This window comes from Abramis brama (assembly GCF_963993115.1).
Source record: "Abramis brama genome assembly, chromosome: 1".
In the NCBI taxonomy this organism is placed as follows: Eukaryota; Metazoa; Chordata; class Actinopteri; order Cypriniformes; family Leuciscidae; genus Abramis; species Abramis brama.
Genome location: NC_139963.1, coordinates 46,285,164 through 46,398,457, shown reverse-complemented (window position 1 = coordinate 46,398,457; position 113,294 = coordinate 46,285,164). Strand labels below are relative to the sequence as shown.

At 38.5% G+C, this 113,294-nt stretch overlaps 5 protein-coding genes across 8 annotated transcripts; 2 read left to right on the top strand and 3 right to left on the bottom strand.

Annotated features, from left to right (window-relative positions):
- Positions 1-1,810: 1,810 nt before the first annotated feature.
- Positions 1,811-34,858, top strand: hook2 (hook microtubule-tethering protein 2). Its single transcript, XM_084123117.1, has 22 exons — positions 1,811-1,924; positions 2,665-2,747; positions 3,108-3,180; positions 3,283-3,333; positions 3,893-4,025; positions 6,065-6,132; positions 8,403-8,465; positions 8,562-8,633; positions 8,720-8,883; positions 10,509-10,649; positions 16,523-16,724; positions 21,032-21,142; positions 21,238-21,319; positions 21,487-21,553; positions 22,725-22,862; positions 24,971-25,058; positions 26,216-26,250; positions 26,326-26,408; positions 27,354-27,457; positions 27,547-27,654; positions 28,126-28,197; positions 33,702-34,858. Exons 1-22 carry the CDS (start codon positions 1,880-1,882, stop codon positions 33,831-33,833), a joined length of 2,115 nt encoding a protein of 704 aa, XP_083979243.1. The 5' UTR covers positions 1,811-1,879; the 3' UTR covers positions 33,834-34,858.
- Positions 34,859-44,320: 9,462 nt separating this feature from the next.
- Positions 44,321-61,377, bottom strand: LOC311092054 (uncharacterized protein). 2 transcript variants are annotated; one of them, XM_084128328.1, is made up of 5 exons: positions 61,235-61,377; positions 48,966-49,535; positions 48,748-48,783; positions 47,591-47,689; positions 44,321-47,493 (listed from the first exon to the last, which is right to left on the bottom strand). In XM_084128328.1, exons 1-5 carry the CDS (start codon positions 61,243-61,245, stop codon positions 46,383-46,385), a joined length of 1,827 nt encoding a protein of 608 aa, XP_083984454.1. In that variant the 5' UTR covers positions 61,246-61,377; the 3' UTR covers positions 44,321-46,382. The 2 variants fall into 2 exon arrangements, with proteins under 2 accessions (XP_083984454.1, XP_083984453.1); XM_084128327.1 differs by lacking the exon at positions 61,235-61,377 and adding an exon at positions 49,905-50,078 and having other exon boundaries at positions 44,327-47,493.
- Positions 61,378-74,988: 13,611 nt separating this feature from the next.
- On the top strand, positions 74,989-80,704 carry trir (telomerase RNA component interacting RNase). The gene is made up of 3 exons (XM_084115183.1): positions 74,989-75,725; positions 75,872-75,949; positions 80,301-80,704. The coding sequence occupies exons 1-3, from the start codon at positions 75,429-75,431 to the stop codon at positions 80,406-80,408; spliced, it is 483 nt and encodes a 160-aa protein (XP_083971309.1). The 5' UTR covers positions 74,989-75,428; the 3' UTR covers positions 80,409-80,704.
- Positions 80,705-81,297: 593 nt separating this feature from the next.
- On the bottom strand, positions 81,298-98,602 carry ubn2b (ubinuclein 2b). Of its 3 annotated transcripts, none has more exons than XM_084086887.1 (15): positions 98,055-98,602; positions 96,842-96,958; positions 96,602-96,703; positions 96,174-96,305; positions 94,964-95,061; positions 93,697-94,156; positions 92,125-92,195; positions 91,803-92,039; positions 88,310-88,420; positions 87,772-87,915; positions 87,616-87,666; positions 84,636-85,755; positions 83,878-84,073; positions 82,403-82,471; positions 81,298-82,296 (listed from the first exon to the last, which is right to left on the bottom strand). In XM_084086887.1, the coding sequence occupies exons 1-15, from the start codon at positions 98,322-98,324 to the stop codon at positions 82,250-82,252; spliced, it is 3,225 nt and encodes a 1,074-aa protein (XP_083943013.1). In that variant the 5' UTR covers positions 98,325-98,602; the 3' UTR covers positions 81,298-82,249. The 3 variants fall into 3 exon arrangements, with proteins under 3 accessions (XP_083943013.1, XP_083943012.1, XP_083943014.1); XM_084086886.1 differs by having other exon boundaries at positions 81,762-82,296; positions 83,860-84,073; XM_084086888.1 differs by lacking the exon at positions 82,403-82,471 and having other exon boundaries at positions 81,762-82,296.
- Positions 98,603-99,293: 691 nt separating this feature from the next.
- Positions 99,294-107,448, bottom strand: LOC311066974 (nuclear factor 7, ovary-like). The gene is made up of 6 exons (XM_084088475.1): positions 106,994-107,448; positions 106,782-106,877; positions 101,699-101,929; positions 101,606-101,628; positions 101,406-101,524; positions 99,294-100,958 (listed from the first exon to the last, which is right to left on the bottom strand). Exons 1-6 carry the CDS (start codon positions 107,390-107,392, stop codon positions 100,435-100,437), a joined length of 1,392 nt encoding a protein of 463 aa, XP_083944601.1. The 5' UTR covers positions 107,393-107,448; the 3' UTR covers positions 99,294-100,434.
- Between the last annotated feature and the right edge of the window lie 5,846 nt (positions 107,449-113,294).

The window sequence follows — 113,294 nt, the reverse complement described above, 5'->3', positions numbered from 1 at the left end:
CGCTGTTTCTGTGTGGTTTTTAGGCGATTTAAGAGTCTGTTGTTTAGTCTGTTCTGACGTCAGATGTGGGTGTGTAACCTTAAATTAGAGACTGAAAACGTCACCAGCATCTGAGATCTGCAGAGACCCCTCTGAATGAAGTGGTCTATTATTTACTTTTATTGTTCGTTATTATAGTCATCCTGCAGCGTTTGTGCTTCACACACGAATGAATGATTCCTCAAATCATGTGTTGTTGAGGAGAGTTTGTGCTGTGATGATCAGACACACGATTTACAGTATTCAGTATTATTTATATATTCAATTATTTATTATAATACATATATTCAACTTATTAAAAGAAAATGTTAGATCATTAATGTCTTATTGAAAGTTTATTTTATTTTATGTCTTTTTTTATTATTAAACATTGTTATATTTTCATGACTATTATCACTGCCACCTTATTATGTCTCCCCCCCCCCCCCCATAATATATGTTTGTGTATTTGTTGCTTTGGAAATAAAATATGTAAACTGCACAATGAGAAGAGAGCAACAGGGAGAAAATAAACAGTGTGTGTGTCACAGTTATTTTACGGAATCAGTTTAAGGAAGCACATCTGGACAGAGAGGCGGATGGAGAGCAGAGAAGAGGAAGGTTCCTGGATGAAAATAGGCGATTCTTGAGAAAAATCCCCTTCGGTCTTTTGCCAGATTGTTAGTCATGAACCCTGGAGGATGACTAACCATAACCTGAGACTAGTATGTTAACTAGTGACCCTGTTTCCTCCAGTGTCCAACGTGAAGGGCTTCCTGTGTGGATCAGAGCAGCTCCAGAATAATGAGTAAAAGATGATTTTTATCTGCTTATATTATTTGCTTATATTATAGTAGATATAGGAAAACAAAGGAAAGGAAGTACACATTACACATACAGTTACAGCAATGAGAGGTGTTGGGCAACCAGATGATTGACAGTTCCGGATGGGAGGAGCCGGAAGTGACCATACGCACAGTCGCACACACGTGTGTGTGTGTGTGTGTGTCAGGGGGATGGGCCACAAACAGAAAGTATGCGAGAGATGTGAACTATCTGAGAGAGGAAATATAAAGTCTTTGTGTGATTATAGGGAGCTTAACGCTCGACTGTCACGGTGAAATATGCAGCCTAGATATAGTTCCAGTAACTTTGTCAAGAGCCGCTTTTCCACATTTATACGGGATAGATATATGAGGGAAATATATATATAAAAAAAAAACATATATAAATATGTTCGAAAAACACATTTGAGCCAGACACGTATGAATGAATAATAATCCACAATGTTTACCTGCAGCCTAGACGCGATTTGAGATCATTATGAAGACGATTTTTTTTATTATTATTTTCGACTGCAAATTGTATTAATGGTTAATATTAATTAATATGACGCTAGACACCCCCCCCCCCACCATATTTTTGGTAAATAAACCAAAATATATTTAAAATATTCAAAATTTATTTAAATCCACCAATAAATAAATCTGGTCACTTTGCCTATTGGCTCGCGCCATCTAGTGGTCACACGGCGGAACTGTGACAGCAGTGGTTATGTTTACTAAACATTGTTTAGCGTTGTTTAGTGTTTTAAAAAAACATGACTGGATAACTCATTAAGTGTACATTTATGCAATTTTAATCAATTACATTTAATAAGAACCACTGTCATCAAGACGTTTAACTTGTATTTCACATATTTTCCATATCTAGAGCGCGCGTCGTTCTGTTGCTATGGTGACGGCGCCTACTACTAGCGTTCTCGCGGCGCAAGTTTGAGTGACGCGTCCAGTTCGTGTGCGCGCATTTAGCAGCGCTGCTAGTGTGTTTGTGTGTGTGTTTAACAGCACAAACCGCCACCATGAGCCTGAATAAACATCAACTGAGTGATTCTTTATTTATCTGGGTAAGATATAAACCCATTCCTTTCACTTACTGTTGTATTTAGAGTGTGTTTGTCTGTATTAAATGAGAGTGAAGTAGTTTATTTGTGTGTAGCGCGCTAGCCTGTTAGCAGCAGGTGGAATCTTCTCAGACTTTATCAATCTTATTGTGTGAGTCGCTGTTTTCTGTGGATTATACACTCGTAAATCAGTCGGGCGGTTTTATTAGCGCTTTATACGGTGTGTGTTTGGTGTGTTAAACTCATTATGTAACTGATCAAAGGTCTTAAAATGAGTTTAGAGCAGATTATAAGAGTTCAAAACAACTTAGACCCATGACAACCTCTGATTAAATCGATATATCCTCGTCAAAGTCTTTTCATATGTTTATCTAACCCAAATAACCCAGTAGACACTGATATTATTACTTTAAACTGTCGAGTAGATAAAAAAGTAGACATGAACATTTCAGAAATGTGATTGTTCTCCAGTTTTCCAGGGTTTTTCAAACATGTGATGGACACTCATCTAAATATTTTTAATATAAAAAGATTTGTACAATTCTATTTGGAAAATATTCAGTTTCTACTTACTAAAGTGCTGTGCCATGAATTATTTATTTGTATATTTTAATAAAAAAAAATATCGTTTAATTAATTTTATTACATTTTATTTGAATCTATTTAGATTATTTATTCATTTTAATATATTTATTTAATCTTATAATTAATATATATATATATATATATATTATGTGTTTCAGCTGCAGACATTTCAGGTGCCGTCGTGTGCGAGCAAACATGAGCTGACCAGTGGAGTGGCCATCGCACATGTGCTCAACAAAATGTGAGTGTGTGTGTTCATGTCATCACATGTGGTTGTGACTTTCTGCAAATATTTGTGATGGAACGTCAAATATTCCTCTGAAAGCTGATCTGACAGATGCGCTGGACGTCCGATACACTGTTAATCCACCAACACACACATGCACATCTGACAATGTCGAATATGACAGCTGCTCATGCCTTCATGTTAAATAAATAATTATCATTTACTCTCATTCAAGAACACTATTTACCAAGTGTTAAGTCAGAAAAAAGACTAAAACAAGATATTTAAGTCATTAATCTTTCCTCGTGCTGGTCTAAATCAGGATAGATACTAAAAAGTGTGTTTCTGATCTGTGTGTTTCTCTGTTTTGGTCAGAGACCCATCCTGGTTTAATGAAACGTGGCTCGGCAGGATAAAGGAGGAGGGCGGCACAAACTGGAGGCTGAAGGTATTTTACTCTAGTTTTACTCTGTGTCCCTGCTCAGACTGTGTACAGTGTGTTTGTGTGTCTCAGTGAACGTGTGTGTGTGTGTGTGTGTGTGCTCCACAGGTCAGCAACCTCAAGAAGATTCTTCAGAGCATGATGGAGTATTATCATGACGTGAGTCTTTACGTGTGATTGAAGTCTGTGTTAAAGCATCTTTCATTTCAGACTTTAAACTAGAGTTTTTACACACACACACACACACACATACATACAGACACATAAATACTGACGCACACACACACACTCGCACAGACACACACACACACACACACACACATACATACAGACACATAAATACTGACGCACACACACACACTCGCACAGACACACACACATACAGACACATAAATACTGACACAAATTCACACATACAGACACATAAATACACACACACTCGCACAGACACACACACATACAGACACATACACAGACACATACACATACACATACACACTCGCACAGACACAGACACACACACACACACACACACACACACACACACACACACACACTCTCTCTCACACACATATTTACACATGGGTCTCAATAATTGTTCTTCCTTTTTACGTTTTTTACGTTCAATTCAACCTCTAATAGAGTTATATTAACCTATTAAATAAACCGTTATTAGTTAGTAACGTGTGCATGCTTGTGTCGTGTGTGTGTGTGTCAGGTGTTGAGTCAGCAGGTGTCTGAAGAGCACGTCCCTGACGTGTGTCTGATCGGTGAGATGGGGGACGTGACTGAACTGGGCCGTTTGCTGCAGCTGGTTCTGGGCTGCGCCGTCAGCTGCGATCACAAACAAGGTACACACACCCAGACACTCACACAGAGTCATGTGATCAGTCATGTGACCTTCACAGAGAAAAGAGAACAAAAACTGAGAGGGGATTAAAGCAAACCCCCACTGACAGCGTGAATGGAGGCTCAGAGACAGACGAGCACAATGGGAGATCATTAGATGAGGGAATGATGGGAAGAGCCACAGGGAGGAAGTTCCCGTAGTGTGTGCAAGGTTCCTACACGGTACTTAAAGCACTTGAATTTGACTTTTTGAAATTTAAGGCCAGGAAAACCCTTGAAAACAGCCATATTTATGAAAAGGTACTCAAAAAGTTTTTGACTTATTTAAATAGAATATATATGAAATAAAAAAAAATTCGGAAAAAACACAAATACAATCTTTTCACGCAAAATTAACACTGCAGCCCGTCTGATAAACAAGTACGCCAACATTATAGTATAAAATAATATTTATTGAACAATAATAGCCATTATAAATTTAATATAGTATATATTTGTATTTAGTAAATGCGTTGTAAGTTGTATTTTTGATACCTTATATCTGTAATTAAATATATATATATATTTTAAAATCCTAAAGATATTGTTTGATAAGTGCGATCTCTGATTGTAGTTCTTAAAAAAACAAAAAAGTAGTGCTTAAAAAGTCCAGGAATTTGTTTTTACAGTATCTGTACGAACACCGTGTGTGTGAGACGCCGTTTACACGTGCTATCAACATCCGGTTATGAAACAGTTTGTAGTCCGATTACGCTATTTTATAAAATCATATTTAGAAACCAATACTAAAGGTCAAAGGTGTCGTTTAGATAGATATTGACCAATATAGATTTTTTAAAATCAATTATTTGCATGTTTATGTTCCCTATAACCGATATACAGAACCGATATTTATTTATTTATTTTATTGTTTAATTTCTGTTTTTGACAATTATAACAACAGCACTTTAATTAAACTGTTTTATTTCACACTTTTTAAACACAGTAATTTCTGCAATTTCACTCCCTCTTTACATACAAAACACACTTCTACATCAATAAATAGTCTGAAAGAGTGCAAAAGAATAAAAAAAAATATATTGCACTGTCATGACTCACTAAAGTGTGTTTTTTTAATAAAATCTTTGATAAGGTAAACAAACAGGTAATGAATATAACATGTAAAAGTAATTCTAACAGAAACATTCTGAATAATAATAATAATAAAAAACATTACAGTTGTAAAACTTTCACAATAAAATCTCCAAAGTAATGTTGAACCAACACAAAGACGGTGTATTTAATTGTAAACTGAGCGCCCACACACAGCTACAGTAAACCTCATAACCTGTAAGTTGATGAAAACACACCATGATGCACTTACTGATTAAGATGTGGCCAAAACACAGATGTCAGAAACTCCTTTTTTGGGAAAATGACGTTAATAATATAAGTAACAACACATGCAAGTGTCTGATTATATATAAAGCCACAATATCAACTTTTTACCACAGTGTTTAATTATAAAAAAAATAAAGTGTTTTTTCCATTTCCTGAAAAGTAGCGTTTTTGGAGATTTGAAGTTTCCACCAGACAGTGGCGTTATCTATGCCTTATAATCGGTTTATCACTGTAATACAATATTCAATTGAACTGGTTCGCTAAAAACTGAATGGAAAGTAGACTTAGACCCAGTAGAACAAATATATATTTAAATCATTTCTAGTGATGCACGATATATCGGCCACCATCTCGGTATCGGCCGATACATGTTCATTTTTAATGTTATCGTTATTGGCCAGATAAGAAAATTTGGACGATATATTAAAGCCGATAAATAATGGATTATTTCCTTCAGCTGGTATCTACCCCAGTGCAGTTATCGTTTACTGAACCTTAATATTTTATGTACATTTCCTGGTTGAATGTGGATGAATGACTTCATAAGGTGTATGTGTATTAATCTCAGAATGATTTGAACACAATGAAGCTGTAAAGTAGCATTTATTTGTCGGACAGATGTCATAATTCAATTTCTGCTGTGATTGTCTTGTGTTCACAGAGCACATTCAGCAGATCATGACGCTGGAGGAGTCAGTGCAGCACGTCGTGATGACGGCCATACAAGAGGTATTCGGTTTCTGTGCTACAATAACACTGATAAAACAGGCCTCAAAATAACCACTGTTCAGTTATTAATTATTTTACTGATAATGCAGAAACATTTTACAACACTTCAGTGAGAGCTGCCAGTCAGAGAATCTGAGGGAGTTTTTGCTAATGTCTCATGTCAGCTAGCTAGTAGCATTAAAGACCAGAATCAGGTTTTCTGATGTAAAAATATGTTAGACACAAACCCAGACTGAACTGTTTCTTAATTCATAATCATTTTGGATCATCAATTCTAATTATTCCCTTAAAGTGAGACTGCTTTTCTAATACACGTTTCCTTTGAATCAAGTGTGTGAATTGCTGTGATTCATCCGGTTGGTTTGATTTAACACTCAGGACTAACTCATTCTTTGTCAATAAGTCTATGGAAATCTGTGTGGACATTTTATTTTTGATTTCTCTCTGCTCAATTTGAGCCCTCGTTCATGCCAGTTTTGTCCAGAAGATGAAATTCCTGTTTTTATATGAAATATTTTAATATTAAAATACTTTAAATATTATTTGATTATATTATTATTATTATATTTATGTAATGTTATATGTCATATTGTATTTGTATGAATGTATATAGACAGAAGTCAATTAAGTAATAATTGTGATAAATTACGATTAATTTTGTTTATAAAAAATATTGAATAATTTTTATGTCATACTATTAATAAATTACTTGCACTTAAAACAATAATATAATTATTTATGTAGTATTTTATAGAATACCGGTCTTATATTTAATTTGTATAAATATGTATATTTAGCTAGAAGCCAATAGGGTAATAATTATTTATGATAAATTGTTTAATTTAATTTTTGTTTAATAGTATAATATAGAATATTATTTGATTAATTGCAATTAATATCATTCAAGATTTAATATATAAATAATATGAATATAATATTACTCAAACGTTATAGTATAATTTTATAATATATTATATTTTATAAAATATTATATAGAAATGTAGTTATATTTAAATTAAGCCAGAAGCCAATAAAATAATAATTATGATGAATTGCTTTATAACATAATGTAGAAATAATTTTCATATCATATTAATATATTATATAAACGTAATACTAAAATGATTATTTATATAGTATTAAATAGAATATAATAATGTATTTGTATGAAAATGGATATAGCCAATGAAGTAATTTATTTATAAATTAAAAATAAATTTGATTTATAATATAATGTAGAATATTATTTAATTTATTACAGTTAATTTTATTCATGATATAATATAGAAATACTATTCATATATTATTCATATAATATTACATAAACAATACTATGTTTATTTATATAATATTAAATAGATTTAAGGAATGAAGTAATTATTTATTAAATACATTTAATTTATAATATGTAGAATATTATTTATGATTGATTACAATTAATTTCATTTATAATATAATATAGAAATAATATTCATGTCAGTGAATATTTTAACATTTCATATTTTAACAATTACATTATTGATGTAAAATTACATAAATATAATACTATAATTTTATAACTATACAATACGATATAGAAATGTAATATTGTATTTGTATGAACTGATATAGCCAGAAACCAATACAATTATTATTTAAGATAAATTGATTAATTTAGTTTATAATATATAAATATTATTCATATCATATTACTAATATATTACAAACATTATATTATAATATGATTATATAGTATTAAATAGAATATAATAATGTATTTGTATGAATATGGATATAGCCAATGAAATAGTTATTTATGATTATAATGAATTTGATTTATGATGAATTTGATTATTATTATTTGATGTATAATATTATTTATGATTTATTTCAATTAATTAAATTTTTGATATAGAAATAGTAGACTATTTTAACATTTACATGATTAATCTAATATTACATAAATATAACACTATAATTTTATAACTGTATGATATGATATGATCTAGAAATATAATATTGTAGCTGTATGATCTGATATAGCCAGAAGCCAATTAAGTATTATTTATGATGTCTAATATAATGCAGAAAGGTGCCGTCACAGTGTGTTTCTCTGTAACTCCGTCCCTCAGGCTTGTTTTCCTCATTCCACAGTGATGATGAATACAGTCTCCTCATTGATCTCTGTGTAAACTCAGCCTTCTGGGAGAAGAGAACATGTGTGTATCTAAAGAGCAACTGGCTGACATGTGACTCGATCTAATGAAGACGTTACTGTGTGTGTCTTTCAGCTGCTCACCAAAGAGCCTGTGCAGGCAGCAACTCCAGAGTCGTACGGGGACTTCGACAGTCAGGTGAGTGTGTGTGTGTGTGTGTGGTGTTAGGGATCGAACAGGCTCCTGTTTTCCCTCATTATCTCACTCTCTTCTGGCTGTTTCCCTGTTCCACAGTCCAGGAAGTATTATTTTCTGAGTGAAGAGACCGACGACACGTCCCAGCGCTGCCGAGAGCTCCAGCAACAGGTGACCCGAACTAAAAGCTGGTAAATGTGTTCAAGAAACCGTCTCTGAGGTAAAAGCTGAGATGTGTGTGTGTGTGTGTGTTTCAGCTGTCGGTTCTGACGGAGGAGAAGTCCTCTCTGCAGCTGGAGGTCCAGTCTCTGCGGGAGCGTCTGACCCACTGCGAACCGTCTGACGTCTCCTCCACCATCACCAACAAGAAGCTTCTGCTCCTGCAGAGTCAGATGGAGCAGCTGCAGGAGGAGAACTACAGGTGTGAGGCCCCTCGCGCAGCTCCGCCACGGGGCTCACTTCACACTGATCCTCCACATCTGATTTAGAGTTACGGTCTGAACTATGAGAAAACATAACATCTTTTCATGTGAAAATACAAATTTCAAGTTTTAAATGATTTGATTGTGCTAGATTAGTCATGTAGACAAATAACATATCATTAATCATTAATAATTAATCACTATTATTATTATTATTATTATTGTTAATTATTGTCATTGTTGTTTTTATTATTTATAATATTAATTATTTGTTTGTGCTAGATTAGTCATGTGACAAACAACGTGTCAGTAATCATAATTAATAATTAATCATAATCATAATTATTATTGTCATTCCATTTCATTTATTTTCCATTTTTATTTATATAATTGTTGTGCTATTAGTCATGTAGACAAAAACATTCGTTGCACAAAACGTCATTAATCAATTATTTTTTATTACTACTATTAATATTGTTTTTGGTAGTAATAATTGATTGATAATATTAATATTAATTTTATAATATTTATATAATAATCATACAGTATGTAGTTTTTAATTATTTCCTTTAATTTAATATTATTATCTAGCATTTGTATATTATAAACGGAATTATTTATCAAAATAAATAAATTGTACTATTATTTTTTATTTATACAATATCCATTCATACAAATACAATATTATATTTCTATGTAATATATTTAATAATTAAATATAAAACTATAATATTATATGTAATATTTTAGTAATAATATGATATATGTGATTTCCATATTATATTATAAAAGTATTCATAGTTAATCGTTAATTACTTAATTGCATCCTGGCTTTATCCATTCATACAAATACAATATTATATTTCTATATAATAATAATAAATCACTAGAATATTGTAGCATTATGTTTATGTAATATTATATTAATAATAAGGTATTGTATTTATTTTATAAATTAAGTTTTATAAAATTAAAATTAATCATAAATAACTATTGCTTAATTGGCTCCTGGGTATATCAGGTCATATAAGTACAATATTATATTAATTATAATATTAATGTATATAATATGATATTAATATTAATTCTTTATTGTAAATCATATATTTCTATATGCCTTGTTACGGGACATTTTTAACATTGTGTGAATGTGAACATTAAATTAATCCATAGCGCTTGTTTTATCACCACTAAAACGGACCAGAATGAGATCTCAGTCCACTTTCAAATCCAGATCCAGTGTGAATGCAAAGACTGCCGGGTCCTTTTTGTTCTTTCAACCTTGATATCATATCAGATGATGATAAGATTCAGCCATATTAGATGTTAAATGTTAAAACATGTGATCCATACTAACACTTTTTCTCTTCTCTTCTGTTTCTATATCTATTAAAAAAAATTACTGCGTTAGACTAAACTGGGAAGGATCACAGCACTTACATATTGTTGTCCTATTGTTAGTTTAACCGCTTCTATTCTCCTCATTTGTAAGTCACTTTGGATAAAAGCTTTGGCTAAATGATTAAATTTAAATATAAAACGACATTATTCGTCATAATTGTTGCATGTGATTTTTGACCAAGCCGAGAGCCTGAATGGTGTGTCTGGTTATGTGTGTGTTCAGGCTGGAGAGCGGTCGAGATGACCAGCGTGTGCGAGCAGATGTTCTGGAGCGAGAGGTGACGGATCTGAGGCTGAGGATCGAGGAGCTCACCAGCCTCGCTCAGGAGGCCCAGTCCCTCAAAGACGAGATGGACATCCTCAGGTCAGAGACGGAGACATGAAGGGCCCTATTTTAACGATCTAAACACATGATCTAAAGCAAACACACTTTGGCCATGTCTAAATCCACCTTTGATAGTTTAACGATGGGAAAAATGGTCGCCACTCCCAGCGCATGGTCTAAAAGTGTTGTCCCTATTCTCTTAATGAGTAATGGGTGTGTTTTGTGCGTAACATGCAATAATCCAATCAGAGCCTCATCTCCCATTCCCTTTAAAAGCCAGTTGCGCTCGCCATGGCGGATTTGCTTTTTACATGGAGGAATTTGCAAGCGGAAAAACTGAACGCTTCTCTAGCGAGGAAACGGATCGAAGCGAGGAAACGGAGGAAGCGCGAGGTTAAAGCAAGCAGAGCATCTGCGGGACAAAATGCATTACTAACGCGCTTTTTAAATACTCTTTAAAGGGATACTTCACCTCTGGAAAGATGAATGTGTATTTAAAATGGGTCATTTATGTAAAGAAATGTGAAATTATTTTTGAATTTGGAGCCTTCTAGACTGAGAAAAGCCAGAAAATGTATTTTTGGCTCATGTGGATGAAAGACAACAACTCCCAGAATGCACTTGCTTCGCTGCCCTAGGAGGTCACTCCCAAGCCACGCCTACCGGTAAGAGAGAGCAGTTTAAAACAACAAGGCTAGGCTACTAGTGAGACTCTGTGACGAGTCTGCCCGGGATTTCGAGATCGCCCCAAAATGTCCGGGATTCGGCTTTTGCGTTCTACAGTCGCCATTCCTTATGTTTACTGTGGCGAGCAGGACAAGGCTGAGGGCTGCGGGAGAACGACGCGAGGCCGGTGGCGTCATTACTGAGACGCGCTGGTCTCGTATCTCTCACGGAGGAGCGGGAATTTTCTTAGCAATGGTAAAACGCACATCAACCGATCACTTGTTTAGCGTTCATGTAAACACTACATTCAGATTCACCGATCGGAATGAATTCAGTTAGATTGAAACAAAAGGTGTGCATGTAAACAATGAATGGCGACTGCAGAAAGCAAAAGCTGAATCCCGGACATTTTGGACGATCTCGACGGCCGGACATGTCCGGGAAAAAGAGAATGGTAACCCCTACTACTCGGCTTTCTCCATAGAACAAGTGCCTGCTAGCTTAGCTTCCACTGACACTGTGTGTACATTCTGTGAGTGAGATCCCACCTCCTATGGGCGGGTTGAAAACTTGCGGGACAGCCCCTACTAGAGCTTTAATCGGGCCTTAAAAGTTAGGCCCGACAAGGCCCGAGCCCGACAGAATTCGGCCCGAGCCCGACAGAATTCGGCCCGAGCCCGACAGAATTCGGCCCGAGCCCGACAAGTACAATTTGACTGACAGCTTTTTAAAAGCCCGAACCCGTTTACAGCCCGACATTATTCAAATGTGCGCACACACACAGCTCTTTTGCCTTTTGTCAAGTAAAGTCAAGTCAAGAATGAGTCATTTCATTTATACATTTTTAACATCATTTATTCATGACAGGCCACTTGGAAGTTGGAAGGAACAAAGAAATAAAATAAGTCCTCTGTAACATAGCCTAGCCTAGGCATACACTTAGCCTATGAATAGGCCTACGTGCCTATAAAAATGAGTCTTTCTTAACAAATTAAATCAAGATAAATTATAAACTAAGATAGGTATTTGGCAATAATGAAATAAAATGAAAAGTTACATGAAATTGAGATTATGCCTAAAACAAACGAAAACGGGACTTGAGGCCGCCTCTCTCTACAATCACAATACAAATATATTCTTAACGAATTAAATCAAGATCAATTCTAAAGATAGTTATTTGGCAATAACGAAATAAAACGAAAAGTTACATAAAATTGAGATTAGGCCTAAGACAAACGAAAACGGGACTTGCTTGAGCCAATAAAGCGTCTTTATAGGAGTCTTTTTTAACGAATTAAATTAAGATAAATTCTAAATTAAGATGGGTGTTTGGCAATAACGAAATTAAGATAAAGACGCAGGATTTGCTTCGCCACTTCTCTCCACAATCCAGCCTCAACGCGATGGTGAACAGCAGCTGAAATTTAATAAAAGAATAATGCCAACATTAGCCTGTAGCCTATAGATTGGTTTCCGTTTCTCGAATTACCCATTATCCTCTGCGGCGCGCCACCATGTTGTGTGTCAAAGCTGTCAGTAAGCCACTGGGAGACACGGCTCATTCACTGTGCTGCATTAATAGAAAGCCAGTTAATATAAAGTATTTTTGACTCTTTTGTGTGAGATAACGATGACAAATTCCTGCAAACCTGGCGACAAGGTTAAGGTTATTTACAGGGACACATTAGACGATGTTTGCAAGGCAAGATATGATGTGAAATTGAGTGGTCGCATTTGTGCGAGTGCATGGTCATACACTACACTTAAATTCACGCATGAATTCTCCTGCATTGAACTTGTTTTAGCGCCCGCCAAAGTGAATTTTTGTCCCGCCAAAGTCTTATTTGATCGGTGAGTAATGTAGATGAACTGGGTGCATGTTTAACTGAAAGAACGAGCAGATAGAGAGAGAGCCGGTCGCGCGCGCGCACTCTCTCTCTCTCTCTCTCTCTTCGGAGCCAGGCGAACATGTAAACAAGACTTCACCGTCTCCAAACTAAGCGCTGTCTTGCTCTCTCTCCCTCGTGGAAATGTTAGTCTGGAGCCCTGCATTGACGGTTCACATCGCTGTAGCCAGGCGGCTGATATCTGCACAGCCCTTATTATATGGTACATTTAGACTCAGTGTCAAGACAACACCATCTGGGTAAAAAAACAACAACAACACAACGCTCCGAACTAATTTAGTGTAACTTAGGAGAGAGATGGAGAGCAGAGGCACGGAGCGATGTGCTCCAGGTGTAGCCTCTGCCTCTGGCTCGACCAGCTGATGTGGCCACAGAGAAAGTGATGAAGGTGGACAATCGTCAGAGTGTGCTTCTGCCCAGCCAACACCTCTCAAGGGCTGTGTCGATAGTAGCCGCCTGGGTACAGCGATTTGACAGCCGATGAGAGCTAGCGCATTTAGCTAGCCCATCTTGGAAATGATTAGATAAAGTGTCACATCTCCAGAGCACAAAACCTCTAAATGTTCACAAGAGCAGCACTGAATATTAACTCCAGCCAAACGGAGAATAATCGTATGATTTTTATGTTCAGAATAATGCCGATTCAGGATATTATCATGCTCCGTAACACAAACGCTTGACCCACTTGACACACAAGATGGCGCCGTAAGGAGTTGCGGGAGAAATGTGACGTCATCGGAAATCTATCTATAGCCTACTCTGCTGTTAACATTATGCATTTAAGACTCAATTAATATTTAGTTATAATTTGAAAAACCTTTACTCACCAAGCTACATGTTTTTGTGGAGGAAAATTATTGAATCCACCGTAGATGGCTTCAGCGCGGTCCTGCGCTCACTGATGGTGCGTCCAGCACTGAACACCTTTTCACTGCTGCTGCTACTGGCTGGGATGCATAGTACTGATCTGGCTAATTTTGCAAGTTTTGGGTAGGATGGTTTGTTGGTCTTCCACCAGCCAAGAACATCCATTTCGTTTTCCATGACAGCAGCCGTTTCAATGTAGCGAGTGACCTCGTCATCTTCCCAGTCAGCTTGCCTTACGTTTTCCCACTCCGCAAAAATCGCCCTTTTTGCCGGAGGACTGTCACTGGGTTCGACTCCGGAGAGCTCTGTGTCTCGAATCTCCACATCTGGTGCACCTGCAGCCATGGCTTGCAGAAGAGTGCGGACATGAGCATGTACGGCATTCCTGTCTGAGTGTGACAACATTCTCAGCTGGTTAAATTTTGGCCAGAGGAATGTTGCGATCTTGTGGAGGTCCTGTATGATCACTTTACGCGTGAGCCAGTCTTCGTGCTGTTTACGCACGACAGCTTGCTGAGGGGAGTCTAGGGCATTGGGCTGACAGTGGCGTTTCAGTTTCTCACTCCAGAGACACACACTATTAAGTGTTGGATACTTTTCTCCCTCAAGTTCCCGCTGTGCTTCATAGAATGGCTTCAGAAAGTTTATCAAAAAGTCCAGTGTGTCTATTTTCTCAATGCGCGCGCTCTCCCCTCGTGCCTCCAGTTTTTCATGGAGCTCATGATAAATGGCCTGTATAGATGTCAGTGTGAGGTACACCGTACTGAACCGAGTGTCTCCCATTTGCAGCAATGTTGTTGACAGTTGAGCAGCCAACCCCGACTGTTTAACGTACCTCACTAATGATTTAGCAGCAGAAATGGTATCTCCTATGTCCGGAGCACCGTCGGCTTTGGATAACTCGGCAATGTCGAGTCCATGGCGCAGTACCGTATTAATGAGATGGTCAATGCAGTCCAATCTCTGGTATGGCCGCAGAGCTAATTTAATGTTTGCCCCCTCATCGGTCACCCATACAATTTTGCTGAGAGAGGAAGCGTCAAGGCCAAACTTTGTCACCAGTAGTTTCAGTATCTCCCGTCTTATATTTTCTCCCGTTTTTGCCTCTTCCAAAGGGAGAGTTGTCAGGGTTTTATTCACCAGTTCCATATCCTCACTTATGAAATGGCATGTGATTGTCAAATAACTAATCTTCCGATAATCCTCTGTCCACATGTCCGTGGTCATTGCGACTGTGCCATCCTTTAACAAAGTCTTAAGTTTCTGTACTAAAGCTTCCCTCTTTTCTTCTGCCATGTCAGTGCACCTCTTGTTCGGAATAACAGAATTTACGGGAACCCTCCCATATGCAGCCCTGACATTAATTAGTTCTTGCGCCAGCTCTTCAAACCCCTTGCCATTTACGATATTAAAAGGCCTAATGTCTTTACAGCAAAAGCTGACACACTTCTCCGTCATCGTTTGTTTCACCTTTGCAGGGATGGGTTTTGATGCTGTAACAAACGATGTGATGGTAGGTTGATCGTGGGCACTGGCAGGTGTTGAACAGCTTCGATCAACATGCCTTATCAGCGACGAATTCCCTGTCGTTTTGCTGTCGTACTTTAACAGAATGTCGCATCTTTTGCATTTCACATATCCCACTGTCTCATTGTTCTCATTGTGCACAAGGTAAAATTTTTTCCACACCTCAGACTTTGCTTTTTTTGTCTGTGCAACAAAAACATAATCACCAGAGGCCAGCCTCCGTTTCACCTCCTCAGCATCCATTTTCGTGCTAATCGAAACGCATCACCTGACCACTCATTTACCGCGCAACCCCGGAGCGCAAGCCCGAGTCCGAGCCCGGCCCGAGCCCGTGTAAAATGATCGAAATTAAGACCGAACCCGTCGGGTCCCGACGGGTCCCGTCGGGTTCGGGCAAAGATCTTCAGTTCTAGCCCCTACTACTAGCTGTAGTCTTTAGCCTCTGGCCAAAAAATCCTCTGATGACGCAAAATGACGATTTTTGCGTCATCGAAGGATTTTTTCCAGACAAAAAATACATAAATCTCTCGTCTCAGGGGGATATGAGGGTGGAAAGCACGATAATTCGAAAATACTACAGGTTTTCTACAAAGCTTAATGCTAAATCCTGAAGTATCCCTTTAAATAATATTGCGCCATTGACTTTAGACCAGGTTTCAGTTGGCCAATGGCTCAGTCTATTGCCTCAAAATAGCAACGCGCCTGAACACACCTCGTTTTCAGACCAGCTGATGCCCATGGGCGCACAAATAGGTGTAAATGCATTTACTATTTAAACAACGTGGTGCAGGACGTGAAAATGATAACTGCGTCGGGCTGAAACTAGCAAAACACACTTGTCATGACGCCTTACACTGCATTGCACTGGGTTTATGATAGGGGCCGAGATCCTAACGTGAAGCACGATCTTCCTTCAGTCGTTGATCGCTCGTGTTTGTGCTTCAGGCACTCGTCTGACCGCGTGAGCCGCCTGGAGGCGATGGTGGACACGTACAAGCGCAAGCTGGAGGATCTGGGGGATCTGCGGAGACAGGTGCGCCTGCTGGAGGAGAGGAACCACGTGTACATGCAGAGGACCTGCGAGCTGGAGGAGGAGCAGCGCAGGGCCAACACCATCCGCTCGCAGCTCGACTCATACAAGAGACAGGTGAGAACATGAGCACTAGTGGGAGCGTTCACATGGACACTGCTAGGGCTGCAGCTGTCGATTATTTTAGTAATCGAGTATTCTACCAATTATTCCGTCGAGTAATCGGATAAAACAATTTGTGGTAATAAAAATAGAACCAAGTGAACAACGGCCTTTAAAAAAGTGTAACGTAAGTGAATCAATCAAAACTAGCTTTAGCTGGACAATAACTTTATTCTAGAGCTGCTGTGAAGCCAAAACAATCTCTGCTGCTGTAATTTCCTATTATACAAATATATAATAGTCATCTAGTCAAGTCATCTTCATTTATATAGCACTTTTAACAATGTAGAGTGTTTCAAAGCAGCTTTACAGAGATAAGCGTATAATTTAAGGTAACAGAGATTGTTCTGGCTTTATAGCAGTTCTTTAATAAAGTTATTTTCCAGCTAAAGTTAGTTTTGATTGATTCACTTCCGTCGCAACGATCATTTGTTATTAAATTAGGGGCCGCTAAGACGACACCATTCTCTCTATACAGACTTTAAACGCGAACCTGTGAGAAACGCTGATGGCGTTCACATGCGCATTTAGAATTGGTTCTATAGTTATGTGCGTTTGAATATATGTGTGCAGGTTTGGAATTCCCTACAGACCAAGCCTAGACAAATTACTGGGCTTTCCTTATAAATTTTGATACAGAATTTTATTTTATTTTGTCACTTCGGGGTAGGTACGCGAAACGAAGTTTTCCCGACAACGCTTTATCTGTAGAGTGGTAAAGGGATCCTCCATAGGGATAACTAAGGATAATAATTATTAATAACAAGCAATAATAATTGGTTCAAATAAAGTCAATATAAGTAATCAAATGGGTTTTATTCAACTACACTGTTAAAATACACCATGTAAAATGAATGATATAAACTAATATAATCATAACTTATGTTCAATGTTCAATGTTCAATTTATTTATAAAGCACACAATAATACAACAGAAGTTGACCACAGTGCTGTACAAAGAGTAAGATAACAATCATAAAAACACATTTAAATTCTAAATATTGCCATAGACAACCTCATAATCTAAGCGGCATTGATATAATTACCTATTACACCACTAGCACAGCACTCATGAATGATCAAATGCCAAAGTGAAAAAGTAAGCTTTCAGATGTCGTTTGAACTCTGTAAGAGAGGAACATTCTCTGATATAAGGAGGTAAACTATTCCACAGCTTGGGAGCAGCGGCTGCAAAAGAGCGATCTCCTCTCATTTTCCTATACGTCCGCGGGACTACCAAGAGGTTTAATGACTCGGAGCGCAGTGCTCTCTTTGGTTTATTCACCTGGATTAAATCAGCTATATATGTCGGAGCACTACCATGTAGGGCCTTAAAAACAAATAAAAGTATCTTAAAATTAATCCTATAGAAAACCGGCAACCAATGTAGTTCTCTTAATGCAGGGGTAATATGCTCATTTTTCCGAGTGCCTGTTAATAACCTTGCGGCCGCATTTTGGACTAGTTGCAGTCTGTTTAAACTTTTGTGTTGAATACCATAATACAATGCATTACCATAGTCCAATCTTGAGAAAATAAATGCATGAACTATCTTTTCCAGGTCCTTCCGTGTTACAAAGGACTTAATTTTAGTGATTAATCTTAACTGGAAAAAACTCATTTTGACTACTTGATTTATCTGTTTATCAAATTTCAGTGCACTATCGCAGATTATAAGTTTTTTACTTGATGCCTCAGATAAGGGGATAGTGTGCCTAATTTAATATTAGATGTGTCCGTGGACTCTGAGGGACCAAATAAAATCATTTCAGTTTTTGATTCATTTAGACACAAAAAATTTGCAGACATCCACCTTTTTATCTCCCCAAGACACTCTGCCAGCCTTTCAACAGCAGCAGGGACAGTTGGTTTTAAGGGTAGATACAACTGAGTATCATCTGCGTAGCAGTGAAAAGAGACGTCATATTTACTCATGATCTGACCTAAAGGAAGCATATAAAGAGAAAAGAAGACTGGTGCTAAAATAGATCCTTGTGGAATACCGCATGATAAAGGCGCTGAGCTTGATGTACATTCTCCCATTTGCACTGAAAAACTTCTATTTTGGAAGTAGGACTTAATCCAATTTAAGACAATACCTCGGATACCTACATAGTTTTCTAAGCGTGAAATTAAAATATTGTGGTCAATTGTGTCAAACGCTGCTGTAAGATCTAATAGTAGAAGTAAGGTTACATCCCCATTGTCTGTGGCCATAAAAACGTCATTAAATACTTTTAATAATGCAGATTCTGTACTATGTTGTTTTTTGAACCCCGACTGAAAAACTTCACCGATAGTATTGTCAGTAAGGAAAGACTCAAGTTGGATAAAGACTGTTTTCTCCAGGATCTTAGCTAGATAAGGAAGCTTTGAGATTGGTCTATAATTGCACAGTACACTCTTATCTAAGTTTGCATTTTTCAGCAACGGATGCACTATAGCATGTTTACAATAAGTTGGAACAATTCCAGACAATAGACTCTTATTAATTATTGATAATATAAATGGACCAATCAGTTCAAAAACTTTCTTAAATAGTAATGTAGGAACAATATCTTGTGGAGAGACTGTCGGCTTTAATTTACAAACAATATCTAAAAGTGTGGATAAGGAAATAGGCTCAAAATCAGACAACACAGCATGAGTTACAGGTATATCCATAGGCTCATATGAACACTGTTGTATATTCCCTCGGATGTCCGACAAAGAACTCCAAAAGATTCTCACATAAATCCATAGGTATAACTCCAGGGACCTCTAATCTAGGGTTTAGAAATACATCAATTGTAGAAAAAAGGACTCTTGGGTTTTGACGATTCTTCTCAATTATGTCTGAGAAAAATCTGAACCTAACAGTTTTCACAGCCTGTTGGAATTTAACTAAGGAGTCTCTTAACATTTCATACGAAATTTGTAGTTTGTCTTTCTTCCATTTACGTTCACATCTTCTACACTCTCTTCGCACCGATTTAACATGTTCATTATACCAAGGGGGAGACTTATTTTTTTTGCTCACCTGTCTCAAAGGTGCAATACAGTCTAGTGTTTCTGTGCATATAATATTAAAACTATTAATAGTTTCTTCTACACCAAGATGTGGAGATAATAGGTCCACTTTCCTATACTGCAGCTTCTCCACAAAAGACACATTAAAATCAACATGTGAATTAGGTATTAGAGGACGATACAATCTTTTAGCTGCACAAAATTTTCTCGGCTGACAAGGAAGAGAAACAGTACATAAAATCGGATTATGGTCAGATAACACAAAATCCTCAATGATAATGTCATTGACAACTAAGCCAAATGATAATATCAAGTCCAAAGTGTGGCCATGATTGTGTGTAGGGCCATTCACCATTTGTTGGAACCCAAAGGAATCAATAAGATTTATGAAATCTTTTGCTAAAGGGTTTGATGGACAACATACATGAATATTCAAATCCCCCATTACTAGAATATGATCGTATTTTAAAACAATGTCAGATAAGAAAGCAGCCAGTTCTGAAATACAGTCCTTATTTGCTCTCGGTGGTCGGTAAATAACCGCACAAAGGACAGGAAGTTACAAAGTAACTTATGTACATTACTTGTTATAACAATTGCCTACAGAGGGCGCCAACGGCCTGGTGATAGTTTGTGTTACACTACGGCATGATCAAATCCTTGTTTAATTTTGGCCAAACATTTAAATCAAATTTGCACTTATTTGGTCACTTCTGTACGATAGAAATAGTAACAGCCGCTGTAATTTCTTGAACAAGAACATGTGCACATCAAAACATGCAAACTCAGTGCGAGGGTTTAAACTTTTTATTTTGAAATCATGACAAACAATTAGAATTTAGAAACATATTCATGCATGCATCTCTCAGCATGCAGAGCTGAGGTCATTTTAACATGTAATCCGCACGCATGTCAATAATAGAAGCGTTGTGCTTCTCTGTGGGGGAAAAAACAGCGCAACTGAATCACAGCCTTAGTGATGCTGTTCACAATAGTACTATGCTATATTATGTTTTTAAATGTATTGCGTAGCCTTAGAAAGCGGTCTAATAATGCAGTTCATGAATTCTCGTCTATGGAACGCGCCACTTGGCGGTTACTCGACACGGGAAAATTGCAATCGAGGATTTTTTTTAATCGAGTACTCTACTTTAATCGAGGAATCGTTGCAGCCCTGGACATGGGCTGATGTGTACTAGAGTTTAGCAAACAGCTGGACAGATGAACCAATGATGGGTGTTTCCTTTCTTCAGGCTCACGAGATGAGCGCTAAACACTCGGCCGAGGCCATGAAAGCTGAGAAGTGGCAGTTTGAGTACAAGAACCTCAACGACAAATATGAGACCCTTCTGAAGGAGAGAGAGGTACAGAACTGATCGCTCGCATCTAATGAGATTCACTCTGTGTGATTGTGAAAATGACTCTTACAGTAACGCTTTGTGTGTTGTGTATGATGTAGAAGCTGATATCTGAGCGAGACACGCTGAGAGACACGACTGACGAGCTGAGATGTGCTCAAGTGCAGCAGCAGTGTTTAACAGGTCATACACTAACACTCACTTACACTCTCACTTACACACACACATTCACTCTCTTACACTCACACTCACACACCCCATCATAACCTGACACCATGTACCAGCAGAAGCCCCGCCCCCTCTCTCACTCTATCGTCCAATCAGCTCTGTCCCTGACTGTGTGTGTGTAGATTCTCTGAGTGGAGATTCAGGAGCGGTTGGCAGCTTGGCATCAGAAATCATGCCAACAGAGTTCAGGTGAGAAACACATCAGAAACAGTGACACTGCTGACTTTAAAGTAATACTTGTTTGTTACACTATTTACTAATAATTTTTGCAAGAAACTTCATATAATTTTTATTTATTTATTTAAGTAGATAATTTTTATATTAATAATTTATATTTTAAATATATAAAGCATTATTTACCTATGTGTTTGACTTGGTGTTCCCAGTTGTTTTAGTAACATTGAGATACTATTATAGTTTTATGTATATTTTGAATTCAATTTATTTTTATTTCATTCTAGTTTGTTTCAAGTCTGTATAGTTTTTATGAATTTATTTCAGTTTTAGTTATTGTAGTACATCAAATTAAACTAAAGGATAATGAGAAATGTTGCTTTGGCAGCTAACTAAAATAAAATAATTGTAAGTTTTAAAAAAATATATTTTCATTTAAAGTTTTTATTGTTCTAGTTGACTATAATAACTGTAGAATTTGTAGAAATAACTATAGAAATGCCCCTATATATAAAATTAAATTGAAAGGAATTCATTTTTGAGAAATCGAAGTTTCAGTTTTGGGCTAAATTAATTCTTTCATCGATTTCATCACTAATATTTTGTTTAAAATTCTTTTTGGGATCCAGATTTTTTATCAGACAATTACTACTGTGATTTATGCATTCTATTCATTTTATAAATTGTATATATTATAGAATATATGTATATTACATAGTATATTTTCTACTGTGATATAATATAGTAATATATATATATATATATATATATATATATATATAACATATAGCATATAAATTGCACAGTATATAATTAATCAATCTGATAATCACAAAATGTAAAGACTGACCGCCTGAATTATTTCAGTAGTGGGTAGTAATTGTTTCCATAAGTAGCTGGTAGTGTGTCTGTACTTCTGTAACATTTCAACAGCTTAGCAGTTTCAAAACACAACATTGATCACACACAGACACAAGATAGCGAGTCTTAAGGCCAACTCACAGCGCACAGACAGATCAGTGTGTGTCTGCGTCTGTTAGCGTTGGTCAGGGTTTGTTTTCACCCGACTGAACATGTTCAATCAGTGTTTGCTGGTGTTTGGTGCATTGTGAACATGACAGACATGTTTCGTAGAATTATAAATCCACTGGCCAACTTGTTTGCTGGTGTTTTCTGTGTGTGCCAGGGATACAGTTGTGCGTCTGCAGCAGGAGAACAAGATGCTGTGTGTTCAGGAGGAGTCGTACAGACACAGACTGGAGGAGCTGCAGACTCAGCTGGAGGAGTCACAGCGCTGCCAGAACACACTGGAGACTCAAAACAGGTGTGTGTGTGAGAGAGAGATCAGGAGCGAGTCTGATGAGTGTTTCAGTGTGTTGGAGGAATGTGATGTTATGCACTGATATATGAGCTTGATATAGGTGTATCAGTGTTACACGATCCTTCAGAATTAGTCTGAATTACTTAAAACTTTTTAGCGGTAGTGCACATTAGGGGTTGAAGGACTTCAGATTTTTTTTAAGTCGACATTTATGTGATGAAAGTCCAGTCGACTAGTCACTGATGACGTCATTAATGAACAAATAAGCCTTAACCTCGAGCTGAGACTCGAACGCTGGTTGCCTTGTGCACAGCTATGATACATAACAGCTTATTTTATTTGGGGTCGTTAAATTTCTCACAGATTTCTGCTCATTCTAAATCAGATACAGATAAAGTAGCACAGTAAAGATTACATCTATATGAATGTGCTGTGGGTTTTAGTTACTAAGAAATATATACTAGAATTTTTCAGTTTCCAAGCTATTTTATTGATAAATGACAGAACAGAGTTTATAATACATTTCTGCGCTACTGAATGATTCTGTGCGTGCGATCTTCATGATATGCGCGCTTCTGTGTGTTTGTGTGTGCGTAATGCAGCAGTAGTTTAGAACAACCATTAACTTACCTGTACAATAAGCTGTGTCAGGGCCGGCCCGCGGCATAGGCGGTATAGGCAAATGCTAAGGGCGCCACTCATCCATAGGGGCGCCAGAATGAGTGAACGAGTGAATTTTTTTTTTTTTTTTACATTTTTTTTTTTTTATAATAGGCTACTATTTTAAAACCATTAATTCGAAATACTACCAAATAAAGCAAAAACAAAAAAAACTTCAATCTCCGGCTCTTCAATCTTCCCCCGCCCATTGAGTGCTTGAAGTGCGTCAGAAACAGAGCGCGCGCGCGATCAGTTGTTGGTAATTTGTTGTGTAGCGTGCCCGACGCCGCATCCAATGTAGACAGCATTGCTTTTGTTAACACACAGCTCGTAGAAACGGGCCTGGCAGCTCGCGCCAGTTCTAGACACGGTGAAAGTTTCCTGATTGTGACGGAAGGCCGAATTTACATGACACATTATAAATGAGCATAGTCTGCGATAGATACAGTGCCAAAAAGAAGAGAAGGGGATAAAGACAGAGGTAAAGTGATGTAGTGAATGAACAATTTATTGCATAGGAGTAAGATACTATAATTTCATGGCAGTTATTTTTACCTTAAACTTAATGTTAGCAGTTGTTCTGAGTTCTGAGTCCCCAGACTGTGATTTTGTAACAATCATGTCAGTTTTAAGACGCATTTTTTATTATCACTTTTTTATTAATGTTTTACTCTACAGCTGTGCAGTTTTGGGGGGATACAGTACAGGCCAAAAGTTTGGAAACATTACTATTTTTAATGTTTTTGAAAGAAGTTTCTTCTGCTCATCAAGCCTGCATTTATTTGATCAAAAATACAGAAAAAAATGTAATAATGTGATATATTATTACAATTTAAAATAATTTGTTTTCAATTTATTATACTTTAAAATATCATTTATTTCTGTGATGCAAAGCTGAATTTTCAGCATCATTACTCCATTCTTCAGTGTCACATGTGACATCCGGTCAATCACATGATCCTTTAGAAATCATTCTAATATGATGATTTATTATGAGTGTTGGAAACAGTTCTGCTGTAATGTGTGTGTGTGTGTGTATATATATATATATATATATATATATGCTAAATCATGAACACAATGACAGGGTGAAATGGGCTGTGATGCATGGGGCGCCAGGTAAAATCTTGCCTAGGGCAGCAAATTGGTCAGGGCCGGCCCTGAGCTGTGTAAAATGTTTATTCATGCGATCAATTTTGAGCATCGAGACGGTATAATTAAACATATCTTGTGGAGCTCTCTGACATTTATTTGTCATTTTAACTGAAATGGAGTGTAAAAGTGGACTTCAAAGATGTATTATCCTGTTGCGCCCTCTAGGGGCCATGAATGATCATGACTAGTCAACGTCAAGCTTAAAGTGTCATGGCAGAGCATTAAAGTGGACTAGTCTGTTCAACCCCTAGTGTGCAGCATCATTTGGCGTCTGACGTGTTGTCTGTGTGTGTCAGGTTGAGTCAGCAGCAGATCTCCCAGCTGGTTTCTCAGATCGAGGAGCTGCAGAGAGCTTTACAGGAGCAGGACAGCAAAACTGAGGACGTCAGTAACTCACACTCTCACACACATCTGAATGACCGAACTCATTCCTCACATCATGATTGTGTCCGAGCTAAAATCACTTATCTGAAGTTGTCTAAATCCACACACACACACACTCACACTCACACTCACTCACTCACTCACTCTCTCTCTCTCTCTCTCTCTCTCTCTCTCTCTCTCTCTCTCACTCACTCACTCACTCACTCACTCACTCACTCACTCACTCACTCACTCACTCACTCACTCACTCACTCACTCACTCACTCACTCACTCACTCACTCACACACACTCACACACACACACACACCTGAATGACTGAACTCATTCCTCACATCATGATTGTGTCCGAGCTAAAATCATTCATCTGAAGTTGAGTCTAAATCCACACACACAAACACACACACTCACTCACTCACTCACACTCTCTCTCTCACACACACACACACACACACACTCACTCACTCACTCACTCACTCACTATCACACACACACACTCTCTCTCTCTCTCTCTCTCTCTCTCACACACACACACACTCACTCACTCACTCACTATCACACACACACACTCTCTCTCTCTCTCTCTCTCTCTCTCTCTCACACACACACACACACACACACACACACACTGCTGCTGTCTGATGGACGATCTGCCTCTCAGGTGGAAATCACCACCAGTCAAATCCCAGTGAAAGTCATACATTGTTTCCTGTCAAAATATTCAGTTTCCTTCAGAAACACCTCATCACGGATGTTCAGTGTGTGTTGAACGGAGGACTCAGAGGCGTATCTCCTCAGACAGCAGTGACTGAGTGATCTCCATCTGTGTTTGTGATCAATGTAATATCACTCACCTGATCATCTGATCCTGATGCAAATCCACAGTTTTTCCCGTAAAAAATCTCACTGTCTCTGTCTGGTTGATGAATGTGTGGAATCTGTAACTTGTTTTGTTTGCGGTGCTGAAATTAACGCCTGCTCGTCTGTTTTTGTCCGCCCACTTCTCCTAATCGACCAATCATCCGCCGCCTCAGGTCATCGTAAGTACTGCCCGTCTGCTCTCTGATTGGACACTGATTGTTACTGTGTTGTAAATGTGCTGTGATGGACACACACTGTCATCTGGCGCTGTCTCACGTGTTTGTTTCTTTCCTGACAGTCGTCGCTGTTGAAGAAGAAACTGGAGGAGCATCTGTGAGTGTCTCTGATCTCTGTTAAGCAGTGTTGCTCATCAAATGTGTGTGTTAATGTTGTGTGTGTTTTCTGCAGAGAGAAGCTCCACGAGGCTCATTCTGACCTGCAGAAGAAGCGAGAGGTCATTGATGATCTAGAGCCGCCGGCGGACAGTAACAGTGAGTAAACACAAAGGTCAAAGGTCATTCTGATTATCAGCTTAGTCAAACCAAAAATCAAAGACTCCTTTAACATTTCTCACATTCTCACAGTTTATTCACTATAGTTAAGAAAATGGAAATATGAAATATGATAAGAACTCAGTTATCAGATCAGTTGATATTTCACTGGTTTTGTCCATCCTTCTGTTAGACTGTCTCACACATGAATTATGTTGAATATCTGTCAGCTGTTAAATTTAACTACACAATTAGATAATACCAACCTACCAACCAATTACCAAGCAATGCTTCACTTTGTTCAGTCTGTGTGTAAAAAGTTTGCATTAACAATTAAAGAAAAACACTTAACGGTGACATTATGCCCCTTTTCACAAGATGTATTATACAAATTATATGTCAAATTATATCTGGTGTCTGAATAATTTGGTTTGACTATATATATATACACGCACGCACGCACGCATGCATACATACACATACACACACACATAGTCAAAATCAAATATTATTCACTCACTTCATTAATGAGTGTGTGTATATATATATATGTCATGTTTATACATCAAATAAGGTATATTATTAGTACCTACTCTTTAATGAAGTGACCAGATCATTATAATTAATTATAAACTATAAAAAATATTATAAATATAATAAAATCATTGCAAGCAGAGAAACATGCGTATATTTTACACTCTAAGAATATGTCAAATGCAGTGCAGGGACTTCTGGGAATGCTTTTGATTTGAAGCAGTTCATTGAATGAATCTTCTGAATGAACTGATTAGTTCAAATGAATCAGAGTCCGGGGTGTGTTTGAATCGTTTTCATCAGTTCATTATAATATGTCGATGAGCAGTGGTTTTGAACGGGAAGGAGTGTTTTTGAGAAGTGGTCTTATGGAAACATCTGTGTGTGTGTGTGTGTGTGTGTGTGTGTCAGTGGCGAAGAAGGTCGATGAGCTGCAGGAGATCCTGAAGAAGAAGGATGAAGACATGAGACGAATGGAGGAGAGATACAAGAGATACGTGGACAGAGCTCGCACGGTCGGTTGACCTCAGCTTTACTCATGTGCATTGTTATATATACAGTATATATCTTTCTGCATCCTGTCATATGTGTGTGTGTGTTTCAGGTGATTAAGACTCTAGACCCGAAGCAGAAGAGTAACACGGTTCCTGCTGAAGTTCAGGCCCTGAAGAACCAGCTGACAGAGAAAGACAGGAGGATACAACATATGGAGGTCTCACGGTCACACACACACACACACGCACACACATACACACACACACTCATTCTCACTCACGCACACACGCGCTCTCTCTCTCTCTCTCTCTCTCTCTCTCTCTCTCTCTCTCTCTCTCTCTCTCTCTCTCTCTCTCTCTCTCTCTCTCTCTCTCTCTCTCTCTCACTCACTCACTCTCACTCTGTCTCTCTCTCTCACACGCATGCACACACACACTCATTCTCACTCTCTCTCACACACACACACACGTACACACTCTCTCACACACACACACTCTCTCTCTCTCTCTCTCTCTCTCTCTCACACGCATGCACACACACACACTCATTCTCACTCTCACACACACACACACACTCACACACACACGTACACACTCTCTCTCACGCACACACACACTTTCTCTCACACACTGTGACTGTTTTTCAATGGTAATGATGGCCTTGTTCTGGTGTGTGTGTGTGTGTTCAGCATGATTTTGAGAAGACTCGCTCCAGACACGACCAGGAGGAGAAGCTCATCATCTCGGCCTGGTACAACATGGTGAGAATATTCCAGATCAGTCAGAACAGCTTGTGTCCAGTCGTGTTTTACTATCATTTAAATACAAGTATAGCTTTATTCATATTTTGTTAACACTGAACAATGATGAATGGGACCTTAAGTTTTACCAAAATATTAATTAAAGGGCACCTATAGATAGGTTTCCGATGACGTCACATTTCTCCCGCAACTCCTTACGGCGCCATCTTGTGTGTCAAGTGGGTCAAGCGTTTGTGTTACGGAGCATGATAATACCCTGAATCGGCATTATTCTGAACATAAAAATCATACGATTATTCTCCGTTTGGCTTGAGTTAATGTTCAGTGCTGCTCTTGTGAACATTTAGAGGTTTTGTGCTCTGGAGATGTGACACTTTATCTAATCATTTCCAAGATGGGCTAGCTAAATGCGCTAGCTAGCTATAATCGGCTGTCAAATCGCTGTACCCAGGCGGCTACTATCGACACAGCCCTTGAGAGGTGTTGGCTGGGCAGAAGCACACTCTGACGATTGTCCACCTTCATCACTTTCTCTGTGGCCACATCAGCTGGTCGAGCACATCGCTCCGTGCCTCTGCTCTCCATCTCTCTCCTAAGTTACACTAAATTAGCTCGGAGCGTTGTGTTGTTGTTGTTGTTGTTGTTGTTGTTTTACCCAGATGGTGTTGTCTTGACACTGAGTCTAAATGTACCATATAATAAGGGCTGTGCAGATATCAGCCGCCTGGCTACAGCGATGTGAACCGTCAATGCAGGGCTCCAGACTAACATTTCCACGAGGGAGAGAGAGCAAGACAGCGCTTAGTTTGGAGACGGTGAAGTCTTGTTTACATGTTCGCCTGGCTCCGAAGAGAGAGAGAGAGAGAGTGCGCGCGCGCGACCGGCTCTCTCTCTATCTGCTCGTTCTTTCAGTTAAACATGCACCCAGTTCATCTACATTACTCACCGATCAAATAAGACTTTGGCGGGACAAAAATTCACTTTGGCGGGCGCTAAAACAAGTTCAATGCAGGAGAATTCATGCGTGAATTTAAGTGTAGTGTATGACCATGCACTCGCACAAATGCGACCACATAAAATTTTAACTCGGACATTCTAACAAAATAATTGTATGCTTCCAGAGACTTTCTTCTTCTTAATTTGTCATCGTTATCTCACACAAAAGAGTCAAAAATACTTTATATTAACTGGCTTTCTATTAATGCAGCACAGTGAATGAGCCGTGTCTCCCAGTGGCTTACTGAAAGCTTTGACACACAACACGGCGGCGCGCCGCAGAGGATAATGGGTAATTCGAGAAACGGAAACCCATCTATTATGCAAAATTCACTTTTACATGGTGTTTGAACATAAATGTGTGTTGGCAGTGTGAGAGCAAAACCACCCTCTAATGATAAAAATCCACCCAGTGTTTTTTTACAATCTCAATAAATCATAAGCACTGTCTCAGAATGAGCTGTTCTAAGATTGCCCTCACTGTGACATAGAATTGCGCTAAGCCCCACCGACGCGGTTTGATTGACAGTCTGGTTTTGGCATAGACCCCGCCCTCGGTGATCTGTACACCATCCTCCATTGTTTCAACGACAGCCGGTAATGTCTCAAGAAGTGTAACGTTAGGTGTTCTGTTGTGGGATGTAAGAATAGACATAGTCTTCACTGACATCAGAGCCACTGAAAACACAGCGGATGGATTTTATTTATGAAGAAAAGGCGCCACTTAAACTTCCTAAATACGTTTATGTTTGCGAGAATCATTTTCTGACTGACTGTTTAGTGAACGAGGGTTTAAGTTAATCCTCAAGTGTGGATCGTTGCCTACTGTTCGCGATCCAACGTCACCTCCAGAAGTAAGTAAGTGTATTTTATGATTTATGAGCAAATAGTCATTTCAATCGATGTCAGCAGTAACAACAAATGCGTCTAAAGCTATTTAATGTCGTCGTCATAGGATGTCTCAACAAACAACGTCAGACAGTTTTATGTCACGTATTATTTTTTGCAGCAATTACAAATGTAAAATGAATACCTCTATCTCCATAGACAGTATATAAACGTCTATCTCCCTGCAGCATTTGTTTTCTGGTTCTGTAACGTTAGCCATCTTCTCACATTTGCCACATAAGCGTGTGTGTAGTTTCAAAAAATTGCGCGAACGTTATCACAATTTGTGTGTTTGTGTTGCACATCCATAATTGCAAAGGGGACGCGATTAAAACTTTGTAAGTACATAAATGTATCAAATAACCATTCCGAGACGTCTTGGTCCATTCTCATTCGTGTTTCTTCTGCCGGACTCTCTTCATCATCTGGGTCCAGCAGGGCGGGGATATGCAGCTCATTTACATTTAAGGTGGTACACACCAAAACAGCTCTTTTTAAAACAGGCCCCAAAAATGACATTTTCAAATGGTTATAATAAATTAACTGTGGGGTATTTTGTGCTGAAACGTCACAAATACATTCTGGGGACACCCAAGACCAATATTACATCTTGTAAAAAGGGGCATAATAGGTGCCCTTTAACTAACAAAAGCAATACATTTGTTACAGTATTTTTTCATCTATAACATGATTTATCATTGTTAGTTCAAATTATCATTAACTAAGAAATGCTTTAGACTACAGCGTCGGTCAGACGTTGGATTTTGGTTGAAAATGAAAGTCGGGTTGACGTCTAAATGCAGTGTTTGTTTGACGTCAGGCTCCAACGTTGGGCAGTCGTTGAATTTTGGTTGGAATAAACCAAACAAAAAGGTTAAATGCATGGCCGTACACTTATTACCAGCTTCACTTAAAGCTAACCAGATTAACTTTATTTAATTTCCATTTTAATGAAATCATATTTTGCATTTTACAGTCACCATGATGGTGGTTAGCGTTTGCTTTAGTTGTGCTCTTGACCCTTGACTCTTTTAATATGAAATTTTTCTGGCTGCTGTAATTGTGTGTTTATAAAGCACAACTGTTGTAGCTAAAAAAAAACGTGAGAAAATGAGATCAGGTGATGTTGGCTGTTTATTGATGATGATGATGATGATGATGATATCATGTAATTGACTTGTGGTTTAAAACTGTTTTATTCATAACAGAAATCATTTGATTCTACAGCATATCTAGCAGTGTTTATCAAATAATATACTTGTTTTTTAAAAACTATATAGTGCACAGAAACCATTTATCAATGGCAGTACTTAGACATCAGATACAGACGCACACAGACATCATGAAACAGCATATGAATCTCAACAATGGTGACAATCAAACAAAATATCCAGATAATCAGATCAACTCCAACTGCATAATTTATTAATGCCGCAATGCATGCTGGGAGATATGGGTGAGTTTTGATTGGTGGTAGCCTACCCAGCATGCACTGCAGCATAAATCATTTCATTGATTGTCACCATTGTTGAGAGTCATACACTGATTCTTGATGGCTAAGTAATAATGTAGAGGAAAAAGTTTAATGCACTAAATGTTTTTAAAATCCTTTATATTATTTGATAAACAACATTGCTCTCATACTGTAAAATTAAATGGCTTCTATTGTAAAACAACATTATAACCAAAAAGTCCTATATAATCAAAGCATTAGACACTGAATAAGATCAGGGATTCAGGCAATTACATGATGATATCATCATCATCAATAAACAGCAAACATCTCCTGAGCTCATTTTCTCATGGCTTTATTGCTAAAACAATTGTGCTTTATAAACACAATTACAGCAGCCAGAGAAAATTTAAATTAAAGAGTCAAGGGTCAAGAGCACAACTAAAGCAAATGCTACCACCATCATGGTGTCTTTAAAATACAAAATATGATTTCTTTGAACCAGAAATTAAATACAGTAAATCTGGTTAGTTTTAAGTGAAGCTGGTAATAAGTGTACGGTCATGCATTTCACCTTTTTGTTTGGCAAAATGACATCAGCAGAGGTCAAAATCTTGACATCAAATTGACATCGACACTTTAACGTCAATATGACTTTCATTTTTGACCTATTTCGTGACGTAATTTTGACATCAAGGTGCCCGCTGGGGTGTAATATTCAGTTCCAGTGAAAATCTGTTCTAGTTAATGGAGTAGGCTACAGGCTACACAGGTGATGTTGTGTAATTCAGTACCAGAAAACTTCACCCGCTGGAACAGTTTCTTACAGTAACTGAATATTACACAACATCACCTGTTCAGTTTTGAAAACTGTACTCACAGATTTGTGGCCTATACCTTATTTTAGAAATCTGTTTTTCTGTATATTGATTTGTTGTGTATTGTTAAGATGAATACAACTGTCTTAACTGAATTTTTCTATGTTTTGGCAATGGGGTGTAATGTATAGATGACATGAAACCGCATGTGGTTGAACTGAACGAGAAGCGCCGCGTTGCGTCTAGGACAACTTGAGGTTTCGCACACACTTTCTCAGTTTATAGCCAGCAATATTGTTATGTTTAAGGACATCATGGAATTTAGATAATGTCTGTACTATGTTATAATTGTACTGTACAATTAAATACAATCTTTGCAAACTAAAGTCTGCAGTCTGAACACTTAACTCAGAGCGTCCGTTAACTGAATGAATGAGAATATCACCTGAAAATCCGATAACATCAGCAGTTTTCATCCACGCAGCTGATTTCTGTAAATGAATGTAAAACTAAATGTATATTGCAGGACAGGGTGAAGTCAGTATACATTTACGTCGATTTGAGACAAATAAATGTACATTTAATATAAAACTATGTAAATGACGCTCTGTAGCGCGGCAGGATTTTGAATGAGGTCCTGAGCCGTTGCTGGGCGCCGCGGACAGACGCCGGAATGGCGCCGCCGGTGTGTGTACACTGATAGAGAATAATGTGTTTGAATTTTAAAGACGTAGCGCTGCGCTTCTCGTCCGGTGTGCGACCCCCTTAAGAAACAAAGTGGGAATTTGGAAAGAATTAAAGTGGGAATTGCAAAGAAATTAACTCAGAATTGCGAAAAAATGCAAGTCAGAATAGTAAGAAACAAAGTCAGAATTGCGAAAAATTAACTCTGAATTGCGAGGTATAAAGTCTGAACTGCGGGGGGAAAAAAAGTCAGAATTGTAAGAAACAGTGGAAATTGTGAGACATAAACTTAGAATTACCTTTTTAATTTTTCTATTCCGTGGTGGAAACAAACTTCCATGGAGGAGCAAGCTGAATTGTAAAAAAAAATGTCGGAATTGCGTGAAACAAAGTCATAATAATAAAAATCAAAGTGGGAATTGCGAGACAATGTGGGAATTGCAAAAAACAAACACGGAATTGTGAGATATATTGAGTCTGAATTGCGGAAAAAAACAACTTTTTTTGAAACAGACTTCCATAGAGGAGCAAGCTGAAATAATTTTCTGTAAACTCAACAGCACTTCACAGATATGCTGCATGTTGTGCATTTAGTATTCGACTGGAGCTCTACAATCCCGTTCCTGTCATTTACCGTCCTCTCTCTCCGTCTCTGTGATCCTCAGGGAATGGCTCTCCATCAGAAGGTCGCAGGAGAGCGATCCGGATCCAGTTCAGGTTCGGCTCAGTCCTTCCTGGCCCAGCAGAGACAGTCGACACACGCACGCAGAGGCCTGGCCCGTCTGCAGCCCAGATGAAACGCACACACACACACACACACACACACACACACACGGCAGTGGCCTAATCATGACTTCTCTTTCAGCACTTTGTGATCGTCCTGCTGAGAACGTAGATTATTATTATTTTATCGTCTTTTAGATCAAGTTTTGTTTATTTTTAGTTGACCCGAGTCAGTATGTAGTTGTGTCTTATTTTAGTGTTAGTTGGGCTGCAGGAGCGAACGAGTTTAATGAAGTAGATAAAATTTTGATTGTTTTAATTATGTTTAGAGGGTTTTATTAATGTTGTACGGTAGCTTTCGGTGTTCATCAGGGTAACGGTGCATGTGTGAATGCACTTAAAACACTCAGTGCCTTCAACCGTCCATCCTCTGACAGCTGTCAATCATTGTGTGACAACTCATCACAAAACAAACTCTCAATGCTGGGATGCCTTGAATGCATTGAACAAATGAAGTGCTTTTTTTTTTTTTTTTTTTTTTTTTTACATATATATATATATAAATAATTCCCATTTAATCATAGTTTGATTGTGTCTGATTAAATGTGAATGTGGAGCTGGAAACGACACTAATCTGAGATGAACTGCTGGAGGATCTTCTACCCGCACATGTTGTCATTTGCATGTGAAAACTGTTGCTGCTTCACCATTTTTATAATGGTTGTTTTTTTTAACTTCACCAAAGTCTGCTGCTGAAGGACGATCCTGTAGCTTGTATTTATTGATCTTCAGATCTTCACTACTGTACGTTCAGAAACACTACTGATCTCACCCTTATCAGTCCAAACACTGAGGTTTGTTCGCTCACTTCAGAGGTACGATCTCCAGATGTGTGTGTGTGTGTTTCACTGTTTTTTTGTTTGCTCTATGAATGTTCAGTCACAGAGATGATGTTCTGTGTGTGTTTTATCACAGTGTTTTCAATGTTCAGTCATGTTTTTGGTGTTGGACTGATGGGGTCGGTACATACATAAATCACTTTAATCTCACTGTCCTTCTCTTTGCACTACAATAAACGAGATTATTGGTACAAAAATAAGCAGTTTTTGTGTGAGTTCATTGTGACATCAGCTAAAGAGGTGTATGTATTTAAATAAAGCCCCTCGAACTTGTATATGGACATATTTTGAGGTCATCATTCCATAGTCACACAGCCTGTTTATTTTAATTAGGTGCTATAAGTAGCCTAGGGGACGTTCTTACAGAACATGTTTTTCCTTCTAGGCTGGGAGCCAGGTCCACTCCTCAGGATGTTTTTTGCTACCTTTTTTTCACTATTATTTCCTATTATCTTATACCTTGGGCCATCACAAGTTGATAATGACCACCCCCAACTCCGTTTGGTCTCAGGGGCCAAAAAACACCCTTTTGGGGAAAAGCTTTTGGTGGAATGATGTAATTGTGAATATAAAGGTACTGCAGCTACATAAATGGCCATATAACCCTAAAATTTTGCATGGTGTATCCTGATACATAGGAGAAACTAGAAAAAGATTCTGGGCATTGCTGCCTTTTTTCTGTCAAATATCACCCTCAACATACCCCAAAAGACTAAAAAATGGCTGTCCGCCTGACAAATTGTCATCAAAAGTGATCATTTTCAAGCATTTTATTATATATATATCACTGCCTCAAATGTACATGAAAAACTTCCCAAGTTTATAAGCTTCAATTTAAGTCCAAGATGACCTTTCTATCTAGAGGATTATAGCTGGTATAACCAAAGTTCTCCACTGTACCTCAAATCGGAGAAAACTGAACTTTCAAGCATTACCATTCCATATTGGATTAAGCATATTTTTTACATATGAACAATGTCTTAAACAAGAGTTGAAACTTGACTTATGAGCTATATTATATGAAATGAATTGCATGAAAAGTGAGCAATGTTATGCCCCGAGGTCAGGGCTATTCAATTAGCTTCATTCGAGGGCCGGATTATTAAATCGAAATGTTGAGGAGGGCCGGTGGGTTTATCTAATTTATTGAAACATTATTTATTACTTATTGAAACATAACAGTATCAATAAATAAGGTAAAGTAAACCTACAAAAGTATTGTATTTACTTTGAAATGTGGTGCCCAACAGTATGCAGATTTATGAGTATTTAATAAATAACTTTTTTACAGCTATGTACCAAAAATATGAATTATACAAGATCATAGCTATTGGAAAGAATTATTTTATTTATAATTATTATAGGCTTAAATTAAAATATTCTAACAGTGAGACTTGATAACCACAGGTAAAACCATACTCACTCACTACCACTGTATAACAAAATGCCTAAACACAGGTAAAAACTATACACAAAATGAATTGTATATTCCTCTACCAACCTAATTAATCTACTGCAATATAGGCCTAAATGACTATAAGTTAGTATTCAGTATAAATATTCCACATTTCTGGCCAAACCATAGTAAATTACTACACTACAATTCATGGTAAATATAAAGGTGGTGATTAGGGGATTTAAAGTCTTCTAACTACCTCATCAGGTGGGTTGGGAATGTTGAGGCTGTTTCATCTGATTTAAAACTAGTTAAATCATCGAGTGATTTGTGGTTTGAGTGAGGTGTGTCGAAATGAACCACTTCTCACTGGATGTCGCAATGCTGTTTAATAATAGTGTCCAGGGGCCTCATTTATAAAACTTTGCGTAGGATTTGCGTCAGAAGTGGCGTACGGATGAAACATAGGACGTGCGTACGCACAGAAATATTCGGATTTATAAAACCGTGTGCACGCACATCCTACGCAGTTTTCCCTTAATAAATCACAATCAATTCTAAATGTAGCGCAGCTTTTAAGGCTTCATGTCACGCCCATAGTTGCCCATAAATAGTCCGTGAAACGCCCACAAGTTCATATTGATTGCGAAATCATGGCAAACACAGAGGAAAACCAAGAAACGTAACTTCACTCACGCGCAAGCGTGAAGCGCATGATCAGCCATTGTGCGTCATTACGCATTGTGATGACATCATGGCATTTTATTACCATCCATTTGATTGCATCTGACAAGCTGCAGATGTGTTCTGAGGATGAATTGCATAACATGCTAATATTATTGCAGAACATATTTATATCTTTTTGCAAATATGTGTTAATTTGCATTTCTGTTGTAATCTTTGTTTGATTTTGTTTGTTTTACACTGCAGATCGATCAAACGGGTGTTCGTGTAGGCTGTTAATTGTAAGACTTGCTTTGTGAAGTCTTCATGTTATTTATGAGAGGCAGTATTGCCATTTCTTTTACACAATGGTCTTCTACACTTTCACACACTTTCACGTGTTTCTTCCATCTGCCGATGATGTCGCCATTTCTCATTTCACCCATTTTTGTGCGTACACTGTGAAGGACCGCACATTTTCCCGTCAAGTTTGCTTTTTAAAAATACCAATTATTGCATAGAGAGTGGCGTACGCCTTCTTTTGTGTGTACTCAACGTTTATAAATGAGGCCCCAGAACCGGGAGTAAACGCAACTCCTTTAAGCTTGCGTTCTGTTATCCACTGGGCGGTGCTGCGTAGTTCAACGTAAACTAAACTGCGAGTTGAACTTAAACTAAACTGAAAACAGCACTATTTGTTCTATATTTGTTGTTACTGACTGAGAAACAGCTTCAGATGATTCAGTGACAGAGCGGTCCAAACGAATCTGAATCGTTTCAGATCATAAAGCAAGCGCATTTAGCCAATTCATGGAAAGGAAATAATTGAACCGAAGATTGAACAATAGATTAACCATCCACAAATGATTGGTATCGCTGGTTCAGTCGACAGAAATACGGGACACACATAATAACTGCTGAAATATTCGGACCGAAAACATTTCTCAGGTTAGTCGGAGCGTTCATGGTATGCACGGTGCGCATAGACGTACAGCTGCACGCGCCACTACGGCCACTCGCATATCTAACCAAATGTAGCCACACCGCCAGGAAAAGAGGCGGAGGGAGGTTGGAGTGCCTTTGGGACAGATTGAGATGATTGGCGGGCCATATGTGGCCCACAGGCTGCCAATAGAATAGCCCTGCCCTAGGTGGACTGGGGTCAGGGTGCAACATAGGGTACATTCACACAAAATCAATTAGCCAAATGTGAGATTTATTAAAGTCCACAAAGTCCTCACAACACAAGGAATACAGATGACCCTAGTGTGCTGTCTGTTATCAAAAAGCCAACCTTCAATAGAGTAAACGTTAGTAACCTTCTGTACAGGTAAACATTGTTTACAGCCAAATGGCGAAACGTCTTGGTTACATATGGTAACCCTCATTCCCTGAGGGAGGGAACGGAGACGTACATCAGACCGACTGATAGGAATCTCGCTAGAGAGGCCAATCTACTTTGAGTAAAACTAAAACGAGCCAATACACATTGGCATGCAGTCATTTATCAACTGTTAAGCCTCGCAGCGCAGGTATATAATGAGCAGAAGGTGCGAGGTGAGCCTGGTAAGCTGGCTGTCCCCGTGGGCAGATGTGATGATGGGATGTACGTCTCCGTTCCCTCCCTCAGGGAACGAGGGTTACCATATGTAACCAAGACGTTCCCTTATCGGTCGGTCACTCTCGATGTATGTCTTGACCGACTGATAGGAATCCCTACCAAAGCGCCACAGCTGCTTGCACCCCATCCAGCGCCCAGTGCAAGCCTGTACCCCTTCTTGCCTGGACGGACGATAGGAAAGGGCTTACACAGAGCGTATCCATCACTGTTGTTCCATGATAACCCATACAGTGAGATTATTGGATAACACTGGGAAAGCGTGCCCATTCTATGGAAGGGGAATGCTGCGGAAGCCACTTTCTTCAAGGGAGTTATGTGGAAAAATACATATGGACTAGCCCGAAGGTTGTACTGCATATGCATATTGGGTAACTTAGCCCAAGGGAAAGACATGGGGCTTCGATTAGGAGCAGCTGTGGAAGTATACACATATGGAACCCAGCCTAACACCTGATCTCTGAAGGGAGTGGTAGGAACCTTGGGCACATAGCCAGGCTATGGGGTCTCAGTACAACATGGTTGTCACCCGGCCCGAACTCTAGGCACCATTCGTAGACCGAAAATGCTTGCAGGCCCCCTACCCTATTGATAGAGGCCAGTGCAATCAGCAGCAAAATCTTCAAAGAGAGAAGCTTTAAGTCTGCTGATTTCAAAGGCTCAAAGGGAGCATCCTGAAGAGCTTGAAACACCAGGGAAAAGTCCCAAGAGGGTGTGAAGGGGGGACGAGGAGGGTTTAACCTTCTCGCCCCCCTAAGGAACCTGACGACCACTTCGTGCTTTCCAAAGAAGGCACATAGATGGCAACTGTTTTGCCATCTATGTGGTCGTGATAAGCTGAAATAGCAGCAGCATGTACTTTGAGGGTGGATAGAGACAGCCTTCGCTCCAACTCTTGCTGCAAGAAGGAAAGCACGGACCCTATCGAACATCTTCGGGGGTCCTCTCGGTCGAGAAGAAAACCACTTGACAAACAGGTTCCACTTCAAGGCACAAGTCTCGTGGACGGCGCCCGTGCAGAAGTGAAGGTGTTAAGTACCTCTAGTGGTAAGTCACCTAGAACCAGAGATGGAGTTTCCAGAGGTCTGGACGCGGGTGCCATAGGGTGCCCTGTCTCTGAGTCAGAAGATCCTTCCTCAGAGGAATGGGAGGGACTGTCACGAGGAGCATGATTTCTTGGAACCAGGTCCGGGTGGGCCAATAGGGGGCCACCAGAAGGACCTGCTCCTCGTCCTCCCTGACTTTGTACAGGGTCCTACCTTTGAAGGTGTTCAAGCAGTTCAGCACCGACTGAGCACGTTTGTTCTGTGAGGCGTGCTGTCTGTGCGACCGAATCCAACTCCATACCGAGAAAAGAGATCCTCTGCATGGGGGCGAGTTTGCTCTTCTCCCAGTTGGCCGGAAGACGCAACTGGCTGAGGTGCCTGAGCACGAGGTCCCTGTGTTCGCACAACTGATCTCGAGAGTGTGCCAGCATGAGCCAGTCGTCGAGACAGTTGCGGATGCGAACGCCCTGTTCTCTCATGGGAACAAGGGTCCCCTCCGTGACTTTTGTGAAGACACGGGGAGACAGGGATAGCCCGAAGGGCAGGACCTTGTACTGATATGCTCGACCCTCGAACGCAAAGCGCAGAAATGGCCTGTGTCGAGGAAGAATTAAGACATGAAAGTACGCGTCCTTCAGGTCGATCGCTGCAAACCAATGTTGGGGACGGATGCATTTGAAAATGCGTTTCTGCATGAGCATTTTGAACCCACCACACCACACTCCATCCGCTTAGGTGGAGGCTGCTGCTGCGGCGCGGGAGCGAGGGCAGACACAGAAGGCCACCCCGGTGACGGGCAGACTGAGGGGCTGCGGGCAATGGGGTGGAGGCAGCAGCTGACCGCCGCGGCAGGATGTGCTTGATGGTCTCAGTCTGCTTTTCAGCCAGTTTCTGCTGGGCAAAGTTCTCGACCACATCGCCTTTGAGTGCTCTCAAGCGCACCTTACCAGCTGTGAGAACAGCTTTTGTTTGCTCAAGTCAAAACTAAAGCAAAAAGAAAAGAAAGAGAGAAAAAAGACCGCTCGCGCTGCTGTGCTGTCACCTGCACCAGTGTGGAGAGGTCCGAAGAAGAAGAAGCTCGCTCAGTTTCACAATCTCCTTGAAGGTATGTAGAACACATCGAAGTGCTTGGCTACAAAAACTGATGAAATCCTTACAAATATAGATGAAGATGAGGAAAATGATGATTGAGAGTTTATATTCTACACTAATACAACACACTAACATGACCAGTCGTCGAAGTACAGCATGGATAAGCAGCAAAAAGATCTAAGAACCAAATAAATGTTTTCTATTTTATGTTTGAGCTGTATTTTAGTTTCACCATTTGGCTGTAAAGAATGTTTACCTGTACAGAAGGTTACTAACGTTTACTCTATTGAAGGTTGGTTTTTTGATAACAGACTACACACTAGAGTCATCTTTATTCCTTGTGTTGCCAGGACTTTGTGGACTTATGGAACCCATAAGGAATGGTAATGCTTGAAAGTTCTGTTTTCTCCGATTTGAGGTACAGTGGAAAACTTTGGTTATACCAGCTATAATCCTCTAGAAAGAAAGGTCATCTTGGACTTAAATTGAAGCTTATAAACTTGGGAAGTATTTCATGTACATTTGAGGCAGTGATATATATAATAAAATGCTTGAAAATGATCACTTTTGATGACAATTTGTCAGGCGGACAGCCATTTTTTAGTCTTTTGGGGTATGTTGAGGGTGATATTTGACAGAAAAAAGGCAGCAATGCCCAGAATCTTTTTCTAGTTTCTCCTATGTATCAGGATACACCATGCAAAATTGTAGGGTTATATGGCCATTTATGTAGCTGCAGTACCTTTATATTCACAATTACATCATTCCACCAAAAGCTTTTCCCAAAAAGGGTGTTTTTTGGCCCCTGAGACCAAACGGGGCCGAGTTGGGGGTGGTCATTATCAACTTGTGATGGCCCAAGGTATAAGATAATAGGAAATAATAGTGAAAAAAGGTAGCAAAAACATCCTGAGGAGTGGACCTGGCTCCCGGCCTATTTCCAACTGCGCCACTTTCCATTGCTTTTCAAATGTAAACACTAGACAGATGTCTTTTAACCGTTGGTTAACCAGCGTTCTAAAAATGCAGCACTCAGGTTAAGTTCAACTTTTAAAAAATGCATCTCTCTAGTCTATAAGATCTTGCACTCTTTTTCGTTCCAACGACGTTGCGTCTTTTAAACTGCACTTCACAAACCATTCGCGAGCTTGATTACCCTCCCCGTGCCATAATCTTCTGCCAATTTAAAGTGTAACCCTTCAACAAGTAGGAAATTAAATATGTTGTAAATTACGATGTTTTCTTATTAATGAACCTCACCCACAAACTAGTACTTATATTAAGTAAATTGATACAATGGTAAAACAATTGCATTGTTAGATATTTAGTCCATAACTCCATGTTTTTGCCAAAGATAAAGGTAAGATTTAAAAAAAGTATACATTAAATTGCATTTAAAATGGGGTTTCAACAACTGTTATATTGGCTAGGCCTAACTAATATATGTTTTTATAGGGCAGGGTTTTCAATCTTTTAGATATCATATATGATCATTATCCTAACATTTGAAAGGCAGCTAAATATTATCATGTTTAAAGAAATAAACTATTGTAGATGTGTAACTTACAATAAAAATGCTAAATTAGTTTTGCAATGTGCAATGAATCAAGCAGCTCTCATTAATGCTTTTATTTTACTAACATGAATTAGTAGTGATGCAGGGAGGAGATGATTAAGCCAAATGTTATTTCTTAACAGCAGACAATCAAATAATAAATGAAGAGTAAAATTAAGTAATAATTTTATAAATAAATACAAATAAAAAAATAGTAATAATTAAACCATAATCAGGATCAAAAGTTTAATAAAGAAAAGTAAAACTAGAAAAAAAAGTTTGTTGAGACAAACTTTAAGTTGGCTTGAGAAAGCCGGACCAGACCGTTTGAAGAAGTTTAAAGTAGTTAGAAGTTTAAAGAAGTTAGAAGTTTAAAGTAGTTAGAAGTTTAAAGTAGTTTTCATTTTAATTGATAGATTAGTTAGAAAGAAAGAATAGTTAGGAAGAAATATTAGTTAGAAAGAAAGAGTAAAAAAAGATTATTTAGAAAGAAAGAGAAAGAAAGAAATATTAGTTAGAAAGAAAGAAAGAAAGAAAGAAAGAAAGAAAGAAAGAAAGAAAGAAAGAAAGAAAGAACGATAAATTGCACTGTAAAAAAATTATTGTGATTTTAACGGTAAAAGACTACAGTGCTACAGTGAAAAACTGTTAATTGGTTAACAGAAAGTTTCTGTACTATATACGGTAAATAACTGTGATAGATCTAATGGTACATTTAATGTAATTTTACTGTAAAATACAGTTAAATTTACTGTTTTTGAAAGTGAAAAAGAACAACTCATTGTATAATTTACAGTGAAAAACCGTAAATTGACATTCCCACAATTCCCTGCATGACACTTCACATTTGATCTATTTTTTGTTAAAATAACTATGTTTTTTCATAGTTTTCTTAGTTTGTTTTAATCAGTTATGTACATTAGGGTTTTATGTTACATTTAATGTTGTTAAATTAATGTTTATTGCATTTTTAAAATTTCATGTGTGTTACCATGATGGTGTTTAATGTTTGTGTGAATGACACTGTGCAGCTTCTATTATATTAGTATTACATTTCTAGTGGAAGAGCTGCTTGTGATGAGCTTTAATTGATCATGTGATGCTCATCACTTTTGTGATTGTTGGTTGTCAGGGTATTACAATGGTACAAAACAGATATTAATCCTTAATACTAATGAATTACGGTTTATTACTGTGAATTTTAAGTTAAGTCTGTAAAGAATGATAGATTAGTTAGAAAGAAATAGAAAAAAGAAAGAAAGAAAGTGAAAGAAAGATATATAGAAAGAATGAGAAAGAAAGATAAGTTAGAAAGAAAGCAAGAAAGAAAGAAAGGTAGAAAGATAGATTAGTTAGAAAGAAAGATAGATTTGTTAAAAAGAAAGAAAGATAGATTAGTTAGAAAGAAGAAAGATAGATTAGTCAGAAAGATAGATTAGTTAAAAAGAAAGAAAAAGGATAGATTAGTTAAAAAGAAAGAAAGAAAGAAATATAGATTTGTTAAAAAGAAAGAAAGATAGAATAGTTAGAAAGAAAGTGAAAGAAAGAAATATAGAAAGAAAGAAAGATAAGTTAGAAAGAAAGCATGAAAGAAAGAAAGGTAGAAAGAGATTAGTAAGAAAGAAAGATAGATTAGTTAAAAAGAAAGAAAAAGGACAGATTAGTTAAAAAGAAAGAAAGAAAGATAGATTTGTTAAAAAGAAAGAAAGAAAGAAATAAAGAAAGAAAGAAAGAAAGAAAGAAAGAAAGAAAGAAAGAAAATGGATTAGTTAGAAAGAAAGAAAGAAAGAGATTAGGTAGAAAGAAAGAAAGATTTGTTAAAAAAGATAGATAGATTTGTTAAAAAGAAAGAAAGATAGATTAGTTAGAAAGAAGAAAGATAGTTAGATTAGTTAAAAAGTAAGAAAAAGAATAGATTAGTTAAAAAGAAAGAAAGATAGATTAGTTAGAAAGAAAGAAAAAGATTAGGTAGAAAGAAAGAAAGATTAGATAGACTTACTTCCTACTTATTTTTTATTATTAATTTTCAAATTCACTGCCCTTGTTTAAAACAAGTTAATTTCATTCAATTAAAAGTAATTAGAAAAAAATAAGTTTAATTTAATTTTATATACACTGTAAAATGAATATGCTATATCTACTCAATAAAATTGTGCAGATTACAAGCAATATTATTAATTAAATTTAACACATTAGAATTGAGTAATAATTAATCAAATTCATTCCTTAAAAGTTAACCATTTAAAAAATTTGAAACAAAACATATCTGAATAACAGACAGACGTCAAAGATGAATTAAGAACTCTTTATTTTGTATTGCCAACATTGAAGACACCTGATGTTAACAAACAGAATCACTGAAGGAGAAAACCATAATGTTAAAACCGTAATTTTAAGTTACCACCATGGGGATCAGTGTGTGTTTTAGTTGGGCTCTTGACCCTTAAACCATTAACTTTAGATTTTGTTTGACTGCTGTACTGGAGTTATAACAGCCAGATGAACAAATAGAAAAGGTGATCTGATGGTGTTGGTTGTGGTTTAACATTATCATTATTTCACAATCATTTGACCTGAATCATTGAACTCATATAGAGCCCAATTTCTGAGTTAGATTTACTTTATTAATTATAGCAGCACTGTCCACGTACAGCATAATATTTTTAGCCTTTTCAATGAAATCCATATGATCAAATCAATAAAATAAAAAAACAGGAAGGCACACACTTTTTATGTATAGGCACACACAGACATCAAGAATTTGCGTATGAATCTCAGCAATGGTGACAAACAGATCACAAGCTCATTATTTATTCATGCAGCAATGCATGATGGGAGCCATGAATGAGTTTTGATTGGTGGCCAGAATGCACTGCAACATGCTTTATAATTGTCACCATTGTTGAGATTCACAGGCTGATTTAGTTTAAATTTAGTAAATTCAACTCAAAATAGTTTAGCTAAAATGATGAATATAATGAATCTGAAATTACTTATAAAATATAAGTACACTCAAATTAAAAAATATATCTGGATTTAGATAAATTTATTTCGTGCAACCCCTTGACATAATAAAATTAAGTAAAGTCAACATGACATTTTTTTCAGTATAGATAGATAGATAGATAGATAGATTTAGAATGGTAGTTTAAATGAGTCTAGGGCTTCAGGGAGTTTAGATTTGAGTTTTTGGCTTGTGCACTAATGGGCCACCGTAGTCTTGGCTCAATTTGAGCACTCTGCAATGTAAGTCTATGGGATTTTTATGATTTTTTATATTCATTTTTAAGAAAACTGAAATATAAATCAGTCTGAAAAGATATAGCACACCAAAAGTCTGAAAGTATGACCCGAGTTTGTAGAGTTAAAGCTCTAGGAGGAGTTAGAGTTGAAAAATTCTGAGTAAGAAGAAGAAGAAGAAGAAGAAGAAGTTTAAACAGCATTTCAGTAAGTTGGCTTTCTCAAGCCAACTTAATAAACAGTTAAAATCACTTCCAATATTTCTAAGTAAAATATAATTAACACACTCTGAATATAATATTCTTGCCTAAAGATAAGTAAAGTTGTTTGAGAGATCTCTCTTTGAAAAGACTGAAAAGGCTGTGAAAGAGCAGCTGAGTCCAAGGTAAGACTGACCCTCCTCTAATGCAGTTGCTGATCAGCACATTAGTTCCTCTTTCCGATCTCATTCCAGCAGACTCGAGAGACAAAGACATATCTTTCTTTTGTGGTTTCACACTGGAGAGGATTGTGTACAGATTGTCTTCACCCCAAATGTGTCAGAAAGTTGTTCATCTTAATATAATACACAAGTCAGAACTGCTGCACAAATCCCTTCTGCAAGATCTTCAGCTGATATAACATTAGTTTATTACTTTATTCTGAGACATTCGAGCATTTGTTGTCTAACGGGAACTTAAAGACTTTCCCCTCATCTAACAGCAAGTACAAAAGTTCACCCTAAGTCAATCAGCTACATTTGAGGCATAAAGATTAATAAAAATAAAGTATTAAACATACATTTTAAATGATAATAATGGTAAACACATCAAAATTATAGTTATGATTAACACATCAACATAATGATGATTTCTTAAAATATGATTACATTTGATTAAATGTTATTTAAGATCTAAATGATTAAATGATAAAACCATAAGTAAATGATAAAACATAAGTAAGATAGATAACTTTTCCTTTTCCTATTTCATCAATTAGTAAACCAGAAAGCTTGAAAAAGAAGGTGTTCAGTTGATAAACTGATTAGTGTTCCAGGACAGCAAGTTGAACTGTAGGTCTAAATTATTGCTCATCTCAGCTCTTCTCAATCCTGAAAATAACTTTTTAAAGCTCTTTAAGGAAGAAAAGGTTTATTCAACACTTCCCGACTCTTCCTAACCCTCGTTATCCCTATGCACAAGGAATCATGGATCTTCTTCCAGGCCTCCAGCTCAGATTTCAACAGAGCTGCTCGTGAGCGGATGAGCTGAGATTTCTCACTCTTGCTCCCGTCGGCCAGGCTTATACTCTCTTTGCAAATAAATAAGACATCGAAGCCAATAAAGAGGGCATTTAGGCCAATGAATCCAGCTCTAGCAGACTTTGAAAGAGCTAGTGGCGTCCCTTTTGCCAGCTGTCCAATGTCAGGAAGGTCTGCTGCCAGTTTGGGAATGCTACGGGAACTTCGTGTCCCCTGGAGCCCAGCCTTGGTTGCAGTCACAAACACCTCCTCAGTCTGGAGTATTTTAACAGCAGAAGCTCCATCTACCAGAGCATCAACACCTTTGGCCAATGATGCAACCCTACGTGCTTCACTAATTGCCTGTTTCGTAGCAGTGAAACTAAACCCAGCAGACTTTAATCCAGCTTTAGCAGACTTTAATCCAGCTCTAGTAGACTTTGTTGCAATCCCCTCCTCAGTTTTAACAGCTGAAGCTCCATCTACCATAGATTCAATACCTCTGCCCAATGCTCCAGAACACAGTCCCAGTTTCCCAGCTGTAATGAAACTAAACCCAGCAGGCCCCTTTACATGATCCCGTCTACTGGCATGCTCCAGACAGTTTATAATCTTCTCCACATCCTCCATGTATTGATGGAAAATATTCTGGCTTTTTCTACTATGCCTTTGGTTGACTACTACTTCAGTGACGCCTGTGACCAAACTATTTGCCCCACTGGTAACCCCCAGACTGACACCTGCTATAGTGAGACCCAGTGACGCTCCTGCAGTGACGGGGGCCAGAGCAAGACCCACAATGGACAAAACACCCCCTACTATCCCAACCGAACTGCCAGCCACAGCGGAGATACTGGCTCCCTTCTTCATCTTGTCCAGCTGAACTGCACTCTCTTCCAGATCTGACAGGAACTTCTCCATTCTAGAGTGACGCTGACTGAATGAATCAATGAAGTGCAGAGTGTATTCCTGAAAAATTAAAGTAGGCTTTGTGTGCTGGTCCATCCTAGACAATAATAGAAATATATAATTTACAATTAAAAACATCTTTCAAGATGCACCTGAATGTGAAGAAAACATCAGATCATAAATATAGGTCTCACCTTATTTTGCATAACAGCTTCAAATGATGAAGCATTTTTTGCATGGAGTCCTCACTGAAGTTCAAGCTGATCTTCACTACAGGCTGAGCCTTCTTACGTCTGTAGAGAGTTTCAGCAGGATTAAGAAAGACTTGCCTATATTTTAATACAGGTCTATATTTTAGAGATGATCATAAAAGCAAATAAAATCCAGGTTGAAAAATGTTTCCACTCAGTTTGGCCTTTTGGTTATTATGAATAATGAAGATGTTAAAGCTGCAGTCCGTAGTTTTCCCTCTTTGTCGCCATCTCTGTTCGAAATCTGCAATCGCAGTTATTCGCGGAATTAACAACTTTACGTGGGTTGTGGCTCGGCATGGCACAGCGTGGATGAATACAATGTTTTGAGGAGAATGTGCGGCTGTCAGTCACCGCGCTGGTGTGGATACTGTCATTCGCAATCACAGATTCAACTTTTTGGAAGTAAGACCAACATAAGAATTTTCACTGGGAAATGTCGTCTGAACAAGTAAGTAACATCCACTTTTGTTCTGATCAACTAAGGGAAAAAAGCATTGCTGTAAATCGTGCTGATTTAATCTAACGATTGCTTATCATATCACGTCAAACCGTGCAAACTATGCTTTGTCCTCAAATTGTTAATGTTAACAACATCAGCATTGCGTGACTACATTTAATGCCCTTCTGATATTTATCCTTGTTTTCGCATGGGCCGGTTGCAGTCTCTCTTTTTTTCTCTGTCCGAAGTCTTTCGCGTTTGTTCGTGAATCTCCAGTTGTCACTGGTGATTGTCGTTTGAACCTTTCTGGATCCGCCATCAAATTGATAAGTTAAATCATATCAAGTGCTGTGAGAAAAGGCCACCAACATCCTCACACTCATAGCCTACTAGCCGAGACTCCTTCTTTATGTGTACAGATGTGTTGTAATGACACAAATACATGCTTGAATTTCCCGCGGAAATCCACCAGTACCACTGGAATTAAATACATTATTACAAGCTTACCGTTTTGAATAGAGCTAAGGCACGCAGTTTTGAACACTGGCTGGTTATGTACTTGCTCAAAAATTTATTTTTGATCATTTTTAACCCAAAAAAGCTACGGACTGCAGCTTTAAATTAACCCAGATCTTACCCTAATATTTATAATACTTACCTATGAGTATCTTCAGACCCCAAATCACTCTCGGATCTGAGGGAAAAAAATAAATGTAGATTTTTTTTTAAATTATTGATCTAATTATGGAATTAAGCCTTTGATTTAGTTGATTTAGTAAACACCACTGAGATTATTTTGATAATCAGTGTATTAACGTGTATATAATCAAAATACTATCCTTTTAAAATGAACATTGCATGAATGTCAGTACTAACTTTTTCTCCATTCTCTCACAAATCAGTTTTGTGATTCGTATGTATTTTTCTAATTGAAAGGACAGGACGTCCAAATTACTAAGTGAAGGAAGGAAGAAGGTTTTTGCATCTCGTTTAAAGTGGATGAGGAGAGGAGAGGACTTTCTTGCAGCTGTGATGACTGATCGCACACTTTTAGGACTCTCGTTCTCAGGCAAAAAGCTCTGTCCAGTGAAGACAAACGGTGAGGTGACTGCGAGATTCTCCACTGCATCCAGGAAGACGTCAAGTTCCTCCAGCCCCTGAAGTGTGTTCTCCAGGACAGCTCCCAGTTCCTTCTCCAGCTTCTTATTTATGGACCCAGGTTTTACAGTATTCTTCAGGCACTCCCCCAATGCCTTGGCTTTATTATTTAAACGCTTTAGATACTTAAACTTATGACTGACTTGGTCCTTGATGTCTCTCATCATATCCAGCTCTTTCTCTCTCTCACGGGTCCATATTTGTTGTTTGTCACAGAAGTCCCTCACTGTCTGAATGTAGTTGAGTGTGTCCACTACATACTCCGACAGGAGCTCCTGTAATTGTTCCCTGCGTTATAGAATAAAAATAGATAACAATGATATTTCCTATCTGAATAAATATGTGAATAATGCATTTCAAAACAATGTAATCATTAGCTTTAACTGCTTAGTAGGTTATTCTGAGCAGGTTAAGCAGATTTCAGAGAAACGTTTCCTTCCTACCAATCAAAAGAGCTATTCGTCAAGATTATTTTAAGATCAACATAACAAAATCCGCAGTGTTAAATTAACACTCCTCTGTGTACATGTGTCCACAATACAGGGTGATAAAATTAGTGATGGGACGGTTGATACTGGGGCTCTAATGCTCCGACGCAGTTTTTAAAGCACTATTGTATCACAAACTGTAACGATGCTTGTATCGAAATGACAATACCACAAGAATGATGACGTTTGAAGCATCGAACGTCATTCAGTATCGGAAAGTCGGACTCGGGACAGCTGGTTTGAAAAAATTGGTGCTTCGCGACCTCACCTGATGCATAAAAATGGAAATGATTATCGATGAGGCATTATTTATTTAAATGATTTAACACATTCTTTCCTATAACATAAATTATATAAAAAACAGAACACCCAAAATATCTTTTCAACTTATCGTAAATTACTATAATTATGATCACATGGCTACTTGTATATTTTATATTATTGATCAATATGGGAATCCATTGACCAGGCTATGATACGAGTTGTGGTCTCATTGCCACAAATTAATTTAGATGAGATTAGATGGAACTGTATTGATCCCAGGTTGATTCCACTCTTATGTCACGGACTTCCGAAGCTTTGTTTGGACACATGCTTTTTCTTCTCTGCTGTGATTTGTTAGATATAGTGGAGAAAACAAGTCTGACCACCAGATATCGCTAATGTGTATTGTGTTAAAAGCTTTGAGTAATGAACTGTTTTTGGCACAATTTGATGAAAGCCTCAAATGCTTCAGAAAGCCTTGGTTTCCCATCACTAAAATTAACACTGAAGCATTGTTGAAGTTAATGAGATAATTAAGTGATTCATTTGTGATGATTGACCATTAGTCGTGACACCTGATGTTAATAAGCAGAATTAGTGTTGTCACGGTACCAAAATGTCAGTATTCGGTACCAATACCAGTGAAAATCCACGGTTCTCGGTACCAATTTCGGTACCAAAGGGCTAGAAATCAATAAGTTATTTGCTGATACTTCCTCGTCATCATGGAGAGCGCAGTTCGCACCATTTCAAAAATAGTCAATCTCCGAATGCGAATGAACTTAGTCTAAATTAGTATTGTTTTTATACAGTATGAGGATCCTTTTTCAAATACAAGGTCAATATTGATTTTCACTAACGACAAAACAACAAATTATCCATGAACTTATATGGAACTACCCACTAAACATTGGACGTCGGATAGACGTGCAGATCATGTCTATATTGGGTCCGTCGGTCCATGACCAATTCTGGACATCTATTCGATGTCCAAACTAGGTCCACTATTTGGACGTCCAACCATGACCCAACTTGGACGTCATATTGACGTTCAACATTGGACCTTTGAACTGGGTAATTTTTTGGACGTCATTTGGACGTCTATGACAGGTGCAGGAAATTTACATGATTACTAGGGGTGTAATGGTTCACAAAATTCACGGTTTGGTCCGATATATATGATACACTTGTGTCACGGTTCGGTTCGGTACGTTTTTGATACAGCAAAAAGAAAGAAATGCCAGGGAAATTTCCTTGATTTAATTTTATTAAAACTAAAATCATAAAGTATGATTTTTTTTACTTTGAGCAATTCTAGAGCTATAATTGACTCTTCTTAGGAGCATATAAAACAAAACAGCTCCTTGGAAAAAATGAAATGTAATATTGTAGTAGTTATAAACAAAGGTTTATTTTAGTTCAGATTAACATTTGAGGGCATCAATTGTATTCATAATGTCAAAATAAAACTGACGTAATGTTACTTGAAGGCATTATGCCTACTATTCCTGCCAAACTTCCATGGTTGCAGTTAGTGTTACTACAGTAAATCCATGGTGAATGTTGCAGATCTGTGGACACTGATAGTTCATTCATGGCACAATGTTTCTTCCTGGTTCCTACATCAGCGCTGTTTGATCCGTTAATAACGGAGAAATGTGAATGTTTCTCACTAGATCTCGCAGCGATGTTATTACTTCTGTGGCGAATTCAAATGCTTTCTTTACTGGATCTCTTATTAGCGCTGTGTAGTAACAGTGTCGCATGATCACGATCGGCTCACGCTGCACTGGTCCAAACTGATAAACGGTCCTTCAACCACACAATAACGAGCAGTTTCGTTCCGCTTGCATTACGTTTTCCATTTGATGTTGGGCAATGTTGTGGTCGCACCGGCGTCTCTTAAGCCGCGTTTCCACCGCAGGAACTTTCCCCAGGAACTAGGAACTTTGGGCTGGTACTCGATGTGTTTACACCGCAGGAACCAGGGTCTAAATGAAGTTCCGGGTAAATATTTCCCCCTCCGATAGTCCCTGCTCACTATGAAGGACTAAAAATGACAGAACGAAAAATAAATAAATAAATTAATAAAAGTAGAAATAAATAAATAAATGCAGAAATAATAGTGAAAATAAATACATTTTGGTATTATAAATGGCTATTTCTGTATTTTTACATGTATTTATTTATTTATTTATGCATTTTTATATGTATTTATTTATGTATTTATACATTTATTTATATATTTATGTATTTATATATTTATTTATTTATATATTTATATATGTATTTATTTATACATTTATTTATTCCTACATTTATTTATTTCTGTATTTCCACATTTCTACATTTATTTATTTCTGTATTTCCACATTTCTACATTTATTTATTTCTGTATTTCCACATTTCTACATTTATTTTTCCCTGCGCATGTATGCTAATTGACCAATGGCTAACCACGCCCCCTCCACTCACTCGGACAAACAGTCAACATTCGGTAACAGGCGCTTTGGCAGCTGTCACAGTAGGAGACATTTCACAGGAGTCAATTGATGATTTTTTGGAGACAGAAAGATTATATATCATCTCGATGTCACCAAAAGGGCCTTAAATATGCATTGGAGGGTTATATTAATAATTTTATAGTTGAGAAGGTCGATAAGCTTTAGCTCCAGAACAAAGATTTACAGTTCACAGTGTAAACGTTATAGTTTGGTGCTATTTCGCTTCAAACGCTCGCTTTATACGCGTGTCCTATTCGCTTTGGATTCAAAATGTTCAAGCGTCGAAATAGACGCGGATACGCGCGAATTTGACGCTCTATTCGCGTTTGGTGTGAGCGCAGAATAATGAACAGGCTGCGATGTCAAGATTGCATTGCTGGAATGTGTGTGTGTGTTTGTGTGTGTGTGTGTGTGTGTCAGAGAGCGGGCGCGATCGAACAGTGGAAACATAAAAACATACTCCATTTTGTTCATACAGGACATAATTAAAACTGCAAAGTGTTTAGCCTACTTATATTTGTGTAAAACACAACATTGTGCTTTTGTCAAACTGTAAACTCTTGTCAAACTGTAACCTACAACTGTCACCCAACCAAAATCACACACACACGCTGTTTAAAGCCAAAATGACAAGAAAAAACAAAAACGAATGAAAACCGATAACCGCAATGCATTGCAATGGACGAGGAAGCAAGCAGAGAATGTCCGAGTGTATTGGGTTAGCTATGCGTACTGTGATTGGCTCATCGCGTTTGGGGGCGTGGCTTAGCCATTGGTCAATTAGCATACATGCGCAGGGAAAAATAAATGTAGAAATGTGGAAATACAGAAATAAATAAATGTAGAAATGTGGAAATACAGAAATAAATAAATGTAGAAATGTGGAAATACAGAAATAAATAAATGTAGGAATAAATAAATGTATAAATAAATACATATATAAATATATAAATAAATAAATATATAAATACATAAATATATAAATAAATGTATAAATACATAAATAAATACATATAGAAATGCATAAATAAATAAATAAATACATGTAAAAATACAGAAATAGCCGTTTATATTACCAAAATGTATTTATTTTCACTATTATTTCTGCATTTATTTATTTATTTCTACTTTTATTTATTTATTTATTTATTTTTCGTTCTGTCATTTTTAGTCCTTCATAGCTCACGAGGTAGTACTTTTTCAAAGTTCAGGAACTTTCAGGGGTGGGACTTGTGCGCTGCACAAGCTGATTGGTTGTGTTCACGCTGCATTTTGGTTGGATGACTCCACGCAGTATTTTATTTATTTTTAACCTCCCTTTTTAAAAAAAATCTATTGCGGTTCGTGTCGTGGCTTCATGCAGTAAGAGTTGTCTGTCTGCAAATATGGAATTTAATTTAAAAAAACTGGTGGACTGGCGACGAGTTTCAGGCTTTATTTTGTGGAAGAGGAAACTTTCTGTGCGTTCGTCCCAGCCATCTCACGGTCAAATGTCCGCAATAGCTGATAACATACAAATTTTATATCTAACGTTAGCATTACGAGCTTACTGAACACGCTTTATCAGTGCTCGTCTCTTTTCTGCCACAGCTTTTATTATTAAGTCATTATGTTTACACATTGTCATCTATTGCAAGGCACTCCAAACCATGTTATAAATTTAATATAACAGGATTGAAATAGCGCTTTGAGGTTAGTAACAAACCACTATTTACAAGACTGTCACTATTTATGATTGATAGACAGGGTTCAGGCTTTTTTTAAGCGTATTTGCGAAAGAGGAAATTTTTGCGCGTTCGTCCCAGGCATCTCACAATAACTGATAACATACGTTGTCTAATTTTATACGCATACGAGTTTTCTGAACACGCTTTAGTATCAGTGCTCGTCTATTTTGTTTTGTTAATTACCTCGTTAGTAAACCAATACATAACTGCAGCACAGTTTGAATCTCCTCCATACTTATTATAAATGTGGCGCTCAAAACTGATTACTGTCCGTCGCAGACTGGGAGGAGCAGTTGCGCGCAGTTTACCTTCCCTGTACTTTAGACCGCGGTGTAAACGCAGAAAGCAACTGGTCTGGGGCAAAAAAAGTTCCTGGGACAAATTTTTCCGGGTAATTTCGGTGGAAACGCGGCTTTACATTATGAGCGCGCTTGCCACGCGCAATGCGCGTGTGTGTGTGTCTCAGCGCTTTAATAAAGAGGACCCGCAACAGCACGCGCTCAGTGCATGCGTGCATGCATGCATCAAGGAACCGGGTTTGAACGGGTCCTCGGTACCACCGGTACTTAAGAAAACTTGGTACCGTGACGTTTACGTTTTTTTAGTACCGACTTGGTACCGAAGTACCGGGTCTTTTGACAACACTAAGCAGAATCATTGTAGGAAAGAGAAACAACAAGAACAGAAAAAAGAGAAACACAAGAACTACAACTAACTTCCTGTCATTACACATTATTGCACTTATTATTAACCAGTTTGATGTGGGAAGATGTGGGAATGGAAGGCTATCACTTTCATTGTTATCCTCAATTTACATTTAAGACAGAGATCCATTTACATGCTGAGAGGGAAGACAAATGTAATACAGTATAAAATGTTGGAGCAGAGATTATTCTTTGTTCTTGACTTTGTTGAACCCAAGGTTCTTTGTGTACTTTGCCACTACTATACTGTAATAAACTTCATTTTTTAGGTCTTCGAAGTCCATTTCAGTTTTTCTAACATTGGTTAGTGTTTTGCTTCAATCCTTTGTCCTGTCTTGTCTGCAATTTAATGTGGTTGTGTTCTCCTGAGATATTCAGTTCAGATATCCAGATATCCAGTTCTCCTGATATTCAGGAATACCATTACCCTTACATTAAACTGGTTATATTCAGTAAAATAACATGTCTGGGCATGTTCTTTTGAGAATGTGTGTGCACAGCAAAAACTCTCCTGGGAGTTTATATGGCTCCAGACTCAAGAGTGTTAAAGTGTTAAAATATGAGTGTTAAATTAACACTCAAGACAAGAGTGTTAAAGTTAATGGGCTCATAATATGATTCATTAAGTGATGATTGACCAATATTGAAGACACCTGATGTTAACAAGCAGAATCACTGAAGGAGAAAATCTTTAAGACACCGTTATGGTGATCAGTGTTTGCTTTAGTTGGTCTCTTGACCCTTAAGCTGTTAACATTAGGTTTTGTTTGGCTGTTGTATCTGTCAGATGAACAAAGAGAATTGTTGATCAGGTGGTGTTGGTTATGTTTTGACATATTCATAATTGAACCTGATCACAAAGCTCATTTAGAGAGTTATGTTTAAGTTGTTATTTACTGCAGCCCTGCAATTCTACAGCAAATGATTTTCAGCATTTTCAAAATAATCCAAAATAATTCTTAAAAGTTGTTCTGATCAAAAGACAAAATTACTTTATTATTTAGACACACTGACATCAGTTATCAGCCTGTGAATCTTAACAATAGTGACAATAATGAAGCATGTTGCAGTGCATTCTGGGTGTCATCAATCAAAACTCATCCATGGCTCACATCATGCATTGCGGTATGAATGAATTATGAATCTGAATTGTCTTAGTAATTACCTTTCCCTAATTGAATATTCTTTTTGTCACCATTGTTGAGATTCATACATTGATTCTTGATGTCTGTGTGTGCCTAAAATAAATAATTTGTTTTATCAGAACAACTTTTAAGAAATCCTTTAGATTATTTAGAAAATTCTGGATCTTATGCTGTAATCAACAATATACATTTATGTCAGAGATTAGACTAAATGAGTTCAGTGATTCAGTTCAAATTATGTTTATGTCAAACCATAACCAACACCACCTGATCAACTTTTCTCTTTGTTCATCTGGCAATTATAACTCAGATACAACAGCCAAACTAAATCTAATGTTAATTTGTCTTTGTCTCTAGGATACGTACCAAAAACCTTAAAGTTGGCTATGATTAAACCGCTTGTTAAAAAACCACAACTTGAGCCTACAGAATTAGTCAATTACAGACCGATCTCGAATCTACCTTTTCTGTCAAAGATATTAGAAAAAGCAGTATCTTCACAACTGTGTTCCTTTCTTGAATGAAATAATGTCTGTGAGGATTTTCAGTCCGGATTTAGACCTTACCATAGTACAGAGTCAGCTCTCGTTAGAGTCACAAATGATTTGCTCTTATCATCCGATCGTGGTTGTGTCTCTCTATTACTTGATCTTAGTGCTGCATTTGACACTATCGACCACAACATTCTTTTAAATAGACTAGAAAACTATGTTGTCATTAGTGGAACTGCATTAGCATGGTTTAAATCATAATTATCTGACCGTTATCAGTTTGTAGCAGTAATGAAGAGATGTCTCATCGATCACAAGTTCAGTATGGCGTACCACAAGGCTCAGTACTAGGAACGCTGCTGTTCACTCTGTACATGCTACCCTTGGGAGATATCATTAGGAAACATGGAATTAGTTTTCACTGTTATGCCGACGATACTCAGCTGTATATTTCTTCAAAACCTAACGAAACTTACCACTTCACAAAATTAACGGAATGCATAGCTGATATAAAAAATTGGATGACTAGTAATTTCCTACTACTTAATTCTGAAAAAACTAATTCTGAAATTCTAATTATTGGACAAAAAACGTCCTCATGTAATAATCTAGAATACTGTCTAACACTTGATGGCTGCTCTGTCAAGTCTTCGTCGTCGGTTAGGAACCTGGGTGTGCTCTTTGATACCAATCTTTCATTTGAAAGTCACGTGTCTAGTATCTGTAAAACTGCATTTTTCCATCTTAAAAATATATCTAAATTACGTCATATGCTCTCATTGACAAATGCGGAACAATTAGTTCATGCGTTCATGACATCAAGGCAAGATTATTGTAATGCTCTACTGGGTGGTTGCCCTGCACGCTTAATAAACAAACTGCTGGTCCAAAACATAGCAGCTCGAGTTCTTACCAGAACCAGGAAGTATGACCATATTAGCCCGGTTCTGTCAACACTGCACTGGCTCCCTATTAAACATCGCATCAATTTTAAAATATTGCTGATTACTTACAAAGCACTAAATGGTTTAGCTCCGCAGTACTTGAGCGATCTCTTAACGCATTATTGTCCTTCACGTCTATTGCAATCTCAAAATTCCGGCCAGTTAATAATACCTAGAATATCAAAATCAACTGCTGGCGGTAGGTCCTTTTCCTATTTAGCACCAAAACTTTGGAACACTCTTCCTAACATTGTCCGGGAAGCAGACACAATCTGTCAGTTCAAAGCCAGATTAAAGACACATCTCTTTGACCTAGCATTCACATAACACATTATAGACTTCTTTAATTCAATGTTAGGCTGCATAGATTAGGTCAGCCAGAACCGGGAACACTTCCCATAAATCCTGTTGTACTCGTTACATCATAAGAAGAATGGCATCTACGCTAATTTTAAGTGTTTTTATTTATCCTGAGGTTTTCCAGCAGCCTGCTGGATCCAGGCCGTATCCAGATCTGGCAAAGGACCTGCGCCTGGACCCGATGACAACGCAGTGCTGAAGTACCAACTAGTCTCTCCCTGTGGAGGATCCCTTTACCACTCCAGATAAAGCATTTTCGGAAATTCGTTTTACGTACCTACCCCGAAGTGATAAAATAAAATTCTGTATCAAAATTTATAAGGAAAGCCCAGTACTTTGTTTAGGCTTGGTCTGTAGGGAATTCCAAACCTGCACACATATATTCAAACGCACATAACTATAGAACCAATTCTTAATGCGCATGTGAACGCCATCAGCTGTTTCTCACAGGTTCGCGTTTAAAGTCTGTGTAGAGAGAATGGTGTCGTCTTAGCGGCCCCTAATTTAATAACAAATGATCGTTGCGACAGAAGCGAATCAATCAAAACTAACTTTAGCTCGAAAATAACTTCATTAAAGGACCGCTATAAAGCCAAAACAATCTCTGTTACCATACATTATATGTCTATCTCTGTAAAGCTGCTTTGAAACAATCTACATTGTTAAAAGCGCTATATAAATGAAGATGACGTGACGTGACGTTAACAGTTTAAGGGTCAGGAGCCCAACTAAAGCAAACACTGATCACCATAACGGTGTCTTAAAGGGGTCATATAATGGTTCATGCACTTTTACAAGTTGATTGTACTGAAATGTGTGTTGGCAGTGCCCGTACACAACCATCATAAAATGATATAAATCCATCCAGTGTTTTTTTTTTAAATCTTCTTATATGTTTCCTCCTGTCTCAAATCAAGCTGTTCGATATTGTGACGTCACAATATCGACGCCCCTCCCACGATGGTTGATTGACAGTTAGTGTTTCAACACAGACCCGCCCTCGCGCCCTCGTGAGTGAGCTGTCAATCATAGCACGCGCAGACGCACGTTCATTGTTGATAGCTGGAGTGCTGAGTAGAATGGCGTCGGTCTAGTGTTCTGTTCTTGGGTGCAATAAGGAACACAGCATCATATTGATGTTCCTAAATCCGTACAGCTGAAGACGCAGTGGCTGAGTTTGTTTTCGAAAGGAATATTCCCCATGATCAACGTCAATGCTTTCATGTTTGCGCGAATCATTTCACCAGACTGCTTTACAAACGAGGATCAGTAAAAAGCTGGTTATTTGCTAAGAAGCTGCTCCTGAAAAAAGGATCAGTACCAACTATTCGTGTTCCTGCTGAACCTCCAGAAGAACTGAAGTGAGTGTAACATTTTATTGACCTTTATATTAATCTTTATATTAATCTTTGCAAATCGTTAGCAGCTTCAAGATGAATGCGGCTATTTTTACACTAGGGCACATTAGAGCATGTTTTCTATGTACGACGTTCTCTATATAATTCATAATCCCACGTTTATAATGAACGATGCGTTATTGTGTTATTGTGTTACTGTGTATGCACAGAACAGAGGGGCGGGGAGAGCAAAGCTCATTATCATTTAAAGACACATGCACTGAAACAGTGTGCTGAAAACAGAGCTGTTTTTGACCAGGTAAAATGAGTGTTTTCTTTCAATACTAATGAGAATTTTTAATTAAAGTATATTACAAACTTTTAATTTAGACCTTATAGAATCATATTAGCTTGTACAAAAATGACATTATATGACCCCTTTAAAAATTGATTTTCTCCTTTGGTGATTCTGCTTGTTAACATCAGGTGTATTCAATAATGGTCAATCATCATTCAATGAATCACTAAATTGTCTCATTAACTTTAACACTCTTGAGTGTTAATTTTAACAATCATATTCTAACACTTTAACTCTTGAGTCTGGAGCCATATAACTCCCAGGAGAGTTCATTTAACATTTAACACTGGAGTTTTTGCTGTGTGTCAACGCATTTGTGTGTGTCTCATTACACACCCTGTTCTTTATTCTTCTCAACAAGAAAAAGGTATTGTTTTTCTATAACATCTGTGTTTCACAACACCAATAGGAATGTTCTCAAAAGAACATGCCCAGACATGGTATTTTAATGAATATAGCCAGTGTGGTGTAAGTGTAACGGTATTCCTCAATGTTTTGACTCAAATATTTTGACTCAATTAATTTTGACTCAAATGTCATATAAAGAACAAGGGGTGAGATATTAGCTGCCATAAAACATATTTGACAACAACTGATCTGCCAATCTGGGATGAGATATAACCATTGTAAAACATATTTGACAGCCACTGACCAGTCAGTTTGAGTGACACATGGCCATAAATCATGGTCATAAATCAAGTCATAAGGTTATAAATCACCATTGTGACAGTGTGTATAGGATATTCTACTTGTAACCAAGTAACTCCACCATTAGTTTCTTTTTTAGAGAGTTACGCAATATTGTAATGCATTCTTTTTGAAAGAAATATAATAGCCCTAAGTTATGTAAACAAAACCAACTTCTTGTTCTGCATTCTAGGCTGTGTTTTGCAGTGTGATGACATCTCACCTAGACAACTGTGTTTGTTCCCTTAAACTTCATCAAATGGGTTATAACATTAATACTAACACTTACTATTTTACATATATATAGCACTTAACTTCTTTAAAAAAATCCTTTCCTTTTCCTTTAATCCTCCCTTGTCTGACTTCATCATCAACAAAAAAACTTGCTATGTGTGTACTGTGCTAGACTAACTGGGACTCATCACAGCACTTTTGCATATTGCTGCTCTAGGTTGGCTTGATTGCTTCTATTGCTCTCCTCATTTGTAAATCACTTTGGATAAAAGCATCTGCTAAATGATTAAATGTAATGACGTTCTTATTCACCTTAAAAATAGAAATTAAATTTGTGTTGACTGTCTTTTTTTCTTAGTTTAATTACATTCTGACATGCCTTTTTGTTTTGGATGTAACTTTGTGTGATTATAGGCAAGGCAAGGCAAGTTATATAGCACATTTCATACACAATGGCAATTCAAAGTGCTTTACATAGAAGGAATTAAAATAATAAAAAGAAATAAGAATAATTAAAACAGTTTAGAAAAATAAAATAAAATACAGTACAGTACAAACAGTCGGACGAACAGCGGCACAGTGCTCATTCAGTAAATGCATAGCTAAACAGATGTGTTTTGAGTCTGGATTTGAATGTGACTACTGTAGGAGCACATCTGATCGCACATCACATCTGATAGCCTAAAATATTTTGGGAAAAAATATTTGAACTAATCTAAAGATAACAAATAATAAAGTACCCACCTGGTGTCCATCGTAGTCTATTTCAGAGTAGTCTGTGGATGGTTAGCTCTGGTGATGAAACTTGTCAAACTAAGTGGAGAAGGCAAGAGGAAAATCTTTTGTTTTTTCTCCAGACGGAGGTTTAAGTTTCGTTTCATTCTCTCCCATTTTCTTAGTTCCACCCCTCAGCTCAGAGGTTCAAGTTTAAAAAGAATGTGTAGGTGTCTGTTTATATTCCTTATGGGTGTTTTTGCTTCACTCTTACCTATATAACATTTTTGAATAAATAAATGTATCTGCTTAGTGCACGGTATTCATCTGGACTTGTAGTTCTTTGTACAGCACACCAATTATATGTATTTCTTTTTAAATGTCAATTTTAAATGTTAGACCCCTAGACTATCTCGGGGGTCATAAGTTAACACATTTATACTTTTGTTTGCCAAAAAAGCAAGGCACGTTGTCTATTTTCTTTAAATAAACCTTTTACTTTATTATATTCTATTCTATTCTTTAATGACCAGCATTTTTTATTAGAAATGTATAGCTGAGTGGTTTCCTCACATAATTTTCACTTAGAAAACTTTTTAAATGTATGACTGAACCTTTTTTTCTTTTGACAAACCTACATTTCAAATTATTATTCAAATAATGTGTAACATAATGTGTAAGGTGTGTGTAACAACCACATGTTGATACTTGTTGATTCAGGTTTCAAGTATAGCAATGCTCAAGAAAGCTAATTTTAGTAAACTTTGTGGTGGGTGATCCAGAAAGCTTTATACTATAAGAAAATATTATGGAAATCATTTTCAAAATGTGCATATGATTCAACATGTAATTATACAATATTTACAACATGAATATGATGGTTTCTTGTTGTTTTAAAGTTTTTGTTTGTTTATACTAACATTTTTAACTAGCACTTCAATATCCAGCACACAATTAAAGAGATGAGCTTAGGATGTTTCAACTATTACCATCTTCTTTGACCCCAAATAAACAGGTAATGGAATGTTCTATCAAAGCGGTCGACACAATATACAGTTAGATATTTGTGTGTGTGTGTATAAATTCTGTTCTGTCAAACCTGGCTGCCGTTGAAAGCTCGTCCTTCCCTGGCCAACACTGACAGAACGCGGAAACTCGACCACTCCCCCACACAGGGACGCTATGCCTCCCATGCAAGGGCGTAACTTTGGGTCATTGGGGGGGTTAAACTTGCGGCATATTTATTAATTTATTTATTGAATAATTTTCTTGTGTAAAAGGTAAAATGCTAATTTGCCGTTCCTGTATTAGAAAAACATTGTGATACTTTTACTGATTTAGGCTACTTAACGTAAATGCAGCTGTTCACTTGACTATTTATGCCATAATGACACAGTAGTTAAATTAAGTGTTTAAGCACTAGCCAGCAGTGGCAGCTTCCACTTAATTGTTTTTTTTTTTTTTTTAAGATTAATCAATTGCATTACTGTATTGGCACCTACATGCAGCAAATGTATTATGCACAATTCAACTCTCAATACATTACACAATACAGGGTGGCACACTGGAGTGCAGCTTGCACCTTTATTCTGAACAGATTTCACATATTAGTGGGCATCACCATAACTCACCATCCACTAACAAAATCTAAACAAAAGCATGTAAATACAAAAGAAGGCCTATCTGTAAATCACATTTTAAGGTATGTTACAACATATTAGGCTGCAACTTAACACACATACCCTTCAGATAAAAGCACCAAACACCTGTTTACGTCTCAGTGTAAAAGAAATGAACTGTGCACACACTGACTTCTTAGTTAAGAGGTCCAATTTGTCCTGATGGATGTGACACACTGCAACATGGTTCAGCCTCTGCTGTGTCATAGTTGTGCGTAACCAAGTCTTTAATCGTCTAAGAGCACTAAAGCTCCTCTCTGCCTCAGAGGACGAGACTGGTACCACAAGGAGTAATCTGATCAGAGTTTCAACTTCAGTAAATAAGCCTCGCACCTCTACTGGCAAATCTTTGAGAATGTTTGTAGCCTCTCCACAGGAACTGTACATGTAATTATGTTTGAACATAGGTAGCTGGATTTCCAGCAGCTGGGCATTCATTTCTGGGTAGTCATGAACCACCGGATCAATCTTTCCAGAAAGCAAGGTGTTCTCCAGCTTTTCTAGGGTAAGAAGACCACCCTGCTGGAAACGTTCAGTGAACTGCGTGTGAATGGTGTCAAGTACCTTATAAAACTCAACTCTGTAGTATTCCATAGGAGTTTTAGGACTGAAACCACTTGATTCTCCACTATAGCGCTTGGGTGGTTGTCGAACTCTTGGCATTGTTATGGGTTCTAAGTCTAAATAATTCACAACTGTAGATGCCCTCTCAAAAAGGTGTGGGAAGGCATTATCACTCCTCTTGCCATTGAGAGTAGTCTGAACCTTACAAACAGCAGCCTGCATGCCAGAAACAGTCTGTGTCCTTCTCTGAAGAGACCTGCTGAGACACTTTAGCTCTGCAATAACTGCTTGTGCCATCACAAGACCAAGTACAGTACTGCCTCTCATAAACTGCTGAAATAGACCATTTGCAGTGGCTGCAGTGGGAGAGTTAGTCCCTGCCATTTCCTCTAAGGCAGTGAGGATAGAGTCATACTGTGTTAAAGCAGAATGGATGGCACCGTGTCTATCAGTCCACCTAGTTTCACAGAGTGGTTTCAGGACACTTGAGGTTCCATGGTCAGATATCGCAATCTGATGAAACATCTGTTTGAATTTGCCAGACTGTCCACACAAAACTCCTAATTGATGAACCCAGTCAAGGGCATCTCGCACAACTACAGAAGCTGTGCATGCCTTCTGTGCTATCAAATTAACACAGTGTGCTCCACAGTGCACATATAAAGCAAGTGGTTGTTTCTTCCTAATGTGAGCCTGTGTTCCAGAATATTTGCCTGACATATTCGCTGCACCATCATATGTCTGCCCACGCAGTGCTGACAATGGCAAATTTAGTCTGCAGATTACAACTAATGCTACATTTGCAAGAGATTCTCCTGTGGTCTCAGGCACTGAATACATCCCAATGAATTCCTCATGAGGATTTAAGTCATGATACACATAACGAAGACATACAGATTCTTGTTCTTGACCTGATATGTCTTGTGTCCCATCAACAATCAAGGCAAACTGTGTGACTGGAAGGCATCGAATAGTGTCAGCTATTCCTCTTATAATGTCTTTGCTCATTATGCCTAGTATTTCGTTTTGAATGAGAGGACTTGTGTAATCCTGCTTGTGTGTCACTAACCACTTCTTAAAAGCAGGGTCATCGTCTGCCTTTTCTTTCAGATGTTGGGATAGATTACCCTTTTCTTCCACATGACCTCGTAGAGATAAACCTTGCCTAGCTAAGTATTTGATGGAGCCTACAATCAATCCATACCTTGCTTCCTCCTGTTGTCTGGCAACAGCTGAAGAAAGCTGTGAAGCCACAGTGTTACCTTTTTGTGCACAGATGTTCATGGCATGGATATGCAACTGACTTTTTGCATGTTCTGAGAACCTCTGGATAGCCTTTTTCCAATTTCTAAAGCCTACACTTACAAAGGCAGGGTCACACTTGCTTGCAAATGCTTCAAAAATTATTCAAAAAAACCTTGTAAAGTGGCACTGTAATGCAACCAAAGAAAAGTTGTGAACCATTTTTGTTGAAAAGACAACACACAGTTAGCTCGCTTCTGCACTACTATAAACTTAGGATCAGGTTGTGCAGGTGATGATGTCTGAAACATCAAATCCCTCTCTGTCCCTGTTCGACTGGTCCCTGACATGGGGCTCAATATCCTGTGTTTAAGCATGACATGAAAACGTGTTACTCTCTGAAATAACAATCCTATTAAATGAATGTATTGTACATATCAATAACACTATTCACAGCTAAATTATGTTGCGTTCTCACCTGCTCATTTGCCTGACTGCTGCCCTCATCATGTGACCCTCTGTGAGGAAACCACAGGAACCAAATTACTTGCTTTACACAAATCCTCTCATTCAAAACAAAATACTAGGCACAATGAGCAATGTCAATGTCAAGATAAGTCAAGACTTTTTGAGAGGGCATCTACAGTTGTGAATTCTTTAGACTTAAAACCCATAACAATGCCAAGAGTTCAACAACCACCCAAGCGCTATAGTGGAGAATCAAGTGGTTTCAGTCCTAAAACTCCCATGGAATACTACAGAGTTGAGTTTTATAAGGTACTTGACACCACTCACACGCGGTTCACAGAACGTCAGTGTTCTGACAGTGTATGTTTGCATGCACAATTTTGTTTAAGGTCTCTTACCTGGTCATCTGTGCCTCCTGCGCTGCCTGTCTCTGTGCTCTCTCTCCCACACTTTGGTCACCTGACCCTCTGTCGCCTCCTCTCTCTCCTTCTTCAATTGCTGTACCTCCTCTGTCGCCACCTTCTCTCTCTCCTTCTTCAATTGCTGTATCTCCTCTGTCGCCTCCTTCTCTCTCTCCTTCTACAATTTCTGTACCTCCTCTGTCACCTCCTTCTCTCTCTCTCTGGTCACCTGTCTCTCTCTTATCGCCTCCTTGGCCATTTCCCTCTTCCTGATATATAAAAATCTCAGTTAATGTTCAAATGGTTTGAGAGATGCGGTATATCCTAATCAGTTTTGGAGAATGCATGTTCCCTCACCAAAAAGTTGGAAAGCATTTTAAACACCTTTTGCACACTTACTAGCACATTAAGATTGCTACATAATAATAATAATAATATTTAGGGCTGTCAATCAATTACATACTCTGATTAATTCATCTAAATTAATCACATGTATACATTTTTGCTATGAACATATCTTAAAAACAAGTTTGGCAGATGAGTGAATCAATTAACAGCCAAACCAACATTATAGACTTTAAAGTTAAACGTGTCTCTCTTTTATTATAATTTTCCCTTTGGGTCAGGCATCAGCATAGTGTCTGGCGTCAGATTTTTAGCAAGATAAATGCAAATGACTGAAGTTACCACTCACTTTCAATGACATGTGCAGAGTAGGCAACCCTAACACCAAGGTAATTTATCCATTTTTTGGCCATTCAAACATGTAGATTTTTATTCACATAATTACTAGGCTGTTGCCTTTTCTATCCAGTAGGTGGCAGTCCAGGATAAGAAATAGCAGTTCAAGAAAATAAACTAAATAGTAGGAACAAAGAAATTAAAGCAGCATAGCCTACAAGTGCAAACGGAAATGTAATGTGTGAAGTTACTGGAATGGAAATAAATGTAACCACCTTCTACATACTTTTGGATACATTTTGTTTCAAGTGTGCAACAAATGTAGTCAATTTATTGTATGTGTGTACAGTACAGGAGTGCACGTTCAAAAGGAGTGGCGTAACCTCTGAACTAGCCCATAGCAGCTAGCTGTCAATGGATGACATCTCTAGTCACAAGTAAATTATGCAATCCCCCCCAAAACGTGTGACTGTATTGGAGCAAACAGCAACTTAAGTTACAATTCAGTGACATTGGTTCTACAAAGTCCCTGGCACCCTCTGGCTTTACCTCATAGGACACTGGCAAACGAACATCTAGCCAGCCAACTCCAGTCAACAAAACAAATCATCAGCTAACTCAGTGTTTCTCAAACTTTTTCTGCCATTCCCCACAGGAAAGGGTTCCGAGCCCCACCTGTCCCCAATCACCCCAACAAAAGGTTAATATACTAGGCTTTAAGTTTAACTGTTAAAATGTATTTTATTAACATCACATTTTAAAAACTAAACATCAAATAACAGCATTAAAAACTTTCAAATAGAGAAAATGAAAGTGCAATTATATTATCACTTTGCATGAAATAAGACTCAAAAGTAGATAAAAAAAAATTGTGTTTGCATTTAGCCTCTGATAACATCAAATTCAGAAACTGAGAAAATACAAGTGTGGACTAACGTTAGTTGTGCTTTGATTCATTTGGTCACTTTGCAAAAAAAAAAGAATAATAATAAAAAAAGAATAATAATAATAATCTCAAATTGAGATTGAGATTGGTAAATTCCTAATAATGTACGTATTTTTTTAGGTATTTTAATAAGATACCTAAAATACGTTGCGCATACAGCTCAACTAACGCGATCGTTATAAATGTGTTTGAACAACAAAACACATCCACTTGCACATATTTGACAATCGGAATATCAGATATATCCTGCTATAGCTAACAAATTTGTGAAATTTTGAATAAAAAAGGAAATAGAAGCAGATCATCATTCAGCGCTATTGTGGCTGCGGTGTGATAAGCAATGAATGACGCATCTCCATGGGAACCATAAAGTGATACTACGGCAATAACGGTCGCCTTGAAAAACTTTTAAACTTACCTGTGAAAAGGTTAAGTGTTGAGTGTATGGTCAATAAATAAAGGAATTAAAAAGCGCCCGTGCCCGCGCCCCACACTTTGAGAAACGCTGAGCTAACTTAACAGCTAACTTAGCAATAGGGGTACAGGGGTTTGGTCAGGATTTTTCCTATTTTTGGCTGGTGTCGACCAACAATGAAAAATCGTTGTCTGGCTGCCTTTCAGTGTCCTTTTCATCTTGTAGCATGCACCGCTCTCCAACCATTCATCCCAGCGACTGCGCAACAAACTTGGTAGAGAAAACGGGTTGGGTGATACCAAGTAGTCGGTGCGGTGGGCGGGGGGTACATTACAGATTATTTAAAATATGATACTATCTTTCTTGCTGGAAAATGAAATTAATAAAGAAAACGAACAAAAGTATTAATTCGGAATATTTCATATTTATTTTAATCTGAATGATGTGATGATATTGGGGGGGGGGGGTTATTTTAGCTGGATCTGATTTTTGAGGGGGTCATGACCCCCGTAACCCCCGTGCAAATTACGCGCATGCTCCCATGTCCGGGCTGGTCGATCCGCCACGCACACTACTGACCTCGCTCTACGGGCGACATCGGTACCTGCGTGATCTCTGGGCCAGGTGATGTCCACAAGTGTGGTTCAGGAATAGTCGCAGCCAGGTTGATGTGAGGGTGTCTGGGAACTCATTTTCTCAGCTCCCCCATATCCCAGGCTGGGCTCTTCAGTGGTGTGGTTGAGAACTGCGCCCAACAGTTTTCAACCGCCCAGAAGTAGACTGAGGCCCTTCTGCACCGATGGCTAAAACGCCAGGCTAAGCAGCACTCCTGAGAAGGGTAGCTTGGAGTTAGGGCTCAGTTCTTCTCAGGAGCTGGTAGCAGGGCAACTCCTTCCCCCGGTGGAGAATGTTTTGTTTTTAAGAACTGATGCCCCTTCCTCCGAGCCCCCAGAGGTCCCGGATGACAGTGTGCTCTGCTCACGAGCCTCGCCACTCTCGTCCCCCTCTGTCGCCAGACCCCTGTCAGAGCAGGCCCCCGTGGAACGCTGGTCCTTCCCTGGCCTCCTCTGTCAGGATGCAGCAATGACCGTGCCCCCACACCGGGTCGCTACGCCGCCCACGTCCGGGCAGGTCATTCCGCTTCGCTGCCCCACCAAGGGTTCCCATGACCCCGCTGGTTCAGTTCTTGGGAGCCTGGCTAGAGCTCCCAACCTGTCTCGCTGGGTCGAGAGAACCATCAGGCTCAGCTATGCGATTCAGTTCGCACAGTCTGGGGAGTCCGTTACACTATGGTGGATGGAAATGCCCCGTCATGCGTACGGAGGTCACTACCTTACTGGCGAAAGGTGTGGTCGAGATTGTTCCTCTAGCCGAAATGAAGTCCGGGTTCTACAGCCCCTACTTCATTGTACCAAAGAAATACGGTGGGTTACGGCCAATCCTGGACCTGCGCGTCTTGAACCGATCCCTCCACAGGCTTCCATTCAAGATGCTGCCGCAGGCTCCTGGACAGGACCCCAGCGCCTTTGGCATGTCAGTCGCAGAGAAGACCCCAGGAAATGCCCGATCAGTGTTGTGCTTTCCTTCCTGCAAGAAGGGTTGGAGTGAAGGCTGTCTCCCTCCACCCTGAAAGTGTACGTTGCTGCTATTGCCGCACATCATGACACAGTTGAAGGTAAGTTTCTAGGAAAGCACGACCTGATCATCAGGTTCCTGAGAGGAGCGAGGAGACTGAATCCTCATCGCCCTCCTCTCGTACCCTCTTGGGACCTCTCAGTGGTTCTAACTGCCTTGCAGAGTGCTCCCTTTGAGACTCTGCAATCAGTGGAGCTTAAGTTCCTGTCAATGAAGACAGCGCTCCTGGTTGCATTGGCCTCCATCAAGAGGGTAGGGGACCTGCAGGCATTTTCCGTTGACGAAGCATGCCTGGAATTCGGGCCGGCCTACTCTCACGTGATCCTGAGACCCCGGCCTGGATACGTGCCCAAGGTTCCCACCACTCCTTTTCGAGACCAGGTGGTGAACCTGAAACCTGCCCTTGGAGGAGGCAGACCCAGCCTTGGCACTGCTCTGTCCAGTACGTGCCCTCCGTGCTTATGTAGACAGAACGCAGTGTTTCAGGACCTCAGATCAGCTCTTTGTCTGTTATGGTGGGAAGCTGAAGGGAAAGGCTCTCTCCAAGCAAAGGCTGTCTCATTGGATAGTGGACGCCATTGCTTTGGCATACCAGCAGCAAGGTCGACCATGCCCCCTTGGTGTGACGGCCCACTCCACCCAGAGTGTGGCCTCCTCTTGGGCTCTAGCGCATGGCGCCTCGCTAACAGACATCTGCAGAGTTGCAGGCTGGGCGAATACACGCAACATATTCGCAAGATTCTACAATCTCCGAGTGAAGCCAGTTTCTACCCATGTACTCGCTTCAACCAGCCAGTACTATATTCTGCTCAGGTGTCTTTGCATGCTCGCCATTCCTCTCCACGGACGGGATACGTGCGATATTCTCCTCAGATGAGCCTAATAAGCCCTGAGTTTTCTCCAGCGCTGTTGATGTCAACGTCAGAGTTATGCCACCAGCAGCTTTCGCATTGGCCAGGTGCCTCCATGTGCATGGTGACCCCCACATGTGTATTTCCACTGTAAGCCTCTCTGAGCATGTGTCTTTCCCTTGGCAAGCCACCTTGCAACCCCTGGGGTTGAAATATTCCACCTGCGGCTAGACACCCCAGTGATTCTCCATATGCAGCCCCCTCCCGGGTCATATGTGTATTGTGTAAGCCCCACCGGAGACCTTACGGCCACAGCTCCGAGTGGCCGCTTCGACAATGGAGGTGGAGAACATGGTCCACTCGGACTCAATATCTCCAGCCTCCCTCGGGATCCGGTCGTAGCTCCGCCGGAGGTGGGAGTTGTAGATCTCTCTGACAGGAGACTCGGCTAAACGTTCCCAGCAGACCCTCACAGTACGCTTGTGTCTGCCGAGTCTGTCCAGCTTCCTCCCCGCCATCGGATCCAACTCACCACCAGGTGGTGATCAGTTGACAGCTCCGCCCCTCTCTTTACCCGAGTGTCCAAGACATACGGCCGCAGGTCAGATGAAACGACCACAAAGTCGATCATCGACCTACGGCCTAGGGTGTCCTGGTGCCACGTGCACTGATGGACACCCTTATGCTTGAACATGGTGTTCGTTATGGACAAACTGTAACTAGCACAGAAGTCCAGTAACTGAACACCGCTCGGGTTCAGATCAGGGGGGCCGTTCCTCCCAATCACGCCCCTCCAGGTGTCACTGTCGTTGCCCACGTGGGCATTGAAGTCCCCCAGTAGAACGACGGAGTCCCCAGTCGGAGCACTTTCCAGCACCCCTCCCAGAGACCCCAAGAAGGCCGGGTACACTCTACACTGCCGTTTGGCCCATAGGCGCACACAACAGTGAGAGACCTATCCCCGACCCGTAGGCGCAGGGAAACGACCCTCTCGTTCACCGGGGTGAACACATGGCGGCTGAGCTGGGGGGCTATAAGCAAACACACACCAGCCCGCCGCCTCTCACCATGGGCAACTCCAGAGTGGTGAAGAGTCCATCCTCTCTCGAGGAGTATGGTTCCAGAGTCCAAGCCGTGCGTAGAGGTGATCCCGACTATCTCTAGGCGGAACCTCTTAACCTCACGCACAATCTCAGGCTCCTTCCCCGCCAGCGAGGTGACGTTCCACGTCCCTAGAGATAGTTTCCGTGTCCAAGGATCGGGTTGTCGAGGCCCCCGCCTTCGACTGCTTCCCGATCCTCTCAGCACCGGCCCCTTACGGTCCCTCCTGCAGGTGGTGAGCCCACGGGAAGGCGGCCCCACGTCGCTCCTTCGGGCTGAGCCCAGCCGGACCCCGTGGGGGGAGGCCCGGCCACCAGGCGCTCGCATACGAGCCCCAACCCCGGGCCTGGCTCCAGGGTGGGGCCCCGGCTGCGCCATACTGGGTGACGTCACGGTCATCGATTTAATTTTTAAGGGTTTTTTTAACCACTCTTAGTCTGACCCGTCGCCTATGACCTGTTTGCCTTGGGAGACCCTACCAGGGGCATATAGCCCCGGACAACATAGCTCCTAGGGTCATTCGGGTACTCAAACCCCTCCACCACGTTAAGGTGGCAGTTCAAGGAAGGGCAATCGAATCGAATCGAAATCGAATATTCAAGCTGTTTATTAATTTTGCTACCTCAGAACAAAAAATTAAAACTAAAGCTGAATTCTTGTTTTTCGTTTTTTTGAAAAAAATGAAAAAAACTAATTAGGAACCGTTTTCTCATGTTTCTACTTTAAATATATAAAAAACAAAAAAAAACGACTGAACGAATGATACACGGATTGAGAACCCAAGTGCAGTTTATTTACAAAACGTGATCAAACATAAAATAAAGGTATGGCATGAACTCAAACAGTGGTTACCACAGTGGTTACAGGAAACAATACTTGACAAGGACACGTGGCAAACATGAGGGCTTAAATACACACAAGACTAAAATCAAGACAAGGGACAGCTGTGTACAATGAACCAATGACAACATGACACAATCACATGGGGAACACATGGCAGGATCACATGACTAACACAGGGAATCACATGACAAGACATGAAACATGAACCAAAACAAGACGTGACACCATGTGAAAGTTGCACAGTTGCCTTCACATTTGGAATCCATTTCAAAATCACTGAATCTACTTGGCTTTTTTACAAGTCTCCCACTCCTAGTATAATGTCCTTGCTCAGTGTTTTCAGCCACCACAGTTTGATCTTGCACATTGTCGTTCTGGACTGACTGTTCGTCATCTCCTTCATCTTCCTCCACAACATCTGGTAAAGCTTTATCTTTGCCATGTACACAAGTGTCTCCTGCTCCTTCTGTTTGTCTGACCCGAATCCAACACAATGTGAACGTGGCTCCTGCCTTTTTTCTGTCACCACTGCCGGCTTCCAGTCCTGGGATGTTTCCACCCTGATGACTGATCCTGGCTAAATCGCAGACAGAGGTTTGGCATGTTGGTTGTAGTAATGTGCCTGCCTCTGCTGCTGGCGTACCAACCTTTTCTTGACATCTTTAGGGTGCTTGGGTTTCAGAGCCACACTGGCTATTGGGAGAGTGCTCCGTAACACCCGGCCCATGAGCATTTAATGGGATAGTTCGCCCAAAAATAAAAATTCTGTCAGTAATCACTCACCCTCATGTTGTTCCAACCCCATAAATCTTTTGTTCATCTTCGGAACACTGATGATGAAATCTGAGAGCTGGATCACTCCTTCATAGGCTTCTAAGGGATCGAAACTTGCCGGCCCAGAAAAGTTGTTAAAATAGTCCAAGTGACTACAGTGGCTCAACCACAAGTTTATCAAGAGATGAGAATGCTTTTTGTGTGCAAAAAACAACAAAAATAACAAATTTTATTCAACTATTCATTTTCATCTGTGTGGACCTGAATTAATTCACGTAGTGTAACAACACAGCGCATCTGGGTTGTTTTGGAGTTACCTCATAGGATCACCTTTGTACCTTCTCTACCCGTAAAGGATAACATAATTGTACCACAGTACAATTGTTCTGGGCTCCCAAAAGCATAAGCTTAAGCCTATAGCAGAGGCTAGTGAGGGGAGTGGTTCCCATTCAGTCAGTTACGTTCGATGTTACATCGTTACTGACGGATTAGCGTCTCACCTGGGAGCCCAATTACCCTCAAATGGTAACAAAATGAACGAGATTTGCATGCTGAGACACTCCTACCTGTACATACGGCACCTCTCATTCATACTTTGCTTCGGAGCCGAGCCATTGTGACAGCGTTCGCTCATTTCTTACATCATTCGACTGAAGTGGATTCCAGTTGCAGAAAACAGCTTTTTTAATTGCTTTAAAGAGTTTATTCCAGAGGAGATCTCTCCTGCCAGTGTGAGGCGGTGATTGCAGAGTGATTGCATGGGTCCCTCTCGTGGGGCAACTTTTGTCTCATTCAGCGCCGGATAAGGACCAGATGTCAATCATTGCATCGGAGAACGGGCTCTTGTCCTCTGGAGAGCATGGTCGCTCAAGCTGAATGGGATTCAGAGTTGACAGCCATGCTTTTCTGGGCCGCCTCCACTGAACCCTCCACCTTGAGCACCCAGAGCGCTGACGGTTGGAGGATTGGTTCCTGGCTGTGCCCCAGTGCCTTTCTTCCTGAAAGTGCATGAAGAGGTTCGACTGCCCGAACTGTTCGACTGTTGTCTCCTCCACTCTCACTGCCCTCTATGTGCCTCTGGACCCCATTGACTTCCACCCTCCACCCTGTATGCCATGGCCATTCTGCAGGTGAAACTGATGTGAATTTGTTTTGACTTTTTACGTCTGTCTTTGTATTATTTTTCAAAATTATTGTCTGTATTAATTGTCATATTCTCTAGTTCATTGCATGAGTAAATAGCACACAAACACATGTGGACTCTTAATCTAGCCTTGCATTTATTCCACATCCCAACAACGCCCCCTCATGGGCAGAAACAGTGTTCAGGATTCAAACCATGTAAAACATTGTTATAGTTTCACTACATAATAATCCCACAGTGACAAACATTTGCGCGCTTCAGTGATTACCTCGTGCCATAATTGTCTGCTATAGTAAAAACTAAGAAATGTAATAGGTTGTAAATTGCGATGTTTTATAATTGTTGAACATCACCCACAATTTATTAAGTCAATTGATACAATGGTAAAACAATTGCATTGTTATATATGTAGTCCATGTAGATATGTAGTCCTCTGTGTTTGCCGTAAAGATAAAGGTAAGATAAAAAGTAGACTTTAAATTGCAAATTTCAATAATTGTTAATAATATAGCCTATAATATCTAATCACTTTTATTTCTAGGGCGTGTTTTCAATCTTTTAGATGCCAAATATGATCACAATCCTATTATAAAATGCAAATTGTTAGCCTATTTCTGTTACATCAGTACATTTTTCTACTCACTATTGTATTGTAAGATGTATTATGTGTTTTATTTAAATCTTTTAAAAATTGTATTCATTCATTTAAATATTTTGTATTTCTTTAGATCAGCATTTGTAAATCATTATTCATTATTTTATTCAAATTGTGTTAGATTGGTTAGGTTTTTATCTTAACAAATTTGTTAATGTGTTAAATGCAAGAATTGGTAGGCCTGCATGACAAAGTTTTGTCCAAGCAATCTTTCAAAAATTGATGAATAATAATGATCCTTATTCAGAATCAGAATTTTAAACATATATATATTGCTGCCCCCTGTAACTATTACAATTAATATTGTATTATATATTTAGTAGACAATAACTGAAATAAGTGAAAGGCGCTGCAGTTCCTCTTCCGGCCTGCGGGGGGCGACGGTGCGTCACTCACACGAACGAACTCTGACTGCAGATGAAATGCATCATGGCGGAGCGACTCTAAAATAAAACAAAACTGTGCGGAAAAACATCGGGATTAAACCCCGAAATCCTGCCGATTCATCACACAATCCGCCCGATCAGTGATTATAGTCACATACGGACTCGCGACTCGATAAATCGCGCTCTTTGCGTTTGTCGTTAAGGGTGTTTTTGCTTATCGGGAGACGCCGCGATACTTTATTACCACAATATAAGACAAACACGCTTATTATTATAATAATTATTATTATTTAACTTTAGTCTTTATTGCGTTTGCTACGTTTAAATTACTATTCAGTCTTTATTAAGTCTTCACTTTAGTGCGGACATCAAAACAGCCCTGTAAAATCACAGGCGTGAAAGTAAAAGGTTGTTTATTATTTTACTAAACGTCAAAACGATGGAGAAAAAGCAGCATAAATCAGACAAACATCATCGCCGACATCTTCATCACCATCATCATCATCATCAGTCCTCCAGCAGCAGCAGCGGGGAGTCCGGCGGCAGCAGCCCGGCCCACGGGGCGCCCAAAGCGGCCAACGCCTTCGCCAACGACGGCAGCTTCATGGAGATGTTCAAGAAGAAGATGGAGGAGGAGGAGAAGAGGAAGAGAGAGACCGAGGAGGAGGAGAAGACGAAGAGTCCTGCTCCGGCAGGGCAAGCGGCTCAGGACAAGCCTTGTAGCGTGAGCAGCATTGTAAGAGAGGCAGTGGAAGCGCTTTACATTAGTGTAACACACACACACACACACACTCATACAGCTGTAGATTCTGGCTCTGTTCGGGTCCTGGTCGCTTCCTAAAGCCCGTGTAACGCTCTGAGTCTGTTCCCTTATTAACTCAGGTGGGCAAGCGGAGGGGAGGCGCGCGTTTGGCCCTCAAGACAGGGATGGTGGCCAAGAAACAGAAACTGGACTCCGAGGTGAGAAGAGACTATATATCCTATAAAATCATTGTTGTTTAGTACAAACTTTTAGTTATGAAGCTATTTTATGAGGTTCATTGAGTATCTATCATAAGGTGCGTTCACGCCATGTCATAATTACTGGATTACGACTTGTAAATAGCGTTCTTTGTAGAACTCGTAAATTGCAAATTGTAAACTGGGAATTTGCTGAGAGCTCCGACTTGTACCACGTGACTGCTGCAGATTGTTGTTGATAGTGTTGCCATGGAACGTCATCTCGTAATTACGACATTGCATGAACGAAGCAATAACTTTCCCAGCTGTGTCCGAAATCGAAATCTTTCCTACTATATAGTGTGTGAAAAATAGTACGCCAACTGAGAGTAGTGTGTCTGAATACATAGTACTCGAAAAGTCCCGGGATGAACTAATGTTACTACTTCCGGCGAGATTCTGAAGTGTGAACGTTTTTCACTGGTTTGCGGAAGTTGTGGATAGAATTTCTTACACACATAAAAAAAAATGCTTTAGTTAACTTAATTATGACATACTAAGTTAGCCTGGGTTTCCCCCTGCTGCCTTTTGTGCAGCGCGATTTTATTCATGCTGCTAGGCAGCCTGGATACCATGGACCAGATTTTCCCCTCAAAAGGGGAACCAATCACAGAACGGGGAGGGAGCAGCAAGACGATGACTACGTCTATGTGACACACCGAAGCAGTTTGTTTATATCTATGGATCCAACATGGCATCAGACGCAAGGTTACCTTTCGATGCAGCCTTAGATAGTGTTCTAAGTAGTTTAGAATGCAAGTTTATTTCGTCTTCTTCCTCGTCGAATTTCTGTCGCTCTACATACGTCATCTGGTAAAATTGAAACGATTGGCTATGAGCTACGTACAGGTGCATTTGATAGATATTCGTAGAGCCCAGTAAACGGCTCTGGGCATTCGTAAACCACGCCTCAAATACGAGAAAATGAACATGTGGTTCCCAGACCACGTCTCAAAGAGAAAGAGGTCTGACGTTAGCCAGGCTAATCCTAAGTTATAATTGTGATTAAAAGGTCAAATTTATGACCTTGTGACATTGACATTAAGGTCAAGTTCCAAACGGCATTCCTGCTCCCTTGAAGGGCCCTTCGGGAAGGGGACGCCATTGTAGAAGTGTTTCGAAACGAAAGTGAAGAACTGATCTCTTCACGGAGGGCCCTTTCACAAGGCCATTAGCAAAGGGAACATGCAATGGTCACTTCAAGGAAGTAATTTTATGATTATGGTCATGTGACCCAGCGAATACTCGTGATTTTTTTTAATTTTCATTTTCTTGACAATAAACAAGCCAGAATGAGAACATGAAAACATCAATGAAATCAACTCCCCACCTACCAATCCTCCCCTCCCAGCTTAACCCTGCGCTCTCTTTACAATGGGGTACATAATGGATAGATAAGTTAACAGAAAAACAGCCACAGGAATGATAAAACATGAATAAAAAAATAAAAAAAAATAACAAGAAGAGGAATAAAGTGTTAAGGTATTCAATCTGAGTCCTGATCATTGCTTTGCACAATAGAATTGGAGATCTTCTCAGCCACTATAGCCAAGTCAAGTCACCTTTATATATGTAGCGCTTTTTACAATACAGATTGTCTCAAAGCAGCTTTACAGTGATAACATGAAAATAATACAACAAAGTTTGTTTCTAGAAGCTTGAGATGTGTGCCGAGTTCACCCGAGCTGTGGATATCTCCAACATTATAATGTCCCGAAGTTGAATCAACCACTTGAATGTATTCAAGTGACTAGAAGAGGACAACTCAAACTCAAAAATTCTCTGATTCTGCGTCTTTTGTACATTAGTGGCAAAGGCTATTGAGAAAACTTTGATAAAACCTTTTGTAGCTTCCCAGACAAATATAGGGTCTTCAACCGAACCTATATTAAATGAAAGAAATTCAGACAGCCCGGCTATGAAGTCCTCATCGAACTGGTTGTCCTGTAAAAGAGAGATATTAAAACGCCACCGCGGAGATATTTCAACAAATGGAGAACATCCGAATTGTGTTTTGCAAGAATAGCTGGTAGTATCATTGTCTGGTCAGAAGAGTTCAAAAGTTAATTGGAGAACAGAAGATAGTGTATTCTTGAATGAGAGAGATGCCGTGTCGAGAGGTGTAGTTTCTACTCAAGGGGTTCCCAGATCTCCAAACATCGACCAAATTCAGTGCTTTTATTGAGGAATTAAGCTGAACTTGACTTCAGGAGGAAGATCTATCCAATACAGGGTCTATCAGCGCATTCAGATCCCCTCCGATAATCCGAGTGGTTGGTTACATGTGGGGAAAAACTAGTCTCAAATATTGTAGGGGCGTAGATTGATACAAATGCTATGTTCTTCCCCTTAATGTTTGTACACAAATATGCAAGCCTGCCAGATTGATCTTGACTTTCTCTGTCAGTCTTGAGGGTACAGGTACGAGAAATCAAAACTATTGTGCCTGTAGTTTTAGTGTCATCAGTTAGAAAAGGCTGCAACTCTATAAAATGTATTCTGTCTGAACGTCTGCTCTCTTTAGATGTGATTCCTGAATCAGAGCGCGATCAATCGCTTTCCTTCGCAAGTAGATCATGAATTTGGCTCTCTTATTCAGACTAAGTCCTCTGATATTAAGCGATATCATTTTTAATTTATCCATAATCTAATGAAAAAGTGGTGCGAGTTTTAATGTTTTGCAAAACCAAAATATTTCTGCTTGACCTGTGACAAAAGTAAGACATTATATAGATAGATAGAAATAACATGAACAAATGTTAACTTTTTCTCATAATTTTGATTGTCATAATTGTGATTGATATCATAATGTTTGACTTTTTATGTTATAAATTAGCCTCATAATTTTGACTTTTTGTCTTAATTTAGCCTGTCATAATTTTAACCATCATAATTGCCTTTTTGTCATCATTGTGACTTTTTATATCATAATTTTGAGTTTTTGTATTAATTTAGACTCATAATTTAGACTTAATTGTAATTTTGACTCAACATTTTGTCTTTTTGTTTTCATTTAGCCTGTCATAATTTTTACTATCATAATTGGCTTTTTGTCATAATTTTGACTTTAATGTTTTACTTTTTTGTCATTTTAACTTGTAATTTTAACATCATAATTTAGACTTTCGATTTTGACTGTCAATTTTTATGTAAATATAGACTCATAATTGACTCATAATTTTGACGTCATAATTTAAGACTCAAATAAAAATTAACAAAGTAAAAATGATGTAAATGTAGACTGTCATAATTTTGACTTTTTTGTCATTTTGATAGTCAAAATTTAGTGTCAATTTTGACGTGTCAATTTAGACTAGACTTTATTATTTTTTTAAATGTCGTAATTTTGACTCTCATAATTTGGAGTTTTTATGTCATAATTTAGATAATTTAATTAGCTTTTTTTTTTACATCAAAATTTGGCTTTTAATGTCATAATGTAGACTCAGTTTTGACTGTCAATTTTGACTTATGCAAATGTAGTATGTCATAATTTAGTTTTTTAATGTCATAATTAGATTTTTGTTGTTGTTATATTTTGGACTCTTTATGCCAAAATGTTGGATTTTTTATATCATAATTATGACTTTAATGTCAATTTAGACATTTTTGTCATAATTTTACCTTTTTTTGTCAATTTAGACTTAGTACGTCATAATTTTGATTGTCATAATTATTCAGTTTTTTTATGTCATAATTTCGATTTAGTACGTCATGATTTTGACTTTTCATCTCGACAATTCATGTCGTAATTTTAGTTTTTTAATGTTATAATTTAGACTTTTCTGTAATAATTTTAGCTTTTTTTTGTCATAATTTTCATCTCATAGACCTGGTATGCATGCATTGAAATATAACTTTTCTCTCATGTATCACTTTTTTTTATTTGTAAAGCATATGATTTCATTCCTACGTGTTTATCTGTCAACAGTCGTGTCAATAACACAATAACAATAGTTTTAATAACTTTCTCTTTCTGTGGCTGCGTTCCCCGTACAAAGACCTAACTATCGTAGTCGATCTATCTACTCACGACTGTTTCCTGAAACCGTATCGTCTCAAATGTGTCGTTCAGCCACGCTGGTTATTGATGTAATAACTTCTTTTAATGAATCCGTTTGAGATTTGAGATTTTTTGCTATAGATTTCATGGCATCTAAATATGATCACGGCCATGGCATCTAAATATGATTTTTCTCAGTTATTTTTCTTTCTTTCCATACCCAAACGTTTAAGTGGTAGTGTATGAATGGTGTGTGTGTAGAAGTTTTCATGTGTTCACTGATCTGTGTGTGTGTGTGTGTTTAACCAGGCGGAGGCTGGAAAAGGAGACGCCTGGACTAAATACATGGCAGAAGTGAAAAAGTATAAAGCGCATCAGTGTGGAGACGATGATAAAACCAGACCGCTGGTCAAATAGACTGGAGCTCTTCCTGTGGGCCGCACTGCCACATCATCATCCTCACACACACACACACACACACACTTATTCACGCTCTTTTCCTTCAAGTCTTTGTTTCCAGATTGAGTTTTACCTTGTGCGCTGCCGTATTTGCCCGTCTGTTGGATCCTGGTTATTTTTATGATGTTATTTGCAGTGTATCTTCAGTCCACGGCATTAGAAATCTCTCGTTCACCTTGTTGATATTTTGTACTCCACATGTTTGGTACTTGAATGTCAATTGATGATGAAATTAAAGTCACAGTACCGCAGAATCGCCCGTCTTCTGGCTCTGTATGATGTAACAAACACCTGATCTCATTGTTCATGTCATTAATTAATGCGTTTTACACACTTCACCACAGTTAGGATGCCATGCTTTGTCTTTAACAAAAATAATTACAAATGATTCTGGAGTGAATCTCCACCTTTATATGATGTTTGCTTTTTTCTGTTGCTAATTGGCCAGAATTGAACAGTCTTCTGTTTTGGATGAAATTACTTGCCATGTGTAATATAAACAGCGTCGTCAAAATGTACTTATTTTTAAGCAGTTTCTGCCTCAGAAAATTCAGATTTAAATAAAGGTTAAATGGTCATAGTCAAGAGTACTTGACTTTAAAATGTGTATTAGTCCAAATTACCACTAATAATTCATATAACGCTTTCTGAATTTACATGGGTAATTTGTTGACACAAAACCTTTAATATTATTGAATTAGATATTTAAAGTGATCTCAATCCTGTATAAGTAAAAGTAAACGTGCCTCTGTTTTATGCTTTTGTCCTGCTTAAGATGAAAAACATAAAAATAAAAAAAAGTTTTTACTTCATGCATAAAAAAGGCTAGAAAAAAAGAGTAGAGTCTGACAGTAACAGATTCTATGATCGCACGCCTTATTTCATTTAAACCATTAAATAACCTAGAATGAATAATTTTAAGGCATGGCATAATACAGCAGAAAAAAATGATGGAAGTGACATTTGCAGTTCAAGTTTGCAAATTAAAGTTACAGCTCCTCATATTTCTATATATCCCTCTTAACTAGAATCAGTTTAAATTGATAAACTGTTGAATCTACTTTGTATTGCATTGTTCAAGTATGTATAAACCAATACAATTCAAAAGTGCTCTGAAGTTACATTTCAGACCAAAATCATTTGCAAAATGCACTTAAAACATGCAAATCAAAAATCCTGGGAACTTCTGGAGCAGCTGCACGAGTTTTAAGGATTTAAACCTGGTAAAATGTGTTTGAGCTAAAAAATAAAAATCAATTCAGCCAATAATAAACATGCATCAGAAACATCAGACACACACACACTGTTTTTACTAAGGCTTCTGCATTTTTATTTCGCACGTGTCCTGAAACGCAAGTAAACAAATCCTGAAAGTTCAAGTATATTACAACCGCCCGCCACCGTCATTTGGTTTTCAGTTTGTTTCGACTTTAAAGGGGCGTTTCGTTCATGAACAGCACCAGAGACACCGACCTACACGAGAGAGGAAGGAACACATTCACTCGCTCATCAATATTCAAACATTCGACACGTTAAAAAACTGCCCGCTAATGTACATGCAAACACACACACACACACACATACGTGTTTCCCTCCCCGTCCACAGTGATTAGGTCTGTCTGTGTAAACATTGATACATATGTACAACTGACGCATCATTATTCAAACTAATTCATTATTCATGATATTCAAATGCGTATAAAAACAGTTCCGTCTCATTGGACAGCCAGCAGATCATGCATAAAAGTGGGCGGAGTCGGTCAGCACTGGATCAGCCAGCGGTCGGGAGCTCTGTGATGTCATAAGGACTTCCTCTGCAAGTCTCCGCCCTGCGTTTGATTGACATCTGCACAGACAGAAAGAGGGGTCAGTGAAGCGAACACGGGCGGCGTGTCCCGACAGAAGACAGAAGAAGACTCATGCAGCCAGCGGGAGGCGTCGTCAGCGTTTACCTGAGAAAGCCAGCTGCAAGTGTGGCGGCAGAGCAGCCTGAGCCCCTGACATGAGACCCTTTAACACATCTGAGGAGAGACAGGACACACACACACAGACACGCATGAGACGGGATGGACAGAGAGATGAAACCAATGGAGGAAATCAGATTCATGAGGACGAAGAGCAGAAGATGAGCCACAAAAACACACCAGCAGCAACAGAAACTACTAAACACACACACGACTGCAGTGCTTACATCAACTAAACAGTCCGTTAATTCATTAATTATGATGTTTTCCCAACGAACACTGAAGTCTATGCAATATCTGCTTCACATAGTGCGCAAAATGTGTGAAATGATCAACGTTAGAATGTAATGTGGTTTAAATGTGTAGAACATTCCAAAAGAACACACTTGACATATTTGAACGTTTAATGTGGTTTAAATGTCTTTAACATTCTATAAGACACATCTGAGGTATTGTAAAGTGTAACGATGACAGCGACTTGCTATTAGAAGCAGTTTTGAAAAAAAATTGGAATACTGAATATAACTGTAAAATTTAAGTCAATTAGATTTTTTTCCCCCATAAAAATGAGCATTTTACTACTAAATGTCAAATTTGTTCAGTGATGTGACTAGTTCATTTTCATGATTATTACAGATTTGATCAATTAGTTATTGCATCTATCACACAAATACACACATATGGTGTCCAGTAGAAAACCTAACACATGATTGAAAGTCTGAATTCTGCAGATTTGACAGTATTTTAACTGCAGCAGTGTATATTAGACGTGACTGAAGCGTTACTGGCATTGGGAAATAACAGTGTCTGCTTGACGGATTAAAAAAAACATGTTTATTCTGAATCACTTCTGGAATATTTATCACTGCCAGAATATTCGTGATTCATGCTCACTTTAAATAATTTATATTTTAATTTATTTTACAATATTTATTGTAATAGTATTTATAAATGCATTTTATGTGTCGCATTAATGTATTATTTAACACCATCTCAGCAGCAAAGACTGTTTTAATGGCAAACTAGTCATAAAAATAAAAATTCAATAAATCAAGAACACATCTTATACAAATTAACAATATTTTCTCACAACAAATACAGTAAAACATAGCAATTGCATGAGCTTTTTCAGTTTTATATTAAATATATTTAATAGAAAATCTAGTTTTCCCAGTAGAATAAAAGAAGTCCAATAATCAAAATAAATAAATAAACACGTAATTCTTCACCTTTCAAATGTATAAATGTACAACGTGTGTTTTATAATCAGTAATAAATGCTCATTACGCAAGAGTGTATCAGAAACATTACAGCAGTGATAAACATGCTGGGGAATTTTAAAAAAGCAAACAGTGTCAATTCTGTGAGATCTAATGAAGTATGTAAAATTCACCTCACTAAGAATTTTTAAATGCTAATAATAATACAGTATTAAATATATTTACGTGTGAAGAGCGACTCACTCTGGGGAAGGTTAAACCCTGAGCTGCTGGGATTGGTCGAGACACCGGAGGTCGCCGTGGAAACCACAGACGAAGGAAGATTCAGCAGGTTTGGAAACTGGAACGGGAGAGAGACGGGAACCAGTCCTCCCAACATCCCGAAACCCAGAGGCAGAGACGGGCCGGCCGAACTGAGCAGAGCGCTGGCGGACGACACCTGCACACGGGGAAACATCATTAATCTTCATTAGGTCTCTCTTCACAGTGATAAAGCAACGCATCCCAATGGAGTCCCACTTTCTGTTCTAATGTGCAGAAACTATTAAGAAACTATGGCACTGATTGAAATTCCAGAACTTCTGGAACTTGGAGCAAGCGGAGCGAAAATAAGTGATAAAACCACTAGAAAACCAAAATCAAATTGCAAAGATGCCTAAAATACATAAATAAATAAAACAAACAAATAATTATTATTATAACTATAATAAAAAAAAAAGTAATTAAAATTTGTTTTTTTTTATTAAAATAAATAACATATCAATTTAATGAATAATTAATTCTAAAATAATAATACAAATAATTATTCATTCTAAATCAGATGCTAGTTATTTTTTTCTAAGTAAAATTACCATCATGCTATAAAAAAAAAAAAAAAAAACATGCCTTGAGTTTGAAAGTAGCGAGTAAAAAATATATTTTTAATGTTTAATTAAAATTAAATAAATACAAAATAATGAATACATTAACATTTAATGAAAAAGTTAAATTATGACGGAGACCTGTGAGAGCTGAGTCGCTGCGGCCGTAGACACCGATGTGATTGTCTTCACCCCCTGATTAGCTCCGCCCACTTGTCTGTGTCGCTGGTTGTGATTGGCCGTCCCTGCCACGGGCGAGGCGCTGGTCACCGGCTGCTTAGCAACAGCTGCGGTTGTCGTGGCGAGGCTGGAGATGTTGTTGCCCTGAGAGGAATTCTTCTGCCCCACGGGGGAGCTGTAACCGCCAGCGATGAACCCCGCGTGGAAGCCTTGGCTCTTAGAGGCGTGCTGGTGCATGCTGGGTAACGTGGGCGGCCTGGAGACGGCCGGGCCGGTGGGAGTGAGCTTGATGATGTTTGAGCTGGGGTTGTGTGGCGATTTGGTGAGCGTGGCCTGCATGGGCGTGATGAAGCCTGGTTTGGGCGACTCGTGGGGCGCAAGTTTTTTAGTTTGCGGCGTCACGGTCACGTGGAAAGGTTGAACAGATTTAACGTTTATGAGCGACGGCGAGGGAGTGGTGATAAGTGCGCGCGACTGTGGCGATGAGCTGTTATTGCTTGTTTTGATGAGACCCGTTGACATGGCGACCAATGATTTAGCCGGAATCTTTTGAGGAGCGTGAAGAGGCGATGATGTGGGAGGTGGGCGGGGCTTCGGCTGGGACACGCCCAGTTTAGTGGGCTGAGTCACTGTCGGTCGCTGAGCGGGAATAACTGAAGGCCTCTGAACCTGTGATAAAACACTCACTCCTTTAACGACCGGAGACGCAGACGAGGAGGAGAGGATGCTGGGAGAATGAGGCGGGAGGGTGTTGGCACTCTTTTTGGCCAGGTGAGGAGACGCCGTGTGCAGCGACTGGGCCGGTTTGGGAGTGTCGGTGGACGGCGGGCTGTCGGACTGGACCAGGCCTTTAGCGGCGCTGCTGAGCATGGCTAGAGCGTGAGAGATGGAGTCCAGCGATGGGGCCGTCAGATCCTCGTCCAGAGAGTCCGACAGGCAGATGGGCTCCGGCGGGGATGGCCCGCGCGGGACGGTGGGGGTAGGGGTGGTGGGGTCCACGGAGAGGGCCGGGCGCTGGAGAACACCACTGTCCTGAGGCTTGGGTTTGGCTTTGGGGGTCGGTAACATCCGCTTCTTTACTCTGAAAAACAAAAACAAATCAATTCAGTTTTTATAGTCAGACACTCAAACTGTGATGACAAAAACTGCTCCCATTTTACTTCGGTGTTAAATAAAATAAAGAAGATAAATACAAAGATAAAAAATACATTAATTATCAAAGTATACATCAAAGTTATATATGAATTTTGAACAATACCCGTTCTTGTCTAAGGACAACTTTGATGAACTTTTTTGAACCACTTCAAATGTTGCCTATTGTATATATTTGTTTATTAAATAATATGTTTTCAATATTTTTATGTTTAATTAAAATCAAAAATTAAAATAATAAAATATTTTTAATGCTTAAATGCAATAATTAAAATCATTTAATGTTGAATAAAAATACAAAATTAGCTATATTTTTTATGTTTTAAAAACTTTCCTGGAAAGTTTTCAGTCCACGAATTTTAAATATTTTTATGTTTAATTAATAATGGAAAGAAATTAAAATAATAAAATATTTTTACGCAAAAAATAAATAAAATAATGTTAAATTAAAATAATAAATTAGCAATATTTTTTATGTTTAATGAAAACTATTTAAAAATATGTTTGTAAAGTTTAATTTAAATTTAATTTTTTAAAAATCTTCTGTCAGTGACGCAAGTGAATTGGTCAATATTAAGCCTGTTATCCATTTTATTACCAAGGATTAGTATTTTTTCTAAGTAAAATTACCATCATGCTAAATGCTAATGAAAAAAACAAAAAAACATTGTTTATTATTGACAGTATAGCCCAGGGGTTTTCAAAGTGTGGAAAAACAACGTCGTTGTTTCCACTCCTGTTTTCGATTAGATCTTTACAAACTCCTGGAAAGTTTTCAGTCCAAGGATCCAGTAAGCGAATGCAGTCAAGCAGTCCTGATGCAGAGAAAGCACGGCTGATTTCATCAGAGATGGCAGAGAGAAGAGTGTATTTGGCTTCAAAGCACGATCTCTCTGCTATTCTGTGATTGTTTCGGAGCCGTTTCCCTGTGTGAAATACAGACTGAACAGCAGCTCGAAACACCCAACCACTGCATGAGCATAAATGATACACACACTACACCTCTCAGATGGATAAAGCAAACCAGTGTCGCGCTAGTAAAGTTTTGATGGATGATGATTGTAATCCAGGTAAAGACGAGTACAGTGACAAACAGGAGTCGAGCATTAGGCACGATAGACAAACGCTGATAGTTGTTCACACTATGGCCCAAAATTTCAATATTGAATATTAGTTTTACTCATTGTGCATCATGCAGCCATGAAAGTGCGTGATAATTTAACAGTATTGTTCTTTGCAATGATGAAATATGAATATATGATGTTATATGCATTAATGACTATGTGGTGAGCTGTAATTTTTCCTAATTTTATCATTAAATTCTATTTTTCAACCCTAACCACCGGTGACCGTTTCAACTTCCTAACATGAACTAATGAATCGCTTACAATAGATCTGTGAATGTGGACTGTAATGAATTAATCTAGATTCAGCCGTTAGTAAATGTTTAAAAATAACCAGATGCGGCATTTTAAAGACATAAACGCCATGATAAATGTTATATTAACACTCCAATTAATACTTTAAAAAAGTACATGGCATTAATCTGGTTCATTGATGCATGTTAGTCCCCTAAAATGATTAAATATCAGCCCTAAATTGTGTCCCAGTCATAAAGTGTCAGATTACGAAAGCAAAATAATTTGTGAATGCCACAATCGTTTGCAGACGATCTGTGAAGAGAAGTAGGTCAAAAAAGGCTCCATGTTGTGAATGAAAATCCTAATGAATAAATCTAGATTCAGCATCTAGTTAGTGTTTAAAAATAAACCAGAGTGGAGAAACTCACGTGTTTCCAGTGAGATGATTGTGAGCTATTCGGCTCTCTTTAAACAGCATCCTGAGAAGCAGAGAGAAAGAGATGAATGTTTAGTGAATCAACATTGTTCACCAGCACTGACACCAGCAGAGGTCCGAGAACTGGTGCTGTGGTGCCGAAACCCACCTGGCCTGCATCCATCCTTTGGGCCAAAGCGGTTTGACCTCCGTCTCCATGAAGACCTTCAGGTAATCCTCAGGTGAGAGTGAACTCTGAGCCTCCAGCGCGTAACAGCCCAGCTTCACCCGCACCAGATTACACAGCAGAGTCCTGCGCAAACACACACAGATATCAAGCTAAAAATAATATATTTTCAATATTTTTGTGTTTAATTAAAATTAAAAATATAAAAAAATATTTGTAATGCTTAAATGCAATTAAAATCATTAAATGTTGAATTAAAATACAAAATTAGCAATATTTTTTATGTTTTAAACTCCTGGAAAGTTTTCAGTCCAAGGATCCAGTAAGCGAGTTTTTATGTTTTTATGTTTAATTAAAAATTTTAATAACAATAATAATAAAATATTTGAATGTTTAAATGCAAATAATATAATTATATGTTTAATTAAAATACATAATTGAAACAATAAATTAGCAATATTTTTAGCAAATGCAGGTCTGTCTCATGACGATCGCGTTGGTGATCATCTATGACTTCCACCTGAGTTTGTCGTCCCACACGAACTTCTTCCTGGGTCCCATCACTCTTCGTCCTGGCTTCTCATCGTCTTCCTCCTCTGAGCCGTTTCTGTCGCCGTCTTCGGTCTGCTGCCTGCACACACACACAATGGTTATGGTAAACACACAGAAGTCTCTTCGTTTATTAGGACCCTATTAAAACCTTTTTTTTTTTTACGTATTGATTTTTATATATTTTTTGGCTCCATTTGAATGGTTCAATAAAAATGTAGTAATCAAAAAGCACGTCTAATTAATTGAAATCATGAAACTTACAAAATTTAACAACAATTTATTTAAAGTTGAACAAAGATTATGTGTTTAGGGCCGTACGAAATACAATTTATTTTTATTTTCTCAAATTCCGTTTTATATTATTTACCAAATTCTGTGTTTTCTGTGTTAAGTTTTCTGGATTACATTTTAATGGTTTTAATTACATTTTAATAATCAAAAAGCATGTCTAATAAATTGAATTCATAAAAACAACAATTTATTCAATTTCGTAAAAAAATGAACTTTTGAAAAGTTTTCAATGAAACTGCGGCCCTAATAGAGTCAAACGAACAAACGCGCACAGGAGACCAATGGCCAAGGTCTTGAATTTCGCTAAATACATTCAATTCCCTATCGTACACCCCAGAACACTTGGAATATACGACAGGTGTCACATGGGATCATTTTGTGATACTTGTGTCTTTTTTTAAAATAACTTGATGCTGGTCACCATTCACTGCCATTATATGGACGAGAGAGAGTGGGAAATGTTTTTAAAAATTCTGTTGGTCCTGTTGTTAAAAATGGTCCGTAAAGAAAGAAGAGCATATAGCTTTAGAATAAAACCGTTGCATAAACTGCTAAGACTAGACTAGTCTTCGACCCTTGATTAACCCGTTAGTTAAAGGGATAGTTCACCCAAAAATAAACTAGCCCATGATTTACTCATCCTGAAGCCATCCTACGCACAACGTAATGACGAATGAGGTTGCCCAGTCCTGTTTTTTTGAAGGCGTCAATTGCCGTCATTACGTTGTGTGTCAAGTTCAAGTGTCAGGGTCCGAAATTTACTTTTTGGCTCACCTGCCACGGGGACTGGTAGATGAAAAAATCCACCAGCCAAGCATATTTTTTACCGGCCAAAATAATAAACAGCCTTTTTTTGGTCACATATACATTCATTTCAGTACTTTTAATTGAGATAATAAGGTAGGCCTATTATGTTGAATACAAACATAAAAAATTGTCCAGAGCTAAATTTGAAATGTATAATAATTAGGGATGTTAACCGATGACCGTTTGACCGATGGTTGACCGTATCAACGTTAACCGATCAAAGTTGTTGGTAGTCGGTAAAAAAAAAAAAGTGATCTCTAAATTAGGCTATTATAGACAGTGGACTAAACTCTACTACAGTTAGCCATCTCATTCCAAGATCTTTTTGTGTGAAGTGAACAAATACCTCACACTCAATTTTTCATAACTCGCCTGTTTGTACTTAATAAACCATAGACTGTAAAGTAATAAACCAATAAAAACATTTGGCGCGAGGTCACAGCGTTTGGGTTCGCGTGCTCACAAGGTTTGCGAAAAGTAAAGGCTACAGGCTAAAACAGGTTAGAGCCAGGGCAGACGACAGGATGAAGCGTGCAAAGAAAAGTAGTGTGTGGGACCATTTCACCAAAAAGAATGACACAGATGTAAGTTGCAACTTGTGTGATACAGTGCTTAAATACAGTAGTAGCACATCATCTATGATGTATCACCTGAAAACGCGACACCTGATGATCATCATCTTTCTTTATTGTTGTTAGCACTACCTCAAACTAAAGCGGCGTCTCTTCGGAGCTGTCATTTTCTTAAATGAGCCGCGGCAATGTTTCAAATGAGCTTCTAACGCTAGACAAACGTCCAATGCGATCACCTTGTACCCAAACCATTTCGAAACTAAGGAGCCATTTGTCCTCCGATTACATACAAGCTCCTCGGCGCCGCATTTGCGGGACTCATGTTTCGCGCTGTAGGGGATTAAAAAAAAGTGACGCGAGTGGAAGGGCAGCAGAGAGATGCGACAGAGTTGCGAAATTGCAGACAGGGCTCGAAATGGCTGTTATTTCAAATAGCGTAGCATATTTTAAACTAATCGGTTAACCGGTTTCAACCGGCTAATGAGGCTCGGTGGTCGGTCAAGAAATTTTTTAGTTTTCGTCATCCCTAATAATAATACAAAAAAAAAAAAATATATATATATATATATATATATATATATATATATATATATATATATATATTGATTGATCAAAATGTGAGAAATATATGAAATATTATCATTGGGGTGAAATAAAAAAAGTTTTTGTCAGTTTTGTTACCTGACTCATGTGGAAGGGAAGGAAGAACGTACTCGGTTACTTATAACCTCGGTTCCCTGAGAGATAAGGGAAAGAGTATTGCGTTGCAAACGCTATGAGAAAACTCCTTTTCTCGAGAAAAGAACGACCATGGTGTGTAAAGCAGAAGCAGCCTGGCCAGCGGCGGAGTATGCACGATCCGCGAGTGCTGAAGACGTTCTGCACGGCTTTGATGGGTGCGCACTGCGCAGGAGGACACAAATGGGCGGCGACCGCTTCTTCCAGTGGCGGGAGCTTTTTCCTCAGTGCCGTCAACAGATAGAGCGTTAACTGTACGTACACACCGCCGTCGACTTGAGCTGCAAAGAAGCTCTGGCCGCCCTGTCAAGGATGCTTGTCAAAAAGTACGGGGAAGCTTGACGCTTGGCCGCTCGGCCGTTCTGAATAGTGAGTGCTTAAAATTTCATATTTTGGTATGAACATTCACCTGATAGTGTGGCGGATAGCCTTTTGAGATTTACTCGCCAAAATCTACCCGCATTTGGCGCTTGGCGGGTGTTAATTTCGGACCCTGCAAGTGTTACTCTTTTGGTGTAAATCGATGCGTACGGCCGTCTGCCGGAAGCTAGTTACTTTAGTTGATAAAGTTTTAAATATGGATATTTTTCTTACACGAACGTATCGCTTCACTTCACAAGAACTTTATTAACCCCCGGAGCCGTCTGGAGCACTTTAATCATGAATAGATGCACTTTAATCATGGATGGATGGGCTTTGATGGACTTCCAAAGACATACACCCGTTCACTGCCATTATAAAGCTTGGAAGAGCCAGGACATTTTTTAATATAACTCCGATTGTATTCGTCTGAAAGAAGAAAGTCATATATAGGATGGCTTCAGGGTGAGTAAACCATGGGCTAATTTTCATTTTTGGGTTAACTATCCCTTTAATACAGTAGTCAACATTTGAAGTGGATCAAAACCTTTCATCAGTTATACATGAATTCTGAACAATACCCGTTCTTGTCTTAGGACAACTTTAATGAACTTTTTTGATCCACTTCAAATGTTGACTACTGTATATATATAAAGCTTTTACTCCTTACTCAGTAGCACTCCAGTTTCTTACTTGGCAACTTTGGCCATGCAGTCCATGTTGTATCGAGCGATCTGCTCCGGCATGACGCTGCACACGGCCAGCTTGAGTTTGAGCAGCGGCGTCCGCAGCCGGTCGTCCTGGATGTTCAGACTCAGCTTCTTCAGCCGCTTCAGCAGAGCCTCTTTATTACACGGCACGAACGCCTCCAGATGAGTGTAGACGGCGGCGCGCACAGACGCAGACTGTTCCTGCACCTGCAGCTCGATACTGCACACACACACACAGAGAGAGAGTGAGATGATCGAACCAACCAGAGATGCTGGGAATGAAAACAACGGCCAAATGAACTCACTCCAGCAGGATGTTGTTCATGTCCAGCGTGAAAAACTTCTTCCTGCCCTCCATATCAAACTGACGAGACGCCTGAGAGGAAAACAAGCAGTTAACGACATCTCAAATGTAATGGCTATCTTCATGGCAACAAATACTTTAAAAAGGGTTCCCACAACTTGGTTGACTTCAAAATCAAGCACCTTTCAAGGACTTTCCAGGTCCAATACCCTCAAATTCAAGGACATAATGTGGGGAGTCTGGGGACACATTTCAAGTGAGAGCACAATGTGTGTTGTTAACTTGTAAGAAACATTGTTACAGTTTTCATGTGTTAAACACAACTATGTAAAAAAGCTTCTTTTTTTTTTGCATTGATTTTTGGCCATATGACAGAGATCTGATATTGTATTTGTCGTATTTCTGGTTTACATAAAACTCGGTACATCCTATATTCTAAAATTATCTGGTATTAATTTTTGCATGAAACTATGAAACGTTGAGGTACCATCGTAGTAGTTTCGTGCGCGCGTGAACGTCATGACAATGTACAACACAAAGTACCTCACGCAGGAAACACTTAAAGGTAAATGTGTGTAACTAACGTAAATCAAGCAAGCTAGTGTGCATTGGCCACGAAGTCTTGGCAAAATAACACATTAGCAGACCGGAGGGAATAATATGGAATTTTTTCCAGAAAACTTGCACAAAATAAATTCAAGCACTTTCAAGGACCTGTATCTATGTATGTTTATTTTCAGATATATATCTATTTTTCAGATTCACAAACTTTCAAGGATTTCAAGGACCCGTGGGAACCCTGTTTAAAAAAGTAGCAAAATATGAAAGGAAAAACAAAAGAAAATGTACTATTCATCTTACAGCTCATATATCACTTCACAAACCAATCCAATCATCTGTAAAGTCAACATGAAAGTAAAATTGAGGCTGTTTACTCTGACACACGTTTCTGGTCTTGATGCGTTTTATAATTATGTGTTATTAACAAAACATTATAAAACATCGCCATCCCATCAAATCCTTATGGAATAAATCAAGTCCAGTCCTACATTTTCCAGCTGAATATTCTGGTTCACTTGGAAATGCATCACATTATGAAAGTAAAATAAGTTGCGAATGTCATACCATGTTTACTTCAAAAGACTGAAGACACCTCCCATAATAGACATCAGAACAAAACAGCATCTTCTGATTTACTGACACTATTATACCCTGTTTTCCACCGATCTCCATCTTTCTAACCTTCCGCTCTTCCTGTTCTCCCTGTATTCTGTCTATTTTCTCTCTATCATGTTGATCTTCTCTTCCTCCTACACCTCTCTCTACCTCGTCTCCTTCACTCTCTCTCTTTCCTCTGGAATCTGCCTGGAAAGAAAAGATGGCACACACACAATCACACACACACACACACACACACACACACACACACACACACACACACACACACATCCAAACAAACACAAACTTTTCGATCTGCTCCTGTTTCTAAAAGTGTCTCATGAGGATCATGAATCAGTGTTTATGCAAGTAAACGCAGCGACTGAGGTGTGTGTGTGTACAGGTCAGCACTCACCGCCCGCAGGTCCTCTATGCGCTTGATAAGCGGAGCAGGGAGGCTGCTGGGAAGCGGCGGCGGCGGCACCAACCCCGTCTTCTGCACCCGACCCGCGACTCCGGGCTTCTGGGAGCCGTTCTCGCTCTGCCCGGGACTCGCCGGCTGAGGAGAGTCCAGCAGCCCGAAGTCCAGGTCGCCCATCAGCTCCTGCAGCATGTCGTTCTCCGTGGCTCCGCCCAGCAGCGACATCATCGCCGGGTCAGAGGTCAGGTCGGCCATGGAGAGGTCGTTGCTGGGGACGGCGGCGGCGGCGGCAGCGTTGGGTTGCGCGCGGACGAGCTTGACGACCGACGCCGGGTGCTTATTGCGGATCTCCTCTTTCTCGCGACTGAAGCGACGGATCATGGCCGCCAGAGACAGAGAGTCCTTCATCAGCTTCTTCCTCTTCTTCTTCTCCGGCCGGTTCAGAGCCGACACGCTGTCAGAAAGAGAGGAACATACCATGTACCATGTTTTATCATCTTTATCATAAGAGATAAAAAACACATTTATAAATGTTACAGAAGATTTCCATTTCAAATAATTGCTGGTCTCCACAGAAATATAAAGCAGCTAAACTGTTTTAAACACTGATAATTAATCATAAATGTTTCTTGAGCGTCAAATCATCATATTAGAATGATTTCTGAAGGATCATGTGACACTGAAGACTGGAGTAATGATGCTGAAAATTCAGCTTTGATCACAAGAATAAATTACACTTTACTATATATTCACATTGAAAACTTTATTTTATTTTACGCTATTTTAAACTTTAATACTATTTCACAATTTTACGCTTTTCTTTTTTACCATCTTTTTCATCAAATAAATGCAGCCTTGGTGACCAGAAAAGACTTATTTCACAAACAAACAAAAAAATCTTACTGACACCAATGTTGAGTCTATATGTGCTTTCCATAGAAAAATACATTCAGCTTTGGAACCACAATTGTAGGTTTATGACTTATCTACTACATATTTCTTTAAACATTCATAATAAACAAACTAATACTCTCAAAGACCCAAAACCGTCCCTTCAGCAGCAGCAAATGAAAACACACAAAAGGGCCGTTCATTCAGAACGTTTTTGCGCTTTAAAAATGTGAGATGCAGAGCTGAACAATGGAAAAGGCATCGGGGTCTCGGAAAAAAGTAGTGAGACATGGCGCAACGGTCAAAGACACGCATCTAGTACTTGTTTAGCTCATAGCGTACTGAAACACAAGAAAGCATCTGAACTCACCCTGTCTTGGGTACTTTGAATTTCCTGGGTTTCTTCTCCTCCAGGCCGCCATCCTGCTTCTTTTTCCTTCTCTTAATCACCCGCTCCTCTCCATCCTTCTGTGAATCAGAGTCGAGAACATCATCTCAGTCAATCACACCATCACAGACTCAGAAAGTGGATCAGATCTCTGATAGAAATCCCTCAGTATATAAAAGACTGACCATTAATAAGAACAGCATTACTTGGTAAAAAAAAGAAGAAAAAAAAAGTCATAGTGATTATTTTGAACTGCGATAAGATAAAAATCCACCAAAAAATTATTTTCAAGTTATGGCTAACAATCAATAAATAGGCCTATATATTACAGTTATAAATTAATTTGTTAAAAAATAAAATATAAACATAGTAAAAACTATTGTTATATGCACCCAGCAACTCACACTGAGATGCACTTGACCTTTTAAAGAATCAAAGCTTTGTCATAATCGATTGCATCCCTTTAAATTAGTGCTAGATGATCATCTAAATCTTAAAATAGGTCAAAACAATGAAATATCTAATAATGGCCAATACCATCAAATAAAAAAAAGTGTCAATAAACGATATTGTGCCATATATATGTATATATATATATATATATATATATATATATATATATATATATATATATATATATACACATGAATGAAGAGTTCAGATGCAAAAGCCTCTAAGTGCCATACAAAATTTTCTTCTAGAATGATCATTTTTATCAAGCTCGTATATTTAAGTGCAGGAATTTCACTTAAATGACAATGAAAATGACCTATTAATTTCCATTTATGTGAAATTACTGAACTTAAATATACGAGCTTGATAAAAATGATCATTCTAGAAGAAAATTTTGTATGGCACTTAGAGGCTTTTGCATCTGAACTCTTCATATATACATATATAGTAATTTTTGTAGCTAAAAGTGTGATTAGAAAGAAGTAATTAACGTTTTATATTGTTGCTACTTCGATATTAAAGCTAACAAACAGAGAAACATGCTGAACAGAGTGTGTGAACAATACTGTATACGTTTCATCTTCAGCCTTCTGTGGTTTAATAATAATCAGGCTAGGACATGTCACAAAAATGCAACACCACCACTCATATACTCATAAAACACATATAATTCTGGCTGTGCTAAACCTGACACTTCCTCCACAGCATGTGCCATGATGAAGATGATGATGAAGATCACCTTGAAGTGATTGGAGTCTTTTCCTCCGCCCTCTCCCTCTGATTCAGACGCGGCCCTGAACTGAAGCGTGCCGGTGTTGATGTAGAAACCGCCGAGTTTAGTGGTCAGCGATGCAGGAACGAGTTCGTCGTACTGCAGAGACACAACAGACATCATGTACAGTCGGCCTGCAGGTCATTAATGCTGCAGAGTGAAATATAGAGCCTTTACATTCATCCAGAAAAACTCTTTCATATGTACTTTGATAAGGATGAAGAGTCAGAATGGATTTCAAAGTAGTTTGAGATAACGTGCATGTGGTCAAACACAAAGCTGTGTCTGAATTCACTCGGATACTCCATCACGTGCTGTTAATCGAACGGTCACTGAGAGCATTTCGGGAGATAATCAGTGGTGGACTTCTGGGTGAAGCTCTCTCTGATACTCACAGCCTCGGAGTTGTCGATAAACGGATCGGTTTCATCATAGCCGTAACCGATATCGATGAGATCCTGCATCCGGTCTCGCCGCTTCTTCTTAACAGTGTTTCCCTGAGATGATAATACACTATATTCATTTGACGTGTCGTGATTAAGATTACATGTTTTCTGGGTAAACACACACGCACACACACACACACATGTTGGTTGCAGGTGGATGTGTGCATTCGTCAATAAAAGAATACATACATATTTGCTCTCAAACTTCCTGGCGAGAGCCTCGACTTCTTGCCGCTCTTTGTCTTCGTCTGCAAACGGGTCGCTGGGATCCAGAGCAGGTTTGAGACCTTGAGGAACTTTCCTCACCTTGAGGAGCAAATTAAACCGGTCAGACACAACCAATCGATTCATTTACATGATGCAAACAAGCACCAATCATACCAATAACCCTTTATATTTGAAAGATGATAACCGATATATTGGCCGATAAATCTAAATACAAATTTTTATATAATTTTTGAGAGCCTGATTACAAAAAGAAAAGTCTCTCCATTAAAAGCCATGTCCCAAACACACGATTATAATGTCATTATAATTTTATGTAGCCGATATGACAGTTGCGCTGCAAGTTGCACTTTACTTGATTTTCCTTTTCTGAAGTGATTCCCATCATATTTCAAGCAACTCAAAACATAAGCGCAAGTGTCTCAGCTGAAGGAAATACTCCATTATTTATCAGCTTTAATATATTGGCAAAATGTTCTTAATCTGGCCAATGATAACATTAAACATACCATGACCGATACCGATATGGTGGCTGATATATTGTGCATCCCTATACAATATATACAATTCTATAATCAGGTGCGATATACCCGTGTGCAGTATTTTTCTGGATTTTACAGTGTAGGCTAATAGCTAATACTTACTGACATAAAAGGAAAAACAACATCAGATCTGTCAAGCTAATGTGAATAAACAAATATCACCCAAACTTCTTTACTACTCATACTACTCAATTCATAAAACTGAGGTTAAACCACTGGAGTCACATGGATGACTTTAATGATGTCTTTACTAGCTTTCTGGGGCTTGAAAGTGGTAGTTGCATAGACTGTCAATGGAGGAACAGAAAGCTCTCAGATTTCATTAAAAAGAAAACTAAACCACCCATCATTAATCTCAATCCAGCTACTGATGTAGTTATACTGTTAACTTACACCTGAATTAACGATCCCTATATTTACATTTGACAGGTTGACAGAAACTTGGCTTCAACCTAAAACCTTTCAGTTTCCAGTTCAGATATTTAATAACCACAAAACCACACACTAGTCACTTATGTGCTGCTGTGGTTAAGACAAAAATTAACTCTATAGAATCTAATGATGTATTTACTACAGGTTCGGTTCACCTGCTCGAGTCTGGGCTCGAACCCTCACCCGTTCCCCGCGGACCTCACCTGCAGGCTCGAGTGGACCAGCTCGCCGTAGTTAAACTCCGCTGACTTCTGCTCACTCGGTTCTGACAGGCTCAGGTTCAGGCGGACGGTGCGTTTGGGTTCTCCGGGTTCCGTTGCCGGTTTCCCGGCACCGAACACCCCCGGGGCGGTGACACTGGGACTTGGTTCATTCTCTTCGTCCTCCCGTCGGCGTTTTTTTGGCTCGGTTGCCGGCGGTGTGGTGCTGAACGAGGCGAGGGTGACGAACGGCACTTTTCTCGGGTCAGCCATTGGACTCTCCGGTTCTGCTCGAGCCCGAACACACACGCGCGTGCACGCGCGCGCTCCTGACTGTTAGCTTGAGCTAAAATTAGCGCTCACACTATTAAACAACAGTTCAATGATGATACGAAACGAAATGAAGTCCGTTTTAAATTATATAATATTTCCTCGCAGCATTCGACTCGAATCCGTTTCATTTAGTCGATTGTAAAAGTAGTTTTTGTTTCTCTCTGTGAAATCTCGGCAGCATATGTAGCGGCCATTTTCAGTAGCAGTAAATACAGGATGAGGCAGCGGCCAGCGGGGTCACTGATCATGCGCAATGCGCGCGACGCTAGAATATGGCCAATCAGAAGTCTCAGCGCACTCTAAGACCCGCCCACTTCCAAGACTCCAGCGGGAGAGGGTGGAGCCGCTTCCGTGCGCGCTGACCGCGGGAGATTCAGAACCGCACAAGTAGAGTGATTCATCCCAGAGAATCGAATCTTTTGCAGGACAGGTTTACAAAATGACTCGTTCAGAGACACAGTTCAGACTTTTTTTGTATATTGTTTGTTATCATTATCTTATTTTCTCTGCCCGTCACTGCTTTTCTTGTGTGTTGGTGGTTATGTTATATTGCATGTTAACGAAGTATTTTGTTATCGAATATGTAACAATCCTGTAAGTTACACAATTAGCCAACACCAAGTATTTTGAATAATGTTGTACCTGATCCTACTGTCATAGTGTAATTATATATTTTAGTTGCCATGTTGTTTGTATATTACTATTATAATTATTTTAGAATTTTAAATTCATGCAATAATATAAATCCATTAAACTACAACACCGTTTTGCCTAAAGTATCAAACCAACTGTAAATTACTCAGAATGTCATGCACAAGGCTTGTTTTTTCAGATTATTAAGCTGGTATTTTTTATATAGGATACTGAACCCATTTAAATCCTTTAAACTACAACACCCAAAAAACTTTTATGTCTAAATGTAAGATTTATGTGTTTGAAATGCATATAAAATTTCCATCCATTTGAATTACATAATTTGAACATAAACAAATTAATAAACTGAATGTGATTCGTATTTACCAGTCTAAACGAAACAGGATTCTTTAATAAATTGAACGTGTTTTAAATACACAATAACCAGGTTTATATATTTATCATCATTAAATCCAGTTTCTTTCAATCTCATACATTTTATCTAACTGAATATTACTTGTTCCACAGCTACACTCAAAAAACATTTAATTCAAAAATGTAATTGCATATAAAATTTCCATCCATTTGGATTACACAGCAGAAACATAAACAAACTAATAAATTCACTTCACTGTGATGCATATTTGTTAGTCATACATAAATTAAACAAGTCAGAATGAGATTTATGTAATAGTACATAGCAAAATCCCCCGGGTTATAATAACCCTACTTAGTGTTCATATGTGTGCACACGACAGAGTTAAAGTACCATTTAATCAGTGTTGAAGTTAATGAGATAATTTAGTGATGATTGAGCATTAGTGATGAACACATGTTGTTAACAAGCAACGTTTTAGAAGAGAAACAAGAACATAAACTACAACTCACAAGTGGACGACACGAAATACACCTGTAAAAGGGGGCTAAAACGTTTTGAGCTTGTCCACTTTCAATCACTTCCAGAGGTAGTTGAAAACACATTCAACCGGATTGCTTTCATAGTGTAAACGCTCATGTGTTCAAACAGCCACAAAAGACCGTATTTTCGTCTCTTACTGACCTGATGTGTCAACATTATGGTAAGTGCATAAGTGACCCTCCCCTCAAAGAAATCGGAAGTGGTTGAAAGTGGACAAAAGATACAGTTTAAAACATCAGAAATTCTGAAAGTTTGTTTTCATAGATTGTGCATAAATTAAATGTATTAAATATATGGATATCATTTGGTTATTTTATGTGTCCCTTTGGAGTCTCCAAGTGTACATTTTTTGGAAAGACACCTAATTTTGCCATGAAAAAAAGATTGCAGAAAATACAGTTTGAGTGGATCACCCTGATAGTTTACTTTTCAGATGATCAAAGACTAAATATTTAAGATATGTTTAAGTTATATTTATTAATTTATTCATTAGCAGAATCAGATAGAACAGAGGTTTTCTGTTTCTAATACAACCAGTTTAACTGGTAAAATCCTTATACAGTCAATTTGATCAAGATTAAAGAAGAACGGATAGACTGTGTCAGTGAAGGTGGTTGTGAATGTGTGTAGATGTGTGTTAGTTACAGGATCAGAGAATGACACCATTCCTCTGTCATAGTCCAGATCAACTCTCACACGCTCAAGATCCTGTTCAACAGGAAAACCAAACCCAGACAGTCCGTACTGCACACTCCAGACATCAGTGTTAAAGAAATCCCATCCCTTCCTCTGGTTTGATGCTGTAGTTACTCCAAGACTCCAGCATCGACTCTTTTTAACCTCCACATCCCAGCAGTGTGTTCCTGAGTTAAAACCCTCTGAACCCAGAACACACTCATGCCCGTCAAATCTCTCTGGATTATCAGGAAAAGGTTGTTTGTTCCTGCTGTCTCTCACACTGGTCAGATCATCAGACAGAACGAGATCTGGATGAGCCGTGTTTGGATCCAGAATCACAGGAGCTGATGAGACACAATCAACAGATGCTTGTATTCTGATGTGCATATAATGATCAAGAGTGAACCCTACACAGATTATTAACACATCAGAGATCTTTCAATATTCCCCCATAAATCATTTCCAATGTGTGTGTGTAAACAAAGGTGCAGGTTGCCCCACACTGGAAAAATGTATTCAGACCACAGTCCTGCAGCTCGTCCTGGGTCGACATTTCATTCTGTAACATTAGGCAGTGTTGATTTATATTTAATGTTGATGATCATGTTATTTTACAAATGCATCTGCTTATATATGATATTTTGCTTGATTTTGCTTCTTATTTAAAGATACATTTTTGATGACCCTTTTTTTGATTCTGATTTTTTTTATTTTTTTTATTTGAGCACATATACAACGTAATTTTCCAGTATATGTGTGTGTATAACAGCACAGATCTTCTCCAGACTCACTGTTTTGGACGATGTCCTGCATCTTCTTCCAGACTCTGAACGGCAGGTTTCCCAAGTATCTTGGCACTTGAATCAAAGCTCCAGAAGCCATCTGTGGATCCGGCTGTGAGATCTGGACTCTGGAAGAACATTCAGGAGTCAGAACTACACTGACTTTGGATCAGAACCAGAGAGACCAGAGACACCAGCAGATCACTCACCTTTCCATTGAGACTGGAAACTCCTGCAGAACAAACACACCATTTATCATCAAGAACTCAATCAATCAATCAATCAATGATGTGAAATCAGACCTTCAGAAAGCAGAAGTCATTGGCTTTCATCATCTCCTCCATGTCTTTGATTGTGTTTGAAAGATCTGAGATGTGTCTGTTCATCTCCTCCAGCTTCTCCTTCATCATCTGGTTCTTCTGCTCCTCTTCCTCCCTCAGTGCAGTGATTGTAGCTTCTTCTTCATCTCTGAGGAACTGATGAAGCTTCTCAAACTGCTGTTTAATCTGAAGCTCTGTGCACTCAGCTTGAGACTGAAATCAAATCACATTCACTTCACATTTAGACACAACTTATTCTGGAGTAAGTTGTGATTCTCACAATCTTATTCGATTTAACTAATTACACTTGCAGAAGCCGACTGCCTTAAATTGACCAACTCTCATTTACATTTATTAACTAAAATGTTTAATGCATAAATAATGTGAGCAAAGTATTACTGTGAACTTCTTTCATTCAAGACGACTAAAAAACTATTGAACTTAACATTTCCAGTGGACCAGCAACTACACAGTCACCACCTGTTAAATAAAGCAACATTTAGCGTATCATGAATGTTTGTAGATCTTCTCCTGGACTGAAGCACAGGCTCTACTCTTCAGCACAACGGTGACCCAAAAACAAGATTTTACAGTAAACTACTGTCAAAAGTGTTGCCAGTAAACCTGTTTTATAACTTACGGTTTATTACTGTTAAAATACATTTTGTGGGTGTGTCTTTTTATCTTACTCTGTTAACCCTTTCAACCCCACAGATAATTAAGGGAATATGTTAATGATTGTTGAGCATTAGTGATGAACACTTGAGGCTGTACAGCGACACGAATTGAGGTATATCAAAATAATCTGCTAAAGTTATTGTTGTTTAGCAATGATGCAACATTTATTATTTTTATTATTATTTATTAACGATTAGCTTGATAGAGGTAGATATCAATTCATTTCTATATAATTCTATAATGGGTCTATAATTTATTTCGAGAGACAAAAAGTTCTGGACGGTCAGGTTGATGTTCTGTCTGGTTTAAACTTATAAGTTATAGCTAACCACGTGTAAGTTTAGCTGCCCCTATGGGAGTCATCATAATTCATAAATGGTGTTGATAAATAATGTTTTTGTGAACAACAATATTGTCTCTTTCTTATAAATGGCCCTTGGAATTTTAGAAAAGGGATAAATTGTGTTTGTCTTCATAATATGCTATGTAGGACACTGTTTTGTAGCTGTATGATGACTAATAGTAGACTAATAGCATACAGCAGATATTTAATCGAGAATCCATATGATTACACGGTGCTGTCTAATGGGCTAAATATGGTTAATATCTAATTGTAACTTTATATAAATTCACAACAACATATTTCACCCAGTCTCCTGTATAAAAACATAGAGTGAATATTCAGTATTCAATGAACTATACTACAGTAGGTCATATATCATTACTTGTCATCTGATCCAACTATGTGTGCTATTATTTTTTTAATTCACAAAAACAAATAGTCTTCTGTAGGCTGAGTGAAGAGAGTGAAGCCCAACTTAATATCTACAGATATTTTAATCCATAGTGCAGATCTATACTAAAACGTTTATATTTAAATTAACAAAAAACACAAAATTGGGCAAAGTCTGTGAACGGGACGGTTATTAATGTGTAAGTTTTGAGCATCGATTTAATGGTGTTATTTCACAGTATATCCCCCTACTGGACGCATCAGGATCAGCAGGGGTGTAAAACTGCTTGGGGCGTAGATCTACCGGCTCCAGGTCTGCAGCCTCCCCATAGGTTGCTGATGCTATTCTCAACAATGGTGCACCATGGCAATGGTGCCCTGGCAATTTAAAGGGATACTCCACCGTTTTTTCATATTAAAGGGGCGGTGAAACACTCAGTTTCTGTCAATCTCATATTAATCTTGAGTACCTATAGAGTAGTATTGCATCCTTCATATCTCCAAAAAGTCTTTAGTTTTATTATATTTATAAAAGAAAGATAGGCTGTACCGAGTCTTTCCGGAAAAAAAGGAGCGGCTGGAGGCGTGCCGTGTGGGCGGTACTTACGCGCTGATAGCTAACAACACACAGACATTTGAAGCAGTTTTACTCACCGCCTGCGGTTCCAACGCAAGACCGTGAACCTTTATCGTTGGGACTGCTATATCCGGCGTCGAACTGGGCCTTGTTTATAAAACAATCATCATCGAAATGCAGGGAACAAACAAAGTCCTGTGACTGCAGCGAGCACAGCGCTTAGATGAGGTACTGCTTTCGCTCCTCGCTCTGGTCTACGGGTGCGCGCGCGCCCTTCCAGGAGAAGTGCCCTTAGGACCGTATAAGGAAATTCCGCCCCATCTGACGTCACACAGGCCCATACTCGAAAAAAACTTTCCGAAACTTGTGACAAACCGGAAGGAGTATTTTTGGTACAGAAATACTCCATCAAACGTACAACTTAATGTTTGAAACTTTGTCCATGTTTAACATGGGAATCCAACTCTTTAACAGTGTAAAAAACTCAGTATGCATGAAATAGCATTTCACCCCCCCTTTAAACTATGTTATTCCCTTAACTAAGACGAGTTGATACATACCTCTCTCATCTCAGTGGTTGCACTTAATCGCTCTAGCGCCCGGTGACACTTTGAAAGCACTTAGCTTACCCAGTATATTCAGTGGTATCTAACAGCATTGAATTTAGAAGTGACCAAATACATCAACGTTTTCCCTATTTAAAAACAGTTACACGAGTAGTTACACGACCAAGTATGGTGACACAAAATAAAACGTGTCGCTTTTCTAAGCGGGTTAAAAAGGATAACTATAATGTCAAGTTTATTTTATATAGTGCTTTTCACAATACAGATTGTATCAAAGCAGCTTCACAGTATTAAATTAAAATAATACATCAATGCTTGTTTCTAGTGGAAAACGTCCACGTTTGGTAATGCTGATCAATAGTATTGTTGATTGATTAATTAAATTAAATATGGCCAAATATCCCCATAATGTATGGCGTAATAGCACTTTTGAAAGTACTTCTTCGACTGGCGCAGTAAAAAGTCACGCCTGATCCTCTTTCCACTATTGACAGAAGTGAGAGGAAGAGGATCAGGCGTGACTTTTTACTGCGCCGAGTCGAAGTACTTCCAAAAGTGCTATTACGCCATACATTATAATTACAACTACAACTGACTTCCAGCCATTACACATTATTACACTTATTATTAACCAGTATGACTTTATTTCTGTCATACATCAACAGACGTTGTTGTTGAGAAGTTTAATTGAAAAATGTTTGGTTTGAAGTTACCATATAGAGATCAGTGCTTGCTTTAGTTGGGTTCTGGACTCTTGACTTTTTAACATTAGTTGTTCTCTTGCTGCTTGAACTGTGTTTTTGCAGGTCATACTTGTGCACACACAGGGATAGTGAATGATTGCAGATATATTGATTATGATGCCAAAAACATCATACAGCCTGTTCAATCATTAACCTAATTCAGAGTTTAATCCTGTTTCATAAGTGTTACATTACCATCACTGTGAAACTGCAGTAATGAGTTACAATGATGATTTTTTAACACATCATGCACAAACAAATAAACAGAGCAACACTGTAGTGTAGAAACACAGAGATATCAAAAATTAGCACATGAATCTCAACAATGGTGGCATTTTTTTTTTTTTTTTTTTTAATTCATGCAGCAGTGCATGCTGGGAGTTTTATACCCAGCATGCATTGTGACATGAAACTTTTTATTGTCGCCATTGTTGAGATTCATGTGCTGATTGTTGATGTCTGAGTGTGTCTGAGTTAACCAGGAGTTCAAAATGTTTTAATGCACTATATGATTTCAATATCCTTCAGAATAACTGATTACAGAAAAATTGCTGTATTTCCTATCGTAGATTAACAGATATATGATAAATAATAAATACCCATAAATTAAAAGCTTATATACTGGATGAGATCAGAGAATCAGACATCTTCCTCTTGGCTTTTTCTTGCCATAACAAATATGTTTTATAAACTCGCAGTTACAGCAACCAGATAGAAACTAACGTTATAAAGTCAAGGGTCAAGAGCCCAACTAAAACAAATACTGATCTCCATCATGGTGACAACAAACTTTATTATTTTCAATGAAATATCAACAACTAAATATCTGTTAATTCTCAACAAGAACTTTTGTACATGTATGAAAGAAATAATGTTAAACTGGTTTGTAAACTGGTTTCACACTCAGTGTGGCTGGAAGTCAGTTGTAGTTCTTGTGTTTCTGTTCTTGTTTCTCTGTCCTTCAGTGATTCTGCTTATCAGGTGTTCAGCAGTTTCTCAATTCACTCACTTCTTTTCATTCACTCTGTCAAGGGGACTATATTAGTGAACTAATATAGGGAATAGTGAATGAGGGTATAGGGTGTGATTGGGAAAACAGCCTCTGTCGACTTTGAGTGCTGTTAATTTACAGTATATTCCTGTAGGCTACTTTTATTTTCTTCGGTATATTACTGTTTTAATGGAAAATGGGATAATATTGTCAGAATTTGGCCTATTTTTACAGCAAGGTTTAACAGTGTATGCAAAGAAATCAATAATTTGACACAAAATATTAATTTAAAAAGTCAAAATTTATTGATTTAAAAACGATTGTATTGCTTCCTCTAAAGAAAATAGTCTGTTCCGTCTCTACGGTTTGAATCCTGCGTCCATATTAGCAACGCTCTGTTTTTCATGGCGTTATAATAATTTGTGTTATACTTAGCAGCGGTCTGCTATCAAGAAATAACAGACCGCATTCTACATTAGAATTCAACCAAGCCATGTAATAAAGTGAAATATTCTAGAGAATATTTGATAAGGCTGGCAAACATCAAGGCATAACAGTCATCAATATTTTTTTCCAGAAAAGAATTCTGTTTTACAGGCATATTGTAGAAACCTCTTACATGCATATTTCTGAAGTATTATTATTTCATAAAATGTAACTCTGGACTATGGCTAACTTATGTAATTATGCAACTTAATTATTATATAGGCCTACTAAATAAATACCTGCATGACAAAAAAAATTTTTTTGAGTGTGTTTGAAAGAGTCAGCCCTCACCTTGATGTGTCGAACCGTTTTCTCAAACTCTCCTTTAATGTTTTTACTGTGTTTAATTTTCTCTTTTAAGGACTTCAGTGCTGTATTGAGCTTTTCCTGGAATTAAAGTGGAAATCTATGAGACACCAGAAATTTCTGTGATATGTTCATGCATGTAATGGTGAAAATGGTACAGAGAAATGTGTGTTTATGACCACAGATATAAGCCTTACCTTATATGACAGAAAAACTTCAATGATGGGTCTGAATGTGTGATTGACGTGTTTCTGTGAATCTCTGCACACTAAACACACAGGCTGTTTGTCCTCCAGACAGAAGAGTTTGAGTTTCTCACTGTGTAAACTGCAGATCTCCTCAGACCCTGATGATCGACTCTCATTTCTCTCCTTCAGGAACGACTCACACAAGTTCTTTAACACAAGATTAATTGAAGGCTCATGTCTTGACAATCTCCTGCAGACAGGACACTCCTGAGTTTCCTTGGTTCTCCAGAACTGTTGAAGACACTCTTTACAGAAACTGTGACTACATGACAGAAGAACAGGAGCCTTGAAGATTTCACAACACACTGGACAAGAAAGTTCTTCTGCAGAGACATTTACTGAAGCCATTTTCTCTGTTCGAGTTCCAGCAATTGTTTCATAAGTCACTTCTTGGTATGTGTTGTAAGAGGGAGGAGTTTCTGATCACATGTGTGTGTTGAAACAAGTCAGATGGCACACTTTCAGGACCTCTTTATGTGCAAACAAAATGCATTCAAAACATACTTGAACTGAACCTCTCTCAAATATAATGCTATACAACCTTTAAATCACACACAAAAGAACAATGGGAGAACACAGATATTCATAATAAAAAGAATAAAGACACTTTATGTGTGAGTGTTTTATTTATACAATTTATTTCTTGAGTGTGTTTGAAGCTCACAGAGTTTCTCCAGGGTCTGACATAAAGAAATCTTTGTCAAAATGATTTCTTCACATGCTGAAGCTCCAGTAATACACACACGTCTGCTTGTGCTGATTGTCAGTGTTTGGAGACACGAGTAGCACTTATAGCGTCAAACCAGTTTCTGTCTCTCCATCTGTTCTGCATCATCCTGTGTCAACAGAAATGAATGCAGAAATAAATCAAGCAACCTCCATCAGCACCTGAGCGAGTGGATCCAGTGCCTCCGCCTCCGGCCTCTGATCACCTCGCTCCATCTCTGCCCACCGGCTTGTCGGCTCCACCTTGGCTCCACCAGACGCCCTTGGCATTTCGACTCTACCTGAGTTCCCTCGTCTCACCGGCTCCCCCTTGGTCAGTCGTCACACCACCTCTGCCACAGACTTGTGGATCTTACTCTGCGCTCCGTTCCTCCACCTCTACGGCTGCAGCTGCTCCTCCTTCCCTTCAAGTACGCCTCGATCCTCCATCACACCGGCATCGCCTCAGTCCTCAGGTAATCTGGCTCCACCTCAGACGCTCGTCTCCATCGGTTCTTTGTCTGCGCCCTGGGATCCAACTCATATATATATATATATATATATATGTATATACAATATTCATAACAAAAGCTGTTATAAGAGCAGCTAGTTACCTCTAGAAAAATTAATGGATCTCTATGGGGCCTCTGCTGGAAGTATATGGTAATTACACTTTTTGGATAAAACTATATTATCTGCATATCTGCAAAAAAAAAATAAAAAATTCTAACCAGCAGATGGCAGAATTATTCATGCAACACCTAGATCAATATCCAGAAACAACACATATTTAATTTTGATCATTTTGATTTTTTTTCCTCCTATAAAAATGTAATATTTCATATGCATGCTAATTGTGTAGCTTAGGACTTTTGCAGTAAATAGGTACAAAAGTATTTCAAATCTCCCAAAACACAGCATTAATGTATAGATGAGAAGTACAACAAAATAATAATAATGAAATATTATGTGTATTATTAAAAATGTAAAATTTGATTTCAAATTAAGACGTGTTGCCTTACAGTCTGAGGTCTTTACTGTAATATCTCCTGCTGCAATTCTACAGTCTCACCGCCAGAGGACAGTACACAGATTTGGCTTACATGAAAAATTACACTATATTTAGGATTTGATCATCTGCAATGTAAAAATGGTTTTGCTTACATTGAAAACATGCAGATAGAGGTGGGATTTAAATAAAATGGTATGTACAAAAATAAAAAGATATATGGCACTCTCAATTGTGCTTTTCATGCTGTTGGCTGGTGCAACTTAAGTAATAATTACTTAAGAATAATGAGGAGGGAAAGACTGTGATAAATGCACTGGGTTGATTATGTGTTACCATGACGTGTCATACAAAAAAATGCTAAAAAGGTGCTCAACCAACAAAAGAGAGGAAGTGCAACCAAAAAACAAAAGAAAAAAAAAAAACATCATGTAAATTGGAAAAAGGTGCTACACTCACTTTTAAAGAAATCCAACTTTATTGGTAAAAAAAAGAAAAGAAAAAAGTGCTCTTGATGTCTGATGAAGGCCTTGACAATGGCCGAAACATCTCACATTTTTTAACCAATAAAGATTTCTTTAAGAGTGAGTGTTGCACCTTTTTCCAATTTACATGATAGTTCAGCAACATGATGATGGATGGAATTTATGAACACACAAAGCAGGTCTGTAATTGTTAAGGCTTTTAAAGTATGCTAGTATTAGAAAAATAAAATCTAAATTAATGTTTATAAAAGTACATAAAAGTGTCAAGTATAATGTGACTGGTTCCATATTAGAAATTGTTAATCAGTGAACAGAATGTGACTGAAAGTTCTCTAAACAAAGGTTTTACTCCATCTGTATTGATGTTGAACTTCTTTATGATCAGCTGCTGTTTTTTTCCCCAGGTTTGTTTTTCACATTGTCTCATTTTCACGGAATATTTAACTAGAACTTTCAGCACCAGTTGTCAGACAAGAAAGGCAACAACAGGTTTTTATCTTTTCATCGAAGTGACTGACACGTCCCACAAACCTTTACATGCATTCTTGTTGGCAAAAAAAAAGCACAAGCATGATGAAGCCTTGACATACAGACAGGTATCTTTTTTTCATTATAAATATCCTATTTATGTTTGTTATACAAAATGTACCGTAAACGTGAGATGATGAGTTTACACTAAATGCTGAGTTTAGTTAATATATGAGCTGCAGTAACATTGCACTTTCTTTAATCCAAAGTGACTTCAAGAATGAGAAGCTAAATGCTAAACCTGTAACCCACTGCAGGTTTAAAGGTAAAGCTCTACTATTTACTAATTTAAATACTCAGTTCAATGCAGTTAACAGAAATCTGTTTAACAAAAACATGCACAAAAATAGAGAACATGGATGGTGTTTTTCATATTCTGGTCAAATGAACAGAGACTGAAATCTTTAAATGGAAGATAAACCCACAGATGTCAGGAGTCGGAGATGATTAAATGAAAAGAGATCACTGTCTGAAAGAAACAGACAGAGAACAGAGCAGAATATCAACATGTCCAGCAGAGACGGCATAGGTGAGAATCACAGAAAAAAACTGTTTTAAATGTAGTTGACCACACTGTAAAAAGAGTTAATGCCTTAAATTTTGAAGTACAATCAACTTGGATGTTTAAAGGAATAGTTCACTTCAAAGTGAAAATTCTGTCATCATTTACTCACCCTCAAGTTGTTTCAAACCTGTATGAATTTCTTTCTTCTGCTGAACACAAAGGAAGATATTTTGAAGAATGTGAGTGTAAAGACCACTCATTGGCCCAAAGACGGAGTCCAACGGTGTGGGCGAAGGGATAATGTGTGTCTTTTCAGCGCTCCAGTGAAGTTCACTTTGTTTATTAGAATTTAGTTTCAATATTACTTTAGCTCTACGCTTAATCTGACTTCAATTTCTTATCTTGTTTCTTATTAAAAAATAGAAATATTGATTATGACTTCTGAGGAATCCATACTTTCAATTGTTCATTCATTAAGGGACCCGAAGCCGCACAGAGTCACACGCCCCGGGTTTACGTGGATTTCACGGACACAGCCTCGACAGTCTGATCTTGGTCAGAGGGTGCAGGGTTTGCTAATACCTCTGAAGTTGGTTGCCTACTGCTCACTCATACAAAAAAAGTGTAGTTTATTTAGCCACTTCCGTACAACTAAGTCAGTGATAGACAGAAATCAAAAGGTCTTCAGATGACGTGCCAACTGTTCCATTCATATACGCCTTTAGTTTGACCTATCCTGGACACAGAGCTGCGGCAGCACCAGCCTCCTCATAGTCTACTAAAATAATGATTTCAGAAAACTTCAGAATAAATCAAGATGTAACATTTATTTGTCAGGTAAAAATGTATCATGCCAATTACACAAGTAAATGATTAAAAGCCACTTCAGAAATAATAAATACATGACATAATTTACTCAAAGATGACTCTAAAAGTAAGCAAAGTATTCCTGACAGAGACACACAATGGTGTGTGAGTGTTTTCCAACGGGAAAACACTGAAACAGCACTCTATGGGGTTTTTCCTGGTTACAGGTTCCCAAAGACTGTTCTGCCACTCACCATTATATACCCAGACCAGAACAAAGGGTTGTACCAATATTTTTTAGAGTTGTTTTGGGTCAATTCTTGTACACCAGGTTTCGGGGGAGAGGGGAAATATCTTGAAGAGACATCACCCAAAGAGGGACACAAGATTCTCCTAAGTTCTCAATCTTTCTCATAATACCAATAACTGCAATGAAATTAAGACAATTTTACCAATCGCACTTTTAACATGATACCAAACATTTAACATGATACCAAACATGAAAAGGAAAAAACAATAGATTCACAAGTTACCTCATATGTGATATATAGACAATCTCAGTGAACTTTAAGTGACTTGAGGAGGGAGAGGGGGATGCATATATAAACAAGGAGATAAGTTTGGACAAGTTTGGTCCTGTGCTCTTTCTTTGCGATCTTCTGTCCAGGGTGCGTTTTATTGCTTTATTAGTTTTATCTCAGCTTTTGTCTTAGCAGGAAAATCAGTTCTTACATCAGTAACCAAACAGTTAACTGGACCCATTGACTTCCATAGTAGGAAAAAAAATACTGTGGAAGTCAATGGGTCCAGTTAACTGTTTGGTTACTGACATTCCTTTGTGTTCAGTGTATCTCTTCAATTCATTTCACTTAAATTACTGATTTTTTTTTTTTAATATTGTATAACTTGTTCAAAATAGCTTAACTTATTTTGATGAGTTAAAGCAATGTAAAAACCTATGTTGTCAACTTATTGATCATATATTTTTTTACTGTGCATGCAGCTATAAATATTAGATAACATCTGAGGAAATTTTAATTCAGATTCTCCACTGCATATATAGCAAAGTTATTTTTATTACCTTGAGGCAAGCACTGACAAATTTTATTTTCTGATCTGATTTCCCAAGAATCACTCAAAAAAATGTTGTTTTCTGTTAGTATGTGCTGCTGTGATTAAAGTCCAATTTAATGTAAGTATTTTGTTTCATCCAGTGACTGTTGCCAACAAACCTGCTCTAAGAAGAAAATCGAGTAAAATGGAACCTCCTTCATGTAAGTCTGTATACAGATCAGCCCCATCTGGATTCTGCAGGAATTTTTTCTTCTTCTGATTTTCACATTTTTGCTGTGAAAATTTGCTGTGATGTACTTATGTAATTAGTGTTAATGACAATAAGAGCTGACAGTACAATTGCTTGTACACATTTTAGTGCATAATTACTGAAATTGTGGTTCTTGGCCCCCATGTACAAGACAGTGGTGACACCAGCATAGAAATACTTATAATTCTGCTGTAGTAAAATGATAGACACATTAGTTTGCACATTGTCACTGAATCGGTTCATAAGAAAGTGTTCTTAGAACAATATTCTTGGAACATTCTTTAAATACTTAGAATGATAACTACCTTCAAGTGAATAAGGTTGTGTTTGCTGTTTTAAAAGAACATCCTTGACATTCTTCGAATATCCATTAAATATTAAGGATCACTAACTTAAAAAGTGGCTCAAAGTTGGATGCTACACAGCGAAATTCCCTGTGTTTCATGAACCGCTCAGTGTTCATGTGTCCACACTACAGAGCGTTAAACTGAAGCAGTGCTGGAGTTTATTATATAATTAAGTGATGATTAATAATTAGTGATGATGACACACTGAAGTAAAGAGGAACATACATTTGAAGTCACCATCAGTGTGTCTTGTAGTTGGGCTCTTGACCCTTGATTGTTTTGTGGCTGCTTTAATACTATGTTCAGAAAACAGGTTTACTGTGTCAGAGAAAGTTGAGACAGAATGATGTGAAGTGGTCTGATTCTATTATCACATATTAAGTCTAATTATTGAATTGTGTTTTGTTATTAATTTGTTTAAATATTGTGCTACTGACCATGTGAAATCAATTTGACAAAGAGTTATTTTGAAAAATTATGAAACATATTATGAGTAGGAAGTTATTAGTCAGACACTTGAAGACACACAGTAAAATCCCC

What these genes read in the sequence shown, in the direction of transcription:
- hook2 (XM_084123117.1), top strand. Translation starts at nt 1,880, where the DNA reads ATGAGCCTGAATAAACATCAACTGAGTGATTCTTTATTTATCTGG. An exon ending in TGATGACGGCCATACAAGAG is followed by an intron (nt 6,133 to 8,402) that starts GTATTCGGTTTC and finishes TGTGTCTTTCAG; the next exon opens with CTGCTCACCAAAGAGCCTGT. An exon ending in ACACTGGAGACTCAAAACAG is followed by an intron (nt 22,863 to 24,970) that starts GTGTGTGTGTGA and finishes TGTGTGTGTCAG; the next exon opens with GTTGAGTCAGCAGCAGATCT.
- LOC311092054 (XM_084128327.1), bottom strand. Translation starts at nt 49,930, where the DNA reads ATGCTTCAAACGTCATCATTCTTGTG. An exon ending in TGTGAGAGAATGGAGAAAAA is followed by an intron (nt 48,784 to 48,965) that starts GTTAGTACTGAC and finishes TTTTTCCCTCAG; the next exon opens with ATCCGAGAGTGATTTGGGGT. An exon ending in AAGCTGTTATGCAAAATAAG is followed by an intron (nt 47,494 to 47,590) that starts GTGAGACCTATA and finishes ATTATTGTCTAG; the next exon opens with GATGGACCAGCACACAAAGC.
- trir (XM_084115183.1), top strand. Translation starts at nt 75,429, where the DNA reads ATGGAGAAAAAGCAGCATAAATCAGACAAACATCATCGCCGACATCTT. An exon ending in CTTGTAGCGTGAGCAGCATT is followed by an intron (nt 75,726 to 75,871) that starts GTAAGAGAGGCA and finishes TTATTAACTCAG; the next exon opens with GTGGGCAAGCGGAGGGGAGG. An exon ending in AACAGAAACTGGACTCCGAG is followed by an intron (nt 75,950 to 80,300) that starts GTGAGAAGAGAC and finishes GTGTTTAACCAG; the next exon opens with GCGGAGGCTGGAAAAGGAGA.
- ubn2b (XM_084086886.1), bottom strand. Translation starts at nt 98,324, where the DNA reads ATGGCTGACCCGAGAAAAGTGCCGTTCGTCACCCTCGCCTCGTTCAGC. An exon ending in TGGTCCACTCGAGCCTGCAG is followed by an intron (nt 96,959 to 98,054) that starts GTGAGGTCCGCG and finishes TTGCTCCTCAAG; the next exon opens with GTGAGGAAAGTTCCTCAAGG. An exon ending in CTTGCAGCTGGCTTTCTCAG is followed by an intron (nt 82,297 to 82,402) that starts GTAAACGCTGAC and finishes CTGTCTGTGCAG; the next exon opens with ATGTCAATCAAACGCAGGGC.
- LOC311066974 (XM_084088475.1), bottom strand. Translation starts at nt 107,392, where the DNA reads ATGGCTTCAGTAAATGTCTCTGCAGAAGAACTTTCTTGTCCAGTGTGT. An exon ending in AAACGGTTCGACACATCAAG is followed by an intron (nt 101,930 to 106,781) that starts GTGAGGGCTGAC and finishes ATTTGATTTCAG; the next exon opens with TCTCAAGCTGAGTGCACAGA. An exon ending in TTTCCAGTCTCAATGGAAAG is followed by an intron (nt 101,525 to 101,605) that starts GTGAGTGATCTG and finishes ATGTTCTTCCAG; the next exon opens with AGTCCAGATCTCACAGCCGG.